Here is a 144,179-nt window from a genome sequence, read left to right as displayed (position 1 = left end):
TGCTGCTACCGCGGTGAGGAGGGCCGCCCCGGAGGCCGTCCATGGGCTGCTAGCCCTGCCGGCCCCGCCCACGCTGCTAGCCCTGCCGGCCCCGCCCACACTGCTCGCCCTGCCGGCCCCGCCCACGCTGCTAGTCCTGCCGGATCCAGAGCCGGAGCCAGTGACCTGCCCAGCTGATCCAGAACCGGAGCCAGAGACCTGCCCAGCTGATCCAGAGCCGGAGCCAGAGACCTGCCCAGCTGATCCAGAGCCGGAGCCAGTGACCTGCCCAGCTGATCCAGAGCCGGAGCCAGAGACCTGCCCAGCTGATCCAGAGCCGGAGCCAGAGACCTGCCCAGCTGATCCAGAGCCGGAGCCAGAGACCTGCCCAGCTGATCCAGAGTCGGAGCCAGAGACCTGCCCAGCTGATCCAGAGTCGGAGCCAGAGACCTGCCCAGCTGATCCAGAGCCGGAGCCAGTGACCTGCCCAACTGATCCAGAGCCGGAGCCAGTCGCCTGCCCAGCTGATCCAGAGCCGGAGCCAGTCGCCTGCCCAGCCGACCCAGAGCCAGAGCGGATTCCAGTGCTTCCGCCCTGGCCGCCAGATGAACTTTTCACATTGCCCCGGCCACCCGATGGTCCGTTCCCCTTGCCCCGACCGCCTGATGAACTGTTCCCCTTGCCTCGATCGCCTGATGAACTGTTCCCCTTGCCTCGACCGCCTGATGAACTATTTGTTTTCATCTGTTTCCCCGTTCTACTGTCTATGTTTCCCTGGTCCTCATGGAGTCTGTTGCCCCTTGTGTCTGTTTCCCCGCACGGACCTGGCCCCCCATCCCTCCCCCTGGTCCTCCACCGGGCCACCTCCCTCCTGAGCTTTTGTTTTGTTCCTTGTTCTGTCTTGTAGTGTCTGGGAGCCACTCCGTTGAAGGGGGGTAATGTCACAGTGTCTGGTTGTGTTTCCACTAGATGTCCTCCTTTTCCCCACGGTGTCATGCACATGAACTTCAACTCCCACAATTCCTGTCTGTGTATTACACTCAGGTGTTAATAATTGTAATCACCAGCTGTCTCTCGTTTTCCCCTCGTCATGCATGTATTTAATGCCCTGTTTGTCTTGTGTTCTTTGTGGATCAATGTTGTATGTCACACCACTCCAGTTCTCGTGTTTTTCCTTGCCTGTTTGTTGTTTTGATATTGCCTGTCTGGATTTTCGACCCCTGCCTGTGTTTGGACCTTGATTTTTGGATTGCCCTGAAATAAAGCCTCACCACACTGCATTTGGATCCCGTGCTCTTTTCTCTCTGTGCGGTCGTGACAATGATTACCTAGGAAACAGGAATGTATTACTAGCCTTGCTTCCACTGTGTTTTCCATCTGGGCAAGCAATACTGGGTAGTTTTTCAACAAGACCCTGAGTGCCACCTTGTCCCTCCCAAGTTGGTCATCTTCCAGACCTTTTGGTTGAACACATCTGCCAGATCTTTCAACTCTCTCCACGCTTTTGGAGAGTGATGATACTGTTTATACAGCCCCTTCAGTATGTCCATCACCTGAATTAGAATTATAGGAGTATGATAATTATACAGATTGGCTTAAGTAGCACATAACATGTTGGGTTTATGTAGGACATGATTTTCTCAGTTTACTATACATAAGTTGCTGAAGGCTGGCTTTTTACTTCCTTGTTACTTGCCTTTCTCATTCTTTCTTGGTCTTTCATAGCATCCATGGCAGCCAACTCCAGGCCATGGCTTAGGCACTGGATATTTATAAGGTGGGGAACTTCAGCACGAAGAAGTGTGGCAACACCCCCAATCCTCCCAACCATCACAGCAGCTCCATCAGTACCCAAGCCCACTACCTTATCCTTCCACTGGGATATGTCTGCCTTATCCAATGCTGTAGACCGAGAAATACTTGTTATTGATGTAACGTTACTCAACAAGTGAGAAAACAGCAAGCAACACAAACAGATTCAATAGCCAGGCTTACCATCGCTCATTGCAGCAAAATGACCAGGCGCTGTGGCGTGTTGGAGCTCCTCTACACCAATAAAGATGTTCTTTGGATGTCCACAGCTCAATATACAGACAAAAAACCCTTCCAGGTCTCTGCCACTCACGTCAGTAGATGAGTCTGACAGAACACTTAAAAAAATTGCTGCTTTAATTTCTGCACCAGCCCTCCCACAGCTCTCTATAAATAACATCGACAAACCTAAAAATAAACAAAAGAAAAGTTAGGACAACTACAATATTAGGGTTATTTAAGTTATTCATCTATTATCTCTATTCATCTATTTTTTTTTTCTCCAACGTTTGTATTCGGGGTCCAGGGCACTTGGAAAGTAAAAACAAATCACTATTTCTGCACCACTAACAAAGCTAAAAATAGTTAGCTTTTCAAACACTTCAACGGTAGCATAATGAGGGTCCCTACATGTTAACCGAAGCATTGAGAACTTTGTAAGGGTACAGACAAAAGTTAGAAAATATTGTTTAGAAAGACTAGCTATACTGTTCACGTATACGGGCGGTCGCCATCTTGGGCCGCTACTTCATATGCTAGCTAATCAGCGGTTCGCGCTAGCTTGTTTCAAGCTACAAACACATTCGATTAACTAGCATGAAAACATATACATGTAATACATAGCTAGCTAATGTGGCTTGGTTGCTAGCTGTGACACCCAAACTCACTCATGACACAAGTCAAGCAGTCGCACTTTGGATCTATCATTTATGAGCAAAGTTACGGTGATATATTAGCTAGCTAGCTGAGTAACTTACCTTCGACATGCTACATCGGTGAGGTACTGAGAGCCAACGTCTTCACCACTGATCGAGGGTTTTTGATTAGGGAGGACCTTTCAGCATACGGTGCAACCCTTCATATCCCACACTTCACAAAAGGCAAGAAACAGCTCTCTGGTCATGAAGTTGACACTTCAAGAAGGCTGTCAAATGTGAGAATACACGTGGAAAGAGTCATTGGTCGATGGAAGAAATTCAAAATTTTAACATCTGTAATTCCACTTACTCAGGTAGACATTCTGGATGATATGGTAATAGTGTGAGGGGCATTAACAAATGAACAAAAAGTGTAGTGCCTAAAAGATAGACACACTAACAAACAAGCCAGTCATTCATAATGTGTAAAAGCAGTAACCGAGATGGGTGCTACACATGGTACATTTTCATTGTGTGTTAACTTTGGGATGGTTTTCTCTATGCATGATTTATTTTAATTGCTTTTGATTAACTTTGAATATTTAAATGAAATGAGTCCTGCATTGACATTTTACCGGACATTTTAAGTTCTAACATTGTTCTAACATTTCATGTTTCATGAATATACTAAAAATATATTTTTTAAATATGTTTTTTTTATACTCGCACTTGTTTCTGTTCTCATTGTCACATTGCTGTAGTTTAACCCACTTGTCAGTCTTTGAATATTGTTTTACTATAGTCAATACAAAACAGCTGTGTATGTAATGGTGTGACACCATTACACAAGACTGTATTTTGAGTATTGAATGTTTTTTTTTTTTTTTAACAATGAATTTAATTAAAATATTTAAATTGTACACAAATCAATGTTTCAGTTTTTAGTAACCATTTTGCCAAACAAGCAACATTTAGGGAGGGAATGTGATAAGTATATTGGACATTCTCTTACTATTAAGTATTTTGTTTTTAAAAATGTAATCTCTCAATCGAAATTCATAGATGTTAGGAATAACATCTACTGGTTGTACAACCATACACTGTAGAGCAAATATACACAGATAAGATGACCACTAATCTAAAGTTGCAGATTGTAAAGGAACAATGTATATATATATATATATATATATATAGATATATATATATATATTTTTTTTTTTTTTTTTTTTTTTTTTTTACTTTTTATATTATGTCCATGTGGAGCTATATTACCCTTTAGGTGTTACACAGTTTGCAAAGCCACTTAGAAGACCTTCTTTTGATCTGAACACACTTGTAATGGAAATGACTTTTGCACTTACCACAGTGAATCCTCTTCCCATAGTCTGGACAGTTGCAGTGTGGACAGTACAGTGTGTGTCCATCTACAATGCTGGGATCCATGCTCCGGGTCAACAGCTCTGGCAGAAGATGGTCGAGGAAGAGTTGTTCAGCCTTAGGCATGGCTTTCAGCAGCAAGTCTGCATCTCTCACAATATGATTAATGACCATGACCTGTTACAAAGTAACTGTAGTGGACATCACACACAAAAATCTGCCTCTGGACCTGGTAGTAGTAAGGGTGGTTCATCTTCAGCTGCCCAGTTGTGTCAAGGCAGAACTGGGGGTCTTCATTGCAGCTGGTCAGGCCCAGGCATTTAATCTCCAGTGTTCCCCTCCCACAACATGAGCAGCTTACAATCCCATCAGGTGATGCAACAAGATGTAAGTGGGTGAACAACAAAACCAGAGAGTCTAGCGAAGAAATTATTGTGACCTTTACTCATTTCTTCTATATAGCATTTTCTTGCTGTATCCTCCATTTGTCTCCCCCAGCGTACGGCTGGTACTTGTAGATCCTCTGTCTTGTAATGCATGATGTTTTTAATATCATTGTCTGTAGGCTCTCCAGCTGTGCACATGTGGTGCAAGTTTGTGCTTGTTATTTTGCCTTCTCTATGTGTGCCAGGCCCTGCATTTTGATTGCTCCCTGGTAGTAAACTCGAGAGCTTCACACTGATCTGAAGTAAGCTTCTTTCGAAGTCTCTGAAACATCTCAAGACTCTTGTCCTTTAGAACATGTGGTGGTAGGCCCCTCAACTGTTTATCATAAACAGCTGTAACTGGCTCTGGTAGGTTTGTTTCAGTGTCTGATTCAGATGCAGAATCGGTGTCACTGAGGTCCACGCTGGTGAAAATAGCTGCATTAGGTGCAAGGTCTCTTAGATCCCTTAGATCATCAGCAGTGAGCTCTATAATGTAACAAAAGATGGTCATTAGTCTCAGTTACTATAGTAGTTATATGTCTTGCTTATAAAGTTTCATTTTGAAACCACACGTTTAAGTACTTTAATCAAAAATCACTGATAAACATGACTGAAAATGAACTTGATAACACTGAAATAAATTGATGTTCATGACTTTCACATTAAACTTGCCACTTTTTTCAAGAATCTCTTTAAGCTGGCTGTCTTTTCTCTTTGGCTTGCTGAAATTGATCTGACTCAGGGCTGCTGTCTTGACCTCTCTCCTGGACATGTCTTTCCACATGCAGGCCCCTGATGTGCTTGCTGTGTCTGTCCTTCCCATCCTGACATACAGCTCAACATTAAAAAGCAGTGCGGCTTCATGGCTGCAGCACGACCCTAGCCTACATTAAAGCATGAATTTGATGTAATCAATAGATCTAGATAATACCTTAACTAAAATTAATAATGCTTATTTGTTCATATTCACATATGCAATTCATAGAGGGAAAATCTGAATTAGCCTACAGCATGAAATAATATTTAACCCTATAGCCTATTAATAACTATTATTACATTTAGCTACATCCACCTAGGTAGTAGCAGCAGTAGTTTCTAGTGATTTACATTGTTCCAAAATACATTAAACAATGAAAAGGAGTTAATACGTACCCAGCCATACAATTGCAGTTCGCCGTCAGTATGTAGTTGTTAGATTTGTTGTTAATAGCCCACGTTTTGTAAAGTTGAGTTTTGTGTCCTTGCCGCTGGCTAGGCAAAACCTTGGTCTGTAATACACAAAAGTCATGAGACAATTATTGATATTCGATATCCTGGACATGACCGCAAAGTACAAAACTGTATGCGTCAAGAGGCTTGTATGCCTTTAGTTTTTCTTTAGTGTAGACGCTGGGTTTTTCTACCAGGTATAAAAAGATGTCCGGCCACTCCAGCTGCAACTGGCACCAGAGACGGTTTTCCCAGACCAAGGACGTGGAATGAAGATGTTTAAATTGGAGCCAACAGGCAGACAGTAATATGTAAGCGTCATTATCAAGATGCCAGTAAGTGTAATTGTTTTGCATTACTTTTTGACTAGCGCAAATGAGTATCGACAATTAAGAAATAACAAGAGTATATCCAACAGTGTTTAGAAATTCACGGTGGGAGAAGCGGCAACCAAACCGTGCCAGCGTGCTCGCCGACCGGAGATGTGCAATTATGTGATCATGTCAAGTAAGTAGTTTATCTTTATGTGCTGAGCAACAAAGTAGTTTCCGTACAGCCACAGTGAGCGTCAGGACATTTTGTAGTTTTGATTGGTATTTGCTTGGAAAGATTTTCATTATTATAAGAAGGTATCTCATTATGAGGTGCAAACAGGTCCTAAAACTAACTTTTTGTCACACTTGCCAATGGCTGGTGACTTAAAAAAATGTAGCGGCAAAATATTTTTTTATCAGCCATGACACAATAACAGGCAGTTATGACACCATTTTTTAAAAAAATTCATAATCCTCTATACCAATGTGATACCTCAGCTAAAACTACTAGCTTAACTTATGTAAATGTAATAGCCAGTAAAAGTAAATAGTCAGTATTAAAATAAGAACAACATCAAATTACAAGCAAAAGCACCAATAAATGCAATGCAACAAATATACAAATTAAATAAATAGTGCTCTTTGGGCAGGTCTTATAGTTTTCATGTACCGAAATGTAATTAAGTAGGCTAATCTAATAAATAACACTGCATAAACTTCATATAATTTTTAAAGTAAGAGCAGTGAGTGTTTTTTTTCTTTGCCCTTTGTTTATTGATTTAATATTTTAAAAAAGCAGACAGTAGCAGGATTATAATGATTCTGCCACTTTAAGACCGAAGGCATACTGTACATGATCATGCCTTTTGCGTTTGCGTTTACTTATGCATACTAGGACTTATGTTCACTATGCTTACTAGGACACTCGCCCAGACGGTTTTGTCATAATTTTGAGTGAATTTGTCCATTTAAGCACAGGAAGGCATGAAAGAGAGCTCAGCTCAACTTTGCGCATTGTCTGAGAGACGGTTTTAAGGTCGCGCAGTTCAGATGTTAAACTTCCCACACAGCGTCTGAGTAACAAATTCCCTTTTGCGTGTTCCAGCGCTTGAATATTTACATTGGAAAGGCTGAAACTTTCGTGATGATGCAGCACTGACACATCAACTGTACAGAGCATTGTTCAGGTTCGTGTTGTCACAACATTGCACTTCAAAATATTGTTACTGGCCAACTGGCGACTGACACTGTTTCGTATACTCGCCAACTCCGATTTTTACTCGCATGTGGCACTTGGCGAGTGTTAATTTTAGGCCCTGGGTTCAAGTCATTAAAATGAGAAACACTGTTAATTATTTGACTGTAAATTTACAATAAATTGCAGGTTACCAGTTGCATGACTTTCAAGTCAAGTCATCTTCATTTATATAGCACTTTTAACAATGTAGATTGTTTCAAAGCAGCTTTACAGTGATAAACGGATAACTTAAGGTGACAGAAATTGTTTTAGCTTTATAGCGGCTCTTGAATAAAGACATTTTCCAGCCAAAGTTAGCTTTGACGGATTCACCTTTTACTTCTCATTTGTTATTAGATTAGAGGCTGCTAAGACGACACCGTTCTCTTTACACAGACTTTAAACGCGAACCTGTGAGAAACGTTGATGGCGCTCACATGCGCATCAATAATTAATTCTATAGTTATGCGCATTAGAATATATGTGCGCAGGTTTGTAATTCCCTACAAACTGAGCCTTAACTAACAAACTACTGGTCTGGTCTTAAAATTTTGATACAGAATTATATCACTTCGGGGTAGATACACAAAACTGAAATTATCCCGACAACGCTTTATCTGTAGAGTGGTAAAGGGATCCTCCATAGGGAGATACTAGTTGGCACTTCAGCACTGCGTTGTCATCGGGTCCAGGCGAAGGTCCTTCATCAGATCTGGATACGGCCTGGATCCGGCGGACTGCAGTAAACCTCGGATAAACAAAGAGACTAATATTAGCGTAGATGCCATTCTTCTCATGATGTAACAAGTATCAGGGAGTGTTCCCGGTTCTGGCTGACCTAAACTATGCAGCCTAAATTGAATTATAGAAGTCTATAATGTATTATGTGAATGCTAGGCCAAAGAGATGAGTCTTTAGTCTAGATTTTTTTTCTGACAGAGTGTGTCTGCTTCCCGGACAATGTTAGGAAGACTGTTCCAAAGTTTTGGTGCTAAATAGGAGAAGGATCTCCCGCCAGCAGTCGATTTTGATATTCTAGGTATTATCAACTGGCCGCAATTTTGAGATCGCAATAGACGTGAAGGACTATAATGCGTTAAGAGCTCGCTCAAGTACTGCGGAGCTAAACCATTTAGTGCTTTGTAAGTGATCAGCAATATTTTCAAATTCATACGATGTTTAATAGGCAGCCAATTCAGTGTTGACAGAACCGGGCTAATATGGTCATACTTCCTGGTTCTAGTAAGAACTCGAGCTGCTGCGTTTTGAACTAGCTGTAGTTTGTTTATTAAGCGTGCAGGGCAACCACCCAGTAGAGCATTACAATAATCTAGCCTTGATGTCATGAACGCATGAACTAATTTCATCTTGTTTTAAAAATTTTATTCAGAGCATATGACGCAATTTAGATATATTTTTAAGATGAAAAAATGCGGTTTTACAGATGCTAGACATGTGACTTTCAAACGAAAGGTTGGTATCAAAGAGCACACCCAGGTTCCTAACCGACGAAGACTGTTGTTTTCAACAACAGCTTGACAGGAGAATTAAAATCTCCTGAAAGACATACATTAAAAAAAACATACATTACAAAACAAACATGCATTCATTTAAAACATTTACAAGCTGTGATAAAAAAAATACTCCCTAGTAGCTTTATTAAATGCAGAGATTTAAATAAATGATTGTAATTTCAATGACTTTTGTAGCACATTCTTATATTGAATGGTTATATCCTTATCAGTAAATGTTATAAAGTAATGTGTATTTCTAGCGAATATTTCAGCATATTCCATTCTCTTTACTCTTCAGTATAACACAGAAATCTTTTAAAACTAATGTTTCTCCTGGCTTCCAAGTCAGTGCCCATGATTTACTCAGTCTCAAGTCATCCTAGGTGTATATGGCATTCTTCTTTAAGACGAATACTATTTGAGTTATATTAAAAATTTTCCTGGCTCTTCCAAGCTTTATAATGGACTATAATGAATTTGCGTTTTTTTTTTTTTTTGCATGGATCTGAACTGACAAATTACACACTCCTGTTGGTTGAACACTCCACTGCATGGATCTTAATGTGTCGCTTCAGGTGAGTTTTAAAAGAGAAATGTAAAGACCACCCATTGGCCCAATGATGGAAATCCAACGGTGTGGGCGAAGGGATAATGCGCGTGTGTCTTTTCAGCGCTCCAGTGAAGTTCACTTAATTTATTAGAATTTAGTTTCAATATTACTTTAGCTCTATGCTTAATCTGATATGATAATCAAATTTAGATTGTGTTTCTTATTAGAAAATAATCATAAAAAATATCTTGAAGAGACATCACCCAAAGAGGAGAACAGGATTCTCCAAAGTTCTCAATCATTGAGACATTTAAAATGATACCAAACATGAAAAGGAAAAACAATAGATTCACAAGATACATCATATGTGATATGTGAGACATTCTCAGTGAACTTTTGGTGACTTGACTCAGGGGGAAAGGACAATGCTCTTTGCGATCTTCTGTCCAGGGTGCGTTTTATTGCTTTATTGTAGTTGTAGGGTGAGTTTTATCTCAGCTTTTATGAAAATCAGTTCTTACAGAAACTGATCACACGTGTGCGGCTTCTCTCCAGTGTGGATCCTCTCATGTCTTTTCAGACTTAATGAGCGACTGAATCTCTTGTCACAGTGTGAACACTTGTAAGGTTTTTCTCCAGTGTGAATTCTCTGGTGCCGTTTTAACTTGTTTGCTGTACGAAAAGTCTTCTCACACTCAAAGCACATGTATTCACCAGTGTGAATTTTCTCATGTCTATGTCAAATCAAATCAAATCAAATCAAGTATATTTGTATAGCGCTTTTCACAATACAGATTGTATCAAAGCAGCTTCACAGTATTAAATTAAAATAAAATAATACAACAAAGTTTGTTTCTAGTGGAATTTATTGATTGATAGAATAAAATTAAATATCCCCTAAATATCCCCAACTGAGCAAGCCCAAGGCAACAGTGTGTAAATGTACAACTATGTAAATGTTGCAGTTGTGAAAAACTCTTTCGACACACAGAACATGAATGTGGCTTCTCCTTCGTATGAACTCTCAGGTGTCTCTTCAGGGCTGAAAAGTTTTGCCGCATTGATGGCATGTGAACGGCTTCTCTCCGGTGTGGATCCTCATTTGAACATTAAGGTATGATGATTGACTGAAACTTGTCCCACATTGATCACATGTGAACGGCTTCTCTCCTGTGTGAACTCTCATGTGACGCTCAAGACGTTGTTTGGTTGTGAAACTCTTTCCACACTGAGTGCAGGTTGTAGATTTCTTGGCTCTTCTTTTCTTTAAAAATGTCTGTTTAGTCTTTGAGCGACTCAAAGGTTTTTCTCCAGGTTTGACATGATTTTCCTCCTTCACTTCACTCAGTTCTTCACTCTCCTCCTTCACTTCACTCAGTTCTTCACTCTCCTCCTTCACTTCTCTCAGTTCTTCACTCTCATCCTTCACTTCACTCAGTTCTTCACTCTCCTCCTTCACTTCACTCAGTTCTTCACTCTCCTCACTCTCTTCCATCAGGTCTGAAATCAAAGAAAAAATATTACATTTAATTTTCAGTACATCAAAATGATTCAAAGAGAGAAATATAAACTTAAAGGACATGAAAGTGAGCCCTGATGTAATCGTAGAAAGTAGAACTGTTATAAAATATTATGATAATCTGATGCCTTTTAAAAATGTATTATATGTCCTTGAAACTTTCCATGAATTAGGTAAATTTATCTTCCAATTATTTTAAAAACATTATAGGCACGAATCCCATATTTCTTTAGCAAGAACTATTAAATATATTTGATCAATGACACAATTATCTAACATGATATTAACATTAAAATATACAATACTGCCATATTTTGACACCAACTTTGAGATTGATATTTATTTTACTAAACACGTTTTAATTATTAATGGCCGTTCACACTAGACTTTCCTTGCACTGACTTCCATTCATACGCATTTGAAAGTGGGACACCAGAAACTCAAGTGAATAACCCTGTGAGAAATAACACAAACGTTTAGCATTCAAGTGGAGTGGATTGTTTATTTTTTAATTATTATTATTTGATGTAGGCAGTGGCGTACTGTGGGGTTTCAGTAAGGGCCTTCAGCAACAATCTCCACTACTTTCTGAAACATCTTGTGGTACAGATGTAACTAATACAAATAAATAATACATCTCCGGTTAACTAGTAGTGCCTTAATTTAGTTCGAAATGTATTGTTTTTTAAATCAAGCTGCTGAGTGCTCGTTGCCGCTGCGATCAGTGGTGCGGATACAGTGTCAAAGTGTCTAGAGACAAGATACACCCATGAGAACCATACTGCTGATACACTTTCAGAAACTCTTAATGGGGCTAATACTGTGGTTGCAGTGGGCAAACTTGGCTAGCCATGGCTAAATTTTGTTGGCCATAATCTCCACTTGGCTGTTACAAATGCCATAGCAAGTGAGAAGGATCGCACCACACGTGCCCTAGGACTCTGCAGGAATCTGGTGAGCATGTTCAGTATGAGCTGGATAAAAAGAAGAGACCTGAAAAAGGCACAGACGGAGGCCAACATTCCTCAGCACAATTTAGTTCTGGTGAGTGAAAAAATTTATTAAGCCAGAGAAAGTCAACATGCTAGTATTTCTTTCCCGTAATCTACCAAGCCATTAAGGAGCAGGATTGTTTTTGTTTCAGAATTTGACTTGTATGGCCTGTTCTGTTATGGTCATAAATATAAATTAAATTTAAAAATTAAATTTGTGATTCATTGTTTCTGTTATTTACAGAATTTTTTAATTTGTAAAATTCATTTATATTTTACTTTAGTTGGGAATGAGATATTGACAGTGTTTTTTTGTGTTATGGTAATTTTATGGTGATTGTTTCTATTTTCAAAATTGTATTTACATTTGTTCTTTAAAATGTACACATTTCTGAAAGATACACATTTTTCATTGAATAAATTAATTTAATATTTAAAGGCGTTAAGTGTATTAATTTTTTATTGCAAGTGACAACTTACAAACGATTAAATTAAATAATCACAACAATTTGTATGACAATTAATCGCCAAAGCCCTAAAACAGACAATTAATCGTCATAATCGCAATTATTTATTAGACAATTAATCGTAAGCCAAATTTCATAATCGTGACAGCTCTAGTCCCTGCTTGATATACAACCACTGATGAACATATTTGGTTTTGATTGGAAAAAAAAAACTATACGAGTGCGAATTAGGACCCGTAACTTCTGACACGATTGGCAAAAGCTCTAACCACTAGACCATTGAAGAACTCAAAAAGTCTTTGTGGATCTATGCCTTTATTCACATGAAAATTCTCGCCACTAATAATATAGCCTATGTTAGTAGATCTCATTAAATGAAAAATGTACCCAAAATGACCCAATGTACTATTGAAATTGATTTCTGGATATCGTAATGTTGAATTCTCCACAGAAGTAATAACATCGCTGCGAGATCTAGTGAGAAGCATTCAAATTTCTCCATTATTAACGGATAGAACAGCGCTGACGTGGAAACCAGGAGACAAATTGTGTCATGAATGAACTATATAGTTATAGGCTTTAAGTCCACAGATCAGCAACATTCACCATGGATTTCATGTAGTAACACTAAATGTAAGCATGGAAGTTTGGCAGGAATAGTAAAATGCTTTCAAGTACGTCACACAGCACTTCAAAACTCAAATATTTAAATGTTTTTTTTTTTTTATGTGATGACCAAAACATGATTTGTTCATCCTTCAAAGATTACTCCCAGTTTCAAAATGTAGGAAAACTCACACTTATTTAAAAATAATTTTTCTTTAATATATATTTTTTTAAAAATCAAGGAAATTTCTCTGGCATTTATTTCCTTTGGCTGTATCGAAAACGTACCAACCGTGAGACCGCTGTGTCGTTTCGAACCGAACCATGTATTTTGTGAACCGCTACACCCCTACTGATTACAGATGTTGATCTACCTCAGAGTTCGCCTTGATTGTTCTACGTTTACACTTTTGCATTGCACACATTTTGTAACAGTTTAAGTTCAAGAGTTTCTTTAACACTTACTTAATCTTAATATAAGACATACACTATAAAGAAGATATTTTTTGTGTACATTTTATTTTTGACTGCTAAAACTAATATAATTAGTTGTTTGCCTTAATAATGTTGATAAATAAAATAAAATAAAAACATTGGTTTAAATTCAAAATTTTCTACGTGTCTTCAAAAAAGGGTTATAAATTTTTTTTAATAATTATCGATACCGAAAGATATGAAACATATCGTGATAAATTGTTTAACTATATCACACAGCCCTACGATCGAGTTATCAAGCATTCCAATGTATAAAAAAAAGCTTTCATTCGATTCCTACGTCCTCCTTTTCTTTCCTTGCGCCCTTCCCTCGCATCCTACAGGGGGTGGAGCTGAGACGTGAGGAAAGAAAACGAAGATGCACCAAGAAATGAGAAGCACCCTAGGAGTTCCAGAGGGGCAATGTGCTTTTTTTTTTTCTCACCCCACCATAACTCAAAATGCAAGCCAGATTTGCTCTAATGTTTATAAATAAAAACGTAAAAATATGGCATTAATCGGCCAAATGTGGGCTCTCATGGCCATATACAGTAATTAACTTAGCTTTTTTTTTATTATTAACTTTTAGGAATTCCAGTTAAGAATAGCCTCAACTGGTGGGTGTTTATTTTAATTTCGTCTTCAGGCAAGATCAGCCGAACCTAAATCCCCCCAGGATTCGTACGGAGGGCCTACGCCAAATAACTTTTCTATACACTGTAAACCCGGATTTCATATCTAATCAAACATTTAAAGTATAATGTACTTACATGACTCAAATCGATTAAGTTTTGATTGCATTACTAGCAAATGTAAGTATGTTTAACTAATTTGTAGACCTAGTTGAGTCTGTGAATAACTTTAAGTGAAATAGCTTAAAATTCCCAAGTTTTAGTCAAGTTTTTGCAATGTACGATGGGAACGTGAAAGCCGTCACTTTGCCGCCGTGCTTTTTGCTGAGAAGATGTCATTTCCTGCCGCGCACCGGACAATCCAGTTGCTGCTAAAACTCGCCAGAGACGGTAGTAGCTTTGGTCTCGCCCTCCCGCTGTCAATTTAATGTGTTTGTGTGTGGATATAAGGGGATGTTGGTGAGTAGTGGGACGCTATAACTTTAACTAACGTTAGGTCGGCAGCCATTTTCACCTGCTATCTAACGTTACAGTTTGAAAGTTTTTTTCACTTGGTGCACTGTTTGTGAGAAGTCCAAGTGAAACAGTTTGACGTCGATGGACATTATCATTGTCACGCTTTCTCGCTTGACGCGCTGTTTGTGAACTTGGAAAACTGTCGTTTTAACCAGTTCAATGGGACATTTTTCACCTGTAGCGTCTCGCCCCGCTTTGAACCGCCTCTCGGCGCTGCGGACGAAAACCACGCGCATTCATGGCGGGGAAGGGAGCGCAACCACGTTGTAACATAGGGCTTTTGTGAGCAGTGTAAAACCGTTGTTGCAAGACGTTTTTCACCTGTAACTTTAGCGTCTTGGAGTTCACCTGAGTCGGGAGACGGCAGCGCCGGATGATTCTGTTAGCATTTAAGACTTTTAAAATAATTTAACTCGCGTTCATGTTTGAATGCCTTCTGTTTGTGATGCAAAAGACGATACGCGCTAACCATTACCATAGTAAACGCTTGAAGATACGCATAGTAAAAAGAAATATAGTGAACGCTTGAAGAAATCAGACCAAATGCTATCACAGTCATGTTTTTGTTTTATCTGTCAGTAGCCTACGTCTCGTCTCTTTATACCGGACTATCATAAAATAAAGCAACTTTTTTTTTCGGGAGCTTCCTCTGTTTCTCTGACTGAAAATATCTGTATGGGAGTCGAGAGAGTGCTAAAGCTCCTCAGGTCGTATTTTTGGTGGCATATATTTGTAGAAATTATCATTCTTTCTACATGTGATGTAAATATGTCCTGTAACCAGATAAACAGAAACAGACGCGACTGAAGAAGTAAGTGTGTCCTCTTTCTTTTGTGAAATAGACCTACGGTAATTTATTTCTGAGTGACTAATGTGCAATAATTTTGACATAAATTCATTATGATCAGTGTATCACTTTTTATTGTAAACCTGTGGTAAAACATCGATGCTTGGGTTTTAAATATTTAAGTAAACAACAAAAATGTCAGCAAACGGCCGCTTTTATCATGTTTGTTTTCAACGCTGTTTCCAGTGATTTCGGATTAGTTTTCTGATAAAACTTCCATTTGTTGGTGAAATGATGGGTTAGTGTGACGTTGTTCCAGAGAGGCGTGTTATGGGCGTGTTTTAGTGAAGCGCTGTGGAGCTTCTGGCCCGACAGTGGAAACCATCAATCCCGTTTAATCTCTGTCTCTTTCGCACCCGGAATCAACACATCAGCGAACTGGTAAACCTATGTGAATGTATATGTATGCGATGTGAGTTTATTGTAACAGGGCAATGGGTATACATTGAGTTTGAATGAACTTGTTTGAGTTCAACTTGTCTTGTTTGCACCCGGACCATAGCGGTAACAGAGGAGAAAAAAAATTAGAGTGTGTGTGTGTGTGTGTGTGCAGGGCCTGAAGTTAACTTTTTTGACCACCAGCCACTGTGGTGGATTTAAATATCCACCTGTCACAGTGACTTTTTACCAGCCAGTTTTTTTCTCTGAAAAATATTTTTCTTCATTTTCACACCGGTTCCCAACACACACACACATCTGTGCAGCTGTCATTGTCATTGTCATTGCACATCCAAACGTAGTCAGAGAAGGGCCTCATCTTCTTTCCGATCGCATGAACATTCCGAAACAGCAGTCGCATCCTCTCAAACTGCTCTGCTTTCATGGACGTCAGTACCTTGACCGCAGCGGTGTCTTTGGAAGCGCAGTCTTTGATAGTTTACAACTTATGCGTGATATCTCTGCGCCCAAGTAGCAGTGCTTCGCCTGTGCTTCCCCCTAATATAGTCCCAAGTAAATATCTGCCTAGGAAATCGCCTAGTGTTAATCTGCATCTCTGTTTGTACTTGTTGTGAATACGCAGGCCACAAGAAGTAATTAGGTGTTTTTTATTTATTTTTTATCACTTTTACTCAGGACATGCTAGCTGGCAACAAAGGATCCCATTCATTATGCTAAGCTAAGCTAGCGGTGGCGCTTCCAAACTAAAACAATGCATGCACTGAGACAAAAATGCATTTGCCCACCTATCTAAATGTAGGAAAGAAGGTGAATAAGCCCTATTTCAAAAAAATGGTGGAGTGTTCCTTTAACTACTGGCCTGCAGAAGGAAAATAAGTTAACAACAGCCATCACTTACAGATGAATAAATTAGGCTTCATTTAACATATTCTGTCTGCTTAACCACAAAATGTGAACAAAATCCACCCGGTTTACACAAGGAAGACTTATAAAACATTTCCAACAGGCAGCATGCTTCAGTTTTTTTTTTTTATCAACAGCAGAACAAAACTCATTATCAACAAGGTTTCCTTTCTCTTTTTTTTAATTTTTTTTTTAAGAGTCAAGGGTCAGTTAGTCCAGTCACTGAACCAACTTGGTGGTTTCTTGACTCGATGCGGCCTACCCCTCATTTGCGGCCTACACCTTCACTCCATGAAACATCTCTTCCCTCATGTTCCACTGTCGGCACACCAGTGTAATTTAAAGGGATATTTCACCCAAAAATTAAAATTCTGTCAGTAATTACTCACCCTCATGTTGTTCCAACCCTGTAAGATTTTTGATGAAATCTGAGAGCCGTCTCACTCCTCCATAGGCTTCTAAGGGATAAAAACTTGCCGGCCCAGAAAAGTTTTTAAAGACATCGTTAAAATAGTCCAAGTGACTACAGTGGCTCAACCATAAGTTTATCAAGCGACGAGAATACGTTTTGTGCACAAAAAACAAACAAAAATAATGACTTTATTCATCTATTAATTTACCGAAGATGAACGGAAGTCTTGCGGGGTTGGAACAACATGAGGGTGAGTAATTACTGACAGAATTTTAATTTTCGGGTGAACTAACCCTTTAAAGCAGGCACCCTGTCCATGCTGCTGGAGTTTTCAGGTTCCTCCACGAAAAGACTAGACAGGTCCAGGTCGAGTTCAGTTCCATCGGCTTCCAGGTTTGGTGTAGGAACTTCCTGAGGTTGCCAGCCTTCTGAGTCCTTAAACACCCAGCTGTTCTCCAAGGGTTGCTGTGAATGGTAAGGTTTGAACTTGTCATGGTGGACTTTTACTTTGGCCCTTGAGCTCTTCTGGATCCTGTACACTAAATCGTCCAGATGTCCGAGGATGAAGTAAGGACCATCGTAGTTGGGAAGAAATTTCCTGATCTTGTTTTTCACCCGTTTAGTTCCCTTAACAAGGTACCACACTGCATTGCCAACCTTGTAGTGTGTCCTTGCCAATCTCTTATCGTACTGCTTTTTAGCATGCTCCACAGATTGGTCTAGTGCATCCCCTGCAATTTCAACTCCAACTCCAGCCTTTCTCTCATCTGAGACACGTACTGCGGGGGTGTTTGAGCTGATGTATCGTTGGGGGGCATTCCTGCAACTAGATCAATGGGCTCAGTTAGCTCCCGACCAAAGAGCTTTATGTTTGGGGTAAAGCCAGTTGAACTGTGCTTGGTTGCTCAATAAGCCATTACAGCGTAAGGAACCATAAGATCCCACTCCTAATGACAACGCTCCGAGGTCGTAGCTAGGACTTTCTGAAGAGTGGCGTTGAACCGCCTGACCTGGCCAGAAGGTGTTGTGCGGGTCTTTTCAATGTCTAAGAGTTCACACATTGTTCTGTGTGTTCTGTGTTTGTCCCATCAAATCAACAGCAATCCTTTTCATGGGAACATCTACTCATACGGTACCCATGAGCGATTGAGGCCTCTTTGATGGTCGAGCCTTGGACGCACAGCTGACACAGGTACAACACCAGAGCTAAACATCTTCTCGCATCTTGTACCAATAATACCTTGTCTGCAGTCATGACAGCATCCGCTCTACACCAAAGTGTACACCCACTGGCCCTTCATGCATCTACTGAATGACATCTTTTCGGAACACTTGCGGGAGAATGATCTGTGGACAAAACTCGGGACCTTCCATCAGGTATAAAACGTTGTACCAGAATGTTATCCTTTAGGTAGAGTCTCTTCCACTGGCTCCAGTAGGCCTGTTGCTAGCCCGTAGGGTGATGAATCTTTCCAGGAGGGTCGCTCCTCGCCTCTCTCCATCCACCTTCTAATGGGAGAAATATCAGGGTCAGCCACTTGGGCAGAGCACAGTTCCTCACCCAACAAATGGAGCAACACTTGTGGTGAGGACGGGTGCACTTCCCCCACTGGACAGGACTCCAGGATAACTGTTCAAGGGTAACATTTCCATCACTTGTTTCTAATGCAATACTTCCAAGTGTGCATAAAAACAAGGTGATGGAAACATTGCTAATGATAGGAAAAATATATTTTTGTATTGATTTGTGTGGAACGGTTCATTTTAAAGCAATTTTTTCAGTGTCAAACATAATACTTCTTTATGGACTTGGTTGGTTTCTGGACGCCACTGTACAGTTCAGCTCACTTTCTGATCCAGAGCTTTTCAAAGTCAACACAGTTTTACACCAGAGATCTTTCTTCTTCAGCTGTGTCATAGAGTCAGGACTAAACACTCATTTGATGAGATCAGAGGAAGTTACCAACCAGAGGAGGAGCTGATGATGTTTAAAGGAAGAGCTGTAACTATATATAATGAAGAGAAAGACTGACAGAAACACAAAATGGCTGATAAGTGTGATCTGTGTCTGCTGGGACTGATCATTCTCTCTTCACTTCTCACAGGTAAAGAAATCTGTATTTTCTCTAAAGACATTTAGTGGAATTAGTCTGGAAAGAGTTCATTTGAACATGCTTAGAGGACAGCCAGAGAAAAACTAACATCAAATAGTCAAGGGCAAAGAGCCCAACTAAAGCAAACACCAACTAAACCAAACTATTACTTTCAAACAATCTTCGACATCTAAACCTCTTTTAAGAGGTTCAGTCCTGTGTCTGCTGGGAAATGTCCCGCTAAAACTTTATAAGAATGTTATGGGATAATATTCTATCAGTGTTATCACTAAACATGTCTAAAATGTTTTTAGAGAGTGTTATCGTTCCTTTAGGAGAACATTCTGGTAACCAAAATAAAATTAGCTATAGAAAACATTACAAGAACATAACAACATTGATAGAACAACAACATTTCTATCTGGGATGAGCTCATATTGTGGCCACAGAGAGTGCGCTGTGAGTTACACTTTTAGAGTTACACTTTTAGCTCACTGTGACTCACATTGATGACCTTGTGCCCAAATTGTGAGATTACTGTGAGATTAAAGTGTTGACTGGGCAAGTAAAATCATGACAAAATAATGCATTAACAAATAATTTAATAAAATATGATTAAACATGCACTAGGGGGATATTTTTATATATTTTATATCTTTGTAGTTTTTCTTGTTTATTTCCCCAGGTGTTTCTGATTAGCCCCACCGCCTTGTTATCTTGTTTAGCTTGTTTGCCTGTGTATTTAAACCTCTGTGCTTCAGTTGTTGGTTGTCTGTCGTTGTAGCTGTTTCATGTTCTTGTCCTGAGATCTGTTGTTTGCCCTGGATTACATGTTTGTCTTTTTAAAGTAAAGCTTGCATGTGGATTCTCTCTCCGGTTCATCCTTGCCTATACGCTAGTTATGGGCAAATGAAGCCTCATGAAGCACTGAGGCTTTCCCTTGATTGTTCCGGGAAAATTTTAGAATAAAGATTGATGAGAAGGAGATAGATGAGGTACATGAATTTAAATTTCTAGGGGCTACTTTAGACTCTCATCTTAAGTTTGATAGTCATGTAAAGAGAATGTGCAGAACTGTCAAGACAAATTTAAACTGCTTCCGATTAATAAGGCAATATATACCCATTAAGGCAGCACAGCAGTTTATGCATTCTATGATATTTTCTCATTTATCGTACTGTATTACTGTTTGGGGTCAGGCCAATCAAACAACAATTACACCCGTTAGGTCATTATATAAACAGGCATTAAAAGTAATGGACCAGAAACCTGTAAGATGGCACCATTGCCTCATTCTAAGGAAGCATAATATTTTTGACAGTTTTGTAAATCTTTCATTTCTAAAACTACTTTTTAAGTGTGTGAACAACCTTGCACCAGAAATATTCTGTCAACTAGTAGTGAAACAAAAGAGCGGAATAAGAACTAGAGGCACAATAAGTGGAAACTGTATAGCCGCAAAACATAGAACAACATTTGGTCAGACATCATTTTCAGTAAGAGGCATAAAATTGTGGAACGCCTTACCATCAGAAATTAAAACATTGACAGAACTCAAGGTTTTTAATACACATTTAAAGCAATGGCTGAAACTGAAACAATTCTGTGAACACTGACTGTACAGGATACAACACAATGCATACAAACATAAAGTTGCATATGTTAGCATGCACAGACACATGCATACTTTTGTGTTTTTGTATTGTTAAATGTATCTAGACTCTGTTTTATAGTGATTTCTACATCCATTTAAGCGCATATCTTATTTCATGTATGGGATGTATTTATTGTATGTATTTTAATAGTTATAATTTTTTAATTCAATACTCTGTAATTTCTGTTTTAATTTTACAAGCCTAACCAGGGACAGGGGTTGCAAATTAGTCATGGCTATAAACCTGTATGCATGGCATACACTTTGTATTCTTTATAAAGCAATGTTCTATGCATTTGTCCCTGTCAAATAAACATTAAAAAAATAAATAATAAAGATTCGAAGCATCAAGAGTGTCGAAAACAGCGCCATCTTGTGGCAGGTCAAATTTATAACAGCCATAAACCCGAGTGCGTATTTCACCTCCGTTGTTTTATCCATTAAACACAAAAAAAGCCTGACTAGGCTAATTGTTCAGTTTTCTGATAACTTGCATATTAAAGTGTGACAGTAAATTAAATTGTCACTGTTACTCTCCGGCACAGAGCTTCATGAGAAATTGCGCTGCGTACTCGATATGTGCTTTGAAGCTTCATATCAAATGAAACATCACTACTATACGCTGCAACATTATTTTGCCATTAATTTAATAGATCTATACTTTTTAAACATGGAAAATAGACTAACTACTACTACCACTTATAAATTGAATTTGATCTAAACCGTTTTCTGATTTTAATTATTCATAAATATTTGGTCATAACTACTTTTATTCCTGGAACTACAGTATGTAGGGTTTGTTTCTGGTGAGACATTTATTAGTAGCGCACACTATAGGTGCTCTCAGCGTGTTAGTTGTGTTGCTACGGTAATGCTGGCATTTTACTCTAATATATGTTGACTGCTGAGTCTGTGTGTAATGATGTCAATAAATAAAATAACTACAAATAACCTTTATCTTTTGTTTTGTTGTACTAGTGGTGTAAAGGAATACAAATATTCTCTTAGCATGTTTAATCATATTGTATTAAATGATTTGTTAATGCATTATTTTGTCATGACTTTTACTTGAGAGGGCCCTAATCATGATCAAATTCACTGTTAACTACTTTCCAAACTCAGCTCATGATTGATCATAAACTTACTATCAAACACACAACGAGTGTTCAGCTCAGTGAAGTGATGTTGTGTGGTCAGAGAACAGAAGTACAGTATCATCACGACTGTGTCTGGATGGAGAGTGAACTACTGATCCCAGCAAACCTTCCCTGAGTTTTGCTCCTTCCTTTGGGAACTGTTCCACAAATATTCTTTGTGGGTTTGGAATTGTTATTTTGTATTTAGCTGTGCATAAGTCACAGTAGGGTGAGTTTGAAGGAAAGAGAGAAACACAGAACAGATAAAGAACTTTTAAGGTCAGTTATTAGTGTATTTTCTACGGTTGAAGAGGAGGATCAACTAATCCTGTGCCGTCCAGTAATGTTTATGACAAAGCTGAAATCAAGAGTTCAAGATATGATGATATTACATTATTTAAATTTGTTTCAAAGTCAATTCTTATTCCTTCTTAAAGAGGCATTTGATTTGGTTTATGCATAAATGTTAATTAATGCATTAACTATCAAACACTGGAAAAAGATTGTATGATTTGAATCTTCTGCTTTTTATGCTGGTGTGGTTTGTTTTTTCATTTATTAATATCATAATGATCACTGAGATATACTGTGTTTCAGGTATCAGTGGAGTGGATCATGTGTTCATCAGTTCTGGTGAAAATGTGCGTCTGCCCTGTAATAATGCTCTTTCTGACTGCAAATCTAAAACTACATGGATCTACAGCAAAAATTCAACAGCAGTTGGACTGATTGAATTAGGGATAAATAATAAAGACACAGAGAGACATGAGAGACTGAGTCTGGAGTCTGACTGCTCTCTGAACATCAATAACGTCACAGAAGAAGATCATGGATTTTACAGCTGCCAGCAATATGTGAATGGACAGAAACAAGGACCTGACGCTGATGTTTATCTGCATGTTCTTCATGGTAAGTTTATGATTATCTGGTCAATTTGAAAAGGGCAGATTCTCCATTTAAACTCAGATGATGATTGAAGAGTCTGTGATTTGTGTCTTGTGTTCAGTTTCAGTGTCTCCATCATCATCATCATCTTCATCATCATCATCATCTTCTTCATCTTCATCCTCACAGACTGAGATCAGTCCAGGCCGCTCTGTGACTCTCTCCTGTCAGTTGTATTCATATACTCGATTCTCCTGTGATTATTGGGTTCGTTCTGAGGGATTTGAGCTGTTGTGGGTGAATCAGGCTGGTGTTGATCTGAAGACAGACTCCAGATATCAGATATTATCATCATCATCAGATCAATATCACTGTATCATCATCACTCTGACTACAACACTCCTGAATGAAGATAACAACAGAGAGTGGAGATGTCAGCTTACTCACAGAAATCAACTCCAGACCTCAGTCAGATACACTGTCAAGTATTCAGGTGAGAAAACACTCTTTTCTGACAGATTTGTGAAAACTTTCACACACTGGCTCTACTCTTTCTGATGGCTTCATACGTTTGGCAATTGTAAAATATTAGTGGTCAAAGTCATAAACTGCATACAAATCCTTATAATTCCCAATATTGACCTCCTATGGGTCATACTAGGCTAAAATAGACTCTTCTGATTTATGCAATATTTCATGTATGACCCATGAGAGGGAGGTCAATATTGGGAATTATAAGGATTTGTATGCAGTTTGAGGAATTTTAAGGCTTAATAATGTCATTGATTCAGGAAAGCTGAAGGTTTATGGGAAGCAGCTCATTGTGTTTCACTCTCATATAAACTAGGAATAAATTATACAGTAACATCTCTCTTCTCTACTACTGCCACTGTAAGCTGTGATGATTGAACACAAACTGCATGTCATGATCAATATGAAAATATGATGTTAACCCACTGCGGTCTAAGGAGTTTTTGGGGTCCTTGAGATGTTCTGACATGCCCTGCCATTTGTGCTTTTTTCAGTTGTTTATAAACATATTAATGGCAAAGGTGTAATTACACTCTATTTAGCACAAACCGGGCTACCATAATATGTTGTAAGTTGTTGCCTAGAGTTTTTTCTTCAAAATGATGTGAAAATCATCCTGCCTAATCATTCACATAAAACAATACATTGATTTCAATTTTGTAAGACACTTTTTGTTTGGAATATGCGGGTGGCCATAAATGATCCAACCAACACCATCATGAATACATTCACATCTGAGAAGACGGCCCGCATAATTAGCCTTTTCATTCAGGTGTGTCACTGTAACGTGCTCCAAGAACCAAGTTAAAGCCAGGATCTAGATGCAGATAAAAATGATGTTTAATGGCTCAAAACAGCAATTCATGACTTGAGCGTAGAACACATGACACAGAGCGTAGAGTTTCACCATAGCAATGAACCATGAAGGGCACGTTCACATGAACATTCGAACACACTAACATTCAAACAATAATCCGTACAGGTAAGAAAGAACACCATGGTTAAATAACAGGACTAATTAGATAACACTGTACACCTGAGTGAGCAAACAAAACTACAAAGACCATGAACAGAACTACAAAAGGAACATGAACTGACAATTTTCACAATAAGAGACATGACAAAGCACAGGTTCCTTACATAACCCCCCTCCTTAATGGCGGCTCCTGACGCCCAACAAAGATTCCCTGAAATCATTGTCCATGGGAGGGCCAGGACCGTGAGGCAGGGGAAAAACTAGCCTAATTGCTAACCCAAAAGGCAGTTCAATGGGCTCTGTTACAAACATTGAGACAGTACTACAATGTGCCCGACATAAGGCAAAGACATTCATGGCAGCAATACAAAACCAAGACCCCAAAACACTTGTCACATGAAGCATAATAAACATCAATAATTTGTCCATGGCAGTAGCAGTAGCAAGGTTTCCTTACTTGTCACATTGTACATAGGTAACTTAGTTTCCCCCGTGACCACGGCATAAAGCTTGGAATCTGAAAAAACTACCCCCTCGTTCCAAAGAAAAAACAAAAATGCACACTCGTTCTTCTTAACCATGGTGTGCCTCATCTCAGTTGCAACGTTCTCATTCAACACTGAGACGATCACATTCTCGGCCTCGGTGCAATTCTTTGTAGCCTCAGCACTCACATTCTCGGCTTCGTTGCACTCGTTCACTGCAGCCTCGGCACTCACGCTCTCGGCTTCGTTGCACTCGTTCACTGCAGCCTCGGCACTCACGCTCTCGGCTTCGTTGCACTCGTTCACTGCAGCCTCGGCACTCACGCTCTCGGCTTCGTTGCACTCGTTCAGATCTTGGTTCGAGAGGACAGTTGCACTCTCTGGGTTATGGTAAGCCACAGCCTCACCCACAGTGAAACTAGACCCACTTAAAAACAAAATAAAGTCCATTTGCTGGCATAGCGTAGAGGGGTGCTCAAACGAAGGCATTAACTCAGCGAATTCATCGTCCAATCCATATTGAAAGCACCACTTTAAATAAGTCTCATCCCATGGTACATGATCCGTGAAACATAGAAAATCCTTGACATAATTTTCAATAGAACGACCTGCTTGACAAGGACTCATGAGCCGATCTGCTAGATCCATTTTTAGACGGATTATTCTGTAACGTGCTCCAAGAACCAAGTTAAAGTCAGGATCTAGATGCAGATAAAAATTATGTTTAATGGCTCAAAACAGCAATTCATGACTTGAGCGTAGAACACATGACACAGAGCGTAGAGTTTCACCATAGCAATGAACCATGAAGGGCACGGTCACATGAACATTCGAACACACTAACATTCAAACAATAATCCGTACAGGTAAGAAAGAACACCATGGTTAAATAACAGGACTAATTAGATAACACTGTACACCTGAGTGAGCAAACAAAACTACAAAGACCATGAACAGAACTACAAAAGGAACATGAACTGACAATTTTCACAATAAGAGACATGACAAAGCACAGGTTCCTTACAGTCACTGAGCCACAAGAAAGAATGCAAGGATAATATATATATATATATATATATATATATATATATATAAAATTGGTTCACAGTTGGAAACACAGTTGTTGTTTTTTTTCACAAATTTTGCTTGCAAATTAATATCCAAGGTAAACATTTCTAGTAATTGTGCAGTTAATTCTCATGCTGTATTTTCAGTAAGTTTTGGAATATGTATCCTGTCCCCAGATGTGTCACTAATAAAGCACAATAAAAATAATTTAAAGAGAAGGCTTAAATTGACCTTTTAACCCCCTGAGGTCGGCTATCGCACCGGCGCGATAGGTTCGTTTTTTTCCTTATCAGTGCAAAAAAGAATCAAAATACTAATATTAATTTTTATTAGGGCTGTCAATCGATTACATTTTTTAATCGCGATTAATCGCATGATTGCATGAGTTAACTCGCGATTAATCGCATTTAATCACACTTTTTTTTATTTGTTCTAAATGTACCTTAAATTAATACTTTTCAAGTTTGTAATATTCTAATCAACGTGGGCATGGACAAATATAGATGCTTTTTGCAAATGTATGTTTATTATTGAAACCATAGTCAATATAGAGCATGAAGACAAGACATGTTTCAAAGGTCATAGATGTTTTTCAAAGAACTTGTTCATGCAGCTCTTCTGAAAATGCTAAATGTACATTTATTATTTATTATTACATTATAGTTTGTCTCTCTCTGTGCCCATTTTGATGAAGCTAAATTCTCAATAAAACTGTTTTCATTGGTAGCCTATATTTTACGGTTTCTGTTGTCAGACAACGGAATGAATATGAAATGGTGACTGAACCGCGACCTATTAAGACATAACCAGCTCTCCCTTCCAAGACGTTAATCTGCACAAAAATCCTGGTAATCGAGCCGGCGTCTGATGAAATCAAATACACATAATTTCGGCTATACTTGCATGTAAAATTAGAGAAGCAACATAATATCTGTGTTTAACTGAATTAAAGCGCTGCTCCTCCGCGCAAGACGCAGAGAGAGAGAGAGAGAGAGAGAGAGAGAGAGAGAGAGAGAGAGAGAGAGAGAGAGAGAGAGAGAGAGAGAGAGAGAGAGAGAGAGAGAGAGAGAGAGCAGTATACCAGCGGTACCGGTAGATTCTCAGAAACTAAATAAGGTTTGGGTGCTTTGTTGAAGGGGAAAAAAATCGCTAAAGGGGTCTGCAATGTCGCTAAGTTGGCAACACTGTGTATCTCCATTTCTCCAACTAGGGGTTGGGCCACGGGTCAAACAGAAAATACGCGCTGCGTTAATCGAATGTTAAAAAAATTTGTGCCGTTAATATGATTTTGCGTTTACACGTTATTAACGCGCTAACTTTGACAGCCCTAATTTTTATGTTATATGCTTGTGTTATACATCAATCGATCCTGTTAAGTGTGTATTATTTTTGTGTATACTCACAATAAAAGCAAAGTGTTGTGTTTTTTGCCAAATAAAGAAAAATAAGCACGAAGCGAGTTCTGCTTTCTCTCTGTCAGTGTAGTCCATTCTGAAACGCGTCCGAAAATGAACCATAACTCAGCGAATACTCAGTCAAACAGTCACACAGGCATGAAGCTTGAATTCTCTTCTTTTAAATGAAGTAATTTTTATAAAAAACAAATATTCTCAGTTTATGTAATATGTATGTAAAAAGAGAGATGTCAGTCGTTCTCATCTCAGCTCAATAAGTTTTAATGTGACTCCGCCCACGGAGAGCGCACACTATTCAAACGCAAATAATCTGAGGATGCAAACCTGTGAAACGCCCACATCAGCTAGATAACACACACCGCGAGTTCACTTTCAGTCTCATGTACTTTACAATGCTGTGAGGAATAATAATCCTGGAAAATTTACCTCAGAAGTTCTGGAAGTTTCATTTCAAGGAGCAAACGGATCCGTCTGATGAATAGGTCAGTTATATGCACTGTTAACCCTTGCTGTAAAAAAAGGCGTAATTCAGACAGTATCATACCATTTTCCATTAAAACAGTAATATACCGTAGAAAACAAAACTAGCCTACAGGAATATACTGTAAATTAACAGCGCTCAAAGTCGACACTCAGAGGCTGTTTTCCCAATCACACCCTATACCCTCATTCACTATTCCCTACATTAGTTCACTAATATAGTCCACTTGAATGAAAAGAAGTGAGTGAATTGAGACACTGATGAACACCTGATAAGCAGAATCACTGAAGGACAGAGACAAACAAGAACAGAAAAAAGAGAAACACAGAAACTACAACTGACTTCCAGCCACACTGAGTGTGAAACCAGTTTACAAACCAGTTTACGATTATTTCTTTCATACATGTACAAAAGTTCTTGTTGAGAATTAACAGAGATTGAGTTAATAATAAAGTTTGTTGTCACCATGATGGAGATCAGTATTTGCTTTAGTTGGTCTCTTGTCCCATGACTTCTTACCATTCATCTCTCTCTGACTGCTGTAACAGTGAGTTTCTAAAGCACATTTGTTATAGCAAGAAGAAGTCAAGAGGAAGATGATTAGTTGTTTTTGGCTTTTGTGATGATTTAACATTCATCCTGGACATGTCTGATTCTCTGATCTTTCCTGTATATATTCTTTGAATTTATGGGTATTTCTTATTTATCTGTGAATCTACAACATGAAATCAATATCTTTGTAATCATGTCTTCTGAACAATATTGTAATCATAGAGTGCATTAATACATTTTTAACTTCTGCTTGACACACACAGACACCAACAATCATCATATGAATCTCAGCAATGGTGACAATCAAAAGTTTCATGTCGCAATGCATGCTGGGTTCCAGGATAATATAAAACTCCCAGCATGCACTGCTGCATGAATAATAAAAAAATATTGCCACCATTGTTGAGATTCATGTGCTAAATTGTGATATCTCTGTGTTTCTTTAAGACAGTAGCTCTGTTTTTTTTTTTTTTTTGGTTTATGCATGATGTGTTAAAAAAAATAAGTCATTGTATGTATTGCTGTGGTTTCACAGTGGTGCTAATGTAACACTTTTGATTGAGGATTAAACTCTGAACGAGTAGGAATGAGCTCCTTAGTGAATGAACAGGCTATATGATGATTTTATCACCATAATCAACATAACCACAATCATTCATAAACTGTGTGTGTGCACAAGTGTGATTTACAAAAACACAGCTCAAGCAGCAAAAGAAACACTAATGTTTTTGCATCAGCATCCCAACTAAAGCAAGCACTGATCTCTATAATGGTAACTTCACACCAAACATTTTCAATTAAACATCTCAACAACAACTTCTGTAGATGTATGACAGAAATAAAGTAATACTGGTTAATAATAAGTGTAATAATGTGTAATGGCTGGAAGTCAGTTGTAGGTCTTGTGTTTCTCTATTTTCTGTTCTAACAGCAGGTGTTCATCACTAATGCTCAACATTCACTTACATATTCTCTTAAGTATCTCACTGCAACACTGCGTCAATGTAACTTTTTACTCGTTGTAGTGTGGATTTCCCTGTGGGGTTGAAAGGGTTAACAGCGTAAGATAAAAAGTCACACCCACAACATGTATTTTAACAGTAATAAACTGTAAGTTATAAAACAGGTTTATACTGGCAACACTGTTGCCAGTAGTTTACTGTAAAATCTTGTTTTTTGGGTCACCATTGTGCAGAAGAGTAGAGCCTGTGCTTCAGTCCAGGAGAAGATCTAAAGACATTGATGATACGCTGCATGTTGCTTTATTTAAAAGGCAGTGACTGTGTAGTTGCTGGTCCAGTGGAAATCTCTTTATTTACCAATTTTTTTTTGTGGTTTCAAATGAAATAAGTTCACAGTAATCCTTTGCTCACTTTATTAATGCATTATAAATTTTAGTTAATACTTTTAAATGACAGTTGGTTAATTTAAGACAGTCGGTTTCTGCAAGTGAAATTAGTTAACTCGAGTTTTAGTGCATTTTTACAGTAACATACTGTACAATTAACAGTAAATTACTGGCAATAGTGTTGCCAGTATTTTACTGTAAAAAACCCCGGTAAGGTCTAACAGTGTGCTTTGTTCTAATCGCAAGTGTCTGTACACGCAAAAAGACTGTTTAAATATGAATCGCGTTTCTGTGTGTGAATGAATGAACAGCTTTTAGCAATCTCTATTGCTATACTAAGATGAGTAAAAATCGACTACAAAAATCGGATAGATTATAAAGTTTTTACAGTAAAATACTGCCACATCAAATAAGCTTATAATGTTGCCAATGTATTTGTGCCAGCTCCACAACAGCACGCATCTGTGCATTCATTCATTCACGCACAGAAACGCGATTCATATTTAAACAGTCTTTTTGCGTGTACAGACACTTGCGATTAGAACAAAGTATATAACTGACCTATTCCTCAGCTGGATCTGTTGCTCCTCGAAATGAAACTTCCAGCACTTCTGAGGTAAATTTTCCAGGATTATTATTAAGATAGTATCATTCCTCACAGCGTCGTAAAGTACATGACTCTGATTACTTGCAGTGTGTGTTATCCAGCTGATGTGGGCGTTTTACAGGATTGTATGGATTGCCTCAGATCATTTGCGTTTGAATAGCGCGCGTTCTCCGTGGGCGGAGTCACATTAAAACATAATGAGCTGAAAGAGAACGACTGACATTTCTCTCTTTTCATACATATTACATAAACTTAGAATATTTGTTTTTTCATTTCATTCATTTAAAAGAAGAGCATTCAAGCTTCATGGCTGTGTGTATGTATGCCTGTTTGACTAAGTATTCGCTGAGCTACAGTTCATTTTCGGACGCGTTTCAGAATGGACTTCATTGACAGAGAGAAAGTAGAGCTATCATCGTATTTTTTTTCTTTATTTGGCAAAAAGCACAATACTCTGTTTTTATTGTGAGTATACACAAAAATAATACACACTTAACAGGATTGATTGATGTATAACATAAGTATGTAAGATCAAAATCAACAGAGTCTCTCCTGCACTGATAAGGAAAAAAGCGAGCTGGTATCGCCGGCGATACCACCGACCCCAGGGGGTTAATGTCCTGATGCGTCTGAACATTCATCTTCTGCAGCTCCAGTCGCTTCACCAACACTGACTCCAGTCAGAAGCTCAAACTCTGAGAAGACATCAAGCCGAACTACAGCAGCAGCTTCTACACAAGGTTCATGATCACATGATCACTGTCACACATCATCAGTCTCTCGCTTCAGTGGTTTGCACTGGCTCTCACAGACTGCTTTATCATCACACATATTATCATCAAAAAAAGCTCTTTAGTCAGATTTGTCAGTGAGTTTTGATACATATGACTGGTCTTGTACAGCTCTTTAGTCTCCTATGATAAATTAATAAAATCATAGTGAGGATTTATTAAACACAACTCATCCCATGTTACTATTTCCATCTTGTTTTTAATAGTTGTAACATCAACTACAGCAACAACACTGACTCTAGACACCACACCAATCTCTCTGAATCCAGGTGTGTATGAACGAACTACAGCAGCAGCTTCTACACACGGTTCATGATAACTGTCAGACACATCAACCTCGAAGGATTCCTCAATATTTGTGCATTTCATACCGGAAACGTTGTTTGTTTTAGATGCCGTCAATAAATAGATATTCCACATTTCAATGTTTCTGCAAACTTAGAAATTCAAGTGTGCTATAAACTCACTTAGAAGTTATAACATGAATACCTATGAATGAATAAAGCATCAAATAGATTTATTTTTGGTCAATGGCTATAGTCATTCTTCTCCTGACACCTTGTGATTGAAGTAAGAAGATAATGATGACAGACTCGTGCACATATTCATAATTTCTGTGATGAGCAGCTCAAGTATTATGCGATGATGATGTTGTGTATATGTGGCATTATGTGTTGAACTGAACTAACAGACGTGATCCACAGATCCAGGAGAAACTAAAGTCAGTGTGACTGCTGTATCATTATACAGAGGTACGACACGTTCATTTATACTGACAGCTTTATAAAAATAAACTATCACTCAGTCTGTAAAAGCTTCATCAATAACTGTTGATAGTTGAATACCCTTGACTTCAGTCATGTACAGTTTCTCTTCTTCCTCTCATGTTTCCTGCAGTGATTGTGATTATTGTTGAGATCGCAGTGTTTGCTGCTCCTACTGTGATTCTTCTTCAGATCATCAGTGCAAGAAGAGCTGGTGAGTTTTGAGCCACACACAATCTGATGATTCACACTCATCTGATCTGGAACAATCTGCAATCATGATAAAAACACATACGAGAGGTCAGTCAATGCTTTTATTTTGCAGGGAGGAAGGACTTGAAGCACCCAGAGGAAACAGAGATGCCTGCAAAATTACAATAAAATACTGGTGAGTTTTGAGCAAATCTGCAACAATATTTAAAATAGCAAAAACTTACAGAGGATTGTTTATCATTTTATTTTCTTCTTCTCAGAAAACAAAGAAAAAACTCTGATCATCCTTAAGAAAGAGTAACACCAAGTTTAGATTAAAATGTGTTTTTTTTTGTTTGTTTTTTACAAATAAAAGGCCAGATTTATTTTCATTAACATCCCAGTCAACACGTTGATCTCACAGTGATCTCTCCATATGATCACAGTGTGAGTCACAAGTGTAATTTTGGTTGAAAATGAAAATTGGATTGATGTGTTAGGCCGGCTACACACTGGCTGCGTGGCGTGTCCGTTTTTATTTCGGCTCCCATGTTAACATGTTAGATCTTGCACACTGCCTGTGTGACACACACGTCTCAGGTGCGGAAGAAAACGCATGCATGCTAGAAATATGAACGGACGCCTTTTTCAACTTTTACAACTTTTATCTTCATGAAAACAGCAACATTTCAAAGTGGCTTGTTTGGTGCTATTTTTTTCCATTTAGCTCCATGTTGATCTCGCGTTATCAGCCCCCCTTCGATATCAGATGGGTCTGACCCAACAAAAATCCAGTTTGGCGCTGTTTGACAGTGTGTGCGCACTTCAGTTCGCGCTCAGAAAAAGTGCATCATGTCAGAACAGAATGCCAATGAAATGTTTACCCGGCAAAGCTTTAAAGCACGAGCAAATAATGAACTTTTGTGATTGCGAATAAGTGCAGTGTCCTGTGAGTGTAACTCTACCGCTGCATTAACATGTGATGTGAATGTACGTCGAGTTTTACAGTATTGGGAATGAGGCGCCAGAACTGCAGCTGATAGAATGTGCGCTGTAGCGTGATACTACCATATTTTAGTTTCCATTCTTATTTTGTTTCCACGATGTGTAAGATGTAGGGCTACCACATCTTTAAATTACTATTAGTATTATTTAAGTTAACATAATAAAATACGTAGACCTACTGTTACGTCAGAAACGAGGATACAATATGCAAGTGCAAAAACTCTTTATTGATAGTCAATAATGATGATGATGTTGATGAAATCCGGGTGATGCAGGCTGTGGCGCAGGGACTTTGATGGTCAGACACGGAGTGATGAATGAAGTGCAGCGTGCTCTGATGAGTGAAGACGTGATCCAGACATGAAACGTAATCCAACAAGACGTGAAACAGGAACACAGGAACTCCAGACGGGACACGAGGCACAGGAACAGGATCAGACAACACAGAGACTTCATGCAACGATCTGACAAAGGAGATGAGAAAGCGGTGAGCATATATAGGAGATGAGATGAGTGGCAGCTGGTGATGATGAGTGGTTGCAGCTGGCTACTGATCAACAGTAACGATCCGGACACACACACTCACACACATGTAAACAACAAGGCACGAGACTAGAGAGAGACATTGGATCTATGAACCGTGACACCTACACCACAAAAACTAGTTGAGGATAAATTCGTTAAAGTTGGGCGATTCCAGTGTTATGGACGTGACATTTGCAGTCAAAACTTGAAATATAAATTCTCAGAAAATGCATTTAATACCAATATTTTGAAACGTCTGTTAATATATCCATACTCCCTTAAGAAAGGAGTCAAGACATTAGAAAAATATCAGTCTACACATGCGTTTTATATTTAATATGAGGGAAATACACATGTGACGTGACACAAAAAATCTTTAACTTTTAGGTGGCAAAATATTTTTTTGTAATTCTATGAATTATACTGTGCAAACCAAAAGATTTATACCCACCGGATGAATAAAGACCGGCCTTCACAGAACATAAAATATTATTTTTATTTTATTTTTCGTGTTCGCATTTATGTGAAAAAAAATAAAATAATGTTACGGGCGTGACAGTTCTCCATTACGGACATGACTGCTCTGAAAGCAACTTTAAAAATTTCACAGAGACTTCAAACAGAAAGCACAAAGCCTTTCTTTAAAGTGAATTTCGTTTTTTTATTAACTGTATCTTAATTTTAATCAATGTTTCATCAACCAATTGCCTGGCTTTAATAAATAAGAAGTAAATATAGTAGAAAATAGATAATCATGACACGGAGGCACGGGCGAGTGAACTGGACTCTTGTCTCATAAATGAACCGAAACTCAGCGTAAGGTATGCTACTTGCCTCACAGACCTGAGAAATATAAAGAAAGCTTGAAATGTCTACTTTTAAACAGAACAATTCAAAACGAAGGAAAACAGAATGTGCATTTCTCTCTGGCGCGTTCTGAGAAGATCGCGACGCATCGTCAACTTCATCTTTGCAGTCGACACAGAAAACACTTGTTTATTAATAAAGATTTATTAATAAAGATTTTCAAATATTGCACCTGTCAATACAGAATGAAATATTCTGTAGCCTATTTTGCCGTCAAAACTGCCGACGTTGTCTTTGCTGTATCGTCACCTAGCAGCAGCAGCGCCGCGTCAGACACGTTTCTGGTGTGCAAAGACATAGAAAACGCCACGCTCACGCAACAGAAACACCACGCTGTGTAGCCAGTGTGTAGCCGGTCTAAACATTTGATGTCAGGCTCCAACTTCATTAAACAACTCCACAAACAGCATTACCAGCTTCACTTATTACTAACCAGACTGACTTTATTTCTGTCATATGTGTGGAAAAGTCCTTATTGAGATTAACAGATGTTTAGATGTTGATGTTTAGATGTTGATGATTTGTTAATAATAATAGTTTGGTTTGGTGTCATCATTATGGTGATCAGTGTTTGCTTTAGTTGGTCAGTTTGACTCTTGATGTTTTAATGTTAGTTTTTCTCTGGCTGTTGGAACTGTGTGTTATGGCAAGAACAGTAAGAGAAAAATGTGATCAGATGATGTCATCTACTTGATAATGATGATAACGATATAATCATCATGTTGTGCTCTGATCAGCTGATCTCTTCTAGACTGTCATGTGTGTTATTAATTTCATATAATTGATTATATTAATTCCACAGTATGACAACCAAAAGTGTTTTAATAAAATAAACTGTATAATTGCTAATCAAGGTCTTCATGATTACTTCAACATCAAACTACAGCAGCAGCTTCTACACAAGGTTCATGATCACATGATCACTGTCACACATCATCAGTCTCTCACTTCAGTGGTTTGCACTGGCTCTCACAGACTGGTTTATCATCATACATACTAGGGGTGGAGCCGAACCCACATACCATCTACAAAAAAAAAAAAAAAAAAAAAATCCAATTTAAATAGATTTGTCAGTCTATGACATTTTGATACAAGTCTTGTACAGTTTGTTGTCAGAATCAGAATCAGAAAGAGCTTTATTGCCAGGTATGTTTGCACATATGAGGAATTTGTTTTGGTGACAGAAGCTTCCACAGTACAACCAGACTGACAGTGACAGGACACAGATAATACAAATACAATAAAATAGATTTAGTAAAATACACAATATACAAAATACAAATGCAAGGACATGTAAATAAGACGTGTGATGTGTTAAATAAATGAATGTTTAAATGGTGTTTAAGTATTGCACATGTTTATTGCCAAGTTGAGGCATTAACTGTTCATGAGGTGGATTGCCGGAGGGAAGAAACTGTTCCTATGCCTGGCCGTTCTGTTGCTCAGAGCTTTGTAGACAGTTCAAAGAGGAAGAGGCCTGTGCGTGAGGGGTCCAGGGTGATTCTGCCAGCTCTATACTCACTCTGGATGAGTACAGTTCTTGGAGAGTGGGGAAGGGTGTACCAGTGATTCGCTCAGCAGACTATCCTCTGTAGTCTTCTGAGATCTGATAGCTGAGCTGAACCAGACAGTTCTAGAAGTGCAGAGGATTCAGTGACTGCAGAGTATACTTGTATCAGCAGCTCCTGAGACAGGTTGAACTTCTTCAGCTGGTGAAGGAAGTATATGTGGAACTCCTACTTCAGGTCCTGAGAGATGATGGTGCCCAGGAACCTGAATGACTCCACTGCTTCCACAGTGCTGTTCATGATGGTGAGAGTGGGGAGTGCAGGGGGTTTCTCCTAAAGTCCACGATCATCTCCACTGTTTTGAGTGTGTTAAGCTCAAGGTTGTTATAACTGCACCAGACAGCCAGCTGTTCAACCTCCAGTCTGTAAGCAGACTCGTCACCGTCCTGGATGAGGCCGATAAGTGTGGTGTCGTCTGCCAACTTCAGGAGTTTGACAGAGGGGTCTTTTGCAGTGCAGTCGTTGGTGTACATGGAGAAGAGCAGTGGGGCAAGAACGCTCGGTCCGGGTGGCTAAGGGCTGAATTAGTTCAGACGGCAGCTCGCCACGCTGGGTCGGGAACTGGTGTTCATAGAAGTAGCAGTTTGGCTGGGCGGAGGCGCTACTTCTGATGAATGCGGCTTGCGTGGGCACAGACCTGGCAAGTGACACGCACATTGGCGCGGGGCTGTAAAACAACCACTGGCTAAAGAGTTCAGTTAGCCCCTAGTGGTCCGCAAATGCAGCTAGGCGGAGCTCGCACGCTCCCAGCGAGAGGGCTAGTCTTTGATGAATATGGCTTGCGTGAGCGCAACCCTAGCAAGTGACAGACTCAGAGGCGCGCCGCTTTAAGAATAAACGGCGACGAAAGACGTTCTAATGAGTCTCAACTGATAATCACAGCGGAGAACATCACACTTAGCACTGTGCTCAGCTGAGCGTAGTCAGCGTTGTGCTCACTCTCACTGTTTTTGGAAATTTCCTGCTACAGAGATCGTGAGACACGCGGGAAATAGACCGGCGTGAGCTCACTTAGTCCCGTTTATTCAGCCCTGGTTCGGTGCTGAAGAATGAGGGGAAGAGTTGCCGAATCATTTCATAATTTATGAACCTTACACAGTTATTGAAGCAAATCACCACTGAACTGAATTGATCTGAATAATGACTCTATTGTCTTTACAGGAGTCAGGAGAATCGGTTTACATCATTATTTTTCTGTTTATTCCAGTGAAGCTGCTCTGAATCAGTCTGTACTCTATAAAGTACTATTTAAAGTCTCTCTAACACAGTTAAACACTCTCAATGAAAGATTATTTTTTTATCAGAACAACTTTAAGAAATCCTTAGAATTATATTGAAAATGCTGGATCTTATGCTGTAGAATCACAGGGCGGCTGTAATCAATACGGTAAATCAAACTCAGAGATTAGACTATAAATTAGTTCAGTCATTCAGGTCAAATGATGATTATGTCGAAACATAACCAACACCAGCTGATCACCTTTTCTCTTGTCTGGTTGTTACAACCCAGTTATGCTTAAAACGGAGAAGTCTTTCCTTTGAGTTTTCCGCGTACAGACGACACCATTGTCAAAACGATTCCCATTCACACGGATCCGTGAAAACGACTAAAAACGCTGTATTCTGCTGCCAGGCCATCAGATGGCGATGAAACACTATAGACTGAACACGTAATGACCTATAGACTGAACGCATGTGCATGACCTCATGGTCTTCAGAGGTTCACATTTTGATTATTTACAAGGAGACCGTTTTCAAAAACTTGCACTTTCAAACCCGTTTTCAAACGGTTGCGTTATCAGGCCCCAAAACACCATTGTCGTGTAAATGAACGTAAAAAGTTGTGACACCCTTATTTTAACACTTTTGAGTGTGGTCTGAAATAAATTCCCAGGAGAGTTAATTTAACACTGGAGTTTTTGCTGTGTATATATAGAGTGCAACACTTCTGGAGGTTGTGAATTTGTGGTTTCACAAGCACAAACTTAGTAGCCTAATAAAAGCTTCATGGTGCACACCCACACACACACGCACACACACACACACACATAGCAACACAATGTGTTAGTGATGTGATGAAAAAAAAAAGTGTAACTGAAAAAAAAAGAAATAGACACATAAAAATTACTCTGAGGACACTGTATTGGGTCACTTAAAAATAACTATATTTCATTATGTTGAAATTGTTTTCTCTGACAAATAATCAGTAGCTACAATAGCTGGGTTTCCATCCAAACATAAAGTTTAGAAATTTTGCGTTTCCATCACTCGTTTCTGATGCGATACTTCAAAATATGCATAAAAACAGGGTGATGGAAACATTGACAACTAATGAGAGGATAAATATGTTTGTATTGATTTGTGTGGATCTGTTCATTTTAAAGCACTTTGTTCAGTGTCAAACATAATACTTCTTTATGGACTTGGTCGGTTTCTGGACGCCACTGTACAGTTCAGCTCACTTTCTGATCCAGAGCTTTTCAAAGTCAACACAGTTTTACACCAGAGATCTTTCTGATCGCTTCTTCAGCTGTATCATAGAGTCAGGACTAAACACTCAGATGAAGAGATCAGAGGAAGTTACCAACCAGAGGAGGAGCTGATGATGTTTAAAGGAAGAGCTGTAACTATATATAATGAAGAGGAAGACTGACAGAAACACAAAATGGCTGATAAGTGTGATCTGTGTCTGCTGGGACTGATCATTCTCTCTTCACTTCTCACAGGTAAAGAAATCTGTATTTTCTCTAAAGACATTTAGTGGAATTAGTCTGGAAAGAGTTAATTTGAACATGCTCAGTTTATTCTTGCTCACATTCACGTTGTGATCTCAGAGTTGTGTATTGATACACACAGATCATACTGTATTATTCCTGATACTGGACATAGTGTCACTCAAACATCTGATGATGAAGAATTATCTTCATATTAAGAGTGTAAGGGTGGATTTCCTGCAGAGGTTCAAGCTGCAAGACTGCCGAATGACTAAAGAAAAGTTGTCAGCAAGATGGAAGAAAACTGTTACATTTCTTGTCTATTCCACCCACTGCTACTTATACCAACAACGGAAATAAGCGCAGTTACAATAGATTAATCTGCGGGAGAGCATTGCTATAGAGAGTGACGATATTGTATTGCAATTTGTAGCACATCAAAGTCAAGACCAAATCAAAACTATTTAACACATTATTTGTAATTGAAAAGGTTTAATGACAAAATATGTTTATAGTTATACTTATTACATGGCTTGGTTGAATTCCAATGTAGAATGCGGTGTGTTATTTCTTGATAACCGCTGTGAAGTATAACAGACCGTTGCCATGAAAAACAGAGCGTTGCTATGGACACAGTTCTGTAATAGTTTTTAAATCAATAAACTCCTTTTTAAATCAATATTTTGAGTCAAATTATTGATTTATTTGTTAGGTAGCCATGTAATAAGCGGGATAATGTATAGCGAGGCAGTTGTTATAGCAAATACAACCCCTTCAGGCTGATTCAAGCTCCGCTTCGCATCCTGATCAGCCTGTCGGGGTTGTATTCGCCATAACAACCGCCTCACTATACATTATCGGATAATAGTTACAAAATAGATATGTATGAGATGATGATAACTTATACCATTAATCTTACTCAGCATGTAAATGTTTCCTGAGAGAGAGAGAGAGAGAGAGAGAGAGAGAGAGAGAGAGAGAGAGAGAGAGAGAGAGAGAGAGAGAGAGAGAGAGAGAGGGAGAGAGAGGGAGAGAGAGGGAGAGAGAGAGAGAGGGAGAGTAAGAGACAAAGAAAAGAGGAAGTAAAGAAAGAGAGCCAGAGCATAAAAAAAAGACAGAGCAACAGTTTCAATCTTTTTTATCCTTTCCTGACCATGTGACTTTAACCCAACTGTGAGACGTTTAAACTGACCAATCAGATAATTCGAACTTCCCCCACCGTACTAAAGGTGTGACAATTCATCAGTGTGTGAGAGTGTGTTGTTTGCTTTAAGTGAGGAAAAAACGGTCGCACTTTACAATAAGGGTATATGAATAATCATGTACTAATACCTGGATTAATACTTAATTCAACATGAACTAATGATAATTAAAAGCATGAACTAATCATGAACCAATGACTACAGCCTTAACTACATGTTAGTACATGTTTGATAGTTTATGCATTCATTAACATTTATGGATAAACCAAATCAAAGTGCCGCTTTAAGAAGGAATAAGAAGTACCCTGACTGCACCTCTTTTCTCTGACTTCTGGAAATTCACACAAAAACTGAACTGGGCTGAATACTTGTTGTGTTAGAACATCATGTATATTTGATAATAAGTTTAAAATAAATCATGAGCTGAATTAGGTAAGTAGTTAACAGTTAATTAATTATGATTGGGCCCTCAGTCAACACGTTGATCTCACAGTGATCTCTCCATATGATCATCAATGTCACAGTGAGCTAAAAGTGTAACCTCACAGCGCACTCACTGTGTGCTCATACTATGATCACAATATGAGCTCATCCCAGATAGAAATGTTATTGGACATGGACTCCAACATCGCTCAGACGTCAAATTTTGGTTGAAAATGAAAACTGGGTTGACGTCTAAACATTTGTTTGATGTCAGGCTCTATTTACTTTTATGTACTACAAATGTTTTTCTTATTCTGAAGTTAACCCTCTATTGCATGATATATGAAATAATAGAGAAAAAAAAAATATTTCCACAAATTTTATTACCAGTCATAGAGCACGTTGAACAATTCAACACATCATTTACAAAAATTATAATAATAGGGGGTAGATCTAGGTATGTTACTTTGGCGCAACAACATGCAATAATGGGAATAAATGCAAAAAGTGCAGTCTATTTAAAATATATCTCTTTATTTCATAACAAAACACATTTTATGAAAGATCTTCAACATCAACTTCATTTAAAAAAAAACATTTGTGCTGAAAAAGTAATACAGTTACAACCAGTTTCCATCTTAGTGGGGTTTGTTACCTAGAAGTAACAATGCGCAACAAAGGAGTATTATTTTTATGCATTCATTCTCATTCAATTTTCATGTTAAAAATCAAAAACTGGATAGAAAACTAATTTGTGTTGTTTAAAACAGACTAAAGAACAAACAACACTGGTGGATCATTCAGTATTAACACATAAATCACTTCTTCATCTTAGGTTACTGTGTGTGAAAGGAGAAGAAACAGTTTTTGTCAGGAGTGTGACACAGAAACACGTCACATTTCATGCACTTGATTGTGCCATTGCATCCAGGATATTTACACCTCCCTCTGTTTTCACTGTAGACAGACCAGTGGTCTATGCGGTCCAAGCGGACTGGGGCCGGGGGTAGAGGTGCAGTTGCTCCCCGTCTTTTTTTCAGGTCTAAACCTGCCTGGACACTCAGAGATGTACGTCCCCTCTTGCTGCAAAGTGTGTCCACTGTTGCATATTGTTGCTTTGAGGAAACATAGCTATTTTACCCATTTACAAAATAAACATTCAATGAAAACATAATCAACAGAGTGAAATTAAATCAGAACTTACCCAAAATTGTGAAAATATTTTTTATTTCATGGAAATCCTAAGGAAAATGTCACTTTTTCAAAGTTTTGTGGAGCTGAAAAAACATGGCTGCCGCATGTGAGTGCAGGTGAGGAAAAGACATTGAAAAGGGGGTTGGACAAGTCATGTAATCAAATTCAAGCATTCTATTGGCTTTTCATACTTCCTCCAGATTAAAATAAGCAGGTTTTTTTTTTTGGTGTATGATTTTGTAAGCCTGAGAATATGAGGGAAAATGGGTATGTTACCCTGAAGCAACACTATGCAATAGAGGGTAATGATTTTATACATTTTGGATTGTTGAAAAAAATATGTAACTGCATTCAAGTCTTTTCTTTTAGTGTCATTAATGCAAATTTATTTGGCATTATTGCAAAAACAAAACACTTCAAAAGACCTCAAATAACAACAAAAAACTGATTTAATGTATTTTAAAAAGTTTAAATATATATATTCATAACAAAAGCTGTTATAAGAGCAGTCAGTCACATCCAAAAAATGAATGGATCTCTATGGCGCCTCTGCTGGAAGTGTACGGTAATTACACTTTTTGGCAAAACTATATTATCTGCAAAAAAAATTCTAACCAGCGGATGAAGAATTATGCATCTCACACCTAGATCAATATCTAGAAACAACTCATATTTCATTTCGATCATCATTAATGTGTTTTTTTTTTTTTTTCATAAAAAGGTAATATTTAATATGCATGCTAATGGTGTAGCTGAGGTATTTTGCAGTAAATAGACACAAAAGTACTTAAAAGCATTAATGTATAGATGAGAAGTAAAGCAAAAAAAATATATATTATGTGTATTATTAAAAATGTAAAAAAAATCACTCTATACATTTTTGGGCTCATATTTGGACTACATATCAAATGCACTGAGTGTAAACAGGAAACTAGATACATGTGAGAAAAAGTTGGTTCAGTCCAGTGTCTGCTGGGAAACTTCCCGCTAAAACTGTATAAGAATGTTTAGAGAGTGTTATCCTTCCTTTTAGGAGAACATTCTGGTAACACAAATAAAATTATCTACAGAAAACATTACAAGAACAAAACATATGCTCTCAAAACATTATAGAACAACAACATTTCTATCTGGGATGAGCTCATATTGTCAAGTCAAGTCACCTTCATCTATATGGCGCTTTTAACAATATTGATATCGAGATCATAGTATGAGCACACAGTGAATGCGCAGTGAGTAAAATAACTACAAATAACCTTTATCTTTTGTTTGTTTGTTTTGTTGTACTGGTGGTGTAAAGGAACACAAATATTCTCCTAGTGCATGTTTAATCATATTTTATTAAATGATTTGTTAATGCATTATTTTGTCATGACTTTTACTTGAGAGGGCCCTAATCATGATCAAATTCACTGTTAACTACTTCCCAAACTCAGCTCATGATTGATCATAAACTCACTATCAAACACACAACGAGTGTTCAGCTCAGTGAAGTGATGTTGTGTGGTCAGAGAACAGAAGTACAGTATCATCACGACTGTGTCTGGATGGAGAGTGAACTACTGATCCCAGCAAACCTTCCCTGAGTTTTGCTCCTTCCTTTGGGAACTGTTCCACAAATATTCTTTGTGGGTTTTGAATTGTTATTTTGTATTTAGCTGTGCATAAGTCACAGTAGGGTGAGTTTGAAGGAAAGAGAGAAACACAGAACAGATAAAGAGCTTTTAAGGTCAGTTATTAGTGTATTTTCTACGGTTGAAGAGGAGGATCAACTAATCCTGTGCCGTCCAGTAATGTTTATGACAAAGCTGAAATCAAGAGTTCAAGATATGATGATATTACATTATTTACATTTGTTTCAAAGTCAGGGTATTTCTTATTCCTTCTTAAAGAGGCGTTTGATTTGGTTTATCCATAAATGTTAATTAATGCATTAACTATCAAACACCGTAAAAAGACTGTATGATTTGAATCTTCTGCTTTTTATGCTGGTGTGGTTTATGGTTTAATTTATTAATATCATAATGATCACTGAGATATACTGTGTTTCAGGTATCAGTGGAGTGGATCATGAGTTCATCAGTTCTGGTGAAAATGTGCGTCTGCCCTGTAATAAAGCTCTTTCTGACTGCAAATCTAAAACTACATGGATCTACAGCATAAATTCAACAGCAGTTGAACTGATCACTGGAGGGAAACTGAAGAAGAAAGACACAGAGAGACATGAGAGACTGAGTCTGGAGTCTGACTGCTCTCTGAACATCAAGAACGTCACAGAAGAAGATTATGGATTATACACCTGCCAACAATATGTGAACGGACAACATCAACAAGGACCTGATGCACGTGTTTATCTGCATGTTCTTCATGGTAAGTTTATGATTATGTGGTCAATTTAAAAAGGGCAGATTTTCCCTTTAAACTCAGATGATGATTGAAGAGTCTGTGATTTGTGTCTTGTGTTCAGTTTCAGTGTCTACATCATCATCATCATCATCATCTTCATCCTCACAGACTGAGATCAGTCCAGGCCGCTCTGTGACTCTCTCCTGTCAGTTGTATTCATATACTGGATTCTCCTGTGATGATTGGGTTCGTTCTGAGGGATTTGAGCTGTTGTGGGTGAATCAGGCTGGTGTTGATCTGAAGACAGACTCCAGATATCAGATATTATCATCATCAGATCAATATCGCTGTATCATCACTCTGACTACAACACTCCTGAATGAAGATGACAACAGAGAGTGGAGATGTCGGCTTACTCAGAGAAATCAACTCCAGACCTCAGTCAGATACACTGTCAAGTATTCAGGTGAGAAAACACTCTTTTCTGACAGATTTGTGAAAACTTTCACACACTGGCTCTACTCTTTCTGATGACTTCATACGTTTGGCAATTGTAAAATATTAGTGGTCAAAGTCATAAACTGCATAAAAATCCTTATAATTCCCAATATTGACCTCCTACATGGGTCAAACATGAAATATACATGAAATATTGCATATATCTATTAAAGCCTAGTATGACCCATGTAGGAGGTCAGTTTGAGGAATTCTAAGGCTTAATAATGTCATTGATTCAGGAAAGCTGAAGGTTTATGGGAAGCAGTTCACTGTGTTTCACTCTCATATAAACCAGGAATAAATGATACCTGCAGAGTTTATCTCCAACCCTGATAATCTCTCCTGCCTGTATCTTTCTAGTAATCCTGGAGACATTGATTAGCTGTGTTTGATGAGGGTCCCAGATATCAAGCAACCATCCAAACAATGTTAAATCAGTGTTAAAGGACAATTCCGGTGAAAAATGGACGTAGGGGTAATTAACACATGGTTACCGAGTCGATCGTTCTCTGGGATGCGTTTTCATGATAATCGAATGCAAAGAGTTTTATCTCTAAAAACAGATTAGCTAATAACGCTAGTATATGGGGCACAGAATAAGTAAAAGTAAATCGCTACACTGTTAGACCTTACCGGGTTTTTTTTACAGTAAAATACTGGCAACACTGTTGCCAGTAAAATACTGTTAATTGTACAGTTCTTTACTGTAATCTAGTTTGTTTCTGTAAAAATGCACTAAATTATAGTTAACTAATTACACTTGCAGAAACCGACTGCCTTAAATTGACCAACTGTCATTTAAATGTATTAACTAAAATTTATAATGCATTAATAATGTGAGCAAAGTATTACTGTGAACTTCTTTCATTTGAGACCACTAAAAAACTATTGTACATAAAAAGATTTTCACTGGATCAGCAACTACACAGTCACCGTCTGTTAAATAAAGCAACATGCAGCATATCATCAATGTTTGTAGATCTTCTCCTGGACTGAAGCACAGGCTCTACTCTTCAGCACAATGGTGACCCGAAAAATTAATTTTACAGTAAACTACTGGCAACAGTGTTGCCAGTATAAACCTGTTTTATAACTTACAGTTTATTACTGTTAAAATACATTTTGTGGGTGTGTCTTTTTTATCTTACACAGTTAACCCTTTCAACCCCTCAGGGAAATCCACACTACGAGTAAAAAGTAGCGATGCAGTGAGATAATTAAGGGAATATGTAAGTGATTGTAAGCAGAATCACTGAAGAAAAGAGAAACACAAGAACAGAAAATAGAGGAACACAATAACTACAACTGACTTCCAGCCATTACACATTATTACACTTATTATTAACCAGTATGACTTTATTTCTGTCATACAGAAGTTGTTATTGAGATGTTTAATTGAAAATGTTTGGTTTGAAGTTACCGTTATAGAGATCAGTGCTTGCTTTAGTTGGGATGCTGATGCTAAAACATTAGTGTTTCTTTTGCTGCTTGAACTGTGTTTTTGCAAGTCACACTTGTGCACACACAGTTTATGAATGACTGCAGTTATAATGATTATGATGACAAAATCATCATGTTGCCTGTTCATTCACTAAGGAATTCATTCTCACTTATTCAGAGTTTAATCCTCAATCAAAAGTGTTGCATTACCACCACTGTGAAAACGCAGCAATAAGATACAATGACTCTTTTTTTTTAACACATGATGCATAGCCAGAGAAACAGAGCTACACTGTGTTTTAGAAACACGAGATATCACAATTTAGCACATGAATCTCAACAATGGTGGCAATATTTCTTTATTATTATTATTATTATTATTATTATTCATGCAGCAGTGCATGCTGGGAGTTTTATATTAGCCTGGAACCCAGCATGCATTGCGACATGAAACTTTTCACCATTGTTGAGATTCATACGCTGATTGTTGATATCTGTGTGTGTCTGAGTCAAGCAGGAGCAAAATAAAATTGAATGCACTATATGATTACAATATTCTTCAGAAGACCTGATTACAGAAATATTGATTTCATTTTGTAGATTCACAGATATATGCTAAATATGAGATAACTATAATTTCAATGACTATATACAGGAAAAATCTGAAAATCAGGCATGTCCAGGATGATTGTGACATCATCAAAAAAAAAAAAAAAACACCTGATCATCTTCCTCTTGACTTTTTCGTGCCATAACAAATGTGTTTTATAAACTCACTGTTACAGCAGTCAGAGAGAGATGAATGGTAAGAAGTCCAGGGACAAGAGACCAACTAAAGCAAATACTGATCTCAATCATGGTGACAACAAATTTTATTAATAACTAAATCTCTGTTAATTCTCAACAAGAACTTTTGTACATGTATGAAAGAAATAATCGTAAACTGGTTTGTAAACTGGTTTCACACTCAGTGTGGCTGGAAGTCAGTTGTAGTTTTTGTGTTTCTCTTTTTTCTGTTCTTGTTTCTCTGTCCTTCAGTGATTCTGCTTATCAGGTGTTCATCAGTGTCTCAATTCACTCACTTCTTTTCATTCAAGTGGACTATATTAGTGAACTAATGTAGGGAATAGTGAATGAGGGTATAGGGTGTGATTGGGAAAACAGCCTCTGAGTGTCGACTTTGAGCACTGTTAATTCACAGTATATTCCTGTAGGCTACTTTTATTTTCTACGGTATATTACTGTTTTAATGGAAAATGGTATAATATTGTCAGAATTTTACAGCAAGGGTTAACAGTGTAGTTAATACCACTAACAAGGCTCAAAATAGTCTCACACTAACACAGTAGCATAATGAGGGTCCCTACATGCAAACCGAAGCATTGAGAACTGTGTAAGTGTACAGACAGTTTAATAAGATACTTTATAAAGACAGTACATTACACGTATACAGACAGGAGCCATCTTGGAAAACAGTCTCGACTAGTCGAGCCACGAACGCCGTGCTAAGTGAGATGAACTGTGACTTGGAATCTCATATGGTCCGTTGTTTCCGGAAGAAAGCACTGAACGCAACAGAGAAAATGAATAAATAAAAATAATTTAAATTTCACAAACGTATTTCCTATCGACCAGCTCACTTAGCACGGCGTTCGTGGCTCGACTAGTCGAGACTGTTTTCCAAGATGGCTCCTGTCTGTATACGCGTAATGTACTGTCGGTAAACTATCGATTGACTCTGTAACCATGTGTTAATTACCCCTAGGTTAATTTTTCACCGGAATTGTCCTTTAATGTGTCAATGTTAACTGCACTGAATCAACATCACTTTAGCACCCATAATGTTTTTAGATTTCATCCAAAAATCAATGATAATGGCACTGAATTTATGTTACAATGATGATGATGATGATGATTCAACATCATGCTTGCACTCTCAGAAAATAAAACACAACAGATACAACAGTATAACAGTGGCCCTCCAGGACTGAACCCTAATTTGTCCTTTGAGGTCAATATGACCCAGTTGACTTTCTTTAGTTAAAAAAATAATGGTTTTCTAAATTATCTATCTATGCACACACAAATAAACTGGGCTTGATTCGGTTGTTCTGAAGGTATTTTAAAAAAAAAAGTCACACTCAAGACCTTTGAAATGAATGTCTTTGAAATGAAAATTGTTTTTTATTTTTCATTTGTCAAAAAAAAAAAATCAATAAATCCAGAATAAATCTGAAAATTTCCATACCTCAATGTACTAGAGCACAAATACAGTGTGGAACAAACGTGATCACACACACACATACAGGTTATCATGACTTATAAGGACAGTTTCTTCGAACCAGAAAAAAAGGTGGTTTAGGGGGTCTATGACTTCCTTTTATGCTAGAGCTTTCAAATAAAAATGGAAATGCTTTTAAAAATCATGGCTTCAAAACTCAAAACTCTATTATTTTTTACACCTTATAAAACAAGATACATGGCACCCGGATTTTTTGCTCACTTACAAGGACATGTGAGTAGTATATATGACGGACCTTGTGTCAAAATGATTGACGGCTTCCGGTTGTCATTGACCTTCCGATTGACCTATTGACCCTTCCTTTCCCTTCGATCATGTGTTTTGACAGGTTGATCTTCCGGTGTCTTTCCGGCATATGTTGTTATGGTTTGCCCTATTGACCTTGCTAGTCCTAGATCATGTGGTTTGACAGAAAGTTTTTGCCCTATTTGAACCTTTTTATCCCTAGATCATGTGTTTTTGAAGAGGATGTTAAAATAATTTATGGATTTGACAGAAAGTTTGAAGTTGGTGTCAGGTTCAGTTATATGGGTTTCTGTCTGGGTATATATTGTCACAGGCGCTCCCTCCCACCCTTTGCATGTGAGCTCTGACATCTGAAATGTGCTGTTCGGTCACTGTGATGTTGCTGATGGTTTTGAAGGCGCTGTTATATATAGGATATGTGTCAGCATATCCTCCGCATTCCAGGGCATTGTGGACCCCTTTGGAAAAGTGAGAAGAAAAAGACTGTTTTTCCTGAATGCCTCACCAGCCAGAGTAGTGTGTGTGTGTGTGTGTGTGTGTGTTTGTTTGTGTTTGTCACAGGATTCCCTCTCCCAGCCTTCGCATTTGAGCTCTGACATTTGAAACGTGGAGTTCAGACACTGTGATTAAACAATGTCATACAAAAACATTCTATCCTTTAAAATAATTCGCCTTATTCACCTGGCGGCCATTTTGAAAACTCGAACGCCGTTGAGGGGTACACAAACCCGGAAGTTTGACTCCGACGCATACGATCTTCCAGTGTGGACCAACAATCTTTCCTGTCTGCCCGAATTAACGATACAAAATGGTTTGTTCCTAATGTAATTTCTTATGTTCTGACCTGTTCCGGTTCCTTTTCCATACTTCTATGTACATGGTTACCTTTACAAACCTAGACCAGTGTGCCTATCAATGTTTTTTTTTTAATGTTTTATGATATTCTGGTATATTAAATTATAAAGTTATGAAGGACATCATCCATGTGTAATACAATTGTACTTTATTCTTTAGATAGGTACACATCCAGTAGCTTATACTGTAAATACACACACATACATGTAAAACAATCAAATCACTCACATGTAAAAGTAAAGAGCATGAGAAGTGATTATAAGGTCTGACAGGGACTGATCCTGTGATACACTGACCATGATAAGGTGCTATGGTAACAATACAAGTTCACATATTTGTATAGATTCATAAAGAAGAACAATAATGATGGTTAAGGCTTTGTACAGATTCGTAAAGATGAACACTTTCTATTCAAGGTTTGAATATGTGGATATTAAGATTTCAGTTGTAGAGATTTACATAACAATGCTAGATATTTGAATAAAAATTACAATTTTAAAAGAGAGGACCTTAGATAAAGAGCTCCCGCACACTATCGTTACTTGCAATTAAAATAAATATTTATTATCAACATTTCGTTCACACACTTTATCAGGAAATTTAACGATAGTGTGCGGGAGCTCTTTATCTACTGATACAACCTACTTAATTGAAGTGCATCGGGGAACACAGCAGTGAGGCGCCATTGCACTGAGAACTCGCGTTGTAAGAACTCCCGGAAGTGGTAAGTGTACCCCTCAGGCTCGGTGGAACGTTCGAGGTGAATAAGGCGAATTATCGTGCTAATTAAACTAAAGTATACATGATATGGTTATAAAATAATATCTTGCTAATTTAACTAAAGTTGAAAAACATTCTATTCTTTAAAAGTATATAAATTAATTGCTTATAATATAATATAAAATCACAGAGTGGTTCTCTCTTACAGCACCACCTGACGGGCTCTGACTCCTAGGGTTTATTCAGCGATCAGAATGAGACATTTTGTTAGGGCTAAATTTATTTCAAAGTTTAAATGATATCTTTATAAAATGTTTTTTTATTTTTATTTTTTATTTTTTTTAATTAAATTTAATACATTATTAAAAGTCGTAATAATGTTTTTAAATTCAATACATTATTAAAAGTCTTAATTAAAAAGTCTCTCAAACAGAGGCCCCCCGTGACACCCCCCTCCTTCTGCTCCTTCACATTCCAAAGGTAACAGTGAAACTGTGAAGTGTATCTCACACTAACTAAAGTTAAAAAAACATTCTGTCCTTTATAAGTATATAAATGAAATGGTTATAAAAATATCTACTGAAACCAATTGTTTTAGATAAACAAAAATAAAATCCATCTTACATAAATCATTCTATTCTTTAAAAGTATATAAATTATATAATATAATAAAATCACAGAGTGGTTCTCTCTCTCTCTCTCTCTCTCATTTAAAAGCATAACCTTAAAAGTTTAAATTAGATCTTTTAAAATTAAAAGACTGTTTAAATTAAATCTTTAAAGTTTGAATACATTCGTATCTTCTATTTATCTTTTAGAAGACTTATGTATGATATAAATGATTTTGCTTAAATTTAACCCATTGTATTATTTTTACTAAACAATGTCTGTTCAAAAAACTTTAGATGGTTGAAAAACTACATTTGTACATTTTCAAAATGAAATAAATATTTCTAAGCTGTTTTGAGTGCGTGCACACACACGGTTCTAAAAAATGAACTAATCTCTATTTTAAATTTAATTATTAATAACATGTGTTACTAAAATGTAAACAAAGTTTTAGCTAAATAAATATATGAATAAAAACACCTTACAGCCCCAGATCCTTCAGAGATAAACCACAGTGTGAACTGAAGCTTCAGGAAACAGGGTATCAGACCAGATGAGTCTCGGGGGACAATGTCACAGTAAATCTAGTCTGCTAACGCCTTTTCAGAGTACATCCAGAGTTTATACTAAATTCATTTAAAAGCATAACCTTAAAAGTTTAAATCAAATCTTTAAAGTTTTATTAAAATCATATCTTCTATTTATCTTCTAAGAAGACTTATGTAATGATTTTGCTTAAATTTAACCTAAGGTATTATTTTTACTAAACAGCGTCTGTTCAAAAACTTTAGAATGTTGAAAAACTGTACTTAGTCGTCTTAGATCTTATTTATACAAAAATATTTCAAACAGTATTTTTGTCCATACAACATTTTGTCAAAGTTTGTCACAATGTTTTGTTGTTGTGTTGTTTTTAAGAAATCCGAGGACTCCACATTGCTCTTATTTAGACTAAGTTTGTATCATCTGGAAAATCACCACACAATTTCAGAGACGCAATGCGTGATAAGTAAAGTTTGTCTTGAGCGAATATTTAATTTTACTCGTCTTAATTCAAAGTATAAGTATAAGATCGTATAAGATCATTTTAACTTGTATCTCCCGAACTATCCTTAATCAGTGTGGAATCACACAGGGTGAAACCCTTTACTGAGAATATACTATCGGTTATCTACTCAAAATATATGTAGAAGTTTAAATCCGGTGTTTAAAATCTGTCTGGTGGCCGCATGAACAGACTTTGGGCAGAGCTATAGCAGGAAGCATGCCCCTTTGACCTCCTCGATTTTGTAGGCTTTTTTGTTTTTGTTTTTTTGTTAAAGACCCTACAAGTTAGTCCTCCCAAAAGAATTTCTCCCATCTAGCGGTGAAATTCTATTTTGCATTTAAACAAACAGTGCTCTCTAGCGCCTTGCTTTTTCAAATGCGGTAGCACATCATCGAGTTTAACTATACATGTTCTACCGTTATGCTGCCTATATAATGATTTACACAGCCAAGCAGTACAAAAAAGCTTGTCATTTAGACCGTAACTTTGACTCACCCGTCGAGAAGAAAGCAGACAACTTCCCTTTCAAAATCTTTCTCCTTCATTAGCTCTTTCCACCTGGGAGAAGCTATCCCGATATTTATTTACATCCCGATAAATTACATTTTTGCTTTCTGGCCACGAGGATTTCTTCTCCTGTGGCTCGGCATAAGTATGATCCAGCATTATATTGTACCGTGCAGCCTTTTCAAATTTGTCTGGACGGTATCAACGCCTCTCATATGGTCTAGAGGTTAGGATTCCTGGTTTTCACCCAGGTGGCCCAGGGTTCGACTCCCGGTATGGGAAGTCAAATTTTTTTTATATTGTCAACAAAATTCAAGTTATTCAAGTTATCAATAATCATTTTTAGTTATTCATAGTCTTAGAGGCCTACACGAACTGCAGAAACAAGCACAAGATATGTACAAACTCATAAATGCTGTTTCAGTACTGAATCATTTTCACAAATACAATGTTGTTGGTCCTTTTGAATGTGCTGTTGACTATAGTAGTGTTGATGATGAAACGTGTTGAGTTAGGCTAGCGTTTTTTGTCCCTCTCTGTTATTATAGTGTTTCAAGATGGCGGAACGACACGGAAGCCTCCTTGGACTTACCCGCCCATGTAAATAAAGATAAGAAATGTTTCGCTTACGAGGATAAGTCAGATCATTTGTAGAGGTCATTTTACACCCATGAGGACATATTTTATGAATACAGACAATGATTTTAGCTAATAAAATACCATTTTTTCAACGAGCGAATCTACACATGAGAGGCCTTCAGAAGTCATAACTTCAGGGGTCAACGGCTTAGGCCCGTTGGTTTAGGTATTTGTACAAATCAAATACTGTATTACACTTTTCAAAGTTACAATAAAAAGACCTGTTGTGTTCTGACACAAGGCCATTAACTTGTTTTTATAAATGTATTTTGCTTATTTCTACAAATATCAACCTGAAAAATGAAAAATCAGAAAAAGAAGAAAAAAAACAGTGTTTTAAAAAACAACTAAACCATGATAATGTTTAGTTTAGATGTTGATGACTAAGCTTCTGGCATATAGTGCAACCACGCAACAAGAAATCTAATATTGGTGTAATCTTTGCTAGGTCTCACTCACGACGCACAACTTTGTAAATAAAATTAAATAAAATATTATGGAAGTCATTGTACTGTAATTTAACCATATTTTATTGATTAATATTATGGCTTCATGTTGATTTAAAGTTTTTAATTGTTATTAACTAATACCTTTATCTTTTAACATCCGGCACAAAATGAAAGAGATGTATTATTTGAAAAAAAATAAAAATAAAAAAAAAATAAAAAAATGGAATGTTCACAATCACTATGTGTCAAAAACAGTATGCGTGTAAATAGTTGTGCAAAGTTCCACACCCTATGGACTAACTTTAAAAAACAAAACAAAAATACACATACATAAATATATATATAACATACACAAATCATTTCTTAACTAAGCAACTGTTTCTTAAATTATCAGACACTCACCGCACTGATGTTAACATCACCATATATTGTGTTTTCTACCATGATTGTAGTAACTATTGTCCCACCATTCTTCTGGGCAATTGTTAAGTTAAGCTGATTAGGGTTCTGAATTAATGGCTGTCCCAATGATGTAGAAATATTATGCTGTCGTCGTTGTGGAAGGTTGTTAGGCTGTTGATTTGTCATGTTTCCAGAATGTGTTTGAACGCTCAGCGTTTGAACGTCACCATCTGTTAAAAAAATTAGCAATTAAATACACAACCATGTAAACATTATAGTAAAGCTTATTGAAGATTGAGAAACATATTGACTACTAACAAAGTAAATTATACATATTTTTTTCACTATGGACTTGATCCTTTTTAATGCTGTTTTCTCTCCATATTTATTCTGTAGTTCCTCTACTGTGTCTTCCAACTTCCCTGTTGTTCTTCTCCAGCTGTGCTAACCAAAGACAAACAGTTAGAAGAATAAAATGTTTGTACAATAGCAAAAATAAAGTTGGTCATTAGTTGTTAGGGTTAGATACACCTGTAGACACATTCATACACCCGTTCACCTGTTTTCATTTAGCATACACCAGAGTTCAAACATTCACTTTTTCAAAGGCCGAATGATTACGCGGTCAAAATTTCTCTTTTTAACATAAGAGTTAAAAAATGTACATGAGTCACGACGCATTGCATTATGCACCTGACCTACCGGCTGATGAAGTATTTATTACATCAAGAAAACATGAATACAACACACTGTACTTGGATGAATACATTTATTAGATTTATTTAATAATATTACCAGTTCCATATTATCTTTATTAAAAAATAAGACAATAAATGATTTTATTTTTTAAATTTGACTGCATTCTTTACTTTTTGATTTATGAATTATAACAGACTGATGGGAAAAACATTATTTTGCTGTTACTTTATTAAAATTTGTTTTATTATTCAACTATTTATTTCTTTTTGTTAGTTTTTATTAGTTGTAATTTTATATAAACATTTAACTTTTTAAATAAAGGTTTACAACAACATCACCATCTTCTGTTATATTTGGGCCTCCATGCTCATCTACTGTACAGTATATGATATTGGTGAAGGGGGAATATATATTTTTTTTGGGGGGGGGGGCCCCGAATTCTCTAGCTACGGCCCTGTTCACATCGCATCGTAAGCGCATAATATCACCTGCTCAAGTACGTCTTGACGAGTTTCTTCTGTATTAAACAGCGAATCTTCTCAGTCAGATCGTCGCAAGATCTCAGGAATCCTCTCACACTGCTCGTGTTCACGCGCTCCATCGCTAACGATTCAAACTTTCATAAAGCGCGCCAAAACAGCAGCGCGGAGATGTGACGTCACGTGTCGAGCGGGCGCTCGTAAAAAGCACATCTTTGCATATCTTCTGAAACAACACTTATCGTATTGCCGGGTGTGATTGTAATGTTTTGTATGGCGTTTTCTTTACACTCTCCCCGGATATCTGTTTCCTACAGTTAGCTGTAATGTTAGTGAACTCTAGGTCTTCTCTTTGTTCATATACGATAGTATTCGCATGAATTGGCTTGATTTGATAAAATTATGTTTTAAACCATGATCTTCACTTGGGACATTTACATTATATTATATACCGTCCTATATACCGTTATACCGTCCTAGTTTTTAAATAGCGCTAAAATGTATATTTTAACTCTTTATGCGGATATGCCGCACAAGGTTCTCTGTTCTCTGATTCTATGTTTTTTAAAAATAAAGGATGCCTCTTTCTAAAAGCGACCCTCAAAATCTGTGCATACAACAAAACACGTGTAGGTGTACGATGATTTATCAGAAAATTACTTTTGTTTGAAGAAAAACTTAAATCAGCTGGTGCTTGATAACTATTGAAGTTATATTGAAGTTATGAATTCGGTAATGATGCGATATTTATCACGTTTTAATTTTAACTAACTTACTTTTCAAATAGCCTAACATCTTGTTGGTCAAATTAACTTAAAGCCTGCGCAAAATTATTCTTAAAGCACATTAACTTAAAGCATGCGCATCCTAGCTACTTTCTAAATGCGTGTTACAGAACTTATGGTGAACAATTCACCCATATGTTTTAAACGTGTAATGTTTAAACAGATTTTGTTACTGGATTGAGTGAAAATAATAAACTTCTCTCTGGCGACATGTAGGACTTGTTGGTTATGCAGGAACTAGTTATTTACGGCTTTCCTGATGACAACCTGAGCTGAGGTTGTCATCTGGGGGCTGAGCTGTCCTGATAAATATTTCCGGACATCGCACGCTCTAGCTCTGCTCTAGCTCTACTAGCCGCGGACTGCTGCGCTACTGCGACATCTCATTGATCAAAAGTTGAAAGTCCTGTTTGCCTGAACCTGACGCAAACTACGCTTCTACGAGTCACGCTTTTGACCCATAAACTTCGAGCATTAACGCACAAACCCTGGACGACTGTCCCGCAAGGACTCAGGACATTCCAGGAAAATTTGAAAAAATTTGAAAAGTTGAAAAAATGGCTACGCAAAACCTGATGGAGAGCGACTCCCCGTCCAGTTCTGGCGATGTGGGGCACAAGTATCATCCGGCGTGTGAGTGTGCCACGGGCAAAGACTGTCGTTTAAGAGATATGCTAGACAGTATGTTTAAAGATCATTTTAGAGGCCAAATGGTTGGCTTGATGCACAGGATCATCGATGCTGCGTGTGGTATGAAAAACGATTGTGCGCTGGATAGCAAACGTGTGACAAATCTCAAAAATGAAATGGATGTCGTAAGAGGCTTGATAAAGTCATGGACTGATGTAACACCCATGTTTTTTAACGGTAAAGAGCCGATCGGCGTGATCCTCAGAAAAGTTCTGGATGTGTTGGGTGCATGTAGTGACGAATTTGAAATTGACGAAATTCTCGCTATATGGACATTTGTAACAGATCTCTGTGTGTCACTGGTGTCAAAAAATGCAAAAACTGACGTTGGTGAATTAGTTGAAATTCTGGTCAACTATACCCTAGAGCAAAACATGATAGCCTGCAGAGATTTTCTATTCTGGTTAGACCATCTGTAAATGTTGTTTTACTTTATGTCTATCATTTTCTTCACTACTTCAATGTATGAAAGTATAAAGTGTTAAATTAAAAAATTTGTGAATGATGTGAATACCTGAAATTGTGTGGTGATTTTTCAAATGATACAACTAAATTCCCCGCTGTGTACAGAACAGAAAAAATGACATTTTGTGGTGTTGAACAAAATTTGATTTTGTTCTTAGCATCGGGTCCTGGATCATAGAGGGTATTTAATAAGTTTAATAAGATTATGTGTTCGGACGACTAGACACTAGTCATGGGATGTCCGGCAGAGAGAAGGGCTTGAGTGGTCACATTTTTATGTCTTCATCCAGAGCCTTTATCAAAAGTGCCTTTTCCCCCGCTTCGCAACGTAGCCATCCTCTTTCCGCCCCTCTGACAGCCGTAACATCGACCACCAAGGCATCCGTTTCAGACCAAACGGAGGAGCGGGTGGGTTACATGGATATGTCTCACCAGCGACCTCAGGCTTGTCACAATCCTGGCATGCGTCGGGAACAGGAACGCCTTGACACCTTTCAGAATTGGACTCTTGCACCAATAAGTCCAGCCGAGCTTGCCAAAGCTGGTTTCTACTACCTTGGCCATGGCGACAGAGTGGCTTGCTTCAGTTGTGGAGGCCAGCTTAGCAACTGGGAACCGGGAGATCGTGCAGTATCAGAACACCAGAGGCATTACCCCAACTGCCGCTTCGTTCGAGGTGACCGTGCAGATAATGTACCTTTATCTATCCTTTCCAATGTATCGGCAATGCAACAGTGTGAAGAAAGGTTGCTCACATTTGTCTACTGGCCCTCAAGAATAACTGTTCGACCAGACCAATTGGCTAAGGCTGGTTTTTACTATGTTGGTCGTAATGATGACGTGAAGTGCTTTTGTTGCGATGGTGGACTCGGATGTTGGGAGTCTGGTGATGATCCATGGGTAGAACATGCCAAGTGGTTTCCAAGATGTGAATACCTCTTGCAATAAAAGGGCCAAGAGTTTGTTCATCAGATTCAAGCAAGATTTCCAAGACTATTTGAACAGCTATTGACTAATGGAGACAGCGACTCAAGAGAATTTGTGAGAGAACAAGAGAACAATCCTGTGGTGAAGTCTGCTTTAGAGATGGAATTTGAGTGTGGCCTGACGGCCCAGACAAATGAAGCAGCACCCCCGAGTCAAGATCTTTCAGACTTGTCTATGGAGGAACAGTTAAGAAGACTTCAAGAGGAGCATACATGCAAAGTTTGCATGGATAAGGAAGTGAACATTGTCTTCATCCCCTGTGGTCACCTAGTTGTGTGCAAAGAATGTGCGCCTTCTCTGCGCAAGTGTCCCATATGTAGAGGATTGGTCAAAGGCGCTGTCCGTACTTTCCTATCATATCATGCGCCATGGGGTGGTGATGGCGCAGTGGATAAGACACATGCCTTTGGTGTGAGAGACCCGGGTTCGAATCCACTGTGAGACACCAATGTGTCCCTGAGCAAGACACTTAACCCCTAGTTGCTCCAGAGGCGTGCGACCTCTGACATGTATAGCAATTGTAAGTCGCTTTGGATAAAAGCGTCAGCTAAATGAATAAATGTAAAATGTAAATGTAAAACGAAGATATTCATCATCCAAGTAACAACAGTTTTTTACATTTAACTTGATGAATAAAAACAATTATATATATATAGTTGACCAGAATTTCAACTAATTCACCAACGTCAGTTTTTGCATTTTTTGACACCAGTGACACACAGAGATCTGTTACAAATGTCCATATAGCGAGAATTTCGTCAATTTCAAATTCGTCACTACATGCACCCAACACATCCAGAACTTTTCTGAGGATCACGCCGATCGGCTCTTTACCGTTAAAAAACATGGGTGTTACATCAGTCCATGACTTTATCAAGCCTCTTACGACATCCATTTCATTTTTGAGATTTGTCACACGTTTGCTATCCAGCGCACAATCGTTTTTCATACCACACGCAGCATCGATGATCCTGTGCATCAAGCCAACCATTTGGCCTCTAAAATGATCTTTAAACATACTGTCTAGCATATCTCTTAAACGACAGTCTTTGCCCGTGGCACACTCACACGCCGGATGATACTTGTGCCCCACATCGCCAGAACTGGACGGGGAGTCGCTCTCCATCAGGTTTTGCGTAGCCATTTTTTCAACTTTTCAAATTTTTTCAAATTTTCCTGGAATGTCCTGAGTCCTTGCGGGACAGTCGTCCAGGGTTTGTGCGTTAATGCTCGAAGTTTATGGGTCAAAAGCGTGACTCGTAGAAGCGTAGTTTGCGTCAGGTTCAGGCAAACAGGACTTTCAACTTTTGATCAATGAGATGTCGCAGTAGCGCAGCAGTCCGCGGCTAGTAGAGCTAGAGCAGAGCTAGAGCGTGCGATGTCCGGAAATATTTATCAGGACAGCTCAGCCCCCAGATGACAACCTCAGCTCAGGTTGTCATCAGGAAAGCCGTAAATAACTAGTTCCTGCATAACCAACAAGTCCTACATGTCGCCAGAGAGAAGTTTATTATTTTCACTCAATCCAGTAACAAAATCTGTTTAAACATTACACGTTTAAAACATATGGGTGAATTGTTCACCATAAGTTCTGTAACACGCATTTAGAAAGTAGCTAGGATGCGCATGCTTTAAGTTAATGTGCTTTAAGAATAATTTTGCGCAGGCTTTAAGTTAATTTGACCAACAAGATGTTAGGCTATTTGAAAAGTAAGTTAGTTAAAATTAAAACGTGATAAATATCGCATCATTACCGAATTCATAACTTCAATATAACTTCAATAGTTATCAAGCACCAGCTGATTTAAGTTTTTCTTCAAACAAAAGTAATTTTCTGATAAATCATCGTACACCTACACGTGTTTTGTTGTATGCACAGATTTTGAGGGTCGCTTTTAGAAAGAGGCATCCTTTATTTTTAAAAAACATAGAATCAGAGAACAGAGAACCTTGTGCGGCATATCCGCATAAAGAGTTAAAATATACATTTTAGCGCTATTTAAAAACTAGGACGGTATAACGGTATATAGGACGGTATATAATATAATGTAAATGTCCCAAGTGAAGATCATGGTTTAAAACATAATTTTATCAAATCAAGCCAATTCATGCGAATACTATCGTATATGAACAAAGAGAAGACCTAGAGTTCACTAACATTACAGCTAACTGTAGGAAACAGATATCCGGGGAGAGTGTAAAGAAAACGCCATACAAAACATTACAATCACACCCGGCAATACGATAAGTGTTGTTTCAGAAGATATGCAAAGATGTGCTTTTTACGAGCGCCCGCTCGACACGTGACGTCACATCTCCGCGCTGCTGTTTTGGCGCGCTTTATGAAAGTTTGAATCGTTAGCGATGGAGCGCGTGAACACGAGCAGTGTGAGAGGATTCCTGAGATCTTGCGACGATCTGACTGAGAAGATTCGCTGTTTAATACAGAAGAAACTCGTCAAGACGTACTTGAGCAGGTGATATTATGCGCTTACGATGCGATGTGAACAGGGCCGTAGCTAGAGAATTCGGGGCCCCCCCCCCCAAAAAAAAAATATATTCCCCCTTCACCAATATCATATACTGTACAGTAGATGAGCATGGAGGCCCAAATATAACAGAAGATGGTGATGTTGTTGTAAACCTTTATTTAAAAAGTTAAATGTTTATATAAAATTACAACTAATAAAAACTAACAAAAAGAAATAAATAGTTGAATAATAAAACAAATTTTAATAAAGTAACAGCAAAATAATGTTTTTCCCATCAGTCTGTTATAATTCATAAATCAAAAAGTAAAGAATGCAGTCAAATTTAAAAAATAAAATCATTTATTGTCTTATTTTTTAATAAAGATAATATGGAACTGGTAATATTATTAAATAAATCTAATAAATGTATTCATCCAAGTACAGTGTGTTGTATTCATGTTTTCTTGATGTAATAAATACTTCATCAGCCGGTAGGTCAGGTGCATAATGCAATGCGTCGTGACTCATGTACATTTTTTAACTCTTATGTTAAAAAGAGAAATTTTGACCGCGTAATCATTCGGCCTTTGAAAAAGTGAATGTTTGAACTCTGGTGTATGCTAAATGAAAACAGGTGAACGGGTGTATGAATGTGTCTACAGGTGTATCTAACCCTAACAACTAATGACCAACTTTATTTTTGCTATTGTACAAACATTTTATTCTTCTAACTGTTTGTCTTTGGTTAGCACAGCTGGAGAAGAACAACAGGGAAGTTGGAAGACACAGTAGAGGAACTACAGAATAAATATGGAGAGAAAACAGCATTAAAAAGGATCAAGTCCATAGTGAAAAAAATATGTATAATTTACTTTGTTAGTAGTCAATATGTTTCTCAATCTTCAATAAGCTTTACTATAATGTTTACATGGTTGTGTATTTAATTGCTAATTTTTTTAACAGATGGTGACGTTCAAACGCTGAGCGTTCAAACACATTCTGGAAACATGACAAATCAACAGCCTAACAACCTTCCACAACGACGACAGCATAATATTTCTACATCATTGGGACAGCCATTAATTCAGAACCCTAATCAGCTTAACTTAACAATTGCCCAGAAGAATGGTGGGACAATAGTTACTACACTCATGGTAGAAAACACAATATATGGTGATGTTAACATCAGTGCGGTGAGTGTCTGATAATTTAAGAAACAGTTGCTTAGTTAAGAAATGATTTGTGTATGTTATATATATATTTATGTATGTGTATTTTTGTTTTGTTTTTTAAAGTTAGTCCATAGGGTGTGGAACTTTGCACAACTATTTACACGCATACTGTTTTTGACACATAGTGATTGTGAACATTCCATTTTTTTATTTTTTTTTTATTTTTATTTTTTTTCAAATAATACATCTCTTTCATTTTGTGCCGGATGTTAAAAGATAAAGGTATTAGTTAATAACAATTAAAAACTTTAAATCAACATGAAGCCATAATATTAATCAATAAAATATGGTTAAATTACAGTACAATGACTTCCATAATATTTTATTTAATTTTATTTACAAAGTTGTGCGTCGTGAGTGAGACCTAGCAAAGATTACACCAATATTAGATTTCTTGTTGCGTGGTTGCACTATATGCCAGAAGCTTAGTCATCAACATCTAAACTAAACATTATCATGGTTTAGTTGTTTTTTAAAACACTGTTTTTTTTCTTCTTTTTCTGATTTTTCATTTTTCAGGTTGATATTTGTAGAAATAAGCAAAATACATTTATAAAAACAAGTTAATGGCCTTGTGTCAGAACACAACAGGTCTTTTTATTGTAACTTTGAAAAGTGTAATACAGTATTTGATTTGTACAAATACCTAAACCAACGGGCCTAAGCCGTTGACCCCTGAAGTTATGACTTCTGAAGGCCTCTCATGTGTAGATTCGCTCGTTGAAAAAATGGTATTTTATTAGCTAAAATCATTGTCTGTATTCATAAAATATGTCCTCATGGGTGTAAAATGACCTCTACAAATGATCTGACTTATCCTCGTAAGCGAAACATTTCTTATCTTTATTTACATGGGCGGGTAAGTCCAAGGAGGCTTCCGTGTCGTTCCGCCATCTTGAAACACTATAATAACAGAGAGGGACAAAAAACGCTAGCCTAACTCAACACGTTTCATCATCAACACTACTATAGTCAACAGCACATTCAAAAGGACCAACAACATTGTATTTGTGAAAATGATTCAGTACTGAAACAGCATTTATGAGTTTGTACATATCTTGTGCTTGTTTCTGCAGTTCGTGTAGGCCTCTAAGACTATGAATAACTAAAAATGATTATTGATAACTTGAATAACTTGAATTTTGTTGACAATATAAAAAAAATTTGACTTCCCATACCGGGAGTCGAACCCTGGGCCACCTGGGTGAAAACCAGGAATCCTAACCTCTAGACCATATGAGAGGCGTTGATACCGTCCAGACAAATTTGAAAAGGCTGCACGGTACAATATAATGCTGGATCATACTTATGCCGAGCCACAGGAGAAGAAATCCTCGTGGCCAGAAAGCAAAAATGTAATTTATCGGGATGTAAATAAATATCGGGATAGCTTCTCCCAGGTGGAAAGAGCTAATGAAGGAGAAAGATTTTGAAAGGGAAGTTGTCTGCTTTCTTCTCGACGGGTGAGTCAAAGTTACGGTCTAAATGACAAGCTTTTTTGTACTGCTTGGCTGTGTAAATCATTATATAGGCAGCATAACGGTAGAACATGTATAGTTAAACTCGATGATGTGCTACCGCATTTGAAAAAGCAAGGCGCTAGAGAGCACTGTTTGTTTAAATGCAAAATAGAATTTCACCGCTAGATGGGAGAAATTCTTTTGGGAGGACTAACTTGTAGGGTCTTTAACAAAAAAACAAAAACAAAAAAGCCTACAAAATCGAGGAGGTCAAAGGGGCATGCTTCCTGCTATAGCTCTGCCCAAAGTCTGTTCATGCGGCCACCAGACAGATTTTAAACACCGGATTTAAACTTCTACATATATTTTGAGTAGATAACCGATAGTATATTCTCAGTAAAGGGTTTCACCCTGTGTGATTCCACACTGATTAAGGATAGTTCGGGAGATACAAGTTAAAATGATCTTATACGATCTTATACTTATACTTTGAATTAAGACGAGTAAAATTAAATATTCGCTCAAGACAAACTTTACTTATCACGCATTGCGTCTCTGAAATTGTGTGGTGATTTTCCAGATGATACAAACTTAGTCTAAATAAGAGCAATGTGGAGTCCTCGGATTTCTTAAAAACAACACAACAACAAAACATTGTGACAAACTTTGACAAAATGTTGTATGGACAAAAATACTGTTTGAAATATTTTTGTATAAATAAGATCTAAGACGACTAAGTACAGTTTTTCAACATTCTAAAGTTTTTGAACAGACGCTGTTTAGTAAAAATAATACCTTAGGTTAAATTTAAGCAAAATCATTACATAAGTCTTCTTAGAAGATAAATAGAAGATATGATTTTAATAAAACTTTAAAGATTTGATTTAAACTTTTAAGGTTATGCTTTTAAATGAATTTAGTATAAACTCTGGATGTACTCTGAAAAGGCGTTAGCAGACTAGATTTACTGTGACATTGTCCCCCGAGACTCATCTGGTCTGATACCCTGTTTCCTGAAGCTTCAGTTCACACTGTGGTTTATCTCTGAAGGATCTGGGGCTGTAAGGTGTTTTTATTCATATATTTATTTAGCTAAAACTTTGTTTACATTTTAGTAACACATGTTATTAATAATTAAATTTAAAATAGAGATTAGTTCATTTTTTAGAACCGTGTGTGTGCACGCACTCAAAACAGCTTAGAAATATTTATTTCATTTTGAAAATGTACAAATGTAGTTTTTCAACCATCTAAAGTTTTTTGAACAGACATTGTTTAGTAAAAATAATACAATGGGTTAAATTTAAGCAAAATCATTTATATCATACATAAGTCTTCTAAAAGATAAATAGAAGATACGAATGTATTCAAACTTTAAAGATTTAATTTAAACAGTCTTTTAATTTTAAAAGATCTAATTTAAACTTTTAAGGTTATGCTTTTAAATGAGAGAGAGAGAGAGAGAGAGAACCACTCTGTGATTTTATTATATTATATAATTTATATACTTTTAAAGAATAGAATGATTTATGTAAGATGGATTTTATTTTTGTTTATCTAAAACAATTGGTTTCAGTAGATATTTTTATAACCATTTCATTTATATACTTATAAAGGACAGAATGTTTTTTTAACTTTAGTTAGTGTGAGATACACTTCACAGTTTCACTGTTACCTTTGGAATGTGAAGGAGCAGAAGGAGGGGGGTGTCACGGGGGGCCTCTGTTTGAGAGACTTTTTAATTAAGACTTTTAATAATGTATTGAATTTAAAAACATTATTACGACTTTTAATAATGTATTAAATTTAATTAAAAAAAATAAAAAATAAAAATAAAAAAACATTTTATAAAGATATCATTTAAACTTTGAAATAAATTTAGCCCTAACAAAATGTCTCATTCTGATCGCTGAATAAACCCTAGGAGTCAGAGCCCGTCAGGTGGTGCTGTAAGAGAGAACCACTCTGTGATTTTATATTATATTATAAGCAATTAATTTATATACTTTTAAAGAATAGAATGTTTTTCAACTTTAGTTAAATTAGCAAGATATTATTTTATAACCATATCATGTATACTTTAGTTTAATTAGCACGATAATTCGCCTTATTCACCTCGAACGTTCCACCGAGCCTGAGGGGTACACTTACCACTTCCGGGAGTTCTTACAACGCGAGTTCTCAGTGCAATGGCGCCTCACTGCTGTGTTCCCCGATGCACTTCAATTAAGTAGGTTGTATCAGTAGATAAAGAGCTCCCGCACACTATCGTTAAATTTCCTGATAAAGTGTGTGAACGAAATGTTGATAATAAATATTTATTTTAATTGCAAGTAACGATAGTGTGCGGGAGCTCTTTATCTAAGGTCCTCTTTTTTAAAATTGTAATTTTTATTCAAATATCTAGCATTGTTATGTAAATCTCTACAACTGAAATCTTAATATCCACATATTCAAACCTTGAATAGAAAGTGTTCATCTTTACGAATCTGTACAAAGCCTTAACCATCATTATTGTTCTTCTTTATGAATCTATACAAATATGTGAACTTGTATTGTTACCATAGCACCTTATCATGGTCAGTGTATCACAGGATCAGTCCCTGTCAGACCTTATAATCACTTCTCATGCTCTTTACTTTTACATGTGAGTGATTTGATTGTTTTACATGTATGTGTGTGTATTTACAGTATAAGCTACTGGATGTGTACCTATCTAAAGAATAAAGTACAATTGTATTACACATGGATGATGTCCTTCATAACTTTATAATTTAATATACCAGAATATCATAAAACATTAAAAAAAAAACATTGATAGGCACACTGGTCTAGGTTTGTAAAGGTAACCATGTACATAGAAGTATGGAAAAGGAACCGGAACAGGTCAGAACATAAGAAATTACATTAGGAACAAACCATTTTGTATCGTTAATTCGGGCAGACAGGAAAGATTGTTGGTCCACACTGGAAGATCGTATGCGTCGGAGTCAAACTTCCGGGTTTGTGTACCCCTCAACGGCGTTCGAGTTTTCAAAATGGCCGCCAGGTGAATAAGGCGAATTATTTTAAAGGATAGAATGTTTTTGTATGACATTGTTTAATCACAGTGTCTGAACTCCACGTTTCAAATGTCAGAGCTCAAATGCGAAGGCTGGGAGAGGGAATCCTGTGACAAACACAAACAAACACACACACACACACACACACACACTACTCTGGCTGGTGAGGCATTCAGGAAAAACAGTCTTTTTCTTCTCACTTTTCCAAAGGGGTCCACAATGCCCTGGAATGCGGAGGATATGCTGACACATATCCTATATATAACAGCGCCTTCAAAACCATCAGCAACATCACAGTGACCGAACAGCACATTTCAGATGTCAGAGCTCACATGCAAAGGGTGGGAGGGAGCGCCTGTGACAATATATACCCAGACAGAAACCCATATAACTGAACCTGACACCAACTTCAAACTTTCTGTCAAATCCATAAATTATTTTAACATCCTCTTCAAAAACACATGATCTAGGGATAAAAAGGTTCAAATAGGGCAAAAACTTTCTGTCAAACCACATGATCTAGGACTAGCAAGGTCAATAGGGCAAACCATAACAACATATGCCGGAAAGACACCGGAAGATCAACCTGTCAAAACACATGATCGAAGGGATAGGAAGGGTCAATAGGTCAATCCATAACAATACAGGCCGGAAGGGCGACCGGAAAGGTCAACCGGAAGGTCAATGTCAACCGGAAGCCATCAATCATTTTGACACAAGGTCCGTCATATATACTACTCATGTGTCCTAGAAGACAAAAAACAGGATTATGAGGACAAATGGATTACAAGGACTATGTGATGTCACAATGACATCACAGTTCATTAACATATACAAAGAAACATGACTACACACTGCACTGCAAAGACAGATGGGTTTACTGGGACTATGACGTGTCTTTGACATGAAAGTTAACAATCACTACACAAAAACAAAGCCAGAAAGGTTTGTTTGTAGCTTTAAGGTTATTTATATGATACATGTTAAAATTGTTTGGGTTTTATATATTAATATATATTCTGGGTTCAGTCCTTTTTGTTGGGTTGTGATTCGCTGTTTAATAGGGGTTGGAGCTGAACTCTGCAGGACAGTGGCCCTCCAGGACCCACTTTAGACACCCCTGGCTTTTAGACTTTTCATTTAATTATATATATAATATTGGCAGCAATAACACTGCAAACCTTTGCATTCTACCTGTTAAGTTTGTCATAATATTAAGTTGTATGAAGCGCTATAGAAATAAAGATGACTTGAGATGAATTTTCACATCCTATGGGTCTAACCAGCTTTCCCACAAAATCTACATAGGATATATGGGGTAACTGTATTTTCTGTAAACCAAGATTAACCATATCCATCTACTAAACCTTTTCATCAATTTCTCCAAAAGTGAATAAATGACCTCCTCAGTTGATCTGCTATGTTGCCTAATTAAGTTTATTTAATATAAAGCACTGACGAGTAGCAGAGAAAATATACCAAATTGACTAGAAACTCAATATAAAATGCAGATCTTTTTGTAACAGGAAGAATTCTCATTTTTGTTTTGTTCAACTTGAAGTACTAAAATAAGAGGTTACTCTACAAAAAAAAAAAAAAAAAAAAACACAGTGCAAGTCTCATACCTCAAAACAACCTCAAAATGGGCACATCTGAGATGATTCCCTCAACGCGCCCCTTAATTAAAGTGTGGGTGTCTGCAGGCTGGAGTAATGGGTGTGGAGAAAGGTCTTTATGATTCGTCACTAAAGCAGCCTGTCAGGGTGTGGGGTTAGGGCTTAGTTTCTGTTGTAGCAATTCACCTTTCGGCACGTCCATTACTCTGACCTTCACCTTAATTTAAAGAGGTTCATTCCTGTGCATAAAGCAGGTACAGTTGAACTCTTAAGTACAGTATGTTCACTGATTAATGTTTAAATGTGAATGAAAGCCTGAATTCAATCGGTTAAGTCATGATGTCTCGTCAGAAGACTGGATTAAACCACTCCATTCATATGGATATTCATTCCATATTCATTTGTGTTCTGAAGATGAATGAAAGTCTTACGGGTTTGGAACGACATGAGGGAGAGTAAATGACAATTTGCATTTTTGAACTATCCTTGTAGTAGTGCTAAAGTATTAATTGGATTAGGGCTGGGGTCAGAAGCTTGTAACTGCCTTCTGATCTTCTTTGCAGGTTTTCAACAACTTAGTACCGTAAGATTTCAATGAAACATCCTCGCTGGTAATAAAGAAACAATACCTCCCCTTCATTAAAGAGGCCTCTGAGGGGTGGCAACTAAGCAGTTGAGTAAAACAAAAACAAACAAAAAAACACAAGTTTTAACCATGTTAATGTTTTGTATTTAATATTTTGAAGTGCTATAAAACAGTGTGAACAGCAATACACTTGTTATCTTGCCAACAATGCAGATACTACAATTAAAGGGATAGTTCACCCAAAAATGAAAATTGTGTCATAATTTACTCACTCAAGTTGTTCCAAACCTGTATGAGTTTCTTTCTTCTGCTGAACACAAAAGAAGATTGAAGAGTGAAGAATGTTGGAAACTAGACAGTTGACGGTAGCCATTGACCTCCATAGTAGGAAAAAAATATTAATATGGAAGTCAATGACTACCGTCGACTGTTTGACTACCAACATTCTTCACTCTTCAATCTTCTTTTGTGTTCAGCAGAAGAAAAAAAAACTCATACAGGTTTGGAACAACTTGAGAGTGAGTAAATTATGACAGAATTTTCATTTTTGGGTGAACTATCCCTTTGAAACTAATAATAATAATAATAATAATAATTTATTGTCAACGAGATTACATCACAGCATCAATCGACAGTGCAATTTCATGGAGTGCAAGAGATCAACAATAGCATATTTTGTAAACAGGGCACAGCGACAAATAACAAACAAGAAAAAAAAATGTATACGAGGCGAAGAATCATTAGAAACCAGGAAAAATGTGTATAATGGTGTGTGCTGCAGCGATGCAAAGTCCAGTTCACAGTTATTGCATTGGTGGAAAACGACAACAAACAACAACAAATTGGTGGTAAAAACAACAACAACTGAGAAATCAGCTACACTGAATACAGAAACTGGAACATCTCAATGGAAACCAGTCACATCAACAAAGAAGTGAAGTGTAAATAACCCAGAAGACAGCAAGGAGGCAACATTTAAAAATAAGCTAAAACAGTCTTACAAAGTGTAAAAGCTTATGGCTGCATTTCATGAACAGCACTCATGCACTTTCATACTGACTTCTCCTTTTGGCTGTTATACCTCTGTTTCTCACTAAATCCCTAATGTTTTGTACTGACCGCTTTTGTAGCACATGCTCTTCAGCAGATTTGCATTGAAGACACTCAGATTTTGTGGTCAAATGGCATTTGGCTTTGTGGATTTTAAAATGCCGCATCACAGCAGCAACTTCTGCGTTTGACCATATTCTTTTCTTCCCACGATGTTCAACACTTTCAGGCACTAAAAACAAGAAAGATAAAAACAAGAAAACATTGCGATGTGAAATGTTTAATATTAAAAAATCAGTTACAAGATACAAACATTTACAATTTAGTTCACAAAATGTTACAAAATGCATGTAATTTTGATAATACATGCATTTCTATGACATTTTATGAACAAAAATAGACTAGAATCAACGTGAATTGTTTTTGCCTCAACAGAGCCAAGTCTGAAAGTTTAACGTTTTTTAAGTGACGGTATGCCATAGACAGTAAAATAAATGGACACAGCGACCCCATAGACTTCAACGGAGAAAAGTAAAGTCAATTAGAAGCACTCTCTTCCTGATGGCTGAGCGTACTGCACAGACTCAAATTGAGCAGTTAAACGAATACGTTAAACGAATGTAATGTTCACACTTATTTAAACTTATTTAAATAAAAAAAATGATTAAATTATTGTTGTAAACATAGCTGCAGAGGATGCTTATTGGCTATTTTCACTCCCTAATATCCATTTTGTCACTCATTTTGCTTTTGAATTAATATTAAGACATTATGAATGATAATAACTAAAGTTAACTTTATCTATACATCTCAATGTATGTCATCCCACAATGCTACCAAATACTTCCTGTAGAACTTAGTGCTGCTGCCCTCAAATGTTAGTCTGGAGCCCTGTGAACTTTTGAAAATTATTCAAAAATATTTTTTTTTTACTCAAAAAATGAGATGCCTACTCTCAGATAAATGAGGCCTACGATTAATCAGATGCAAATGGAAATACAAAACTAGTCCTAATTGAAAGAGAACAAGTTGACAAAAAGATTGAATCCAAGATTGGGTGAAAATATGGTATAATGAGTGCTTTATAAGCTATTTTTTATAGGCGGGTCATTTTGACCCGGGAAGACCACAAGTGTGACTATGTACCATTTTTTACAAAATAAAAGTTTTTCAAAACAAACTTCCCGTTGAAACATTAAAGTAGACTAGTGTGATCAACAGTACCAATTTAAAAAAAAAAAAAAAAAAAAATTCCAAAATTATTAAAAAATTACGTTTTTTTTACTCAAAAAATTAGATGCCTACTCTCAGATAAATGAGGCCCACAATTAATCAGATGCAAATGAAAATACAAAACCAGTCCTAATTGAACGAGAACAAGTTGACAAAAAGATTGAATCCAAGATTTGGTAAAAATATGGTATAATGAGTGATTTATAAGCTATTTTTTATGGGCGGGTCATTTTGACCCGGGAAGACCACAAGTGTAACAAGGTAACAAAACCACCCCTAAAAAAGTAAGAAAATTTTCAAAAAACATTTGAGAAGTAGTTATACCCTTTTGGAACAGAATCACTAAGTTTCAGTCCAATGCGATAACATTAACTAGTATTTTGGGGAAAAAGAAAATCTTCTCCGGGTCAAAATGACCCGAAGACCACATGAGGGTTAAAATAGTTACAAAATAGATATGTATGAGATGATGATAACTTATACCATTAATCTTACTCAGCATGTAAATGTTTCCTGAGAGCTAGAGAGAGAGAGAGAGAGAGAGAGAGAGAGAGAGAGAGAGAGAGAGAGAGAGAGAGAGAGAGGAGAGGGAGAGGGAGAGTAAGAGACAAAGAAATGAGGAAGTAAAGAGAGAGAGAGCCCCAAGAAAAAGAGCCAGAGCATAAAAAAAGACAGAGCAACAATTTCAATCTTTTTTATTCCTTTCCTGACCATGTGTCTTTAACCCAACTGTGAGACGTTTAAACTGACCAATCAGATAATTCGAACTTCCCCCACCGTACTAAAGGTGTGGCAATTCATCAGTGTGTGAGAGTGTGTGGTTTGCTTTAAGTGAGGAAAAAACGGTCACACTTTACAATAAGGGTATATGAATAATCATGTACTAAAACATGGATTAATACTATGATCACAATATGAGCTCATCCCAGATAGAAATGTTATTGGACATGGACTCCAACATCGCTCAGACGTCAAATTTTGGTTGAAAATGAAAACTGGGTTGACGTCTAAACATTTGTTTGATGTCAGGCTCTATTTACTTTTACTGTATGTACTAAAAATGTTTTTCTTATTCTAAAGTTAATACATTTTGGATTATTGAAAAAAATAATATGTAACTGCATTCAAGTCTTTTCTTTTAGTGTCATTAAATTTATTTGGCATTACTGAAAACTTATGTGGCATTATTGCAAAAAACAAAACACTTCAAAAGACCTCAAATAACAACAAAAAACTGATTTAATGTATTTTAAAAAGTTTAAATATATATATTCATAACAAAAGCTGTTATAAGAGCAGTCAGTCACACCAAAAAATGAATGGATCTATATGGCGCCTCTGCTGGAGGTGTACGGTAATTACACTTTTGGGCAAAACTATATTATCTGCAAAAAATATTCTAACCAGCAGATGGAAGAATTATGCATCTCACACCTAGATCAATATCCAGAAACAACTCAGATTTCATTTCGATCATCATTAATGTTTTTTTTTTTTTTTTTTCATAAAAAGGTAATATTTCATATGCATGCTAATGGTGTAGCTGAGGTATTTTGCAGTAAATAGACACAAAAGTACTTACAATCTCCCAAAACATAGCATTAATGTATAGCATTGGGAGATGAGAAGTAAACCAAAAAAATGATATATTATGTGTATTATTAAAAATGTAAAAAAAAAAAAAAAAAATCACTCTATACATTTTTGGGGTCATATTTGGACTACATATCAAATGCACTGAGTGTAAACAGGAAACTAGAGACATGTGACGAAAAGTTGGTTCAGTCCTGCGTCTGCTGGGAAACTTCCCGCTAAAACTGTATAAGAATGTTTAGAGAGTGTTATCCTTCCTTTTAGGAGAACATTCTGGTAACACAAATAAAATTATCTACAGAAAACATTACAAGAACGTAACATAATGCTCTCAAAACATTATAGAACAACAACATTTCTATCTGGGATGAGCTCATATTGTCAAGTCAAGTCAAGTCACCTTCATTTATATAGCGCTTCTAACAATATTGATATCGAGATCATAGTATGAGCACACAGTGAATGCGCAGTGAGTAAAAGAACTACAAATAACCTTTATCTTTTGTTTGTTTGTTTTGTTGTACTGGTGGTGTAAAGGTATAAAAATATATATATTGTCCTAGTGCATGTTTAATCATATTTTATTAAATGATTTGTTAATGCATTATTTTGTGATGACTTTTACTTGAGAGGGCCCTAATCATGATCAAATTCACTGTTAACTACTTCCCAAACTCAGCTCATGATTGATCATAAACTCACTATCAAACACACAACGAGTGTTCAGCTCAGTGAAGTGATGTTGTGTGGTCAGAGAACAGAAGTACAGTATCATCACGACTGTGTCTGGATGGAGAGTGAACTACTGATCCCAGCAAACCTTCCCTGAGTTTTGCTCCTTCCTTTGGGAACTGTTCCACAAATATTCTTTGTGGGTTTTGAATTGTTATTTTGTATTTAGCTGTGCATAAGTCACAGTAGGGTGAGTTTGAAGGAGAGAGAGAAACACAGAACAGATAAAGAGCTTTTAAGGTCAGTTATTAGTGTATTTTCTACGCTTGAAGAGGAGGATCAACTAATCCTGTGCCGTCCTGTAATGTTTATGACAAAGATGAAATCAAGAGTTCAAGCTATGATGATATTACATTATTTACATTTGTTTCAGAGTCAGGGTATTTCTTATTCCTTCTTAAAGAGGCGTTTGATTTGGTTTATCCATAGATTTTAATTAATGAATTAACTATTAGAAAAATGATTTGAATCTTCTGCTTTTTATGCTGGTATGGTTTATGGTTTCATTTCTTAATATCATAATGATCACTGAGATATACTGTGTTTCAGGTATCAGTGGAGTGGATGATCATGTGTTCATCAGTTCTGGTGAAAATGTGCATCTGTCCTGTAATAATGCTCTTTCTGACTGCAAATCAACTACATGGATCTACTCTAACAGATTCAGACATTCAGGGACAGTTGAACTGATTACTAAAGGGATAAAGAATAAAGACACAGAGAGACATGAGAGACTGAGTCTGGAGTCTGACTGCTCTCTGAACATCAAGAACGTCACAGAAGAAGATCATGGATCTTACAGCTGCCAACAATATGTGAATGGACAGAAACAAAGACATGATGCTGATGTTTATCTGCATGTTCTTCATGGTAAGTTTATGATTATGTGGTCAATTTAAAAAGGGCAGATTCTCCTTTTAAACTCAGATGATGATTGAAGAGTCTGTGATTTGTGTCTTGTGTTCAGTTTCAGTGTCTCCATCATCATCATCATCATCATCATCTTCATCCTCACAGACTGAGATCAGTCCAGGCCGCTCTGTGACTCTCTCCTGTCAGTTGTATTCATATACTGGATTCTCCTGTGATGATTGGGTCAGTTCTGAGGGTCTTGAGCTGTTGTGGGTGAATCAGGCTGGTGTTGATCTGAAGACAGACTCCAGATATCAGATATTAGATCAAGATCACTGTATCATCACTCTGACTACAACACTCCTGAATGAAGATAACAACAGAGAGTGGAGATGTCAGCTTACTCACAGAAATCAACTCCAGACCTCAGTCAGATACACTGTCAAGTATTCAGGTGAGAAAACACTCTTTTCAGACAGATTTGTGAAAACTTTCACACACTGGCTCTACTCTTTCTGATGACTTCATACGTTTGGCAGTTGTAAAATATTAGTGGTCAAAGTATAAACTGCATGTAAAATCCTTATAATCCCCAATATTGACCTCCTATGGGTCATACTAGGCTAAAATAGACTCTTCTGATTTATGCAATATTTCATGTATGACCCATGAGGGACGTCAATATTGGAAATTATAAAGATTTGTATGCAGTTTGAGGGGTGTCCCAACTGGTGTCCTGCAGAGTTCAGCTCCAGCTCGCCTCAACACTCCTGCCTGGAGGACTCTAGTATGCCTTGATTCGCTGTTTAATAGGGGTTGGAGCTGAACTCTGCAGGACAGTGGCCATCCAGGACCTACTTTAGACACCCCTGGCTTTTAGACTTTTCATTTAATTATATATATAATATTGGCAGCAATAACACTGCAAACCTTTGCATTCTACCTGTTAAGTTTGTCATAATATTAAGTTGTATGAAGCGCTATAGAAATAAAGATGACTTGAGATGAATTTTCACATCCTATGGGTCTAACCAACTTTCCAACCAAGCTGTTCCCACAAAATCTACATAGGATATATGGGGTAACTGTATTTTCCAGACTATCAGATACAGTATAATTTGTTTTCTGTAAACCAAGATTAACCATATCCATCTACTAAACCTTTTCATCAATTTCTCCAAAAGTGAATAAATGACCTCCTCAGTTGATCTGCTATGTTGCCTAATTAAGTTTATTTAATATAAAGCACTGACGAGTAGCAGAGAAAATATACCAACTTGACTAGAAACTCAATATAAAATGCAGATCTTTTTGTAACAGGAAGAATTCTCATTTTTGTTTTGTTCAACTTGAAGTAGTAAAATAAGAGGTTACTCTACAATAAAAAAAAAAAAAAAAAACAGTGCAAGTCTCATACCTCAAAACAACCTCAAAATGGTCACATTTGAGATGATTCCCTCAACGCGCCCCTTAATTAAAGTGTGGGTGTCTGCAGGCTGGAGTAATGGGTGTGGAGAAAGGTCTTTATGATTCGTCACTAAAGCAGCCTGTCAGGGTGTGGGGTAGGGTTAGGGCTTAGTTTCTGTTGTAGCAATTCACCTTTCGGCACGTCCATTACTCTGACCTTCACCTTAATTTAAAGAGGTTCATTCCTGTGCATAAAGCAGGTACAGTTGAACTCTTATGTACAGTATGTTCACTGATCAATGTTTGAATGTGAATGAAAGCCTGAATTCAATCGGTTAAGTCATGATGTCTCGTCAGAAGACTGGATTAAACCACTCCATTCATATGGATATTCATTCCATATTCATTTGTGTTCTGAAGATGAATGAAAGTCTTACGGGTTTGGAACGACATGAGGGAGAGTAAATGACAATTTGCATTTTTGAACTATCCCTGTAGTAGTGCTAAAGTATTAATTGGATTAGGGCTGGGGTCAGAAGCTTGTAACTGCCTTCTGATCTTCTTTGCAGGTTTAAAACAACTTAGTACCGTAAGATTTCAATGAAACATCCTCGCTGGTAATAAAGAAACAATACCTCCCCTTCATTAAAGAGGCCTCTGAGGGGTGGCAACTAAGCAGTTGAGTAAAACAAAAACAAACAAAAAAACACAAGTTTTAACCATGTTAATGTTTTGTATTTAATATTTTGAAGTGCTATAAAATAGTGTGAACAGCAATACACTTGTTATCTTGCCAACAATGCAGATACTACAATTAAAGGGATAGTTCACCCAAAAATGAAAATTGTGTCATAATTTACTCACTCAAGTTGTTCCAAACCTGTATGAGTTTCTTTCTTCTGCTGAACACAAAAGAAGATTGAAGAGTGAAGAATGTTGGAAACTAGACAGTTGACGGTAGCCATTGACCTCCATAGTAGGAAAAACATATTAATATGGAAGTCAATGACTACCGTCGACTGTTTGACTACCAACACTCTTCACTCTTCAATCTTCTTTTGTGTTCAGCAGAAGAAAAAAAAACTCATACAGGTTTGGAACAACTTGAGAGTGAGTAAATTATGACAGAATTTTCATTTTTGGGTGAACTATCCCTTTGAAACTAATAATAATAATAATTTATTGTCAACGAGATTACATCACAGCATCAATCGACAGTGCAATTTCATGGAGTGCAAGAGATCAACAATAGCATATTTTGTAAACAGGGCACAGCGACAAATAACAAACAAGAAAAAAAAATGTGTATACGAGGCGAAGAATCATTAGAAACCAGGAAAAAGGTGTATAATGGTGTGTGCTGCAGCGATGCAAAGTCCAGTTCACAGTTATTGCATTGGTGGAAAACGACAACAAACAACAACAAATTGGTGGTAAAAACAACAACAAATGAGAAATCAGCTACACTGAATACAGAAACTGGAACATCTCATTGGAAACCAGTCACATCAACAAAGAAGTGAAGTGTAAATAACCCAGAAGACAGCAAGGAGGCAACATTTAAAAATAATAAAATAAGCTAAAACAGTCTTACAAAGTGTAAAAGCTTATGGCTGCATTTCATGAACAGCACTCATGCACTTTCATACTGACTTCTCCTTTTGGCTGTTATACCTCTGTTTCTCACTAAATCCCTAATGTTTTGTACTGACCGCTTTTGTAGCACGTGCTCTTCAGCAGATTTGCATTGAAGACACTCAGATTTTGTGGTCAAATGGCCTTTGGCTATGTGGATTTTAACTTCTGCTTTTGACCATATTCTTTTCTTCCCACGATGTTCAACACTTTCAGTCACTAAAAACAAGAAAGATAAAACAAGAAAACATTGCAATGTGAAATGTTTAATATTAAAAAATCAGTTACAAGATACAAACATTTACAATTTAGTTCACAAAATGTTACAAAATGCATGTAATTTTGATAATACATGCATTTCTATGACATTTTATGAACAAAAATAGACTAGAATCAACATGAATTGTTTTTGCCTCAACAGAGCCAAGTCTGAAAGTTTAACATTTTTTAAGTGACGGTATGCCATAGACAGTAAAATAAATGGACACAGCGACCCCATAGACTTCAACGGAGAAAAGTAAAGTCAATTAGAAGCACTCTCTTCCTGATGGCTGAGCGTACTGCACAGACTCAAATTGAGCAGTTAAACGAATACGTTAAACGAATGTAATGTTCACACTTATTTAAACTTATTTAAATAAAAAAAAAGGATTAAATTATTGTTGTAAACATAGCTGCAGAGGATGCTTATTGGCTATTTTCACTCCCTAATATCTATTTTGTCACTCATTTTGCTTTTGAATTAATATTAAGACATTATGAATGATAATAACTAAAGTTAACTTTATCTATACACCTCAATGTATGTCATCCCACAATGCTACCAAATACTTCCTGTAGAACTTAGTGCTGCTGCCCTCAAATGTTAGTCTGGAGCCCTGTGAACTTAATAAAACTGCACATTGTAATTTCTGTACGTTAAGAATATTTATTATCAAAGCATTTGTCAGTAATACAGTTATTTTGGGGGAAAATGTGAATAATTGCATTGCAAGGTGATTTAAGGTGTGCCCCTAAATTTTCTGCTTGCGCTCCTAAAATTTTAAGTCAGGCTCCTAGTAAAAAAAAGTTAGTCTGGAGCCCTGGCATACAAAATTCAGTTCTTTCTTGTCTTTGTGTGCTTGAACAGACAGATACACTCAGCGAGTATCCTCGTAAACAGTTGCTTATGTCTTAAGTGAATGTAAAAAATGAAAAAGAAAATAAATGCATCCATCTACGTCATTAATGTTGATCAAACAAAAGACAAAGAGAAAATCACTTTTGTAGCTGTAACAGATCGATTGTGATGCCAAAAATCATTTCACATATGAATCACGATTCTATCAATTCACAAATGTCAAAAATAGATTTTCTAAAGGTCTGTAAAAAAACATGTCAGAAAGAAGGTGGCAGCAGTCAACTGAGAGCAAAAAACTGAGAGAAGAGTTCATTACATGAAGTTCGCCACAATCTAATATTCTAATTCTCAAATACATGCGAGAATGTGTTTTGTCAATTAAATCACCTTTATAATAACCACGTTAATTAATCTATAAAGCATGAGAACGCTAGTAACTAATGTTTAACTTAACATTGTAAAGGACATATTAGCCATTGGAGGATCCACATTCATGCAATAAATAAGCTAATTAATGATTAACTGAATGTACAGATAACACATTTTAGCCATTACAACTTAGCAAACCATTTTTGTGTTGTAATGTTATATTTCAGTGATTCACCATCTATTAAGTTAACTGAACAATATGAAGCTAGTAACTATGTTTAAATAGAATAAGACAATAATTATGGCTTTACTACTAATACAGTACTAATAAAGACAATTTGTTTAGCCATAGATAATAATCAATATGCGCCATAATTAATGAGGATATAACTTTCACTTTAGAACAGGGGGTCAATTTGTCTTTATTACACTATTTTAGAAATGTATAACTGTAAAAAAAGCACTAATTGAACAGTTACTTTCTTCGTATTGTTCGGTTAACTTGATAGATGGTGAATCACTGAAATATAACAATACTAGGGGTGTCAAAATGTATCGTTTCTGCGATGCATCACGATGCAGACGAGGACGATTCGGTATCGGTTCAGTAGTAGACATAACCGATTATAATGTACTGACGCTTTTCTGACGTCATTTGTCGCATAGGCCTACGTGCTTTGTCGCGGTAGCATCCAATGGCAGAGGGAGGTGAGACACGAGTGCGAGTGAATTAAAAATGCTCCAACTACTTTAAAAGCCGACATCTGGGCACATTTCGGCTTTTATGAACAACCTGGTAAGCACGACCCGCAGAAGACACGTGCTGTGTGCGCTCATGTCACGCACAAATAGAATATGCAGGAGGTAATAACACTAACTTGACCAAACCACGTGACGTTAGCCGTTTTCACCATAGATATCATATATAAACGCTAGATGTCTTATGGCGCAGTCACTTCCGGCATCACCGTTCGGCCATCTTGCCACAGGGAAGCTGTGAATTAAGGTGAGTCAGCATGCACACAAATCCTCTTATCTCGCTGAAATCTTGACGGATTTACAAACGGTTTGGTTTCTTACAAACGTTAATAACGTGGCTATAATCCCGAATGCTTGAACATGTATGTTATAATTATTCATATGTATGCAGTGTCATAACTACATCTCAGACGTTTATAACAAACCAAACCGTTTGAAAATCGGTAGAAAATTGAGCAAGTTATGGTTATTTAAAAGTACATGCACCATGTTACGAGTGAGCGAGCACCCTGTGGTAAGATGGCCGCCGTGTGCAGACGTTGACCTCCATTGGCCAGCAGCGCGCACGAGACATCTAGCCTTTATTATATGATATCTATGGTTTTCACCCCGAGCTGTTAACGCCTGGCAGAGTCAGGCGGGTAATCCCGTAATCCATCGACTGGAAGTTGAAGCCGGCCGCGTGCCGCCATCTTGTAGCAGAACTTCACTTGCTTTAGCATTCCATTGACTCCCATTCATTTTGGCGTCACTTTGACAGCGAATAACTTTACATCTGAGGCGTTTAAAGACTCCATTTGTCCATTATTTATTTCTAAAGAAACACAACAATGTATAAAAGGCTCCATTACCTTCTATGTTACATTATGGCCCCGTAAAAACAGTTTTTGTAAAAATAGGCTAACGATTGCGTCATAACCACTCGACTCTCTGTCGCACAGTAGAGAAATTACCGTACAGACAGGAGGAGAAGCTCGCAGGCAATCGGGGGGACGTCAAGGGAGAAGCCCTGGCGTTACATTTTAAAATAAATACTATACAAAATAATGAATCAGAATACTGACTCCTGCTCACTCACACCAAAGAACTCTTTGCTCAAGCTCGCCGTCTCTGCAAGATTAACGTTGGCAGTTTGCACGCACAGCTACTAGAAGATTTACATCTGTCAGACAGGTTGCTCACGGTTTGAGTCTGCGCGTCAGGAACGGAAGTGCTAAAAAAAATTCGCTAAAAACAGGCTTCACTTGTCTCAATTGAGTTCCAATGAGATGGCTCTGTCCACTTTTAATACTGTCTATGGGCAGAGTCTGACTGCTTTAGAGATGCGAGGATGAGCTCCAACGCCGAATCCACAGCCAAAAATAAATCATCCACCCGCCCCAATAACTTTCTCTGACTTAAGTATCCGCACCCGATGGTCAAATTACAATTATTCTGTGTTGTTATGCGTGATTATAAATAGATGATCGTCACCTTCAACAGCGGATTCGGCAACGGTTGATGCACGCATCTTTAATGGTAACATAATACACTGATTAATGAGCACTGCTTTTAAATGAACATTTCTTTAAAACAAAATTTATTTGACAGATTTTCCTTTTCTTAATGGCATAAACAGCTTTTCTCCCTTGAAACTTAAACTGGAATGCGTTTCTGTCACTGCGACTTCCCGAACAGGCGAGCACACACACGCGCGCACATCACTTTTGAAGTAAAATTTAAAATTGAGGATGTAGTGCATCATGATGCATTGTGATATCGAATTGAACTGAATCGATGACATGATAATTGTAAACGAACCGAACCGTGAGACCAGTGTAGGTTCACACCCCTAAACAATACATTACTGCACAAATAAGTAAATAAATAAATAAATAATTAATTAAATAAATGGTTTTCTAAGTTGTAAATAATGGCTAAAATTAAGGCTGTAACAATATGCGATTTGAAACCTCCCAGAGTTATCCTTCCCGTCCAGATCCAATGTTACCATGTCTTTAAATTACTATTGGGCAATTCATGGATGGGACATTCGCAGTCAAAACATGAAATATAAATGATCAGAAAATGCATTTAAAGGTAGACTATGTAACTTTTTTTTCGCCGCTAGGGGTCGCTAACCTCTTACAATAACAAAGGCATAGGTTGATGACGCATTACGCGGAATTATGGATCTTGTCGTCAAGCTGATGGATTAATAATGTTTTAATACGTTGATTTTTTTAACATGACTGTGGTGTGAAGCAGGGCACGATTGCTAATAAGAGACAGATATCAGCGCCACACGCGAGTCCCGCGGATATAAAGGAATGAGGACATTTCATTCTACCAAACTACACGCAAGTGCTGAATTACTACTCACACAAGTCAGTTTATTAGACGAATGAAACTTGTGAGGAAACGCAGCGCTGTTTCACTTGGTCTAACAGTTACACTATCACACTAAACTGCATTTGAGTGTTGAAAGTTATAATGTTATTCTACATGTTAGTTTGTTGGCAGTATGAGACTAGCAGTAAGCTAGATCAACATTAGAATAACAGTGGTCAAATTCTAACATTTCATCATGTTGAGCTATATAACATTTATTTGTTTTATGTTATATAACATTTGCTCACTTGTTTAATAAAGTACATGCAACACTCTTGACAGACACCACTTGTGTGTTAGTCGAAGTTAGTCGCGGACGTGGAGCTTTCGGCATCTCGAAAATTATATTGATCCTCGTTTTAGTCCTCTTCTTGTCTCAAAGTCTGCTTGCCATGGTACAAAATGTTTGAACAAAACAACAACAGTGTGAGTGTACCGCTACCGCTAGGCGTGTGTTAAACAGCAGCGTCTGATCCGGCCGATAGGCGGCAGTAATGAGATACACACCCACACACCAGAACATTGGTTGATAAACAAATAAAATGAAATAAAATAAATATTTTAACTCCTGGGAGTGTATGAGTCCAGACTCAAGAGTATTTAAGTTAATGAGATAATTAAGTGATTAATTTAGTGATGATTGAACATTATTGAAGACACCTGGGGCACGTTCAAGTTCAAAACGGTGCGCAACGTTTTGCTACGGTTTCCGGGTTGAACGTCATGTTTCCTGGAAACGGCGTGCACCGGTGTGCAACGGGGTTTGAGATGCGTTTTCTCTTGTTTGGTGGGTGTGTCAGAACTGCCGTCCAATCAGCAGCAACATAAAGCACGTGGTATTAAAGTGAACTCGCACAATGGGTTCAAGGAAAGTAATTTACAAATGTGTTCATGCAGCTCGGTATACACAACAACTGAGGATATTAGAAGACATGTTTGTCGAAAGTTTTATTGTAAAAATATAGGATATCAACTTAATGATGTAGTTGTTTATATTTTTAGCTTCATTGCAAGTGTATGACATTTGGTATAGAAATAAACAATGGTAATTAAGTGCTTTTCCTAAAAATGAGAAAGAAAATACAGGGTATTAAAACAGTATGAACTACAAATAAAGTCAGTATGTGAGGCTAAATGTGTTTTAGTCTGCATTAGGTAAGATGTGTGCTTCAGTTTCAGCAATCCCTTCACTCGATTGGGATGTTCTCTTTTGTTCTGGGCGGCAAGTGCAGTAACTGTAACATCTGGCATATTTTGTAGTATTAAACACATATTTATACCGACTTCATCAGGCTCCGAAAATTCTTCACAAAGAACACAAAGAATGGCCTTCTCAGCTGCCATAGTTGCAACTCTTGCGTCATCAGAACAGTGTGTTCAACGCATCACCGTTTCTGTTTAAAAAACGTTGTGCAACGTTTTGTCGGGGCTGAACGCAGCCCAGATGTTAACAAGCAGAATCACTGAAGGAGAAAATCTCAAATTGTAAGCCACCGTTATGACGATCAATGGTTGCTTTAGTTGGACTCTTGACCCATATATTATTAACTTTAGATTTTGTTTGTCTGAAGTATCTGAATTATAATCGCCAGCTGAACAAAGAAAAAAGTGATCTGATGGTGTTGGTTATATTATGACAATCATCATTTGAACTTGATCACTGAACTCATTAAAATCCTTCTTTCTGACTTCGATTTATGTTGTTGGTTACAGCATAACTGTGAATCTGCATAAATGCCCAGAATGTTTGATAAAATATAAAGAATTTCTTAAAAGTTGTTTAAAAAAAAATAAAAAATGTCCTTTTAGGCACACACAGATGTCAAGATTCAGTCTATGCATCTCAACAATGGTGACGAGCAGAATATTCAATTAGGAAAAGTAAATTACATAGACAATTCAGATCATAATTTATTCATACCGCAATGCATGATGGGAGCCATTAATGAGTTGTGATGGTGGCAGCCACTGCAACATGCTTTATTATTGTCACCATTGTTGAGATTCACAGGCTGATTATTGATGTCTGTGTTTTAAATGATTTTATTTGAATGTCTGTTGATCAGAACAATGTTGATTAAATATTTTGAATTATAAGTAAAGTACTGATAATCATAGGCTGAAGAATCACTAAACTGCTGCTAACAAGTTAAACCAAACTAGCTCAATAAGTTTCATTTTTCAGATCACAGCATGATTATGTCAAAACATAACCAACCCTATAAGATAACATTTTACTTTGTTCATTTAACTGTTATAAATCAATAACAGCAGACAAACAACAGTAAATATTAAAGTAAACATATAATGGTCTAGAGCCCAACTAAAGCAAACACCCATCACCTTAATGGTAACTTACAATTTGCGATTTTGTCCTTCAGTGATTCTGCTTGTTAACATCAGGTGTCTTCAATAATGCTCAATCATCACTAAATTAATCACTTAATTATCTCATCAGCCCTAAATGCCGCTTCATCTGAAAGCAGGTGATGGTGATTTACTACTAATCAAGGAACCGGCTTTACTGATGAGATGCGCATAAGAATATCGCGATTTAAATCGCCCAGCCCTAATCTGTTGGTAATGAAAAAAATGTCCATCCGAGAAAAACAAAAGATGAGGAAAGGTATTCTTTTTCCTACCATTCGCAGTTCAAATCAGTGCAAATACTTGATTTCCTCAATTGAAAGATCCAAGAACAACTCAAGGGAGGCTCGCCAGTCCAAACCCTCCTCAAAACCACTGGAAGGCCGGGACAAATCCAGAATACAGGCACCAACACAGCATCACATTAGACAGAGGACATCAATCGAAAAGGACAGAACAACAGAAAAAAAAAACCTGACCTTGAACAAACAAGGTCGCAAAAATAGAATTAATATCTTCATTGTAACAACATACAATAAACATCTTTAACTCATGACCGTAAATGAATCCATTTTACCCAGAACTTGGACATTAATAAATGCATTTTCCGAATAAAGAATATTTCTTTTACAAAAGCAAAGTTTGTGACTTTCAACATAATGTACTGATTAATATATCAACCAATTTACTGTCAGTTTAGCTGTTATTAACCAGATACAGCATTAAAAATTTTTTTTAATACATATAAATCACTCACAGATTAAATTTAGCTTGCTTTTCCCCTTATACAACAATAACAGTCTGATTTGTAACAGTTACAAAGCAATTTGACTTACCAAGGAGATCGTTAAACTCACAGAAAATTCCAGAGTGGCTCAGGTACAGCACATCCCGTTTAAATCATTCTCTTTACCCTTTTTAATCAAAAATACACTCCCATAAACACCTCAGCAATACTCTGATGCTAATCAAGTATATGTATATCACCAACATTTTTATATTAACCAGCTGAATGTCCGTTTCACTCTCATAACAATACCAACATCACTCATAACTAATAGAAAATAAAGTGCGTCATTTCACTCACATCAATCCATCGACAGAACTCAAGATAATTTTCTTTCTGTTTCTCGGAGCGTTGTGACACCGCGCTAATCAGGCATCCGTGCACGAGAGAGAGAGCTGCCTCTAACTTCCAGTAAGGGTAAAATCTTTCCGTGGCAGGGGCAGCTGCCACTGGCGCCTGTCACTCGACCTGCCACCGCTATATGCGCCTGTCACTCGACCTGCCACCGCTATACGCGCCTGTCACTCGACCTGCCACCGCTATACGCGCCTGTCACTCGACCTGCCACCGCTATATGCGCCTGTCACTCGACCTGCCGCGCCTGTCACTCGACCTGCCACCGCTATACGCGCCTGTCCCGCGACCTGCCACCGCTATACGCGCCTGTCAGTCGACCCGTCACGGCTATGCGCCTGTCCCGCGATCTGTCGCGGCTACACTCGCCTGTCAGTCGACCCGTCACGGCTATACTCGCCTGTCCCGCTTTCTGTCACGGTTATACTCGCCTGTCCCGCGACCCGTCACGGCTATACTCGCCTGTCCCGCGACCTGTCACGGCTATACTCGCCTGTCACTCGACCTGTCACGGCCAGGGGCGGCTCCAGAGAATTTTTAACATGTGCTGAGGGGGTGCTAGATCGCTGAGGGGGTGCTAGATCATTGACTGGGGGAGCTGCCTAATTATAGGCTATATATATATATATATAGGCTACATACATAAGTTTGTTTCCGCCACAGAATAAAACATTTTAAAAGATAATTGCGACTTTATTTCTCAGAATTGCGAGATATAAAGTCAGAATTGCGTGAAATAAAGTCGCAATTGCGTGTTATAAAGTCAGAATTGCGAGATATAAAGTCAGAATTGCGTGAAATAAAGTCGCAATTGCGTCTTATGAAGTCAGAATTCTGACTTTTTTTTTCGCAAAATGCGACTATATCACGCAATTCTGACTTTATAACACGCAATTGTGAGTTTATATCTCGCAATTCTAACATCTTTTCTTAGAATTGTGAGATATAAACTCACAATTGTGAGATATAAAGTCCAATTCTAAGGGGAAAAAAGACGGACTTTTTTTTTTTTACCTCAGAATAGTTTATATCTCACAATTCTGACTTTATAACACGCAATTGCGACTTTATATCATGCAATTCTGACTTTATATCTCGCAATTGCGACTTTATTTCTCAGAAATAAACTTTATTTCGCAATTCTGAGAAAAAAAGTCACAATTCTGACTTGATATATCGCAATTGTGAGAAAAAAAGTCAGAATTGTGAGATAAAAAGTCGCAATTATTATTATTTATTTATTATTCAGTGGCGGAAACAAGCTTCCATATAAATGAGCAAAACTTGCCCACTAAATATTTAGCTATAATATTCAATTATTTTAATGACCACAATTAAAGTTTTAATTTTATTAAATTGAACAAGCGCAATATTCAGCATTCAATCAAATAGAAAAGATGTTTTATTAATAATAATGTTATTTCAACATAATATCTCGTTATTCCGACATAATATGTGTGCGTGCAACAAGCAAGATGGGCATTTGTAAATCCGGTGACGCGTGCATTGATTTTTATTAATAAACTAGTGTTTTCTGGCAGTGTTGGCTGCAAAGATGAAGTTGACGATCGCCATATTCGTAGTGAACGCGCCAATAGAGAGAAATGCACATAATGGATTACATAATCACAGAGTAGCCTTTTTCTTTTCGTTTTGAATTATTTCGTTTAAAGACATTTCAAGCTTGGTGTATTTGATGTATTTCTCATGTCTATGTGAGGCATACACTGAGTTTCGTTAAGTTAGGATGAGATGCGCTCCAGTTCACGTGCAATGCAAGTGACTGCACGTGCGCCTCCATGATTATATTGTCCGTTATATTTGCTTCCTATTTATTAAATCCAGGCAATTGGTTGATGAAAAATTGATTAAAATTAAGATACAATTTATACAAAACGAAATTCACTTTAAAGAAAGGTTTTCTACAAAACAAAACTTAATAAAGTGGTCAAAATCATGTCTGACCCGCTCCATGTCTCTCGATATATATTGTGCATCCTCTTACTTGTGCTGTTCACTTTTCATAAATCAACGTAAATGGAAAAAAATAATAATATAATATTTTAACAAATATGAAACTAAATGCGCTTATTTAATGGCTACAACAGTATAGTAGGCCTACATCTGTATTTGTACAAATTGCTGCACATTCATTTAATTCTGAACTGTGCACACATGAAAGGCATTTGTTCAAATCAAGTTCATGGATAATTGTGCGTGCATTTATTAATCATTATGATACTAAAATCATAACAAAGTAGGATATGCTATGTACAAAAAATCAGATGAGCCCAGAATATGAACGCAAAGTTTAACTACACGTTAAGCATTTTCCTCCCATAGAAAAACATTAAGAACACTTAATGTGGCTTAATGCAGATTAGAATGTCCCCTTATTATGTCGAAATAACGAGATATTATGTCGAAATAATATATTATGTCGGAATAACGACTTATCATGTCGAAATAAGACTTCTTAATAAACACTGTAAAAAATGATCGTAATTTTAACGGTAAAAGACTGTAAAACTGCTACAGTGAAAAACTGTTAATTGGTTAACAGAAAGTTTCCGTACTATATACGGTAAATAACTGTGATAGATCTAACGGTACATTTAATGTAATTTTACTGTAACATACCGTTAAATTTACAGTTTTTGAAAGTGAAAAAACAACTCATTGTATAATTTACAGTGAAAAACCGTAAATTGACATTCCCACAATTCCCTGTGACACTTCACATTTGATGTATTTTTGTTGAAATAACTATGTTTGTTTCTTCATAGTTTTCTTCTTTTTTCTAATCAGTTATGTACATTAGGGGTTTATGTTACATTTAATGTTGTTAAATTAATGTTTATTGCATTTTTAAAATTTCATGTGTTACCATGATGGTGTTTAATGTTTGTGTGAAGGACACTGTGCAGCTTCTATATTAGTATTAACTTTCTTGTGGAAGAACTGTTTGTGTTGAGCTTTGATTGATCATGTGACTCTCATCACTGCTGTGATTGGTGGTTATCAGTGTACAAAACAGATATTAATACTTCCATAGGACGGTAAATTAACATTATATCATATTACTGAAATCCAATGTTAAATATACAGTTTTTTTCCGTAAAAACAATGGGAAGAAATTACAGTATTTTTTTTATAGTAAATTTTTTTTACAGTATTTTTCCGTTTTTTAACAGAAATTTTCTGGCGCCTCTGCTTTTTTTTTTTTTTTACAGTGAATAATAAATTAATAATAATAATAATACCAATAATAATATTGATGATAATAATAATAATTAATATAGTAATAATAATCATTGCTATATCAAGCCAACCTCACTGCATGCTATCTTAAGGTAAACTTGCACTAGCTAATGTTGGACTACTGAGACGTTAGTCACGGCCAAGCTATTTCATTGTAGCCTATTTTGTAATTCAAAGGATATTCAAAATATTTCAAGACAGTGCACCTTCTGGTCAAAAGTTATACATATTTTCCAAAAATGTTGATAACTTTTGAATAAATCTGCCTATTGTAATGCCACTGGTAAGGTTTGTCATTGTCGCCTCACTCTGACCACATCACATCGATTTCGTAATGCGCCACCTATTGGTCGAAAATGATATAGGCTACCATTTAACCATAAGTTAGGCTACTGTTTGATTTTTCAGCCATTTGCCCAAAATCCTCCAAAAAGTGTTTAATTGCTGGTTGCAGTTGGTCTGACACTCCCAGCAATGTTGGCATGTCTTGTCTGCTTTTCAAATCTAACCTAAACAGTGTTAGATTTTAATAAAAATAAAAAAACATTCAAAATCGGGATGCGTTTTCCAGGTTATCTTTGTTTTTTTAACAGTAGCCTAACTTCGGGTCACGTGACAGGCACAAACAGTGGTTCGACTTCGAGTGAGAGGCGCATTTAACGCTCATGGGACGCAAGGCAGATGCATAATAGCGGTGTGCATAATACCATAATGCACACCATGCGGTGTGCATAATGCATAATACCATAGCGGTGGCAGGTCGCGGGACAGGCGCGTATAGCGGTGGCAGGTCGAGTGACAGGCGCGTATAGCGGTGGCAGGTCGCGGGACAGCCGCGTATAGCGGTGGCAGGTCGAGTGACAGGCGCGTATAGCGGTGGCAGGTCGCGGGACAGGCGCGTATAGCGGTGGCAGGTCGAGTGACAGGCACGTATAGCGGTGGCAGGTCGCGGGACAGCCGCGTATAGCGGTGGCAGGTCGAGTGACAGGCGCGTATAGCGGTGGCAGGTCGCGGGACAGGCGCATATAGCGGTGGCAGGTCGAGTGACAGGCGCGGCAGGTCGAGTGACAGGCGCGTATAGCGGTGGCAGGTCGAGTGACAGGCGCCAGTGGCAGCTGCCCCTGCCACGGAAAGATTTTACTCCCTCTCCTAACTTCACGCATAAACCTCGTGCAAACCCCGCTGCGCCAGATTCTGCGCTCGCATTGGCTCGTCTCAAGTTCAAAACTCATCACCATTGGTCACAGTATTACCCAAATGAAAATATACATTAGTATGAAATTGATATTTTTTTCTTTTATGATGTTACTTCTGTTGAATAGTTAGTTCAATAATTCTCCCATTAGTTTATTATTATATTGATTACAATATTTTTTTTCTCTGTTACTCCCTGGTAACCTTGGTTACACGCGCCGTTATGAATACACACACGCGCAACTTCTACAGAACAGAAGACTGTATTCTGGTAATGTTTCGACTTTATTCTCGAAACGTTTCGACTTTAATCTCGAAATGATAGCATTTTTTTTTTTTTTTGATTTTTTTTTTTTTTTTTTAGAATTTTTTTTTTTTTTTTTTACAGAATTTTTTTTTTTTTACATTGCGGTTCAGGGCTTCCATAGTTATAAGAGCAGTCAACTAATCCTGTGCCGTCCAGTAATGTTTATGACAAAGCTGAAATCAAGAGTTCAAGATATGATGATATTACATTATTTACATTTGTTTCAGAGTCAGGGTATTTCTTATTCTCTCTTAAAGAGGCGTTTGATTTGGTTTATCCATAAATGTTAATGAATGCATTAACTATCAAACACCGGAAAAAGACTGTATGATTTGAATCTTCTGCTTTTTATGCTGGTGTGGTTTATTATTTTCATTTATTAATATCATAATGATCACTGAGATATACTGTGTGTCAGGTATCAGTGGAGCGGATCATGAGTTCATCAGTTCTGGTGAAAATGTGCGTCTGTCCTGTAATAATGCTCTTTCTTACTGCAAATCAACTACATGGATCTTCAGCAGAGATTCAGCAGCAGTTGAACTGATTAAATTAGGGATAAAGAATAAAGACACAGAGAGACATGACAGACTGAGTCTGGAGTCTGACTGCTCTCTGAACATCAAGAACGTCACAGGAGAAGATTATGGATTATACACCTGCCAACAATATGTGAATGACAGACAACAAGAACCTGATGCTGATGTTTATCTGCATGTTCTTCATAGTAAGTTTATGATTATGTGGTCAATTTAAAAAAGGCAGATTCTCCCTTTAAACTCAGATGATGATTGAAGAGTCTGTGATTTGTGTCTTGTGTTCAGTTTCAGTGTCTCCATCATCATCTTCATCATCATCATCTTCATCCTCACAGACTGAGATCAGTCCAGGCCGCTCTGTGACTCTCTCCTGTCAGTTGTATTCATATACTGGATTCTCCTGTGATGATTGGGTCAGTTCTGAGGGAATTGAGCTGTTGTGGGTGAATCAGGCTGGTGTTGATCTGAAGACAGACTCCAGATATCAGATATTATCATCATCAGATCAATATCGCTGTATCATCATCACTCTGACTACAACACTCCTGAATGAAGATGACAACAGAGAGTGGAGATGTCAGCTTACTCACAGAAATCAACTCAAGACCTCAGTCAGATACACTGTCAAGTATTCAGGTGAGAAAACACTCTTTTCAGACAGATTTGTGAAAACTTTCACGCACTGGCTCTACTCTTTCTGATGGCTTCATACGTTTGGCAGTTGTAAAATATTAGTGGTCAAAGTCAAACTGCGTTAAAATCCTTATAATCCCCAATATTGACCTCCTATGGGTCATACTAGGCTAAAATAGACTCTTCTGATTTATGCAATATTTCATGTATGACCCATGAGGGACGTCAATATTGGGAATTATAAGGATTTTATGCAGTTTGAGGAATTCTAAAGGCCTGTTCACACCAAGCACGATAACTATAAAGATAACGATAAAGATAACTATATATGCGTCCACACCAACGACCGATAACGGTCTTTTTATTCTAAGCACGTGCGCGCCCGGATGATCCAGATGCATTTTAAATGCGCGAGACCTTTAAATTAGAATGGATTCTGATTGGCTGTCAGTGTTTTATCGTTCGACAGCTGGAAAAAAATCGTTCTGAAAGTGATCCCAACGATATCGTTCCTCATATCTTTATCGTTATAGTTGTGGTGTGAACTCTGTTATTCTCTAATATGGAGAACGATTTTTAGAATTATATCTTTATCGTTATCTTTATAGTTATCGTGCTTGGTGTGAACGGGCCTTTAGGCTTAATAATGTCATTGATTCAGGAAAGCTGAAGGTTTATGGGAAGCAGCTCACTGTGTTTCACTCTCATATAAACCAGGAATAAATGATACAGTAACATCTCTCTTCTCAACTACTGCCACTGTAAGCTGTGATGATTGAACACAAACTGCATGTCATGATCAATATGAAAATATGATGTTAATGTCCTGATGCGTCTGAACATTCATCTTCTGCAGCTCCAGTCGCTTCAACAACACTGACTCCAGTCAGAAGCTCAAACTCTGAGAAGACATCAAGCCGAACTACAGCAGCAGCTTCTACACAAGGTTCATGATCACATGATCCCTGTCAGACACATCAAACTCGAAGGATTCCTCAATATTTGTGCATTTTAATGTTTTCATACAGGAAACGTTGTATGTTTTAGATGCCGTCAGTAAATAGATATTCCACATTTCAATGTTTCTGCAAACTTAGAAATGCAAGTGTGCTATAAACTCACTTAGAAGTTATAACATGAATATCTATGAATGAATAAAGCATCAAACAGATTTATTTTTGGTCAATGGCGATAGTCATTCTCCTCCTGACACCTTGAGATTGAAGTAAGAAGATAATGATGACAGACTCGTGCACATATTCATCATTTCTGTGATGTGAAGCTCAAGTATTATGTGATGATGATGTTGTGTATATGTGGCATTATGTGTTGAACTGAACTAACAGACGTGATCCACAGATCCAGGAGAAACTGAAGTCAGTGTGACTGCTGGATCATTATACAGAGGTACGACACGTTCATTTATACTGACAGCTTTATAACATTAAACTATCAGTCAGTCTGTAAAAGCTTCATCAATAACTGTTGATAGTTGAATACCCTTGACTTCAGTCATGTACAGTTTCTCTTCTTCCTCTCATGTTTCCTGCAGTGATTGTGATTATTGTTGAGATCGCAGTGTTTGCTGCTCCTACTGTGATTCTTCTTCAGATCATCTGTGCAAGAAGAGCTGGTGAGTTTTGAGCCGCACACAGTCTGATGATTCACACTCATCTGATCTGGAACAATCTGCAATCATGATAAAAACACATACGAGAGGTCAGTCAATGCTTTTATTTTGCAGGGAGGAAGGACTCGAAGCACCCAGAGGAAATAGAGATGCCTGCAATATTACAATAAAATACTGGTGAGTTTTGAGCAAATCTGCAGCAATATTTACAATAGCAAAAACTTACAGAGGATTGTTTATCATTTTATTTTCTTCTTCTCAGAAAACAAAGAAAAAACTCTGATCATCCTGAAGAAATAGTGACACCAAGTTTAGATTAAAATGTGTGTTTTTTTTGTTTGTTTGTTTTTTACAAATAAAAGGCCAGATTTATCTTCATTAACATCCCAGTCAACACGCTGATCTCACAGTGATCTCTCCATATGATCACAATGTGAGTCACAAGTGTAATTTTGGTTGAAAATGAAAATTGGGTTGATGTGTTAGGCCGGCAACACACTGGCTGCGTGGCGTGTCCGTTTTTATTTCGGCTCCCATGTTAACAGATTAGATCTTGCACACCGCCTGCGTGACACACACGTCTCAGGTGCGGAAGAAAACGCATGCATGCTAGAAATATGAACCGACGCCTATTTTTCGCGCGACACGCAAGCATGTTGGAGGCGTTTCCAGGCAAAATAGAATAGGAAAAGATGTCATTTTGATATGAATACATATTAATAAATGATATTTTGATGTTTGGAAGTCTCTAGATTTTGACATAAATGCAGATATAAATGTAATTTAAAAAATAAATAATAATAATTATCGATTTTCAAATATTGCACCTGTCAATACAGAACGAAATATTCCGTAGCCTATTTTGCCGTCAAAACTGCCGACGTTGTCTTTGCTGTATCGTCACCTAGCAGCAGCAGCGCCGCGTCAGACACGTTTCTGGTGTGCAAAGACATAGAAGACACCACGCTCACACAACAGAAACGCCACGCTGTGTAGCCAGTGTGTAGCCGGCCTAAACATTAGATGTCAGGCTCCAACTTCATTAAACAACTCTACAAACAGCATTACCAGCTTCACTTATTACTAACCAGATTTACTTTATTTCTGTCATATGTGTGGAAAAGTTCTTATTGAGATTAACAGAGGTTTAGATGTTGATGTTTAGATGTTGATGATTTGTTAATAATAATAGTTTGGTTTGATGTCACCATTATGGTGATCAGTGTTTGCTTTAGTTGGTCAGTTTGACTCTTGATGTTTTAATGTTAGTTTTTCTCTGGCTGCTGGAACTGTGTGTTATGGCAAGAACAGGAAGAGAAAATGTGATCAGATGATGTCATCTACTTGATAATGATGATAACGATATAATCATCATGTTGTGCTCTGATCAGCTGATCTCTTCTAGACTGTAAAGTGTGTTATTAATTTCATATAATTGATTATATTAATTCCACAGTATGACAACCAAAAGTGTTTTAATAAAATAAACTGTATAATTGCTAATCAAGGTCTTCATGATTACTTCAACATCAAACTACAGCAGCAGCTTCTACACAAGGTTCATGATCACATGATCACTGTCACACATCATCAGTCTCTCACTTCAGTGGTTTGCACTGGCTCTCACAAACCCACATACCATCTACAAAAAAAATAAGAACTATTTAAATAGATTTGTCAGTCTATGACATTTTGATACAAGTCTTGTACAGTTTGTTGTCAGAATCAGAAAGAGCTTTATTGCCAGGTATGTTTGCACATATGAGGAATTTGTTTTGGTGACAGAAGCTTCCACAGTACAAACAGACTGACAGTGACAGGACACAGATAATACAAATAAAAGGGGTCCAGGGTGATTCTGCCAGCTCTTTACTCACTCTGGATGAGGACAGTTCTTGGAGAGTGGGGAAGGGTGTACCAGTGATTCGCTCAGCAGACTATCCTCTGTAGTCTTCTGAGATCTGATAGCTGAGCTGAACCAGACAGTTCTAGAAGTGCAGAGGATTCAGTGACTGCAGAGTATACTTATATCAGCAGCTCCTGAGACAGGTTGAACTTCTTCAGCTGGTGAAGGAAGTATATGTGGAACTCCTACTTCAGGTCCTGAGAGATGATGGTGCCCAGGAACCTGAATGACTCCACTGCTTCCACAGTGCTGTTCATGATGGTGAGAGTGGGGAGTGCAGGGGGTTTCTCCTAAAGTCCACGATCATCTCCACTGTTTTGAGTGTGTTAAGCTCAAGGTTGTTATAACTGCACCAGACAGCCAGCTGTTCAACCTCCAGTCTGTAAGCAGACTCATCACCGTCCTGGATGAGGCCGATAAGTGTGGTGTCGTCTGCCAACTTCAGGAGTTTGACAGAGGGGTCTTTTGCAGTGCAGTCGTTGGTGTACATGGAGAAGAGCAGTGGGGCAAGAACGCTCGGTCCGGGTGGCTAAGGGCTGAATTAGTTCAGACGGCAGCTCGCCACGCTGGGTCGGGAACTGGTGTTCATAGAAGTAGCAGTTTGGCCGGGCGGAGGCGCTACTTCTGATGAATGCGGCTTGCGTGGACACAGACCTGGCAAGTGACACGCACATTGGCGCGGGGCTGTAAAACAACCACTGGCTAAAGAGTTCAGTTAGCCCCTAGTGGTCCGCAAATGCAGCTAGGCGGTGCTCGCGCGCTCCCAGCGAGAGGGCTAGTCTTTGATGAATATGGCTTGCTTGAGCGCAACCCTAGCAAGTGACACACTCAGAGGAGCACCGCTTTAAGAATAAACGGCGACGAAAGACGTTCTAATGAGTCTCAACTGATAATCACAGCGGAGAACATCACACTTAGCTCTGTGCTCAGCTGAGCGTAGTCAGCGTTGTGCTCGCTCTCACTGTTTTTGGAGTTTTCCTGCTACAGAGATAGTGAGACGCATGGGAAATAGACCGGCGTGAGCTCACTTAGTCCCGTTTATTCAGCATTGTTTCGGTGCTGAAGAATGAGGGGAAGAGTTGCCGAATCATTTCATAATTTATGAACCTTACACAGTTATTGAAGCAAATCACCACAGAACTGAATTGATCTGAATAATGACTCTATTGTCTTTACAGGAGTCAGGAGAATCTGTTTACATCATTATTTTTCTGTTTATCCCAGTGAAGCTGCTCTGAATCAGTCTGTACTGTATAAAGTACTCTCTAAGTCTCTCTAACACAGTTAAACACTCTCAATGAAAGATTATTTTTTTATCAGAACAATTTTAAGAAATCCTTAGAATTATATTGAAAATGCTGGATCTTATGCTGTAGAATCACAGGGTGGCTGTAATCAATACGGTAAATCAAACTCAGAGATTAGACTATAAATTAGTTCAGTCATTCAGGTCAAATGATGATTATGTCGAAACATAACCAACACCACCTGATCACCTTTTCTCTTGTCTGGTTGTTACAACCCAGTTATGCTTAAAACGGAGAATTCTTTCCTTTGAGTTTTCCAGGTACAGACGACACCGTTGTCAAAACAATCCCCATTCACACAGATCTGCAATACACATACAATGACACACTATAGACTGAACACGTAATACGCATGTGTATGACCTCATCGTCTTCAGAGATTCACATTTTGATTATTTACGAGGAGACCGGTTTCAAAAACTTGCCCTTTGAAACCCGTTTTCAAACGTTTGCGCTATCAGGCCCCAAAACACCATTGTCGTGTAAATGAACGTAAAAAGTTGTGACACCCTTATTTTAACACTTTTGAGTGTGGTCTAAGATAAATTCCCAGGAGAGTTAATTTAACACTGGAGTTTTTGCTGTGTATATATAGATGAAGTGTGATCTTGACGCATCTGTCAGTGCAACACTTCTGGAGGTTGTGAATTTGTGGTTTCACAAGCACAAACTTAGTAGCCTAATAAAAGCTTCATGGTGCACACACACACACACACACACACACACACACACACACACATATAGCAACACAATGTGTTAGTGATGTGATGAAAAAAAAAAAGTGTAACTGAAAAAAAAAAGAAATAGACACATAAAAATTACTCTGAGGACACTGTATTGGGTCACTTAAAAATAACTATATTTCATTATGTTTAAATTGTTTTCTCTGACAAATAATCAGTAGCTACAATAGCTGGGTTTCCATCCAAACGTAAAGTTTAGAAATTTTGTGTTTCCATCACTCGTTTCTGATGCGATACTTCAAAATATGCATAAAAACAGGGTGATGGAAACATTGACAACTAATGAGAGGATAAATATATGTTTGTAATGATTTGTGTGGATCTGTTCATTTTAAAGCACTTTGTTCAGTGTCAAACATAATACTTCTTTATGGACTTGGTTGGTTTCTGGACGCCACTGTACAGTTCAGCTCACTTTCTGATCCAGAGCTTTTCAAAGTCAACACAGTTTTACACCAGAGATCTTTCTGATCGCTTCTTCAGCTGTGTCATAGAGTCAGGACTAAACACTCAGCTGATGAGATCAGAGGAAGTTACCAACCAGAGGAGGAGCTGATGATGTTTAAAGGAAGAGCTGTAACTATATATAATGAAGAGAAAGACTGACAGAAACACAAAATGGCTGATAAGTGTGATCTGTGTCTGCTGGGACTGATCATTCTCTCTTCACTTCTCACAGGTAAAGAAATCTGTATTTTCTCTAAAGACATTTAGTGGAATTAGTCTGGAAAGAGTTCATTTGAACATGCTCAGTTTATTCTTGCACACATTCACGTTGTGATCTCAGAGTTGTGTATTGATACACACAGATCATACTGTATTATTCCTGATACTGGACATAGTGTCACTCAAACATCTGATGATGAAGAATTATCTTCATATTAAGAGTGTAAGAGTGGATTTCCTGCAGAGGTTCAAGCTGCAAGACTGCCGAATGACTAAAGAAAAGTTGTCAGCAAGATGGTAGAAAACTGAACATTTCTTGTCTATTCCACCCACAGCTACTTATACCAACGACGGAAATAAGCGCAGTTACAATAGATTAATATGTGGGAGAGCGTTGCTATAGAGAGTGACGATATTGTATTGCAATTTGTAGCACATCAAAGTCAATACCAAATCAAAACTATTTAACACATTATTTGTAACAGAAAAGGTTTAATGACAAAATATGTTTATAGTTATATAATACTTATTACATGGCTTGGTTGAATTCCAATGTAGAATGCGGTGTGTTACAGTGCTATGCATAAGTTTAGACACCCATGCTAAAGTTGACTAAAAAGAGGAATAAAAATCATCCTGATAAAGTTCCCTTGGCCTTTGGAATTAAAATAGCCGCACATCATCACATAGCATTCACCATACCTAGAGATTGGCATGGGGTACTTTCCATAAGATCATCTCTCAATGCAAATCAAACCAGCTATTAGGCTAACTGAAATAAAACCATGCCAATCTCTAGGTATGGTGAAGGCTCTGTGATGATGTGCGGCTATTTTAATTCCAAAGGCCAAGGGAACTTTATCAGGATGCATAGTATCCTGGATCCATGAAGTAACTGGCCTTTAAAAATAAAAATCTGCCTGCCTCTATGGGAATTTAACATAGGGGTGTTAAACTTATGCACCCTGTATTTTAAGGAAGAACATTTATTTATTTACGATACATTATTCATTCACAAAGAAAATTGGTGTCCTTAAAGGTTGGATTTTTCCTAATTTTTTTAATTAAGGCATTAAGTTCAATTTCCAAAAGATGATTTTTTATTCCTCTTTTTAGTCAACTTTAGCATGGGTGTCTAAACTTATGCATAGCACTGTATTTCTTGATAACCGCTGTGAAGTATAACAGACCGTTGCCATGAAAAACAGAGCGTTGCTATGGACGCAGTTCTGTTCACTCTGGCAATTTAATCGTTTTTAAATCAATAAACTCCTTTTTAAATCAATATTTTGAGTCAAATTATTGATTTATTTGTTAGGTAGCCATGTAATAAGCGGGATAATGTGTAGCGAGGCGGTTGTTATAGCAAATACAACCCCTTCAGGCTGATTCAAGCTCCACTCCACTTCGCGTCCTGATCAGCCTGTCGGGGTTGTATTCGCCATAACAACCGCCTCGCTACACATTATCCCTTACTTAAAATAGTTACAAAATAGATATGTATGAGATGATGATAACTTATACCATTAATCTTACTCAGCATGTAAATGTTTCCTGAGAGAGAGAGAGAGAGAGAGAGAGAGAGAGGGAGAGTAAGAGACAAAGAAATGAGGAAGTAAAGAGAGAGAGAGCCCCAAGAAAAAGAGCCAGAGCATAAAAAAAAGACAGAGCAACAGTTTCAATCTTTTTTATCCTTTCCTGACCATGTGACTTTAACCCAACTGTGAGACGTTTAAACTGACCAATCAGATAATTCGAACTTCCCCCACCGTACTAAAGGTGTGACAATTCATCAGTGTGTGAGAGTGTGTTGTTTGCTTTAAGTGAGGAAAAAACGGTCACACTTTACAATAAGGGTATATGAATAATCATGTACTAATACCTGAATTAATACTTAAAGGAGAAGTTCACTTTTAAAATGAAAATTCTGTCATCATATAATCACCCTCATGTTGTTTCAAACATGTATGAATTTCTTTCTTCTGCTGAACAGAAAGGAAGATATTTAGAAGAATGTCAGTAACCAGACAGTTTTTGGGTCCCATTGACTTCCATAGTATATTTTTTTCCTACTATGGAAGTCAATGGGACCCAAAAACTGCCTGGTTACTGATATGATGACAGAATTTTCATTTTAAAAGTGAACTTCTCCTTTAATTCAACATGAACTAATGATAATTAAAAGCATGAACTAATCATGAACCAATGACTACAACCTTAACTACATGTTAGTACATGTTTGATAGTTAATGCATTCATTAACATTTATGGATAAACCAAATCAAACTGCCTCTTTAAGAAGGAATAAGAAGTACCCTGACTGCACCTCCGTTCTCTGACTTCTGGAAAAGTCACACAACAACTGAACTGGGCTGAATACTTGTTGTGTTAGAACATCATGTGCATTTGATAATAAGTTTAAAATAAATCATGAGCTGAATTAGGTAAGTAGTTAACAGTTAATTAATTATGATTGGCCCTCTCACCCACACTGTTAACCCTTGCTGTAAAATTCTGACAATATTATACCATTTTCCATTAAAACAGTAATATACCGTAGAAAATAAAACTAGCCTACAGGAATATACTGTGAATTAACAGTGCTCAAAGTCGACACTCAGAGGCTGTTTTCCCAATCACACCCTATACCCTCATTCACTATTCTCTACATTAGTTCACTAATATAGTCCACTTGAATGAAAAGAAGTGAGTGAATTGAGACACTGATGAACACCTGATAAGCAGAATCACTGAAGGACAGAGAAACAAGAACAGAAAAAAGAGAAACACAAGAACTACAACTGACTTCCAGCCACACTGAGTGTGAAACCAGTTTACAAACCAGTTTACGATTATTTCTTTCATACATGTACAAAAGTTCTTGTTGAGAATTAACAGAGATTTAGTTATTAATAAAATTTGTTTTCACCATGATGGAGATCAGTATTTGCTTTAGTTGGTCTCTTGTCCCTGGACTTCTTACCATTCATCTCTCTCTGACTGCTGTAACAGTGAGTTTATAAAACACATTTGTTATGGCAAGAAAAAGTCAAGAGGAAGATGATCAGGTGTTTTTATTTTTTTTTGTGATGATGTCACAATCATCCTGGACATGCCTGATTTTCAGATTGTTCCTGTATATAGTCATTGAAATTATAGTTATCTCATATTTAGCATATATCTGTGAATCTACAAAATGAAATCAATATTTCTGTAATCAGGTCTTCTGAAGAATATTGTAATCATATAGTGCATTCAATTTTATTTTACTCCTGCTTGACTCAGACACACACAGATATCAACAATCAGCACATGAATCTCAACAATGGTGAAAAGTTTCATGTCGCAATGCATGCTGGGTTCCAGGATAATATAAAACTCCCAGCATGCACTGCTGCATGAATAATAATAATAATAATAATAATAATAATAAAGAAATATTGCCACCATTGTTGAGATTCATGTGCTAAATTGTGATATCTCAGTGTTTCTGAAACACAGTGTAGCTCTGTTTCTCTGGTTATGCATCATGTGTTAAAAAAAAGAGTCATTGTATCTTATTGCTGCGTTTTCACAGTGGTGGTAATGCAACACTTTTGATTGAGGATTAAACTCTGAATAAGTGAGAATGAATTCCTTAGTGAATGAACAGGCAACATGATGATTTTGTCATCATAATCATTATAACTGCAGTCATTCATAAACTGTGTGTGCGCAAGTGTGACTTGCAAAAACACAGCTCAAGCAGCAAAAGAAAAACTAACGTTTTAGCATCAGCATCCCAACTAAAGCAAACACTGATCTCTATAATGGTAACTTCAAACCAAACATTTTCAATTAAACATCTCAATAACAACTTCTGTATGACAGAAATAAAGTCATACTGGTTAATAAAAAGTGTAATAATGTGTAATGGCTGGAAGTCAGTCGTAGTTATTGTGTTCCTCTATTTTCTGTTCTTGTGTTTCTCTTTTCTTCAGTGATTCTGCTTACAATCACTTACATATTCCCTTAATTATCTCACTGCATCGCTACTTTTTACTCGTAGTGTGGATTTCCCTGAGGGGTTGAAAGGGTTAACTGTGTAAGATAAAAAAGACACACCCACAAAATGTATTTTAACAGTAATAAACTGTAAGTTATGAAACAGGTTTATACTGGCAACACTGTTGCCAGTAGTTTACTGTAAAATTAATTTTTCGGGTCACCATTGTGCTGAAGAGTAGAGCCTGTGCTTCAGTCCAGGAGAAGATCTACAAACATTGATGATATGCTGCATGTTGCTTTATTTAACAGGCGGTGACTGTGTAGTTGCTGATCCAGTGGAAATCTTTTTATGTGCAATAGTTTTTTAGTGGTCTCAAATGAAAGAAGTTCACAGTAATACTTTGCTCACATTATTAATGCATTATAAGTTTTAGTTAATACATTTAAATGACAGTTGGTCAATTTAAGGCAGTCGGTTTCTGCAAGTGTAATTAGTTAACTATAATTTAGTGCATTTTTACAGAAACAAACTAGATTACAGTAAAGAACTGTACAATTAACAGTATTTTACTGGCAACAGTGTTGCCAGTATTTTACTGTAAAAAAACCCGGTAAGGTCTAACAGTGCAGTCAACACGTTGATCTCACAGTGATCTCTCCATATGATCATCAATGTCACAGTGAGCTAAAAGTGTAACCTCACAGCAGCACTCACTGTTTGTTTATACTATGATCACAATATGAGCTCATCCCAGATAGAAATGTTATTGGACATGGACATCGCTCAGACGTCAAATTTTGGTTGAAAATGAAAACTGGGTTGACGTCTAAACATTTGTTTGATGTCAGGCTCTATTTACTTTTATGTACTACAAATGTTTTTGTCACAGGGTGACGTTAAGCGGAACTGTTCCTCCCCATTCTTGTTTCCCGGTGGGAGCGAGTTTAATGTGACACCAGAACGGTTCCGGGTCCTTCCGTGTAAACAGTCTGACGGAGCTTGCTAATGAGGGAATGAGTGGCAGCTGGGTGATGAGCAGAGATTGAGTCACGAGGGATATGGATTTGTGAGGGGGATTATAAAAGGATTCGGTTGATGTGCAGGAGAGAGGAAAAATCTTTGTTGTTGATCGGACTGGGAGAAAACTGTTGTTGTGGAGCAGACCGGAGGAAATCTTTGTTGTCGATCCGACTGATCACGTCGAGCAGCACACGAGAGGGCAGATCGTATAGGACGGGAAAGACTGCATGTAAAGAAGGAAGAGCTGGAGATCAGCGGTTTGGTTGAATTGTGTTATCTCATCGAACAGATAAGTGTTATCTGCCAGTCCTATTAGGAAGTTAATGCCTGTAGTGCCCGCTACCCGCCATGATTCGGTGAAGCCGCCCCGCCGTCCAGTGAGATCTGTTTTGAAGCCTTTTAATGTCAGTTGTGTGTCCATAGCCAACTACCTACACAGCCCTGGATGTACAGTTTTGTCAGTTGAGTGGAGAGAGTCGGCTGGGACCACGAGAGGAGACCTTATTCACTGTGAGTTGATGTGAGTTGCAGTGCTTAATGTGAAGTGAACACGTGTGATCATTTGAGGTGACTGAATTGTGCACTGGTGTGGAAACTGTAATTTTGTGTCTGCCCGTTCCCCAGTTGGCATACTCGTGGGTCTCGAATGTCAAATTGAAATTAACTAACTGCTGTGTGTTGAGCATATGCGGTACAGGAATGCAGCCCCATCCTGTCTGAGTTGAAGAGGATTTATGAGATATCCATGCATCGCTGTTCTGTGGTAAGAAGACCCAGTTGTTGACTGTTGAATCCTGTACTTACCACTGCTGTTCTGTGAACATAGAGAAACTGCCCTTCGCTATTGAATGCGGCCATCACTGTTCTGTGGGGAAGTTACGGTCCGTCGCTGTATTTCAACTGCCGCCGGCTTGTGGAAGGAGGGTGACCCCCAGCTAGCGGGTGTGTCCTGTGGAGAGCGCGAGAGAGCTCCCCGTTTGCCATCTACGACTGACTATTGCATTGCGTCGGATGATCCCCTGCCCTATCCTCCCCCGTCCCAAAAAGAGGTGACACTCAAATAATTGATGCTGTCCTGTGAGAAGAGTAACCCCTTCCCTTGTTGTCAATTTCCTACCAGTGCCTGCTCCATTACTTGCCTTTGGCTGAAGAGGAACCGCTGTGCGAATCCTTACTAGTGCCCGCTCCACTACTTATTCCCCGGCCGAAGAGGAGCTGCTGTGTGAATCCTTGCCAGTGCCTGCTCCATTACTTATGTCTGGCTGAAGAGGAACCGCTGCGCGAACCCTTACCAGTGTCTGCTCCTTTACTTCCGGCCGAATGAATGTAACTTTTCAAGAAACTAATAAATATAAATTGAAACTAAATAAATTATCTCTGAAACTGAAAAAGAATAAATTGCAGGCAAATTTTTTGCCTTCGTTTTTAATACACTGCATGTTTTGCTAACTATTTCTCATATTTCAATCGCTGATCTGAACTTACAAATGCGCTTCCAGAGTTTTCATTTACGCTTCTGAAGTTTTCGTTTACGCTCCCTGAGTTTTCGTTCGCGGTTCTGACACATTTCTCTCGTGGGGGCGGGGCTAGTAGCAGTGTGTTCTCATTGGTTACTGAGCTTTTCATTGACAGCTTCGTGACCTGGAAGTGAAGACGTCAGTGGTGTGTGGATGTGAGCGTCTGTAATCGCAGCTTTCTATTTCATTTTAGTGATATTAAGTTATGTTTGTTTTTTAATTTTATCTGTATTTACCTGCTGCTACTACTTAGTTGGCAGAAGCTTTTAGGAGCACAAGAGATCTATTCAGGTGTAATTAAAGTACTGTATACTTAAAATATTGTAGTGTCCGATGTTTTCGGAGAATATTTGTTTATTCCTGATGATTCTTTTGCATGTTAGGCTCTGATTAGGTTCAGCTGTTACAATTTAAAGAGAATACTAGCAAATGTGTGTGATATATTCAGCCGTCAAGAAAGTCAAACTTCAACCAGGTAATCAAGGTTGGCAACCATGGCCATCACACTACTCATTGTTAGCATGATATACGTTTACACCATCAAAATGAATGATCACTTAAATAAGAGGAATTTAAACAATATGAAAATTACAGTCGTGTTCTGCTGTCAGATACAGACCTCAAAGGGCATTTCATTACAAATGTCACACAAAGAATGTTCTTGTTGCCATTTTTTTAATTGATAATTGTATTTAGTTATAATTATTTCATTTAATTAACACCATCTTCTAACATTTAAAATTGTAAATATATTTTAACAATCATCAACTGTTTCAATCGTGACTTATACAACCAGTTAAATGAATGTAATTGAAAATATGAATTCAAATAAATGTACATTCTTTGTCACTAAAGCATATATACACAAGTATCAGAGTGAAGGTTTTGGATGCAATTATGTTGTGACCGGAAAGACCAGAATCCACAAAACATTAACTGCATAATAACATGTAATGCACAGTATTCTCATGATATACATTACATACAAAATGCACAATTACAAATACAGAATACATTTTAAAAATTCATATACATTTTAAATGTTGCAATGATTCTTTGAGCAGTTCCTGTTGCAGTACAAGTAACAAAGCAGTGACTGGACACAAGCAGTGCAAGGATAGTCCACCCAAAACATGAGCATTCTCTCATCATTTACTCTCCTTCATGCCATCCCAGGTGTATATGACTTTCTTCTTCACATAAACATAGACAAAGATTTTAAGGAAATAATCCATCTCTGTGAGTCCATAATACAAGTGGATTGTAACTCATGTACGTAAGACAGTTGGTCAGAAGTGATTTTTAATAGTTAAAACAGTCATATTATTAGTATTTTTCTTATCTAGCCTATTGTTTGACTTCAGAAGGCATTGATTCATCCACTGAGGTCGCATGGATTACCGTCACGCTCACTGTGTGTGGTTTAAAGTGTCTTTAGGACTCACAGAGATGGATTACTTAGTTCCTTACAAACTTAATTCGTGTTTATCTGTAGAAAGAAAGTAAAATGCATCTGGGACAGCATGAGGGTGAGTAAAATAAGAGAGAATTGTATTTTTGGGTGAACTATCCCCTCAACATTCATATGCTGGTATTATGTTGGTATGCTAATCCAAGATCAGCATAGATTAATAAGAATAAAGTGAAACCTCTTGTGTACTTGTGAACTATGTTTGTTTTAATCTAGAGGAAATTGAAATATTTGCTAGTTTATATTAAAATAAATCAGGTGTCTGAAAATCAAGATCCCAGTCATTCAAAGGTGATGTGTCTGAACAAAGTAAGATTATTGTCTGATAGGGACAGTGGATCTCTGGTACTATCACTCCATCCTCTGTGTCAGCATCAGAATTTTGTTTATGGAAAAGTTGCTCCACTCCCTGGAAAATGAGAGAGGAAATGTATTATAATCTAACAATACAAACTGCTTATATATTTAAGGGATTTTACAGTACTAAATATTTACCTCGGAGTCAAGCAGCATTTATCATCTGTAATACTGTTGTGTAACCAGTAGATGGCTGTATTGCCCTATATATAAACATATGGATGTGTATTCTCTAGTTGCTGGATGTTTTCAGTCATAATTACTTGCATGTATTAAGTTTTTAATTTGGACATATATTATTATTAAAGACTATTAAAGATTAAACATTTTTCTCAGAAATGTTCATATGAAGTGCACTTTTTTCATTATTATTAGTCAAATATGGACACAGAAAAAATCATTTTGTTACTCATACTAGATACATATAATAGCTTTATCAGTCATCTTTATCACACAAAAGTAATCAGAATAAATATTGCAATCAGGGCGATACTTCAAAATAATTGAGTGTTTACATATTACGAACAGAGACGTGGTCTGTGGTCGAGTCGTGTCTCTCCTCTTTCAAAAACTGCATCGCAAATTAATCAGCAGTTGAGAAATGCAGGTTTAAATAGCTTTATTGGCATGGTAAAAAGGCTTTACATTGCCAAAGTTGAATCAGGCAGTGATTGACAGCGCTCTGGTCCTATGGCATCGGTTATTGACTGATACAGTACAGATACTGTACAGTACTCTAGCTCAATGTTGTTTGGGGTGGCTGGGGGGAAATATGATCTAATCGAAGACTGTAACCGAATGTAGATAAACAAGTCATGTAATGATTGGGCTAACAGTTAAATCAAGACAACACAGCTGTATAATGTTATGGGCTCTCACTGAGCTCTAAAATGCCTCTCCACCGGAAAAAAGCCAGTACTGTATTATAAATAGTATTAGTATAGTATTAATGAAAAAAAATCAGACTTACCACGAGTAGGCTAACGTTATCCATCCTCCTGATATAGCGACGATGACTAATGATAAATATCATTCGTCTGTTCCTTCTATAAGAAATCATCTCAACAATATAGTGTAGCAGCAAATAAATACAGATATAAACTTAATATCACTAAAATGAAATAGAAAGCTGCGATTACAGACGCTCACATCCACACATAAACACTCCACTGACGTCTTCACTTCCAGGTCACGAAGCTGTCAATCAAAAGCTCAGTAACCAATGAGAACACACTGCTACTAGCCCCGCCCCCACGAGAGAAATGTGTCAGAACCGCGAACGAAAACTCAGGGAGCGTAAACGAAAACTTCAGAAGCGTAAATGAAAACTCTGGAAGCGCATTTGTAAGTTCAGATCAGCAATTGAAATATGAGAAATAGTTAGCAAAACATGCAGTGTATTAAAAACGAAGTAAAAAAAATTGCGTGTGATTTATTCTTTTTCAGTTTTAGAGATAATTTATTTAGTTTCAATTTATATTTTCATTAGTTTCTTGAAAAGCTACGTTCATTTTTATTGGCACAAGAATAACTCCATAGAGGTGGATCAGTCGGTGGATTTTAGTTTGAGATTGGACTTATTTTAACTAAATAAAATACAAGTTTTGATACTAATTATCTTGTCTGGTCTGTTGGTGTCTCTGGGTAACTCCTCGAGGTGGTACGCTCAGAAGGGGAGGGAAGGCCACCCCGGCCTGTGACATTTTTCTTATTCTAAAGATAAACCCTCTATTGCATGATATATGAAATAATAGAGAAAAAATATATATTTCCACACATTTTATTACCAGTCATAGAGCACGTTGAACAATTCAACACATTTACAAAAATGATAATAATAGGGGGTAGATCTAGGTATGTTACTTTTGGCGCAACAACATGCAATAATGGGAATAAATGCAAAAAGTGCAGTCTATTTAAAATATATCTCTTTATTTCATAAAACACATTTTATGAAAGATCTTCAACATCAACTTCATTTAAAAAAAACATTTGTGCTGAAAAAGTAATAGTTACAACCAGTTTCCATCTTAGTGGGGTTTGTTACCTAGAAGTAACAATGCGCAACAAAGGAGTATGATTTTTATGCATTCATTCTCATTGAATTTCCATGTTAAAAGTCAAAAACTGGATAGAAAACTAATTTGTGTTGTTTAAACCAGACTAAAGAACAAACAACACTGGTGGATCATTCAGTATTAACACATAAATCATGGATGAGCCACTTCTTCATCTTAGGTTACTGTGTGTGAAAGGAGAAGAAACAGTTTTTGTCAGGAGTGTGACACAGAAACACGTCACATTTCATGCACTTGATTATGCCATTGCATCCAGGATATTTACACCTCCCTCTGTTTTCACTGTAGACAGACCAGTGGTCTATGCGGTCCAAGCGGAGTGGGGCCGGGGATAGAGGTGCAGTTGCTCCCCGTCTTTTTTTCAGGTCTAAACCCGCCTGGACACTCAGAGATGTACGGGACTCTTGCTGCAAAGTGTGTCCACTGTTGCATATTGTTGCTTTGAGGCAAAATAGCTATTTTACCCATTTACAAAAGAAAACATTCAATGAAAACATAATCAACAGAGTGAAATTAAATCAGAACTTACCCAAAATTGTGAAAATATTTTTTATTTCATGGAAATCCTAAGGAAAATGTCACTTTTTCAAAGTTTTGTGGAGCTGAAAAAACATGGCTGCCGCATGTGAGTGCAGGTGAGGAAAAGACATTGAAAAGGGGGTTGGACAAGTCATGTAATCAAATTCAAGCATTCTATTGGCTTTTCATACTTCCTCCAGATTAAAATAAGCAGGTTTTTTTTTTTGGTGTATGATTTTGTAAGCCTGAGAATATGAGGGAAAATGGGTATGTTACCCTGAAGCAACACTATGCAATAGAGGGTAATGATTTTATACATTTTGGATTGTTGAAAAAAATAATATGTAACTGCATTCAAGTCTTTTCTTTTAGTGTCATTAATGCAAATTTATTTGGCATTACTGAAAATTTATGTGGCATTATTGCAAAAACAAAACACTTCAAAAGACCTCAAATAACAACAAAAAACTGATTTAATGTATTTTAAAAAGTTTAAATATATATATTCATAACAAAAGCTGTGATAAGAGCAGTCAATCACATCCAAAAAAATGAATGGATCTCTATGGCGCCTCTGCTGGAAGTGTACGGTAATTACACTTTTGGGCAAAACTATATTATCTGCAAAAAAAAATCTAACCAGCAGATGAAGAATTATGCATCTCACACCGAGATCAATATCCAGAAACAACTCATATTTCATTTCGATCATCATTAATGTGTTAAAAAAAAAAAGAAAAAAAAAAAGGTAATATTTCATATGCATGCTAATGGTGTAGCTGAGGTATTTTGCAGTAAATAGACACAAAAGTACTTAAAATCTCCCAAAACATAGCATTAATGTATAGATGAGAAGTAAACCAAAAAAATTATATATTATGTGTATTATTAAAAATGTAAAAAAAAAAAAAAAAAATCACTCTATACATTTTTGGGGTCATATTTGGACTACATATCAAATGCACTGAGTGTAAACAGGAAACTAGATCCTTCCTTTTAGGAGAACATTCTGGTAACACAAATAAAATTATCTACAGAAAACATTACAAGAACGTAACATAATGCTCTCAAAACATTCATAGAACAACAACATTTCTATCTGGGATGAGCTCATATTGTCAAGTCAAGTCACCTTCATTTATATAGCGCTTTTAACAATATTGATATCGAGATCATAGTATGAGCACACAGTGAATGCGCTGTGAGTAAAAGAACTACAAATAACCTTTATCTTTTGTTTGTTTGTTTTGTTGTACTGGTGGTGTAAAGGAATACAAATATTCTCCTAGTGCATGTTTAATCATATTTTATTAAATGATTTGTTAATGCATTATTTTGTCATGACTTTTACTTGAGAGGGCCCTAATCATGATCAAATTCACTGTTAACTACTTCCCAAACTCAGCTCATGATTGATCATAAACTTACTATCAAACACACAACGAGTGTTCAGCTCAGTGAAGTGATGTTGTGTGGTCAGAGAACAGAAGTACAGTATCATCACGACTGTGTCTGGATGGAGAGTGAACTACTGATCCCAGCAAACCTTCCCTGAGTTTTGCTCCTTCCTTTGGGAACTGTTCCACAAATATTCTTTGTGGGTTTTGAATTGTTATTTTGTATTTAGCTGTGCATAAGTCACAGTAGGGTGAGTTTGAAGGAAAGAGAGAAACACAGAACAGATAAAGAGCTTTTAAGGTCAGTTATTAGTGTATTTTCTACGGTTGAAGAGGAGGATCAACTAATCCTGTGCCGTCCAGTAATGTTTATGACAAAGCTGAAATCAAGAGTTCAAGATATGATGATATTACATTATTTACATTTGTTTCAAAGTCAGGGTATTTCTTATTCCTTCTTAAAGAGGCGTTTGATTTGGTTTATCCATAAATGTTAATTAATGCATTAACTATCAAACACTGGAAAAAGACTGTATGATTTCAATCTTCTGCTTTTTATGCTGGTATGTTTTATTATTTTCATTTATTAATATCATAATGATCACTGAGATATACTGTGTTTCAGGTATCAGTGGAGTGGAGGATCATGTGTTCATCAGTTCTGGTGAAAATGTGCGTCTGCCCTGTAATAAAGCTCTTTCTGACTGCAAATCTAAAACTACATGGATCTATAACAGATTCAGACATTCAGCAGCAGTTGCACTGATTACTAAAGGGATAAAGAAGAAAGACACAGAGAGACATGAGAGACTGAGTCTGGAGTCTGACTGCTCTCTGAACATCAAGAACGTCACAGGAGAAGATTATGGATTATACAGCTGCCAACAATGGATAGATGTGAATGGAAAAGATGAAAAACAAGGACCTGATGCTGATGTTTCTCTGCATGTTCTTCATGGTAAGTTTATGATTATCTGGTCAATTTAAAAAGGGCAGATTCTCCCTTTAAACTCAGATGATGATTGAAGAGTCTGTGATTTGTGTCTTGTGTTCAGTTTCAGTGTCTTCATCATCATCATCATCATCATCATCATCATCTTCATCCTCACAGACTGAGATCAGTCCAGGCCGCTCTGTGACTCTCTCCTGTCAGTTGTATTCAGTCTCCTGTGATTACTGGGTTCGTTCTGAGGGAGTTGAGCTGTTGTGGGTGAATCAGGCTGGTGTTGATCTGAAGACAGACTCCAGATATCAGATATTATCATCATCAGATCAATATTACTGTATCATCACTCTGACAACAACACTCCTGAATGAAGATGACAACAGAGAGTGGAGATGTCAGCTTACTCACAGAAATCAACTCAAGACCTCAGTCAGATACACTGTCAAGTATTCAGGTGAGAAAACACTCTTTTCAGACAGATTTGTGAAAACTTTCACACACTGGCTCTACTCTTTCTGATGGCTTCATACGTTTGGCAATTGTACAATATTAGTGGTCAAAGTCATAAACTGCATGTAAAATAATTATAATCCCCAATACTGACCTCCTATGGGTCATGCTAGGCTAAAATAGACTCTTCTGATTAATGCAATATTTCATGTTTCTGTGTGTGTTTCTGTGTGGTGTGTGTGTGTGTGTGTGTGTGTGTGTGTGTGTGTGTGTGTGTTGTATCAACCATTGGACAGACTGAATATAGGTCTATTTGACCTGTTGTGTGTGTGTGTGTGTGTGTGTGTGTTTGTGTGTGTTGTATCAACCATTGGACAGACTGAATATAGGTCTATTTGACCTGTGCAGTGCGTGTGTGTGTGTGTGTGTGTGTGTGTGTGTGTGTGTGTGTGTGTGTGTGTGTGTTTGTGTGTGTTGTATCAACCATTGGACAGACTGAATATAGGTCTATTTGACCTGTGCAGTGTGTTTGTGTGTGTGTGTGTGTGTGTGTGCGTGTGTGTGTGTGTGTTTCTGTGTGTGTTTCTGTGTGGTGTGTGTGTGTGTGTGTGTGTGTGTGTGTTTGTGTGTGTTGTATCAACCATTGGACAGACTGAATATAGGTCTATTTGACGTGTGCAGTGTGTGTGTGTGTGTGTGTGTGTGTGTGTGTGTGTGTGCGTGTGTGTGTGTGTTTCTGTGTGTAAAATTAGGTAGAAAGTTAGGTAGCAGCAGAAAGTAAGGTAGAACAGTTATCTTAGTCAGACACCTTAAACATGATGTGTACCAAAAATCTATGTCCTATCTTTATGTTAACATACTTTACCACCCTTTTCTTTGGGAGCTTTCTTGCTGCCATCCTCTTCTCTTGGCGCAAACAGGAAATAAACAGCTCTGGTCATGTGACAATTTACAGTAAACATGCGACACTGCACATATTTCATTGAGACCCTTTATTATATCAATATCTGCTGGAAATGCATTGATAGATCATTCAGTAACATTTTTATAGCCTTAGAAATTAAACATTTTTTTACGGTCACTATTGTGACCGATGGGATTAAATGGGTTAATGCTCTCAAAACATTCATAGAACAACAACATTTCTATCTGGGATGAGCTCATATTGTCAAGTCAAGTCGCCTTCAATTATACAGCGCTTTTAACAATATTGATATCGAGATCATAGTATGAGCACACAGTGAATGTGCTGTGAGTAAAAGAACTACAAATAACCTTTATCTGTTGTTTGTTTGTTTGTTTTGTTGTACTGGTGGTGTAAAGGAATACAAATATTCTCCTAGTGCATGTTTAATCATATTGTATTAAATGATTTGTTAATGCATTATTTTGTCATGACTTTACTTGAGAGGGCCCTAATCATGATAAAATTCACTGTCAACTACTTCCCAAACTCAGCTCATGATTGATCATAAACTCACTATCAAACACACAACGAGTGTTCAGCTCAGTGAAGTGATGTTGTGTGGTCAGAGAACAGAAGTACAGTATCATCACGACTGTGTCTGGATGGAGAGTGAACTACTGATCCCAGCAAACCTTCCCTGAGTTTTGCTCCTTCCTTTGGGAACTGTTCCACAAATATTCTTTGTGGGTTTTGAATTGTTATTTTGTATTTAGCTGTGCATAAGTCACAGTAGGGTGAGTTTGAAGGAAAGAGAGAAACACAGAACAGATAAAGAGCTTTTAAGGGCAGTTATTAGTGTATTTTCTACGCTTGAAGAGGAGGATCAACTAATCCTGTGCCGTCCAGTAATGTTTATGACAAAGATGAAATCAAGAGTTCAAGATATGATGATACTACATTATTTCTTATTCCTATTATTATAAAAGACTGTATGATTTGAATGTTCTGCTTTTTATGCTGGTGTCATTTATTATTTTAATTTATTAATATCATAATGATCACTGAGATATACTGTGTTTCAGGTATCAGTGGAGTGGATGATCATGTGTTCATCAGTTCTGGTGAAAATGTCTCTCTGTCCTGTAATAATGCTCTTTCTGACTGCAAATCTAAAACTACATGGATCTACTCTAACAGATTCAGACATTCAGGGACAGTTGAACTGATTACTAAAGGGATAAAGAAGAAAGACACAGAGAGACATGAGAGACTGAGTCTGGAGTCTAACTGCTCTCTGAACATCAAGAACGTCACAGAAGAAGATTATGGATTATACACCTGCCAACAATGGATATATGAGAATGGAAAAGAACACCAACAAGGACCTGATGCTGATGTTTATCTGCATGTTCTTCATGGTAAGTTTATGATTATGTGGTCAATTTAAAAAGGGCAGATTCTCCCTTTAAACTCAGATGATGATTGAAGAGTCTGTGATTTGTGTCTTGTGTTCAGTTTCAGTGTCTCCATCATCATCATCATCTTCATCATCATCCTCATCCTCACAGACTGAGATCAGTCCAGGCCGCTCTGTGACTCTCTCCTGTCAGTTGTATTCATATACTGGATTCTCCTGTGATGATTGGGTTCGTTCTGAGGGAATTGAGCTGTTGTGGGTGAATCAGGCTGGTGTTGATCTGAAGACAGACTCCAGATATCAGATATTATCATCATCAGATCAATATCACTGTATCATCATCACTCTGACTACAACACTCCAGAATGAAGATAACAACAGAGAGTGGAGATGTCAGCTTACTCACAGAAATCAACTCAAGACCTCAGTCAGATACACTGTCAAGTATTCAGGTGAGAAAACACTCTTTTCAGACAGATTTGTGAAGACTTTCACACACTGGCTCTACTCTTTCTGATGGCTTCATACATTTGGCAATTGTACAATATTAGAGGTCAAAGTCATAAACTGCATAAAAATCCTCATAATCCCCAATATTGACCTCCTATGGGTCATACTAGGCTAAAATAGACTCTTCTGATTTATGCAATATTTCATGTATGACCCATGAGGGAGGTCAATATTGGGAATTATAAGGATTTTTATGCAGTTTGAGGAATTCTAAGGCTTAATAATGTCATTGATTCAGGAAAGCTGAAGGTTTATGGGAAGCAGCTCACTGTGTTTCACTCTCATATAAACCAGGAATAAATGATACAGTAACATCTCTCTTCTCAACTACTGCCACTGTAAGCTGTGATGATTGAACACAAACTGCATGTCATGATCAATATGAAAATATGATGTTAATGTCCTGATGCGTCTGAACATTCATCTTCTGCAGCTCCAGTCGCTTCAACAACACTGACTCCAGTCAGAAGCTCAAACTCTGAGAAGACATCAAGCCGAACTACAGCAGCAGCTTCTACACAAGGTTCATGATCACATGATCACTGTCACACATCATCAGTCTCTCGCTTCAGTGGTTTGCACTGGCTCTCACAGACTGCTTTATCATCACACATATTATCTACAAAAAAAGCTCTTTAGTCAGATTTGTCACTGAGTTTTGATACATATGACCGGTCTTGTACAGTCTGTTGTCTGATGCGAAATAATCATAATATACAGCTAGTGTAACTCACGCCACTGCTATGATAAATTAATAAAATCATAGTGAGAATTTATTAAACACAACTCATCCCATGTTAATGTGAGCGGCTCAAACACCAGAACTGAGCGTCATACTGATGAGCTTCTCTAGACTACAGCAGTTTGTAACAGTTTCTGCCTTGACAGTGTTCATTCGTTAAAATATGAAAAATAATATTTCTATTTCCATCTTGTTTTTAATAGTTGCAACATCAACTACAGCAACAACACTTTCTCCAGATACCACACCAAACTCTCTGAATCCAGGTGTGTATGAACATCATCCTCATTTGACCGACTCGTGGAGTTTTTCTGATCCTCTCACTTTCCATGTTGTCAGGCGGTTTTTGTTTTGGTCTGTGTGACTCCGCCCACTGCCAGTTCAGCCAATAGTATTTTGACACCCCGGGATGCCAGATAGCAGGAAACACAGTGTATTGTTGCCTTGGAAACGGGCAAACAAACTGGGTCAGAGATTGCAGATTCTACACAACCTAAAAAGCCTTGATATCCATCTAAACATCTCTATGAACGAGAGCATGATAAATCCATAGATATCATATAAAGGCTAGATGTCTCGTGCGCGCTGCTGGCCAATGGAGGTCGACGTCCGCACACGACGGCCATCTTACCACAGTGTGCTCACTCACTCGTAACATGGTGTATGTACTTTTAAATAACCATAACTTGCTCAATTTTCTACCGATTTTCAAACGGTTTGGTTTGTTATAAACGTCAGAGATGTAGCTATGACACTGCATACATATGAATAATTATAACATACATGTTCATGCATTCGGAATTATAGCCACGTTAATAACTTTTGTAAGAAACCAAACCGTTTGTAAATCCGTCAAGATTTCAGTGAGATAAGAGGATTTGTGTGCGTGCTGATCATTCACCTTAATTCACAGCTTTCCTGTGTTAAGATGGCCGCTGGTGATGCCGGAAGTGACTCCGCCTTAAGACATCTATAGCCTTTATATGATATCTATGGATAAATCCACTTACATTCTGTCTACACAAGGTTCATGATCACATGATCACTGTCACACATCATCAGTCTCTCGCTTCAGTGGTTTGCACTGGCTCTCACAGACTGGTTTATCATCACACATATTAGCTACAAAAAAAGCTCTTTAGTCAGATTTGTCAGTGAGTTTTGATACATATGATCGGTCTTGTACAGTCTGTTGTCTGATGCAAAATAATCATAATATACAGCTAGTGTAACTCACACAACTCCTATGATGAATTAATAAAATCATAGTGAGGATTTATTAAACACAACTCATCCTATGTTAATGTGAGCGGCTCCAGCACCAGAACTGAGTGTCACACTGAACCTCTCTAGACTACAGCAGTTTGTAAGAAATGTCTTGACATTGTGTTCATTCATTAAAATATGAAATAAAATATGAAAAATAATATTTCTATTTCCATCTTGTTTTTAATAGGTGTAACATCAACTACAGCAACAGCACTTTCTCCAGATACCACAGCAATCTCTCTGAATCCAGGTGTGTGTGAACATCATGATCATTTGACTGACTCGTTGTTTGATTGTGATCAGCAGTTTTTCTGATCCTCTCACTTTCCGGGTTTTTGTTTTGGTCTGTGTGACTCCGCCCACTGCCAGTTCAGCCAATAGTATTTCCACACCCCGGAATGCCAGATAGCAGGAAACACAGTGTATTGTAGCCTTGGAAACGGGCAAACAAACTGGGTCAGAGATGGCAGATTCAACACAACCTAAAAAGCCTTGATATCCATCTAAACATCTCTATGAACGAGAGCATATTAAAACACGGATAAATAAACTCATCCACTTACAGTGTAAGTCTCCTCGGCTTTCATTGTCAATTGCGCTCGTTCTGTTGCGTGTCCTCAAACTGGAAACCCATGTGAGCGTCGAGTCTGAGGAGGCGGGGAAACTACGATCTCTGATATTTTGAACATAATGCTGGATACACACCAAAAGATAATCGGGCTGATTTTGGGCCGATTTCCCCCCTTCTGACAATCATAGCTGTGTCCCGATTATCTTGATGGTTCAACAGAAGAGTGTCCGAACCTGATCGGAAGAACGTCGGAGCCGCCCCGATTGCAAATATATTTACGATCAGAAATCCTGATGTGTGGGGGGGAACAAACCCTCTGGAGATTATCACGTGAAACGAAACAATATCCAATCAGAAAGCGAGATGATGGAAGACGGAAGCATAACAAACGCAGTCACTGATGTGGACAGCAGAGATGGAGGATCAGCTTGTAGATTTGTGGCAACAGCACAAATGTTTATACAACGTGTCGTGTAAAACCTTTCCAAACACTATATCGTCCGCCATGCTTATTCTGAGGTCTCGCGAGATTTCCTGTGTTTACAGTCGAGACTCTGGTTGAATATCTGTTAGTGTGTGGTGTGCTGTCTTTGTCACATCATGGCACATCACACACTATAGGAGCAAAACGGTTAAATCTAGGATGTTTTGTCCTCATGTTTGTGGTCTAATCACATTTTGAAAATCTTATAAGATGTAAAAAGTCTTTTGGTGTGTACCCAGCATAACTCATCCCATGTGAGTGTGAGCAGCTTTCAGCACTGATACTGTAGCTCTGGACTACAGCAGTTTGTGAAATAAATGCCTTGATATTATTTTCATGCATTAAAATATTATATAATTCTATTTCCATTTTGTTTTTAACAGTTGTAACATCAACTACAGTAACATCAACTACAGCAACAACAATTACTCCAGATACCACAGCAAAGTCTCCGAATCAAGGTGTGTGTGAACATCATCCTCATTTCACCGACTCGTTGTTCGAGCAGCTGATCACAGATTTTGACTCAAGCCATGTTTAATTTGTAATCTACATCACTTTCTAATTCCATTCTCTTGTACATCACCAACAATCATAAACATGAAAACTAATACCGTAATGTAAAAAGTAACTGTCATCATTAAATGTCAGACACATCATTCTCATCCAGACAATCCTAAACAATCATGTCACATTCATTTAGTGAACATATGAGGTACAGTCTGTTAGTGTACAGATGGCTTCAATTTCTATAAAATCATCTTCACAAGCATCAATTTACATGATAAATAAAGATAATTATGCTGTTAAATGTGCCATTTTTATCTATTTGGTTAAACACAGTAATATAGTCCTGCTAATGGTGTCTCTCTAAATAGTCTCTCTCCCAGTGACTGTGACTGTGGTTGTTGTCGCCGCTTCATTCGCTCTTCTCCTTCTGGCTCTTATTCTCTGGGTGATTCGTAAAAAAAGAGCGGGTGAGTTTTTCATATTTTGTAACAACAGACAACAACATCTGATAAAACAAATATGTAATTTAGACAAATTTATTTCTCTAAAAGTGAAGAGAAATCAATGAGTTAACTAAAATAATGTTTCTATTCTACAGCACTAGATTCTTCTAGACTCTTTTAAAACTGATTGTCATCTGCATTAGAGACTGTGTGTGTGTTTGATCATAAACTTTCCCGTGACATTATGTTTCAGGCAACAGAAGAGGGACTGGTGACTCTGTGGTAAGTATTGCAGGTTGATCCATGAGTTATTAATGTTCATAAGGACTGACCCTGAAATATTGTTATGAGGGTGTGTGGAGATGAAGCCAATTGCAGACAGTAGTCACAGCAACACAGTTTATTGTACAAATAACAGGAAAAACAAAGCCCACGAGGGGGCAAAACAGGACTGGGGAAGAGAACAACTAGACTAAGACCAAAATGATAAATAAACACTAGACTCAGACTTGACAATGACTAAAAAGAAACAAACTCACTAATAGCATTCACAGGATTCAGACGAGGTATCACAGAGAATAACACGCAATGTTAGACAATGTACCGACACAGGACAGAAAACATGAGGGGATTAAATAGGGAGCAAACCAATCAGGAACACAGGTGAAAGCAACGATCTAATGATTACAAGATGAGATAACAAGGGGGCGGGGTGAGGTGACAAGACAACGCAAGCACACAGCCCAAAAAAATGGCCATGTGCTTACACATAAAACATGGGTCTGTCATGATCCTGCCTCAAGACCAGGGAAAATCAAAGACTAGAAGGCAGAACCATGACAAATATGACACTCTTATTATTCAGATTATAAAATGTCAGGGTTCTCAGCAGACAGTTCTGTCAGTCTTGTCATAGTTTAATCTGTCTCTGTTTGTGTTGTGTTTGAGCACATGGCTCTGTCTTTATTTGTGTTGGTCGTGTGTTCCTCTTGTCCCGCCTCCTAGTTTCTAGTGACCACGCCCTCTTGTTTAGTCGTTGATGAGTCCTCATCAGTCTGAGTGTGTGCTCACCTGTTCTTTGTCTGAGGGGCAGTTCACACGACAAAAACGTAAAACCTTTTATGCATTTTGGCCTTTCATTTATACGACAATTGTGTTTTGGGTCCCTGAAAACGCAAAGTTTTGAAAACGGATTTCAAAGTGCAAGTTTTTGAAAACATGCACATGCGTATTACGTGTTCAGTCTATAGTGTTTCATCACCATCTAGTGGCCTGGCAGCAGAATACAGCGTTTTTAGTTTTTCCACGGATCCATGTGAATGGGGATTGTTTTGACAGCGGTGTCGTCTGCACGCGGAAAACTCAAAGGAAAAACTTCTCAGTTTTAAGCATATCGTTTTCGTGTAAACGTACCCTGAGTGTCCCCGTTGTGTACCCTGAGTGTCCCCTTTCCCGTTGCCCATTGTTCTAGTTGTGGATTTCATCATGTGTTGTTCCTGTTGTGTGGGTCAAGTCAATCATCCTGTCATGTTAAAATAGGATCTGTCATCATAACGTCATGTCTGTATAAGTGATTTTCACAAAACATTTATGTGAAATTGCCAGGAGACACGTTTTACACACATATTACCTGAACATTTGCAGGACCTGAGGAAAATATCATTATTGGATAGCATTTAATAGCTTGATTTGTCCATATTTCCACTGATGTTTAGGAGCAGACAGATGATGTGACTTATACTGAAGTCACTGCACACAGTAAAAAACGAGGCAAAAAGAACAAGGTGAGCGAACACTTCCTTGATGTTGTCCAGCTTCTCCCAACATGATAGTTTGTATTTTCCTCTTATATGCAGTTCTTCTTGATTTGTGTGATTATATGCAGTTCTTCATGAATTGAGCTCAAACAACATGCTGTAATAATTGTGGGTTGAAACAACTGTGATGTTCATTCAGGTTCGCTGTGATGATAAAGTGACTTATGCTTCCATCAGAGGAGCAAAAGCTGGAGCTCAGGAGAACTGCAGTCAACTTTATGCCTCTGTGAACAAGAACAAATCAGGCAAATAATTATACAAAACCCACATGAGCAGAGGAATATCAATCCAATATAACTCAATCCTCATGGGTCATTCATTGATAATACTTTCATTGTCTTTTACATGTTAACAAACACATTGTAATGAATTGTTGTCTTTTGTCCTCTTTGTGTTCTGGCTTTGAGTTCTAGCACTTCCAGAACTGTATTAATAACCTTTGGTCTTTAGTTTTAATTTAACAATGTGGAACTAGTGTGACTACATACTTTCAGGAGTATTTTCAGAGCGGTGAACTCACTGTTGAGGTTTGGGAACATGTTTCTGCTGAGTGTGAGAACTCTGTTAGTTTAACCACACATGTTTTTAGAGAAACACATGTGGTTAATGAAGAAAGAAAGAAAGAAAGAAAGAAAGAAAGAAAGAAAGAAAGAAGAGGAACTGACATCTTAACCCACACAGAACTGGTCATCTCTGAACCCAGTTTGGACTGAACCTGCTAAAACAAAAAATAACTTATTTAATTGATAAATACAAGTATTTAATAATAATAATAATAATAATAATAATAATAATAATACATAAGTCTTATATAGCGCTTTCCAAGGAACTCAAAGACGCTTTACAAATGAAACAAACAAACAAAGATGAGAGTGCTATTATAGATTGTAGGCGAGCTGAAACAAGTGAGTTGTGAGCAGTTTTTTGTAGGTGGTCAGTGAGTCCGAGTTTCTGATGTGGATGGGGAGTGAGTTTCAAAGGGTGGGGGCAGCGATGGCGAAGGCTCGGTCCCCCAAAGTTCGGTGCGTTGATTTGGTGATGGGTTTGAGAAGGTTTAAGTCGGCAGAGCGGAGGCGTCGGGAGGGGCGGTGCTGCTGTAGGAGGTCTGTGAGGTATGGAGGGGCCAAGTTATTGAGGGCTTTGTAGCAGATGAGCAGAACTTTGTAATGGATGCGCTGTTGTACAGGGAGCCAGTGAAGCTTGATAGGGGTGATGTGGTCTCTGGAGCGGGTGTGGGTGAGGAGGCGGGCAGCAGAGTTTTGAACATATTGCAGTTTTTGTAAATCAGAGGAAGGGAGACCATACAGGAGGCTATTGCAGTAGTCGAGTCTTGATGTAATAAATGCATGGATGAGAGTTTCAGCAGCAGATGTGGAGAGGGTGGGGCGTAGGCGAGCAATGTTACGGTTACGGCAGTTTTGGTGATATGACGGATATGGGGCTTAAATGTGAGTGTGGGGTCAAAAATGAAACCAAGATTTCGGATCTGGGGAGAGGTGGTAACTGTATGGCCATCGACGGAGAGAGTGAAGTTTTGGGAGGAGGGGAGGTGTGATTTGGGACCAATGATGATGATTTCCGATTTATTGCAGTTGAGTTTAAGGAAGTTGGCGTTCATCCAGGATTTTATTGCAGAGAGGCAGTTTGTGATGGTTAATACTGTGGCAGAAGTGATGGATCTGGTGCTGAGGTATAGTTGTGTGTCGTCTGCGTAACTGTGGAATTTAAATCCGTGATTATGAATGATAAGTCCAAGAGGAAGCATATACAGGATAAACAGAAGGGGACCTAGCACCGAGCCTTGAGGGACTCCGTGATTGACAGGTATGGTGTGAGACGTACAGTTGTTGATGGATATGAATTGAACTGAACTGTTGGTGAGGTAGGAGGTGAACCAGGAAAGAGCTGAGCCAGAGATGCTAAGATGTTGTAGGCGTTGTAGAAGGATGGAGTGGTCAATGGTGTCGAAGGCGGCAGAGAGGTCAACTAGGAGGAGAATGGAGAGCGAACCAGAGTCAGAGGCGAGCAGGAGGTCATTTGATACTTTGAGTAGTGCAGTTTCAGTAGAGTGATGAGTGCGGAATCCAGACTGAAAGGTTTCGTAGAGCTGATTGGAGAGGAGGTGATGTTTTAGTTGAGAGGCGACCGAGCGTTCCAGGATTTTAGACAGGAAAGGTAGGTTGGAGATGGGGCGGAAATTGTTGGGGTTGTCAGGATCCAGGCCAGGTTTTTTAAGTATTGGTGTGATGGCGGCAACTTTGAAGGAAGAGGGAACTGTTCCAGAGGTGAGAGAGGAGTTGATGATGGCCATGATGAGTGGGCTGAGGCAGGGGAGGCAAAGCTTGTCTGGTACCTTTAGTCTGGTACCTTTTATTGGATGCTGAATAAGACAAAACATTTTAAAATGTACTTATTATTCAGTCCCATAAGTACATAAAAACAGTTATTTGTACATATCGCATTAATAACCTTATTAATATTGCAAGAGAAAATTAACTTCCATAAATTGCCATTAAAATCATGTTAAGGAATACATAAAGGATCTGCAATATATAGAAGTTAATCTTCTCTTGTTTTGTCTTATTCAGCATCCAATAAAAGGTACCAGACAAATACTTGTATTTATCCATTAAATAAGTTATTTTTGTTTTACCAGGTTCAGTCCAAACTGGGTTCAGAGATGATCAGTTCTGTGTGGGTTAAGATGTCAGTTCCTCTTCTTTCTTTCTTCTTTAACCACACGTGTTTCTCTAAAAATGTGTGGTTAAACTAACAGAGTTCTCACACTCAGCAGAAACATGTTTCCAAACCTCAACAGTGAGTTCACCGCTCTGAAAATACTACTGAAAATACCAGGGGCGTAGCCATCATTTCAAAAGTGAGGGGGACAGAATGCCAAGCGTAATACCAGTTTTTGCTTAATTGGCTTAATATGCTATTTATGTTTAAAGCAATAAAACAGAAAGAAAGAAAGAAAGAGAAAGAAAGAAAGAAAGAAATGCAGATGTTCTGTACTTTATACTGCACATAGCCTAGTATTGTATATTGTACTATATTGTTTACATATTTCAAATTGTTTTTTGTGTAGGCTACGCCAAACTTCAAGCTTTTAAAACTACTTCAAATTATCTGGTTAGGCTTTTTCAAGACAACTTAAAGTTTGTCTAAAAATGTTTTATCTAACAGTTTTAAAGTGTTACTGAATTATATGGTAAACACCATGTAGGCTACACGTTACAACGCTGCATGATAGCAGATATAGTGGCTGTTAATGCATGAAAATCCAAATTCAGCATTAACAATCACCATCTTTATTCTAATTTGAAGGGCTTTGATTACATATCTGTGAAAATAAAAGACATTACGAATAAAAAAAAAAGACTGAAAATAAGCGCACGTTTGTGCGAGTAGTGAATATTTACAATTTCCAAGAAAACTTGTTATTATTATTCAATTAATTATTAAACTCGAGAAATAGGCAGAGTTATTCATCATTGTGCAACACAATTCGGAGATCACATGACAACTTACAGTGCTTGACTTTTTCGTGAAAAAGGAGTGAAGAGTTTTTTTTGCCGTTTTAGCTCATTGCGACCTCTATGAAAATGCTGGATACAGCGCGGGTGCGAGCGTGGAGGTGTCGTGATGCACGACTGACTGATTACCATTGAAATGTTAAAGTCACGTATCTTGACTCTTTGAATTTTAAATCTGGATGTATGCACATTGGCCCGCAAAAAAACTCAACTTGTCGTGAACACACTTGCACTAAGAAAAAGTGCGGGGGACGAATTTACATTTTATAAAAAGTGGGGGGGACACGTCCCCCGAGTAATCTACGCCCATGGAAAATACGTAGTCACACTAGTTCCACATTGCTAAATTAAAACTAGACCAAAGGTTATTAAAACAGTTCTGGAAGCGCTAGAACTCAAAGCCAGAACACAAAGAGGACAAAAGACAACAATTAGGCAGAAACGCATGTGTATTAGTTTGATCATACTGGTTTTAGATCATCTTTTCCAGGTCTAGAAAATCCCTCTTTTAAATGGCTATCTTGTATATCCAGGTTTCTATGGAATGCCAAAAGCTGACTTAATTATAAATAAATAAATACATAAATAAATATACGAAGAAATGTAAAAAAGCAAAAATACATAAATAAATACATAAATAAATATAGCTACAAAGAAATGTAAAAAAAGTACAAATAAGTGAGTATTTATACTTTTATTTCCTTATTTGTGTATAATTGTATTTTTTCACACATTTATTTATTTTTTATTTATACATTTATTTATTTCCACATTTATTTTTGTATATGTTTTTATGTCTACATTTATTTATTTTCACATTTATTTATTTCTACATTTATTTATTTCTACATTTCTTTGTCCGTATGCTAATGAGGGGGGCGTGTTTTACCTCAGACATCAGCAATCAAGCTCAGAGTGGCAGTGCTGAAGCTTTGAGGCCACAGTGACACTTTGTGGTGTGACCAAACGAAACGCAAGAGGTGTGCGGACAATATCACATTTTAAGTCATGTAATATCACCCTAACTGTATGTAGGGTAGGCTATATAGGGTTAACACACATAGCACACATGAACAGAAACTGCACTTCAACGGGTCTGATAGCAGACACTTGGAGATGGAAGCGCATGAAAGTATCCACTATTAATAACAATGTAAATGCGGTGGATAGGGCTGATAAGAGCTTGCGTTTGGCTTGCGTTTATTGTCGATGAGACTCGCACACCAGCGCAGAACGCGGAGAGAAACCAGCGCACATTTCACTGACTCCTACGCAAGCATAGGCTATTGATCAATGAGTTTGAAACGCTACTCAATACACAGCCCCCCCCCCCCCCCCTTAATATTCTTAATATTAATCGATAAACTACTCAGTTATTATAATAATAAAGCACTATTAAAGCTTGCAAGCCAAACGCAAGCTCTTATCAGCCCTATCCACTGCATTTACATTGTTTTTAATAGTGGATACTTTCATGCGCTTCCATGTCCAAGTGTCTGCTATCAGACCCGTTGAAGTGCAGTTTCTGTTCATGTGTGCTATGTGTGTTAACCCTATATAGCCTACCCTACATACAGTTAGGGTGATATTACATCAATCACTCATTACAACAATGTGATATTGTCCGCACACCTCTTGCGTTTCGTTTGGTCACACCACAAGGTGTCACTGTGGCCTCAAAGCTTCAGCACTGCCACTCTGAGCTCGATTGCTGATGTCTGAGGTAAAACACGCCCCCCTCATTAGCATACGGACAAATAAATGTAGAAATAAATAAATGTGGAAATAAATAAATGTAGAAATAAATAAATGTAAAAATAAATAAATGTAGACATAAAAACATATACATAAATAAATATGGAAATAAATAAAAGTGGAAATAAATAAATGTATAAATAAAATAATAAATAAATGTGTGAAAAAATACAATTACACATAAATAAGGAAATAAAAGTATAAATACTCATTTATTTGTACTTTTTTACATTTCTTTGTATATTTATTTATGTATTTATTTATGTATTTTTGCTTTTTTACATTTCTTCGTATATTTATTTATGTATTTATTTATTTATAATTAAGTCAGCTTTGGCATTCCATAGGTTTCCAAGATGGTTTCCAAAACAATTTTAAAAATCGTTGAATTTTGTTGTTTTAGCTTATTTTAATGTTAGTTTTTTTTCTTCATAAATAACATTTTGTACCGTTTTGATGCTGGAAATATATGTTTTACATGTCAACGTCTGTGCTTTTGTAATGTACAGTATGTGTAATAAGCAAAGCTTCTGCCTACTCCTTTTGGGTCACTGCGAGTTGTTTTGATCACATATAGATTATATGATTATATATAGGCCTACAGTTTGTTTAGAGCTTTTTTGTTTTCGTTTTTTCTAACCCTATAGACCAAAATAAAACATATTTTTACAAAGAGGCCATTTTTCTTGTGCATTTTTCCCAGTTAAATTATTAACTCCCTACTAGGTTATATATTGATATAGTTTTCAAACTCACTGTTCACTAAACGAATTGAAATAGAAACAGAGCGCATTTAGGCATTTAGGCCAACCATTGGCTTTGTATTGCCTGAAGCCGCCTCCTTGTCATTTCTAACTTATAACAAAGAACAATGTCTAAAAGCTTCTATGTGCTACAGCAAACAAGCTATAAAACCCTAGAAACAAGTTTTTATAAGCTGTTGACCCCAAAAAACAAGCATTTAAGGGCACACAAGTGGATACAGGCAACTGAGATAGAGACGCAGGAGGGGAACGTAGTCGGCGACCAGTATAGCTTAGCTTAGCTTACAGAAATATAATATATAAAACTGGCATTTGACTAAGTGACAAAATGTTCCAGTTTATGCTTCACGTCTTATTACCTGAATCCACTGTGGCATCATGAGAGGTAGAGGATCACCAAAGTGTGGGTTGTTTCACAAATCGAGTCCAGGCAGAGAGCAGATTCTCTGTCTACACCTGTTGATGTTAGCCTTACGCTGACTGAGCTAACGTTAACATACACTGCTGCTTGGTAACTTCAGACTGTTAGCTAAATATTTAATGTAGAACATTCTGGAGAGGCGGTATTAACATTTAGTGACATGGCATCTGACACACAGAAGCCAATGGCACATGTCACTATGCGTATTGGCACATCCGGTGGCACATCCGGTCTTCATTGGCATGTGCCAATGGATAGTGGCATGTGTCACTGACATTATTGGCATGTGCCAGTGGATAGTGGCATGTGTCACTGACATCGCGACACACTGACACTGACACCTGACTGACACATAGTTGCGGAACATGTCACCGTGTTGCGACACCTCCAGTAGTGACTGACAGATTAATCGAACACCTATAGCCTACTGACGTAATTGTTGCACAAAATCCTAAATAAATAGCCTAATTTTGTGATATTTAAAATATCAATTAAACGAATTAAAGTGCATTAATATTTTTTCAAACGTGTTATTTGTGTCACGTCTGTATTTGATTGGTATGTGCCACTGAATGTTTTGTAATACCAGTGCTACTTTATGTTGTTTATCTCGCAAAGTCACAAACTGCCCATTCTAGGAAAGACACGAAATAAATCAATCATGGGTCACTACGAATAACGTATTAACAGTCGCGCCCGTTACTGTAAACCTTTATTTTTGCGTGATGCTGCACGGACGCACGCCAGTAGGTGTCAGTATAAGTGAGTGTAACACTGGCCAGCGCAAGATTCTCATCTCATCTGGCCAGTGTTACACTCACAATTGATATTTTAAATATCACAAAATTAGTCTATTTATTTAGGATTTTGTGCAACAATTACGTCAGTAGGCTATAGGTGTTCCATTGATCTGTCAGTCACTACTGGAGGTGTCGCAACACGGTGACATGTTCCGCAACTCGGTGTCAGTCAGGTGTCAGTGTCAGTGTGTCGCGATGTCAGTGACACATGCCAATAATGTCAGTGACACATGCCACTATCCACTGGCACATGCCAATGAAGACCGGATGTGCCAATACGCATAGTGACATGTGCCATTGGCTTCTGTGCGTCAGATGCCATGCCACTTAATGTTAAAACTGCTACTGACATTCTGTGTAGCTGACTAAAGAAAAACATTTTTGTAGGCCTACCATGAAAATGAGTCCACTTAAAGGTGATCTAAGTAACTTTTTTACCTTAACTGAACAGCTTCGGAGTCAGTGGAATGGTTATATTACTTATTTCGGGTTGAATGGTGGTGGTTTCGCACCCCCCTTGTGCCCGAGAGCGGAAAAAACTCACTTGCAACCCGCCGGCCTCGCCGTCAGGAAGTATCTCGTGATATCAGGTCTCGCGATGTAAAAAACTGCTTGACGGCACTGCACACGTACACGCCCCCATTCAAGCTCCCGCTAGCTATAAGCAAAGGGCAACGATAGATTGAGTTCTTCACATTTTCATCATGGCTGAGCCTGTAAAAAAGAAGTAGAAAGCTAGGAAATCTTTGTTGGAGGACCAAAGAAAGAGGAAACGGGAGACTGACCGAGCAAGAAGTCAGACTGGAGTAAATATCGGACCAGCTTTTTCAGAATGGCGAGAACTTAGAGAAACAGAAGCCTGCACAACGGATGCTGACCTGGCCTTCTTGCTGTTGCACTTGTAAGTATCTTTGGAATCGTCTGATAATAGGCAATAAACATGTTGCACATATCATGATCGAGCTAGAAAAAAACGTTCTGATGTTTTCTTAGACAAGCAAAGGTACCGTCAATCTACCAGATGAACTTATAGACCTTGCTAATATAACTTTAGACAAATATTAGCCTCCGATATATATATTTTTTATGCTCAATGCCCACTCTCCCAAAAAAAAACCCCCCAAAAAACACGAAAGCAGTTAGTTCGCCTCGTTCATATCATATCGTTCGTTCCCGGTAAAAATACTAGTATGCATGACAACACAATAATAAAAATAAAAAAAAACTCGCCATCAGTTGGAAAGAAAATATTGCTTTACTTGCCTCGGTAGACATAACTGGTTTTGAAATAGCCGGTTCCTCTGCTCAGCTGGGTTGCTCGTGGTGAGGGGGGAGGAACAACAGTTCGTTTTTACAACAGTGTGTTTGAAAGCATTTACTACCAGACACTAGGGGGAGATTCGTAGAGAAAAAACACTCAGGCTTGCCTGGTGTCCCTTTAAAACCGCAACATTTTCTGTCAGCAATGTACAAGTAGTGTTTAACAGTCATGTTCTTTTAGTTTTGTTCTCATGGACTTTTAGTTTGTAACTCGTGGTTTGAGGAGGCGTGGTTAAGGGGTGGGGGCGTGGTTTGGGGAAGCATGATTAAGGGGTGGGGGCGTGGTTTTGGGGAGGCGTGATTAAGGGGTGGGGGCGTGGTTAAGGGTTGGGAGCATGGTTTGGGGAGGCGTGGTTAAGGGGTGGGGCGTGGTTTGGGGAGGTGTGATTAAGGGGTGGGGGCGTGGTTTGGGGAAGCATGATTAAGGGGTGGGGGCGTGGTTTTGGGGAGGCGTGGTTAAGGGGTGGGGGCGTGGTTAAGGGTTGGGAGCATGGTTTGGGGAGGCGTGGTTAAGGGGTGGGGCGTGGTTTGGGGAGGTGTGATTAAGGGGTGGGGGCATGGTTTGAGGAGGCGTGGTTAAGGGGTGGGGGCGTGGTTTGGGGAAGCATGATTAAGGGGTGGGGGCGTGGTTTTGGGGAGGCGTGATTAAGGGGTGGAGGCGTGGTTAAGGGGTGGAGGCGTGGTTTGGGGAGGCGTGGTTAAGGGGTGGGGCGTGGTTTGAGGAGGCGTGGTTAAGGGGTGGGGGCGTGGTTTGGGGAAGCATGATTAAGGGGTGGGGCGTGGTTTTGGGGAGGCGTGATTAAGGGGTGGGGGCGTGGTTAAGGGTTGGGAGCATGGTTTGGGGAGGCGTGGTTAAGGGGTGGGGCGTGGTTTGGGGAGGTGTGATTAAGGGGTGGGGGCATGGTTTGAGGAGGCGTGGTTAAGGGGTGGGGGCGTGGTTTGGGGAAGCATGATTAAGGGGTGGGGGCGTGGTTTTGGGGAGGCGTGATTAAGGGGTGGAGGCGTGGTTTGGGGAGGCGTGGTTAAGGGGGGAGGCGTGATTAAGGGGTGGGGGCGTGGTTTGGGGAGGCATGATTAAGGGGGGAGGCGTGATTAAGGGGTGGAGGCGTGGTTAAGGGGTGGGGGCGTGGTTTGGGGAGGCGTGGTTAAGGGGTGGGAGCGTGGTTTTGGGGAGGCGTGATTGGGGTGGGGGCGTGGTTTGGGGAGGCGTGGTTAAGGGGTGGGAGCGTGGTTTTGGGGAGGCGTGATTAAGGGGTGGGGGCGTGGTTTGGGGAGGCGTGGTTAAGGGGTGGGAGCGTGGTTTTGGGGTGAATGCATCAAAAAAATACTTGACAAATGCATTCACAACCTTGCAACTATGTTATTGTTCTTTAATACATAAAGTAATACATCCTTTCCATTCAATGTTTGGCCCGCAACAATAGAATAATTTTTTTTTTTTTAATTGTTTAGCTTTTAACACCTTTTACATGACACTATTTATTTTCATGGCCATAGGTTAAAATAAAATAAAAAATCTACTTCACTATTTCAGTAAAAAACATCCTCCTGATGTTCTCTTGTAGCCTATACTTTCCTTATGTGGGCTTCTAGGTCGCCAGCACCTTTATTTGACACTGACACGTACGTCAGCTTTGCAAGTCATGCACGGATCCCGACCAAAACGAAAACACAGGATTTTTCTCTGTAAATCATCTGTGAATTTTACATTTGGGTTTTCTTTTTTTACGCTGTTAGCTACTTACATCTTATCTTGCACTTGACCGTAAACTGAAGCGTCGAGTCACGCTGCTAAAATTCTGTGAACATAAAATCCGCCTACTTTGATTTGATTGGTCATTTCAAATATTCTGCGACAGACCAATGAGGCTGAGATGAACACACACACACACACACACACACAGGCCTCTGTTTTCTGACGTGCTCTCTGCTTTGAGCCGCTGTGGATTGAGGAACGCGCTGATTATAACAAGACAGGGCGAAGCCGAAGCCGGTTTCATATGTTTTGTGTGCAAAGGCAAGTCCCAGCTAACACAGTTACGTTGTGAAGACGTAACCGGACCGGGCCATATTCGTCGTAGCGACGTACCACATAACGTTCCAGCAACGTAACTTTGTGATTCCCATAATCGTCGTGGCGACGTTATAACTGTACGTCGCTAGAACGTGACGAGTACGTCTCGATGACCAAACTGGCATGTTACGAGGACGTTTCCTCAAAGGACCACATTAGTCACAGCGACGTGCCAAATAATGTTCCAGCGACGTAACTTTGTGATTCCTGTATTCGTCGTGGCGACGTTATAGTGGTACGTCGCTGGAACGTGGCTGGTACTTCCTAACGACCAAAATACAACGTTCTCCACATTTATTTTTAATATACTTCTCACCTTTAGTCCTGGGAATTAAGATGTGCTTGATCCATAACCTCGAAATCCACGTAGAACTGATAAACTCAAACATTTCATTCTCTGCTGTAAAACCTTATAAATTCTAATAGGGAATTGTGTACTATCGTTTCCAGTTAATACATTTAGGGATCAATACATATATGTAATGGAAACCAATACAAACCCCTATTAAATTTTAAATAGAAAATGGCCCAAAAACCACACTTTATTCACTGCTACTTTGTACAATTACTAAGCCAATACATTTTGAACATTAACGATTTTTAACCATGTAAAGTGTTAACAAGTTATGAGTGCAGAAATGTAACATCAATTAATTAATCAAAAAACATAATCAATGAATAATGTAACCAACTATTAAAACGTATTCTTTTTATTGAAAAAAGTGTTGTATCATCAGGGGTGTAGTTAAATAATAATCAATACTCTTATTGATACTACTCTTTATAATTTGGTGGAAAAACAATAAAGACCTTAAAAAAAAATAAAAGATTCAGCAGTTTCTTTATTATTAATTTTATTTGCAGAAATAGGTTAAATTGTTTCCTGAGTGTCCTGTGAGGCTCCTGCTACAAATGTCTGGTGGTAATGTGCTTCATTGCTTCACTACCAGTAGCTAAACCTGAACAATGCGAATATCACCAAAGATCTATAGTCCTTGAGCTTCTCTGAAGCTTACAAATAAAAAAATATTGTTAGTAAAGAGTAAAGATATGTAAAAAATTAAAATAATTCTCTCCAGTATTATTTCACCCACCCAAATATACATCAAGAGTTTTCTGTTCAAGAAAATGAGCATGATGACTTTCTGAGAGAATCTGAGACCTCTCATTCCTGACTGTGTCCCAGCTCGGCCAGCTGTGGTAAACGCTCCTTCAGACAGTGTTGAGGAGGCAGAGGGAGATGATGGAGAGCTGTGGGAGAAGAGGAAGAGTGTCTTTCTTACCCCACCAGCGGAGGGCAGGGATAGGAGGAGGGTCTCGGTCTATATATTCACTGGAAGCTGAAAAATAAATTGTACCATGCTATTGTAGTCAGGTTTATAGCTTTTTGTTATAAAGGTATAAGAAAATTGTCTAACTTACGTGTTCCTCCTCCTCCTCCTCCTCTTCCTTATCCCGGGCTGCACTGTCACCTCATCGTCCTTCTAGGCAGCTAAAACAGAGGAGAACTTTATTAATGTTGCTAATCTACAGCTTTTAATGCTTTTGAAAGTCATTTATGCTCACCAAGGCTGCATTTATTTGATCGAAAATACAGTAAAAACGGTAATATTGTGAACTTTTATTACAATTTAAATAACTGTTTTCTATGTGAATAAGAATATATGTTAAAATGTCATTTATTTCTTGTGATCAAAGCTACATTTTCAGCATAATTGTGTGAATATATAGTGAAGATCAGTCTTCAATGTCACATAATCCTTCAGAAATCATTCTATGATGATTTGATGCTCAAAAAACATTTACATTACATTCTAACATTTCTAATACTATCCAGTCAAGTAAGTGACGTCATCGATTAACAGCAAATGTTAAATTAATTAGCCAACTTCCAATCACCCATTCAACTGCCAGCAAATCCTTTACAAAACTAACAAAAAAATCTCACCTACACATAAAGATGTGATTAAAAGCCCAAACTTTTATAAACAAGAGCTTAGGTTAGCCTGACAGTTAACGTTAGCGCTAACAGTAGATAGTCAATAGATGTGTGTCAATAACACGTAAGAAAAATGTCAGGAACAGTAGTGTGCATTATTTGTGTGATTTTAGATTAAACTCACCTGAAAGTAGTGAAAACAACAGCGAGAGATGGATTTCGTTACTGCTTTTTGTCAGTTGCAGTGGTCCTGCGCCGTTTCCATGGCAACCGCTCCAGTGTTTGAAAGCGACTCGCATGTTCAACGCGCACGCCCATATCAGAAGCAGCATTTACATAAATAAACATCTAACACATTAGGCTACATTAATAAAAATCTCATGAATTTAAAACTCATTTTGAAGCTCGACCCGCTCATATGTGCAAAATGCCGCCACTCCACGTCAAGTGTCACTTTTATTTAAGATTTTGTATTGTTGTTTTTACTAACACTCAACCTCCTTAATAATAATAATAAAAAATACATATAATATTTTAATATATATAACGTTGTATAACTACTACGATAGTACTTGTAATGCAATTTTCTGGAAAGTTATCTGCGGACCAGATGGGAAAAAATGGAACTTTACCACGACGTCCTCACAACGTTCTCCATGGGATAAACTAGCAACGTCATTTGAGGACGTGCCCACAACGTTTCTGGAACGTTACCCAAGATTCTAAAAAATGGAACTTTACCACGACGTCCTCACAACGTTCTCCATGGGATAAACTAGCAACGTCTTTTGAGGACGTGCCCACAACGTTTCTGGAACGTTACCCAAGATTCTAAAAAATGGAACTTTACCACGACGTCCTCACAACGTTCTCCATGGGATAAACTAGCAACGTCTTTTGAGGACGTGCCCACAACGTTTCTGGAACGTTACCCAAGATTCTAAAAAATGGAACTTTACCACGACGTCCTCACAACGTTCTCCATGGGATAAACTAGCAACGTCTTTTGAGGACGTGCCCACAACGTTTCTGGAACGTTACCCAAGATTCTAAAAAATGGAACTTTACCACGACGTCCTCACAACGTTCTCCATGGGATAAACTAGCAACGTCATTTGAGGACGTGCCCACAACGTTTCTGGAACGTTACCCAAGATTCTAAAAAATGGAACTTTACCACGACGTCCTCACAACGTTCTCCATGGGATAAACTAGCAACGTCATTTGAGGACGTGCCCACAACGTTTCTGGAACGTTACCCAAGATTCTAAAAAATGGAACTTTACCACGACGTCCTCACAACGTTCTCCATGGGATAAACTAGCAACGTCTTTTGAGGACGTGCCCACAACGTTTCTGGAACGTTAGCCAAGATTCTAAAAAATGGAACTTTACCACGACGTCCTCACAACGTTGTCATAAAGTAATGTCGCGCTGACCAAATGACGACTAACTGACGACGTCATCACAACGTACTGTGTTAGCTGGGGTGCCAGTCAATTTAAAGTACACGCTTAATGGTCCCATGAAAAACAGTGAACACCCCCCCCCCCCCCCCCCCCCGGTGACAGTACTAGAGATAAACCGCGGATCGGGCGGATGACGTGACAAAAAATAAAAATTTAATTAAATTCGGGCGGCTGACGGGCGGTTGAACCATCAAATGAAAAATATATGTAGCCTATACATTGTTAAATATTGTTATGACTAGCCTACCTACATCCAAAAAAAGGCATTGTCTGATAGAGATATCAATAAAGCATGGGCGTCAGTTTGGTTTGAAATGTGCTGGGGAGTGGGGACAGAGACGCATTCGGAAGTGCATTTTCAGAAGTGCTGGGTACAATGATGCATTCATTTTTTTTTCTCTTTCGCGCAGGTTATGTTTTAAAAGACGATGTCCTGTAGCTCAGGCACGGCTCCGCTTTTCAACAGGCCCACCCAAAACTAAAAAGAAAAAAAAACTTTACTAGGCTATATTCTAATTTTGTCAATAATTATAAAAAAATCGCCAATAAGCTCATAATTTGTGCTAAAATAGTGTTTAGTTTTTAAAAAACATTTTAAAAAGCTGGTTATATTTTGATGTTCTGCGCAAGTTCAGCAGACAGTGAGGTTTGGGTTTGTTCCGATCAGAGCTCGTAATGGAGAGCGCATTTCTGAATATTTCGCTCGTTCATTCCGCAGGGTCGCTCTCTCAAACCAGATGTCCTGATGCCTGGCCCTGGTTCGAAAATATGTGGAATAAGGGCTGCTTCCGACCAAAAGTTTTTTTTTTTCTAGTCGACTAGAAGGCTGTTAATTTAAGTCATTCGTTGAGAAATCGCCCCTTTACTTATAGCCTACAGGATAATGAACGTTTACGTATAGCCGCACTCAAGCGCACGACCACACGCATAAAGCTTGCCACAAAGAACCGGTAAAAGTAATGATTATGAATGTGTCTAAATGTGTCTATACGCCGTGAATGTGAATGTGCATTAGGCTATACGCTGAGTTTCGGTTCATTTATATTCGTTTATATTTTGGGGATATTTAATTTTATTTGATCAATCAATAAATTCCAGAAACAAACCTTGTTGTATTATTTTATTTTAATTTAATACTGTGAAGCTGCTTTGATACAATCTGTATTGTGAAAAGCGCTATACAAATATACTTGATTTGATTTGATTTATGAGACTAACTCCAGTTCACTCGCCGGCGCCTCCATGTCGTGTTTATCTATTGTCTGATATTTACTTCTTATTTAGGCTATTAAATCCAGGCAATTGGTTCATTAAACATTGATTAAAATTAAGATATAATTAATACAAAACGAAATTCAATTTAAAGAAAGGCAGCTGTTCTGTTTGAGGTCTCTGTGAAAGTTTTAAAGCAGTCGTGCCGCTTTCAGAGCGCTCACGTCCGTTTTGGGGTTGTTATGGACAATTAGCCACATGTGAACGTGCACTGTTGTGCGATGGAATTTAATCGAATTTCGGAATGAATAGAGTCGGCGTTTCTTTAATATCGAGGCTCTATAGTTTACTATATGATTGTTAGGTCTGTTGTTGGTATATAAAATGAATTGCACTGTGCCTGAAAAAGACGCGCTCCCTCTTCCCGTGCATTCAAAATTAACGGGAGTCTTCAGAGCAGGCTAGTCCTAGTCGTCACCCTGACATGAAAGTGCATAGAGTTAATTAGCCTATAATGTAAATTACTTGTTATTTTATTCGAGCTTTCTATCTATTTGCTAAAAAATAAAGTGAAATAGGCATTCATTAGTAGACTAAATAGCAGCATGTTGAAATGATGTGCAAAAATGCGTTTTCTATTAGGCTACATACAATGAAAATATTGTAGGCTACAGTAGCCTATCAGATAAGGTCAGGTTCACAGCTGATATTCTGAGGTAAGAGCTTTCTAGTCTCGCGGCTGTCATCAGCAGCGCCTTGCATCGCCCAATCAGCGGATGGCGGGCGGGTGCGGTTTTGAAAATTGGTTAGAAACGTTAGTGCGGATGGATGGCGGACGGATGATGAGTTTTGTGATGCGGTTGCGGATGAAATAATAGCCCATCCGCGCATCTCTAGACAGTACGTTAAAAAGTGGACATGTCCGGGCAAAAGAGGACGTTTGGTCACCCTAGTATAATAATAATGTTTTCTTTAGTTGGGCTCACGACCCTTGACTTTTTAATGTACCCTTATTGTAACCCTTTTGAGTGTGCAAATAAACTCACAGGAGAGTTAATTTAACACTGGAGTTTTTGCTGTGTATATATAGATGAAGTGTGATCATGACACATCTGTCAATGCAACTCTTCTGGAGGTTGTAGTTTCACAAGCACAAATTTAGTAGCCTAATAAAAGCTTCATGGTACACACACACACACACACACACACACACACACACACACACACACACACACAGCAAGTGATCTTGGCCTGAATGTGGCCTCCGCTGGCACTGCTGGCCTCTCTCAGCCAGTTATGGCCCATGTGTGGCCCTTGTCTTTAATCCAGATCTAGGCCACTCCAGGACCGTCATTATTTGCAGCATGAGGACTGAGGGAAAAGGGGCTCTGTGGACCGGAGCTGGACCAGACAAACATTGATATGTGGGAAGGTGTGATGAAGTTATGAGACTCCCATGAGGTTTTGTGAACAGAGTTTGCTGCCGATACAGTAAATGTTCTCACTGAACCATAAGACTGAATCTATACTGTAATTGATATTTACAGATGAAGGGTGAGTTACAGTAATGTCTCTACCATCTCGCTCTCTCTCTCTCTCTCTCTGGGTTTCCATCCAAACGTAAAGCGAAGGCGTTATATGCAAATGTGTCTTCTAGTGTCGTAGAGCCGTAAAGCTGTAGGATTCAAAACACAAACGACTCGTAACGGCGGTTCAGAGACGATTCTTTCTTTTGGGAGACAATAACTTTATTTATCGTGCACTTTCGAATTTAAAACTTTGCAGAACGTTTACATTCACAAACAGCAATATTACACTGCGTGAAAGTGAATATTCGAAAAAACATAATTGGGGAACTTTAACTCTTTAACTTGCAGAAGTCAAAAACAACTCAAGCGAGTGTGAAAACTTTTTTACGAATTAAGTGATTTTTTGGGGGGAAATTTGCCATTTCCATCAGTCGTTTCTGATGCAATACTTAAGTGCGCATGAAAACAGGGTGATGAAAACATAACTAGAGGAAGTTACCAACCAGAGGAGGAGCTGATGATGTGTAAAGGAAGAGCTGTATATATAATGAAGAGAAAGAGCTGTAACTATATATAATGAAGAGAAAGAGCTGTAACTATATATAATGAAGAGAAAGAGCTGTAACTATATATAATGAAGAGAAAGACTGACAGAAACACAAAATGTCTGATAAGTGTGATCTGTGTCTGCTGGGACTGATCATTCTCTCTTCACTTCTCACAGGTAAAGAAATCTGTATTTTCTCTAAAGACATTTAGTGGAATTAGTCTGGAAAGAGTTCATTTGAACATGCTCAGTTTATTCTTGCACACATTCACGTTGTGATCTCAGAGTTGTGTCTTGATACACACAGATCATACTGTATTATTCCTGATACTGGACATAGCGTCACTCAAACATCTGATGATGAAGAATCATCTTCATATTAAGAGTGTGTCAGTGATTTGAACAGCTCTCTGATAAAGACTAATAGTTTATTCTGGAGAGTGTGTTGTTTGCTTTAAGTGAGGAAAAAACTGTCACACTTTACAATAAGGGTATATGAATAATCATGTACTAATACCCTTGTGAAAAAGAAGTGTGCTTAATTGTATTGAAAGTGTACTTTTTGTGTGCTTAAAATAATCAAAGTGTACTTTTTGAAAAGTGCACTTGCAGATAATATAATAAAATTAAAATTAAAGACCACTTAAGTGTACTTAAAGGGAATACACTTTAATGACAATATTTATTAACACACTTAAGTGCACTTTTTACAAATGCACTTTGTAATAATATCTAATTAAGTTTAACTTAAAGTAAGTACACTTTCATCACAATATTTATAAACACACTTAAGTGCATTTAAAAAAATGCACTTTGTAATAATGTCTAATTAAGCTTAACTTAAAGAAAGTACACTTTCATCACAATATTTATAAACACACTTAAGTACAATTTTTACAAATGCACTTTGTAATAATATCTAATTAAGTCTAATTTAAAGTAAGTACACTTTCATCACAATATTTCTTAACACACTTAAATACACTTTAAAAATGCACTTTGTAATAATGTCTAATTAAGTTTTACTTAAAGAAAGTACACTTTTATCATAATATTTATAAACACACTTAAGTGCACTTTTTACGAATGCACTTTGTAATAATATCTAATTAAGTTTAACTTAAAGTAAGTACTCTTTCATCACAATATTTATAAACACACTTAAGTGCATTTTTAAAAATGCACTTTGTAATAATGTCTAATTAAGCTTAACTTAAAGAAAGTACACTTTCATCACAATATTTATAAACACACTTAAGTGCACTTTTTACAAATGCACTTTGTAATAATATCTAATTAAGTTTACTTTAAAGTAAGTACACTTTCATCACAATATTTATTAACACACTTAAGTACACTTTTTAAAAATGCACTTTGTAATAATGTCTAATTAAGCTTAACTTAAAGAAAGAACACTTTCATGACAATATTTATAAACACACTTAAGTGCATGTTTTAAAAAATGCACTTTGCAATGTCTACTAAGTTTTACTTAAACATACATTTTAAATAATTATGATTTATAGTGTTTTAAATTTATTAAAGTTAAAGTTATAAGTTATTAAAGGGAATTTATTTTGATGTATTGACTAATATATAAAATAACAGTTTTAATGGAAAACATGGAAAATAATTGATTTTAATTCCAACTCAAGTGTGTTGTCCAAAATTAATTTGTTAATGTATTTTAAATGTGTTTTGTCTATAATATATACTGTGTGCATTATGCAGTTGAAATGTATTTTTCCAATACATCTGCTTATACAGTATAATCCAGTACAACTTATTGTTGACATTTTTATCACCAGCCCTTGCTCTATGAACTCAACTAGTGTCAGCTTTCTACATAATATTTGAAAATAAAATGTAATATATGAGAGGAGTCTAATAGTAATGTGTTGTAGCTACTTTACATCTGTGAACATAATACTTTCAATATCATTATGTTGTTCTAAGTCAATTAAACACACATTTAAAATTGTATTAATTGCGAGCAAAAGTTAAACAAATGTAAACAAAATGAATTTGCATTTAAATGCAGTTAAAATACATTTAATTTTAATCACACTAGACTACACTGAAAAAAAAAGATTGACTTTTAGTTAGGTTAATGAGTAAAGTTTTGTGAACTTACAGAGTTTAACAACACAATGAGTTAGAACAACTTCAACTTAAACAGAAAAGCTGAAATAACATTTAACCATGCATGATATATGAATATGTTGTTTAATGCGCATGCGCGAGAAATACTACGTCATTATGACGCACTACTTCACTAGAGTTTGAAAAATGCACTGTGTTTTGCGATCCGTTTGCGATGCGTGATGATACTAAAGCTAGCCAAACAAGAGAACAAAAGGAGCACCACGTTTGGATGTTTGTTTGCAGATGAGACGTTATGCTGCAAATAATCAGTCAAGTAAGTATATATTGATGCTTTCTTTAGTTAATTTTTTTTCCACCGTAACATGTCAGTTGCTGAGTGCATTTTAATCGCAGATATTATAAACTCAATAGACTCGGGAGGTGAATTAATCATGTTTTCAATAATTTATATATGATTGCATTCTAATAATGTCTTACATTGTAATGTGAGGAAGGCGTGTGTGATCGTGTTCGAGGAATTTGGTTGCTGATTTTTTTTAAAAACTAAACCGACTTTTTAAATTGTTTTAAACAAGCTACTAAACATTTGCTGAATGCTGATCCAATATTGTAACACTCGAAGACGTTTATATACATTTAATACAAATAATCAATCTTATAATCACCATAAATATTTAATATATTACCCACCTCTAGAAAAAATGCTTGTAATGTGTTCAATTTCATTTTGTATTTAAAGAGTTGTTCAATTACTATTTGTTTTGGAATATGTAATATTTTTGTGTTTATCTGGATTTAAACATTCATTTTGCAGGATCAGTTCATATTTGTTATTGGAGATACAGTGCAAGCGGTGTGGAATCACAGACCTGTATTGATGAGGTGATGTTACAAGATTTATCATGACAGCACATCCTGATCAAGCTAAAACACTACTTTCAAGTCACTAACTAACGTTATCCCTATAGCTTATAAATGCTTTGAATCTTTTGCATGTGCAAGTAATAAATTCCCACCTGTGCATTTACACCTGCCCTATAATCATCATATATTTTATAGGTAACAAACCAAAGGAAGAAGGCTTGCAGCATTGCTGTGTCAACCGTGGTAAATACAGGAACAGGAACATCCTTCATGAAGATAGCTATGTGGGGCAAGCTTAAAATGTAAGAATACCTTTCTTAATTTGCATTTGTCTTGGGTTTGCATGGGTCATATATCTATATTTGTGTAATTGATAAAGTTATGCTTAATTCCCTGTAAAGTAGCAATAAAAAGGTTCTCTATTTTTAATCACTTTAAGCCCAGTGTCAGTAAAAATGGCGTAGTCAGTGGAATCCTGGTGTTTGTGGGAAATAGAAGGAACCTTGCCCAGCTTTCTACTACGATGTGGCCCTGGTGACTGAGGTAATCAATCACATCACACAATTTATCAACAGTTAACAGTCAAAAGTTTACATACACCTTGCAGAATAAACTGCTTCATCAGGGTAGTACTAAATAAAGATAAAACGCACATTTTTGTGATCCCTATTATTGATAAAATTGTTAACATTTTGCAGATACTGCAAGGTGTATATCAACTTTGAAGCGCAACTGGAGAACTTCACTGGTTACCTGTGGCATCACGTATCCACTTTAAGGTATTGCTCTTAACATTCAAAGCATTAAATGGTCTTGCTCCCCAATATTTGTCTGACCTACTCTACCCTTACTGCCCTGCCCGGTCCCTTAGATCAGCTGAACTTGGTTTATTGTCCATCCCTCGTTTCCAGCTGTCTACTGTAGGTGGAAGGTCATTTAGTGTTAATGCTCCTCAATTGTGGAATTCGCTACCTCTCACACTACGTAATACCTCATCTGTGGCTACTTTCAAGACCCAGTTAAAAACATATCTATATAACATGCATTTTGGATAATGTGACTATTTGTATCCTATGTGACTGTAATGTATGTGTGAGTGTTTAAATGTATTGTAATTTACAATGTAAAGCGACCTTGAGCTACGGAAAGGCGCTATATAAATAAAACTTCTTCTTCTTCTTCTTCTGTATATCTATCTCTTTCATTCAATTGAGCCAAATATAATAATGGACTGGATCTGTATTATAAACAAATTTTCTGTTTTTTTATTTTTTTCCTCAAGGCATTTTTTCTGACTTTCCTGCATCTTTGAAACATTTCCATTCACATATACTCTGGAGAGCATCTGGGACATTGACATAAACAGCACTTTCCAACAACTTAAAAAATTGGGTGACAAATCATTTTGGTTTTTGTGCTTTTGGAGTTCTTCAATGTTTTTTTTATTTTTTTTAGTGTTTTTTTTTTTTAGACAAACTTAGATTCACTGTAATGCTGGAGTAAGCATTTGGTCCTGTTTAATGTTGGTGCTGGTAAAGGTTTAAAGGGATACTCCACTTTAAAATGAAAATTCTGTCATCATATACTCACCCTCGTGTTGTTTCAAACCTGTATGAATTTCTTTCTTCTGCTGAACATCCCTTTAAGAGCTAAATAACAAGGTTCGGTAACTTTTAATTAGGTCTCATTTGTTAATATTAGTTTATTTTTTAGCCAACATGATCTAACCAAGACTAATATTATCTTACTTAGACTAATAAATGCTTAAAGTATTATTCATTCTTAGTTCATGTTAACTGAAGTAGGTAACTAATATATTTTTGTAAAGCATTACCCAAAGGTCTCTTTCCAAAACTGTTTGTGTTTATGCATAGTGTTTCTTGGGGTTTTCTTGTGCATCAACAGAAAGGTTTTTATGTACTTCGTTTAGAGATTATTTTGTCAGTAAATTTAGAGGGTTTTACATTTAGTTTTGTTGATTGTAACATTGCATTTAATTCACACTTAAGTGTATTGTTAACTGACATTAAAGTATATTTTAAATCACATTAATTGCGTGTCATTATATTGTGTAGTGCACTTTAACTATATTTTTAAGATATTAGAAGCAATTATGAAAGTAGATATAAAGTTGTATTAAAGTACCAATTAAGTTGTTCCAAAAAATCACTCTTAATGGCAACTTATTGCATTTTATTTCAACTTAATATGTGATATATTTGAAATTAATTACACTTAATGTGCATTCAGTGTGTTGAAAACATTGCATTTAATTCACACTTAAGTGTATTGTTAACTGACATTAAAGTATATTTTAAATCACATTAATTGCGTGTCATTATATTGTGTAGTGCACTTTAAGTATATTTTAAAAACACTAGAAGCAATTATGAAAGTATATATAAAGTTGTAATAAAGTACCAATTAAGTTGTTCCAAAAAATCACTCTTAATGGCAACTTATTACATTTTATTTAAACTTAATATATGATATATTTGAAATTAATTACACTTAATGTGCATTAAGTGCGCCGAAAAGATGGCATTTAATTCACACTTAAGTGTATATATTTAAAGTATATTATTTATGTAATAAGTACACTTTATAAAAGTACACTTAAGTGCACTTTTTTTTCACAAGGGTAGCTGGATACTTAATTCAGCATGAACTATGATAAATGAAAGCATGAACTAATGAACAATGAAGAGTTATCGTGAACTACGATGGAGTCATTATGGATTCAGGCATGAATAACGGCAGCCTTAACTACATGTTAGTACATGTTTGATAGTTAATGCATCCATTAACATTTATGGATAAACCAAATCAAACTGCCTCTTTAAGAAAAACCCTTAAAAGGTCTTATCTGTTTTGTGTTGCTCTCTTTCCCTTCAAACTCACCCAAACAAACAAACAAATAAAAGATAAAGGTTATTTGTAGTTATATTACTATTTATTTAAACATGTATGGACTCAAAAGGAAGCCCAAACATCCCTGTAAAGACACACACGAGGCACATTTACCATCAAATATGGCGCGCAAGCTAATCGAAGCATAAACCAATAAAACAATACAGTTAATACAGTACTGTACAAAACTACCTGGAAAAATCCCAATATAAAACACATGCAAACATGACTTTAATTGTCAATTTGGTTTACCAAAGCAATCAATATATTAGATTAAAATGCCAGCTTTACCGTAGCAACACAACTAGCACATATTCACACACCTAACACAACAATATCTACACAACGAGTGTTCAGCTCAGTGAAGTGATGTTGTGTGGTCAGAGAACAGAAGTACAGTATCATCACGACTGTGTCTGGATGGAGAGTGAACTACTGATCCCAGCAAACCTTCCCTGAGTTTTGCTCCTTCCTTTGGGAACTGTTCCACAAATATTCTTTGTGGGTTTTGAATTGTTATTTTGTATTTAGCTGTGCATAAGTCACAGTAGGGTGAGTTTGAAGGAAAGAGAGAAACACAGAACAGATAAAGAGCTTTTAAGGTCAGTTATTAGTGTATTTTCTACGGTTGAAGAGGAGGATCAACTAATCCTGTGCCGTCCAGTAATGTTTATGACAAAGCTGAAATCAAGAGTTCAAGCTATGATGATATTACATTATTTACATTTGTTTCAAAGTCAGGGTATTTCTTATTCCTTCTTAAAGAGGCGTTTGATTTGGTTTATCCATAAATGTTAATGAATGCATTAACTATCAAACACCAGAAAAAAGACTGTATGATTTGAATCTTCTGCTTTTTATGCTGGTGTGATTTATTATTTTCATTTATTAATATCATAATGATCACTGAGATATACTGTGTGTCAGGTATCAGTGGAGTGGATGATCATGTGTTCATCAGTTCTGGTGAAAATGTGCGTCTGCCCTGTAATAAAGCTCTTTCTGACTGCAAATCTAAAACTACATGGACCTACTCTAACAGATTCAGACATTCAACAGCAGTTGAACTGATTAAATTAGGGATAAATAATAAAGACACAGAGAGACATGAGAGACTGAGTCTGGAGTCTGACTGCTCTCTGAACATCAAGAACATCACAGAAGAAGATCATGGATCTTACAGCTGCCAGCAATGGATAAATGTGAATGGAAAAGACCACCAACAAGGACCTGATGCTGATGTTTATCTGCATGTTCTTCATGGTAAGTTTATGATTATCTGGTCAATTTAAAAAGGGCAGATTCTCCCTTTAAACTCAGATGATGATTGAAGAGTCTGTGATTTGTGTCTTGTGTTCAGTTTCAGTGTCTCCATCATCATCATCATCATCATCTTCATCTTCATCCTCACAGACTGAGATCAGTCCAGGCCGCTCTGTGACTCTCTCCTGTCAGTTGTATTCAGTCTCCTGTGATTACTGGGTTCGTTCTGAGGGAGTTGAGCTGTTGTGGGTGAATCAGGCTGGTGTTGATCTGAAGACAGACTCCAGATATCAGATATTATCATCATCATCAGATCAATATCACTGTAAC

The 144,179-nt window shown here is 37.5% G+C and overlaps 4 protein-coding genes and 3 long non-coding RNA genes across 8 annotated transcripts in view; 6 read left to right on the top strand and 1 right to left on the bottom strand.

Moving 5' to 3' along the window:
• Nucleotides 1-959: 959 nt before the first annotated feature.
• On the bottom strand, nucleotides 960-3,716 carry LOC311092025. Its single transcript, XR_014608195.1, has 3 exons — nucleotides 2,769-3,716; nucleotides 1,975-2,199; nucleotides 960-1,881 (listed from the first exon to the last, which is right to left on the bottom strand). It is a non-coding gene; the product is annotated as an uncharacterized lncRNA (long non-coding RNA).
• Nucleotides 3,717-19,037: 15,321 nt separating this feature from the next.
• Nucleotides 19,038-31,358, top strand: LOC311074522 (uncharacterized protein). Its single transcript, XM_084101215.1, has 4 exons — nucleotides 19,038-19,149; nucleotides 22,525-22,836; nucleotides 22,934-23,305; nucleotides 30,926-31,358. Exons 1-4 carry the CDS (start codon nucleotides 19,089-19,091, stop codon nucleotides 31,021-31,023), a joined length of 843 nt encoding a protein of 280 aa, XP_083957341.1. The 5' UTR covers nucleotides 19,038-19,088; the 3' UTR covers nucleotides 31,024-31,358.
• A 7,272-nt stretch (nucleotides 31,359-38,630) lies between these two features.
• LOC311074302 (uncharacterized protein) lies at nucleotides 38,631-92,694 on the top strand. The gene is made up of 8 exons (XM_084100796.1): nucleotides 38,631-38,713; nucleotides 73,271-73,591; nucleotides 90,328-90,678; nucleotides 91,532-91,621; nucleotides 92,035-92,082; nucleotides 92,228-92,308; nucleotides 92,420-92,482; nucleotides 92,568-92,694. The coding sequence occupies exons 1-7, from the start codon at nucleotides 38,653-38,655 to the stop codon at nucleotides 92,473-92,475; spliced, it is 1,008 nt and encodes a 335-aa protein (XP_083956922.1). The 5' UTR covers nucleotides 38,631-38,652; the 3' UTR covers nucleotides 92,476-92,482; nucleotides 92,568-92,694.
• Nucleotides 92,695-96,782: 4,088 nt separating this feature from the next.
• LOC311073888 (uncharacterized protein) lies at nucleotides 96,783-120,060 on the top strand. Of its 2 annotated transcripts, none has more exons than XM_084099987.1 (13): nucleotides 96,783-96,940; nucleotides 109,900-110,232; nucleotides 110,330-110,674; nucleotides 112,660-112,995; nucleotides 113,093-113,446; nucleotides 113,938-114,027; nucleotides 114,450-114,512; nucleotides 115,703-115,765; nucleotides 116,954-117,031; nucleotides 117,449-117,547; nucleotides 117,777-117,805; nucleotides 119,239-119,307; nucleotides 119,480-120,060. In XM_084099987.1, the coding sequence occupies exons 1-13, from the start codon at nucleotides 96,880-96,882 to the stop codon at nucleotides 119,591-119,593; spliced, it is 2,034 nt and encodes a 677-aa protein (XP_083956113.1). In that variant the 5' UTR covers nucleotides 96,783-96,879; the 3' UTR covers nucleotides 119,594-120,060. The 2 variants fall into 2 exon arrangements, with proteins under 2 accessions (XP_083956113.1, XP_083956112.1); XM_084099986.1 differs by lacking the exon at nucleotides 96,783-96,940 and adding an exon at nucleotides 101,864-102,445.
• A 3,234-nt stretch (nucleotides 120,061-123,294) lies between these two features.
• On the top strand, nucleotides 123,295-125,304 carry LOC311096389. Its single transcript, XR_014609021.1, has 2 exons — nucleotides 123,295-123,409; nucleotides 124,979-125,304. It is a non-coding gene; the product is annotated as an uncharacterized lncRNA (long non-coding RNA).
• Nucleotides 125,305-136,783: 11,479 nt separating this feature from the next.
• Nucleotides 136,784-144,179, top strand: part of LOC311074367 (uncharacterized protein) — a 9,436-nt gene continuing 2,040 nt past the window's right edge. Inside the window, exons 1-3 of the mRNA XM_084100919.1 lie at nucleotides 136,784-136,883; nucleotides 143,514-143,849; nucleotides 143,947-144,179. The exon at nucleotides 143,947-144,179 is cut by the window's right edge and continues 105 nt beyond it. The gene's annotated coding sequence lies outside the window, so the exon portion shown is untranslated. The remainder of the gene's footprint in view (nucleotides 136,884-143,513; nucleotides 143,850-143,946) is intronic.
• On the top strand, nucleotides 138,707-141,723 carry LOC311097003. The gene is made up of 4 exons (XR_014609179.1): nucleotides 138,707-139,694; nucleotides 139,872-139,978; nucleotides 140,116-140,219; nucleotides 140,959-141,723. It is a non-coding gene; the product is annotated as an uncharacterized lncRNA (long non-coding RNA).

This window comes from Abramis brama (genome assembly GCF_963993115.1).
Source record: "Abramis brama genome assembly, chromosome: 1".
Classification (NCBI taxonomy): Eukaryota; Metazoa; Chordata; class Actinopteri; order Cypriniformes; family Leuciscidae; genus Abramis; species Abramis brama.
This window is presented reverse-complemented; position numbering and strand designations above follow the sequence as displayed.

What these genes read in the sequence shown, in the direction of transcription:
- LOC311074522 (XM_084101215.1), top strand. Translation starts at nt 19,089, where the DNA reads ATGGCTGATAAGTGTGATCTGTGTCTGCTGGGACTGATCATTCTCTCT. An exon ending in TCTCTCTTCACTTCTCACAG is followed by an intron (nt 19,150 to 22,524) that starts GTAAAGAAATCT and finishes ACTGTGTTTCAG; the next exon opens with GTATCAGTGGAGTGGATCAT. An exon ending in TTATCTGCATGTTCTTCATG is followed by an intron (nt 22,837 to 22,933) that starts GTAAGTTTATGA and finishes TCTTGTGTTCAG; the next exon opens with TTTCAGTGTCTCCATCATCA.
- LOC311074302 (XM_084100796.1), top strand. Translation starts at nt 38,653, where the DNA reads ATGGCTGATAAGTGTGATCTGTGTCTGCTGGGACTGATCATTCTCTCT. An exon ending in TTATCTGCATGTTCTTCATG is followed by an intron (nt 73,592 to 90,327) that starts GTAAGTTTATGA and finishes TCTTGTGTTCAG; the next exon opens with TTTCAGTGTCTCCATCATCA. An exon ending in ATACACTGTCAAGTATTCAG is followed by an intron (nt 90,679 to 91,531) that starts GTGAGAAAACAC and finishes CATCTTCTGCAG; the next exon opens with CTCCAGTCGCTTCAACAACA.
- LOC311073888 (XM_084099986.1), top strand. Translation starts at nt 102,259, where the DNA reads ATGCCTGTAGTGCCCGCTACCCGCCATGATTCGGTGAAGCCGCCCCGC. An exon ending in TTATCTGCATGTTCTTCATG is followed by an intron (nt 112,996 to 113,092) that starts GTAAGTTTATGA and finishes TCTTGTGTTCAG; the next exon opens with TTTCAGTGTCTCCATCATCA. An exon ending in AGCAGCAGCTTCTACACAAG is followed by an intron (nt 114,028 to 114,449) that starts GTTCATGATCAC and finishes TGTTTTTAATAG; the next exon opens with TTGCAACATCAACTACAGCA.